General features: G+C 34.7%; 1 protein-coding gene across 1 annotated transcript; it reads left to right on the top strand.

The window, feature by feature from the left end:
- The first annotated feature begins 38,992 nt into the window (after window positions 1-38,992).
- LOC148951557 (patched domain-containing protein 3-like) lies at window positions 38,993-127,868 on the top strand. The gene is made up of 9 exons (XM_089091196.1): window positions 38,993-39,150; window positions 52,651-53,336; window positions 59,181-59,512; window positions 82,664-82,864; window positions 100,520-100,651; window positions 111,504-111,817; window positions 113,178-113,384; window positions 119,985-120,197; window positions 126,709-127,868. The coding sequence occupies exons 2-9, from the start codon at window positions 52,666-52,668 to the stop codon at window positions 127,774-127,776; spliced, it is 3,138 nt and encodes a 1,045-aa protein (XP_088947322.1). The 5' UTR covers window positions 38,993-39,150; window positions 52,651-52,665; the 3' UTR covers window positions 127,777-127,868.
- The last annotated feature ends 680 nt before the right edge of the window (window positions 127,869-128,548 follow it).

The following is a 128,548-nucleotide window of genomic DNA, read 5'->3' as shown; positions in this document are numbered from 1 at the left end:
TACAACATTTGCTCTGACATTTTCTCAGGTCTGATTTTTATCCTCATATTTATATTGTTTTTATTTTCTCTGTAATGTATCAGTTCTAAATTAAATTTTCTTCTGTTAAAACCTTTGAAAGTGGAGTCAATGGTGAATATTAATACACCCTCTACACCTGCAAATAGAACAGAAATGGAGTAATTGAAAAATAAGATGGTTGGTAGCCTATACATTAAATATAATTTTCTAAATAAAAATAAAGAAATCATTGAAAAAAAAAATAGGACTTAGTGCTTTTTACAATAGGATCCGTAATATAAATAGATAGATTAAATCAATTGTAGTTTGATTATTTAAGTCGACTGGGAGTAAGGGGGGTGTATCTACTCTGGGAATGGTCTAATGATTTTAATTTTTACTTCTAATATCTAATCAGAACTCTAATAATTCTCCAAATTTTCTTATTTGTAATTGAAACACCTAATAAACGTAGATAACGTTCTATTCTTTTACGTTTTAGATTTATGTGTTAATAGATTAAATAGTTTGTGGTAACGAACAGTAAGACTAGAGCTATACGGATCACTAGTAACCGAAATTCTAGAAACGGAACTTTGACATCAATCAATACATCATCGACTTATTATGTTGATTCCAAATGTATAAGATTCATTAAGCCTAGTTTTACCCATAAAAAGTTAAGAAACTGTGAAAATTTGCCTGATTTTTGAAAGAGGGAGGAAACACCCAATAAAAGTGAAAGAATTTTAAACAAAGTTAAACCACTAGATTCAGTGTATCAGAGAACCCTGCTGTATAGGTTTCAAGCCCCTATCTGCAAAAGTATGGAATTTTGTATTATTTGCCAGAAGAAAAATCACGGATGCGTGTTAATCTCCTTTTTTTTCCCGGATGACCATATCGAACCAACGGCTCTAGAACATCAAGAGAGTGCCCATTTGAACGGAAATTAAAGTTTCTGGTGTCTCTTTTATTTGACCAAATAAATCGGACGGCTACTAGCCCACCCTCTCACGTCCTTTTTTCCCAAAAAAATGGTTCGATCAATAGTTTGAGATAGCCATGTTGTTTAGCATAGTTGAAAGGTTCCGAAACTATACATTTAGATTTAATATGACCGACGCAGCCTCTAAGGATAGGTCTTGGGATGAAATTATGCTAAAGATAATTTGCTAAGAATAATAAGGATAATGTACGATCTATGAAAATCAGTTTCATAGCCACTACGACAAATAACGGGTGACAGAATTGATTGGACTTGTATAACATGGGCTATATATATGCACATTAGGAGGGAGGGGGGTAAGGTTAGGTTACTTTACCCGATCACACCTCCCTAATGTGCAACTATATAGCCCAAATTACATTATTATTTAAACTAAAGTATTCATCCTATTTTGGCACATTTCATTAAGATTAACATAACTTTATTTCTTGGGTGTGTTCTGTATAATTAACAAGTTACCTTACCTTAGACCTTAGTTCCTGCTGTGCCTCCAGAGGCATCTAGGGCATCCACGAAAAGTCTCCAATCATCTCGAAGGTTGCTGCAGCTAGTGCGTCTTCCCATTCAGGCTATAGGGACGCTTTTACATTTAACAAGTCTTTTCTATGTGAATGTCTCTGGGTGCTTCTAGGACGGCTTCGTCTTCTTGATCCTTCTCGTTTCCAGAAGAGGATGGAGTTTGGCAAGTGATTTCTGCCCATCCTGATGACAAGCCCAAGATAACGCTACCTACGTTGACGGATAAAGTCTGTTATTAAAGGTAGCTGGACTTGTTGCTTGATGGTGTCATTTCTCATCCTCTGGATCCAGTTTATATTTATGATTCTTCTGAGGCAAGTGTTTTCGAATGATTGTATTTTTTTCTTGTTGCTGATTGGGGTGCCAGGCCTCAGATCCGTAAAGTAGTACTGACAGAACAATGCTATGGAACGGTCGTAGCTTTAGCCTCAAAGAGTATTTTTGAGATTTCCAAACTAGTTTGAGATGGTTAAACGCCCCATGTGCTTGTCCCAACCTAAATTGGACTTCTCTGGCGTTTGAGCCAGTGTTTTCAACTGTACTGCCCAGGATTCTGAACTCGACCACCTGCTCTATTCGGTAACTCCACACCTAATATCAAGAGGAGATCCACTGGTAGCCATGCTTCTGTTTTATTTGTGTCAATTTTTGGTCCAAATTGTTCTGATGCATCTTTAACGCTATTTATAAAGGTCTGCAGTCTCAGTTTGCAAGTTTCAAGAAGGCTTATGTCGTCAGCAAAACTAAGATTTCCAAGTCTAGCCGGCTCACCAATATCAATCCCATATACCTCGAAATTATTTAAGATGTAGTCAACAACAAGGATGAACAGTATGGGGGAGAGGACACATCCCTGCTTTACTCCTGTCATTATTTTTAAATATCTGGTTTTCCTTTGTCCAGTTTGTACACAGCATTCTATTTCTTTGTAGAAAGCGATGATAAGTTTAATGATTTTTTTCTGGTATGCCGTAATCTGAGAGTATTTTCCAGAGTGTTGCTTTATGTACTGAGTCAAAAGCTTTATCACAATCAATGAACACAAGGTACAATTTCCTTCTCACCTCATTGGTTTCTTCCAGAAGCATTTTGAGGACAAATATGAGGTCAGTACAGGAGCTTATAATTAAGACTGCCTCTTTATTTTTAAGAAGAAATAAGACCGATGCTTATCGAAATTTGTGAAGAGTGGGATACATTTTTTCCATAGAATTATAAAAAAGCCATTTTCAAAATTGTCGCTGGTTTTCCCAGTAATTATGCTAGTTCAACTAGAGTAAAAGAAAAACAGTTTCTATATTTTTGGGAAAAAAGTTGGGTTTTGGATCGACAAGGAAAAAAAACTTAAAAAAAGCAAATATTTCGATTAGATCACCGATAACCAATTTTCAGTGATCGGAGTATAAGCTAAGGGTACCAATTCGGGAACAGGTAATAAGCAAGGATTTTATTCCACTCCCCGCATAAAGGTACAAAAAGACATTTCTCAAAATTTCAAGGGTATTTTCGCTTGAAAAAAAACCCATCAAATTAAAGGTATTTTTCCGCATCTAGGGTGTAATTTTACCCCCTTCCTGTAGGTGGGCCTGTATAGAACATGGTAAAAAAAACAATTATTAATTACAATGATACAGTATTGTAATTCTAGTGATATCTAGTGATTTCTGGTGAATAATCAAGTGATTTATATGCTAATTTAGGGATTTATTTTTCACGAATCTAGTGATTTTTTTCTCACCGGGTGGCAGCCCTGCTCTCAAGTCGTAAAAATCTCCTTTGAATCTTCTCTTGCGAACTTTAGCCATCTCATTCAGGGCCCACCTGCATTTTTTTCTCCCCAGATGGATGGCCGAAAGCAAGATCTTTGACATTCTGTCACCCTTCGTCAAGGGCAGCGCAATAGCGCTGCCTAAGTAAAGAGCGAAGTGGCCTTTTTTTCACCAAGGCGCTTGTATGGAAGAAGTTGTCGTAGAGACACCGAAAGAGGCTTATTTGAGTGTAAACTGAAAGCTCTAGCACCTTATTTAAGAGTCGAAAGTGAGCAGAGGGCAACCAGCCTTCCCCCCCCCCCACGCCCAACAATTCCTCAAACACATCCAATCAAACTGAGATAAGTTATTTTTGCGCGGCATAGTTGAAATGTGCAGTAACTATGTTTCTGGCACAGGGGGTGTTCACCCCCCCCCCACCCCCAGAACCCTCGGGGTAAGGGCTTTAAGCTATTCAACTCGCCCTTTTTTACATTTAGTATTTGCTATTAAGAAGGGTGGGCATTTTTTACGTTTAGTGTCCAAAAATATGAAGGACATTCAGGTGAACCTTTCAGAGAATGTTGAGGGGAGTGTTGAATTAAACCAAAAAAGGTTGTGTGCATACAGGTTGTCATTGTCAAACGGGCGGAACTCAGGAATGACCTGAGTGTATTGGGTTGGAACTTTCAGGAGGGGATGATCGATTGACCAAAAGGCAGTATTTGCACACTACTACTACTACTACTGCTGTTACTACCGCTACTACTACTACTACTATCGCTGTTACAACTATTGCTTCTGTAGCGACTTTTACAAAAGCTGAGGATATTGAATTGAAAATCTTGGGAAACTTTGTGGGAAAGGTTGAAGTAAATCAAGACAAGCCGTGCGCATACAAATTGTCAAAAGGGTGTATCAGCAATATCGGTGGATCGGCATACCGTGCCAAGCTGAAAGTTTCAGTGCATCATGAAGGGGATGTTCAACTGACCAAATTGCAATATGATCGTAGTTCTACTGCTGGTAGTACTTGTTCTATTACTTTTAATACTACTATCGTAGAAACTTTAAAAGGGCTCATTTGATTGGAAATTGAGAAGGCTAGTGCCTTTTTTAATAGTTGAAAGTGATTGGAGAGCGACTAACACCCCTCTCAAGCCCTCCATTTTTCCAGAACACATCCAATCAAAATTTTGAGATAGCTATTTTGTTTAACGTAGTTGAAAATTCTTGAAATTATGTCTTTGAGGATGACAACCACCCTCACAGCCCTTAGGGTAAGGGTTGTAATTTATGCCCTGGGGGCATATAAGGTGTTTATAGAAAGCGTTGTCGTAGAAACTCAAAAAGGGCTCATTCGATTGGAAATCGAAAGGCCTAGGGCCCTTTTTTATAGTTGAAAGTGATTGGAAGGCTTCAAAGTTTTGTAGTAAAGATTGATGTGGGTATAATGTAATATTTTTGTTGTTGTTGTTGTTGTTTAGACCAGGGCACTTCGTATCGAAGGAGTTGTCGTAGGAACTTCGAAAAGGGCTCATTCGATTGGAAATGAGGTTGAAAGTGAATGGAGGGAAACAAATCCCCCTCCCAAGCCCACCCTCCCATTTGCCTTTATGTTTAAAAACTAAATGTTGCCTTAAGATTAAATCAAAATGCACTGTGTTAATGCTTATTCCCAATAAGGCATCTCAGCAGTATCCCAAGAACGACTGAGGGTATTATGTTCAAACCTTCGGGACTACTTCTGCAATTAAAATTTAACCAACTGAAAATAGTGTAAGTGTATCCAAGCTCTCAAAGTAAGTAAACAGATTTTTTTTTTGCGAATGTTATCAAGTTTTCCATTTAAGGTCAACTAGAGGAGGTATGAAGCGAAATTAAACTCTACTATTTGTGTCCAGATTTTTAAAAGGGTGTATGTTGTTAAAAACTGCTGAAAATTTTTCTCCAGGATACAAATAGCAGACCAAAGTATAAATTCTATAAAAAAACGAAAAGATTTAAAGTATTATTTTCTTTTTCCCTGAAAAGACTGTGTCAATATAAAACGAACAGAAATGAATTAAAAGAAACTTTTTCCACGAAATAAGTTTTTCAAAGAAAAGTAAAGAACTCCATTAAACAGAAAATGAGCAAAAATAAAATAAAATAATCTACCAAGCGTGAAACTACCACAAATCCGCATCGATAAATAAATAAAACCCAAAACGAACAGAAATTACAATAAATAACCGAGCCAAACTCAAAACAAGCAGCAATTATCATCAGTTGGGCTCAAAACCCCTATGCCTTCCCAAGGCCAGAACATAATTTGCACTTTACTGAAAAAAATACAAATGAATTTGCATTGTCAGTTTAATATACATATACTAATATTGTTAATATTATTTGATTTATTAAAGTTATAAAAGTAAAAAACATTTATGTTTTGTTCTGTAAAGTGCAAATTATTTTCTGGCTTTGGGAAGGCATAGGGGTTTTGAGCCGAACTTATTTTAATTTCTGCTCGTTTTGAGTTTGACTCGGGTATTTATTGTAATTTCTGTTCGTTTTGAGTTTCATTTATTTATCGATGCTGATTTGTGGTAGTTTCACGCTTGGTAGATTATTTTGATTTTAATTTTGCTCATTTTTTGTTTAATGGAGTTCTTTAATTTTCTTTGAAAAACTTATTCTGTATTTTAATTAGTTAAATAAAAAAAGAGGATTTTCAACTGAAAGTAAGGAACAACATTAAAAGTTAAACGAACAGAGATTATTACGTATATGAGGGGGTTTGCCTCCTCGTCAATACCTCACTCTTTACGCTAAAGGTTTTTAGTACTTTCAAAAGAGATATTTATTCTAATTAAACCACCTTTGCGATTCAGGGGTCATTCTTAAAGAATTGGAACAAAGTTCGAACTTTAGCGTAAAGAGTGAGGTATTGACGAGGGGATGAACCCCCTCATATACGTAATAATTTCTGTTCATTTAAGTTTTAATGTTGCTCCTTATTTTCAGTTGAAAAAACTTTTTTTTTAGTTTAATATTGAGAAAGACGGGCATTTTTGGCCTTTACTTTCTAAAAACTCGAAGGGCATTCAGGGGAGCCTTTCAGAGAAAGTTGAAGGGATTGTTGAATTAAATCAAAACACATAATGTGCATACGGGCTGTCAAAAGGGTGTAGCTCAGGAATAGATGAGTGCATTAATTTGTAACTTTCAGGACATGATAAGGGAGATGATCAATTGACCAAAAAGGCAACATATGAACGCTACTACTACTACTACAACTTCAAATACTACTGCTGTTATCACTGTTGCTACTGCTACCACAACTACCACTAAAACTAATGCTTCTGTAGCGAGTGCTACCAAGGCTGAGGATATTGAAATGAACATCTGAGGAAACGTTTGACTAAATCAAAACATTCTATTTGCCTACAGATTGCTGATAGAGGCGTATCAGCAATGTTTTTGGAACGGCTTACCGTATCAATACGGAACTTCTGGGGCATCTTGAGTGAGATGGTCAACCGACCAAAAAGCATCTTTTACCTGCTAGTAATACTATTAATACTGCTGCTGCTACTGTTACTGCTGCAACTAATGCAACACTAACACTATTACTGCTACTACTGCTCCTACTACTACCGCTACTACTGTGATACTACTACATGATACTTAAGGCTGCGCGTATGACGGTAAAAATTTGACCGAATATTGAGGGGGAACTTGAACTAAATGAAAACACACTATGAGCATAAAAAGTGGCAAAAGGGCATATCTCAAGAATAGATTTGTGTATTAAGTTGTAACATTCAGATTATGTGCATGCTACTACTAACACTGCAACCACTGCCACTTTTATTGCAACTACTACTAATAATACTAACTACTACTACTGCTACTAAACTACTCCAACTACTATTTTAATTGCAACTACTTGTAAGATTAAGAGTATTAAGGTGAAAAAGGCGCCAAAAGGGGGTCAAAATAGCACGTCAGCAATATCGTTGGAACAGTCTACCGTAGCAAGGTGAAACTTCAGGGGCATCATGAGGGGGATGTTCAGCTGACCAAAAGGCAACATGTACATGCGGTTCTAGGCAAATACCCCCCGGCGAATACCCCTTTCGGAAAATACCCGCCGGAAAATACCCCCCCCCCCGTGGTAAATACCCCCCACGGAAAATACCCCCGGAAAATACCCCCGCGGAAAATACCCCCCGTAAAATACCCCCTGGAAAATATCCCTCCGAAAAATACCCCCCCCCCGTGGAAAATAAGGCTTTCCAAATTTGAGAATCGTCTTTGAGTTTAATTTTTTTATTTTCCGTAGGGGAAGGAATTTTGGTACTTGCATTTTAGGTGCCATTCACTCAAGTTTACGCTGTGTAAAATTCGAGAACACACCGGTTTCTTTGTTATTTTCTTCGTTACTTTATAAATAAATTTTCGCTATAGATTTGCACATTAGGGGGGGGTCAGCATGGGGGGTAAGCAAAGTGGGTTTGCATGCATAATGGGTTTGGTACAATTATTCTGCATATAAGATAGATAGACAAATAAGTGTATTTTAAAGCGATATATATGGCCATGAACGCAGTAAAATAACATAAATGAAAGACATAAATAACACAAACTTTGATCAGCGATCAAACAGTTCGTGGTAAACTGTAAGTAAGGAGAGACCCGGCTCAATAGTAACCGAAACTCTAAAAAACGGAATTTTGATACCAGTAGATACATCAAAAGAATCGGATCTTTATGCTGATTTGAAATATATAAGTTTCATCAAGTTTAGTCTTACCTATCAAAAGATTAAGCCACAAGATTAAGCGCAACAGAATACCCTACTGTAGATGTTTCAAGCTCCTATCTGCAGAAAATCTGGAATTTTGTATTTTTTTTTGTTAGAAGAAAGATCACGGATGCGTGTTTATTTTTTTTATTTTTTTTTTTTTTGTTTTGTTCTGTTTTTTTTTTTTTGCTCCAACCAAATCATATAGAATTTTTTTTTGTGGAAAACTTGTTACGGGTCACTCAGTCACAAATTAGAACTCAAATTTTTCCTTATTATGGGGTCAAAATATATTGGCAGGCAGCCAACAATGGGGCAACAAACAATTTTTCCATGGTTTTCTCCTATTCTGCTTTTTTCCTTTGGTTTCTTTATAATATCTATATATTCCCAAATTTCCAGGTGGGGGCCATGGCTCCCCCCTCCCTTACCAGTGCTCGTGGCCTCGTTAAGCCAAAAATGAGTAGAAATAAATTAAAATAATTTTCCAAGCGTAAAACTACCATAAATCACCATAAATAAATGAATTGAACCCAAAACAAACAGAAATAACAATAAATAACCTATTCAAACTCAAAATAGCAACAATTAGCATGAGTAGGGCTGACAACCCCCACACCTCCTCAAGACCATAAATAATAAAAAAGTATTAAGACTATAAGGAATAGATATCAGAATATGTATATCAAACAGACAATACACGGTTATTATTTTTTTTTTTAACTAAAGTGCAAATTATTCTCTGGTCTGAAGAAGACATGAGTGTTGTCAGCCATACTCATTTTACTTTTTGCTCGTTTTGAGTTTGAATAGGCTATCTTTTGTAATTTCAGTTAGTTTTGGGTTTCATTTATTTTTTAATAGTGATTTGTGGTAGTTTTACACTTGGAAGATAAAAAAAAATACTCGTAGATCTTGACAACGCTTTTGTCTGTAAAAACTTAAACAATTTAGAACTTAGACAATTTGTGTTGGTTCCCAAAACCAACTAGCCTTTCAAAGGAGAGCCAAACCTTCTTAAACTTTTTGGTGCTATTTGTTTTAGCTTAAATTTGATGATTGTTTGTCTAATTTTTTTTGCCAAAAATTGCAGAAGTTCATATGGAAGTCTTTTCAACACAAATGGATTTGTGTTTTTTTAAAAGTTTTTAAGACACTTCTGGTGTGTAAAAGTAGAATGCATCTAATGAATTTGCTTAGACGTATAGGAATTACCATGCTATTTGCCTGGACGTATACACCTTTTCAAAAAGAGTGAGTACCCCCTCACATGGCCTTATACTTTGCTTAGACGTATAGGAATTCCCATGCTATTCTACGGGACCTCTACACCTTTTCAAAGAGAGTGAGTATCCTCTCACACCTATGTTCTCTTGATACATTTCCAAGCAAAGCGATCAAAAACACGTCTCTAGCAACTTCGTTAATCATAACATTTTTTTCTTTTTTTTTGGCAATTGACATTTTTTTTCTGATAACAAGTACCATTCATTGTGATCGTACCTCCATGTTGGCTCGTTTTCTATACTTCAGCTTGTCTATTCATTTTTGTTAAATAAAAATCTTGAATCTGGAAAATGAAAAAATAAGTATTTAAACAAAATGTACGATGCTGCTAATTAAAGAATAGTAGGCTACACTCAGAATTGTTTGATTGACATATGCTGTTAAATCACTTTACGTAAAAACTAACTCTATTTGCAAAAAAAGGGTAAGAGATTTGCAAATCGGAGTGTATCAACGATATTAATTGAATAATAGGAAAAAAATAGGGAGCTAGATAACATTTGCGAATTGGATCATATGAAGATGGAGAAAAAGGGTTAAACTAATTAGCAGTTAAGGTAACCCCGAAGGGCTTGTTAACTCAAGCAGTTTGTTATAAATTTGTTATAAACATCAATCTATGAAAATGGTTAATGATGATAGAATGACATTGTGAGTTGATCTAGCTTTACTTCTTCGATGTGTTCTGTATAATACAGAAGTGGCGTTTGAACAGTGTAGTCAATTTTAAATAGGGTCTAACGTTATAGTATACTAAAAAGTTGATAGTAAGAGAGATGTAGATGGCAAGAAAAGAATTTTAATAATGAAATTCAGAACAAACCTTAGAAATCCTTGCAAATCAAGTAGTAAGGTGTATGTGAGTACGAACCGTCAAGGATCATAATTACTAACGACCCTAACATCCAGAGATCTCAACCCCCAAAGGTCCCCTATCCCCAAACTCGAAGGGGCCCCCCTCCTCTCCAACTTCCCCCCCCGCCTCCCATTTTTTTTACATGTATCGTATTTAAAAATTAAATTATTCACTCCGACACTTAGATTTTGTCAATTTTAATCTATGTATCCGAGAAAAGGATGTTTATATAGAATTTAATCATTTTGATACTTAGATTTTGTCAATTTTATCAGACATATCCGATAAGGGTTGTTGATAAAGCATTTACTAAATCTGATATTTAGATTTTGTCAATTTTATTCGATGTATTTGACAAAGGATGTTGATAAGAAAAAAGTATTCACTCTTACACTTATATTTTATCAATTTTATTCGATGTATCTGGCAAAGGATGCTGATAAAAAAATTATTCACTCTGATACTTAGAATTTGTCAATTTTATCCGACATATCTGACATAGGATGTTGATAAAAAAAATTCATTCACTCTAACATTTAGAATTTGTCAATTTTATCCTATTTATCCGAGAAAAGGATGTTGATATAGAATTTAGTCACTCTGATACTTAGAATTTGTCAATTTTATCCGACATATCCGATAAAGGATGTTGTTAAAGCATTTATTCATTCTGAAATTTAGATTTTGTCAATTTTATTTGATGTATCTGACAAAGGATGTTGATACAAAAAATTTATTCACTCTGACATTTATATTTTATCAATTTTATTCGATGTATCTGGCAAAGGATGTTGATAAATAAATTATTCACACTGATACTTAGGTTTTGTCAATTTTATCCGACATATCCAACAAAGGATGTTGATAATGAATTTATTCACGTTGACACTTAGATTTTGTCAATTTTATCCGATGTATCTGGCAAAGGATGTTGATAAAAAAAATTATTCGCTCTAACACTTAGAATTTGTCAATTTTATCCTATGTATCCGAGAAAAGGATGTTGATATATAATTTAGTCACTCTGATACTTAGATTTTGTCAACTTTATCCGACATATCCGATAAAGGATGTTGTTAAAGCATTTATTCATTCTCAAATTTAGATTTTGTCAATTTTATTTGATGTATCTGACAAAGGATGTTAATAAAAAAAATTATTCACTCTGACACTTAGATTCTGTCAATTATATCCGATGTATCTGACAAAAGATGTTGATAAAAAAAATTTCACTCTAAAACTTAGATTTTGTCAATTCTTTCCTATGTATGCGAGAAATGGATGTTGATATAGAGTTTAATCACTCTTATACTTCGATTTTGTGAAATTACTGTATTGTCTGTCTAGGAAGCGACTTCAATCGATAATGAATGTTAATAAAGAATTCGTTCAATTTTTTTTTCATAATTTCCTGAATTAAATTTCTGTACTCTGTATCCAAGAGGTGAATTCAAGAAAGAGTTTTTTACTTACTTACTTACTTACTTACTTGCTTACAATTTTTTCATAATGACATATCCAACAACGGATGTTGATAAAGAATTTATTCATTCTCATACCTAGATTTTGTCAATGTTATCCCATGTGTCTAACAATAGATGTATGCAAATTCCTTTTCTTATATCTTCGATGTTTTAATAGACATTTAAACGTTTGATATGCTAGCATACTCTAAAAATAATTAACACATAACAATGTAATGCATAATATAAGTAGGGAGGGCATTATAACTCCGACGCGAACACATGTTCTGCCATCTACAACTGCGTCTAACGCCAAGCTAAGATAATTTATTCAAGGATTTAATGAAATAATGACATGTAGAATATTAATACAAAAAAACAATATAAAACTCTATTAATGCCAATGAGCGGCATTGGACATTTTGAATCTGTTCCAAATTACAGTTTACCATGTTCTTTCTTGATATTGTAGTTATTGTCTTCTCTTAGTTCGTAATCAGTAAAATAATCGTTATTCCATTTCGACTCATACACAATTTTTACTGGTGTGTCGCCGACAGGTTCAATATGCGTTTCGTCTTTGGTATTATTTGGTTCATTGTCTGTTTCATCAATGGTAGTAACGTTTCAGTAGGCAGTTGGAATGTTTCACATTATCATTTACTACTACTTTCCAACATTTGTTATGCAACATGTATTTATATCACGTGTCCACTGTAGAACGGTTATTGACCCTCATGTGTAAAAATTTTTACTTAGCTTTAAATTTCGTTCTTTTGAAATTAAAGAGACGTTTAAAAAAATCACTAAGTGGGTGCGATTTTATATGATGTTAAGAAGTTTCAAAATATTGTTTGCCAGGGTTTGCAAACCAGGGGCGTAATTTTCTCAAAATCCAGGGGGAGGGCAAAGTGGGAGTTAAGTGTCCCAAATCAAGTGAAAATAACAGTAAAAACCTAAATATAAATCATTTAGTATCATAAAGGCACTATTTAGTTCTATAAAAGTACTATAAAGGCACTATATAGTACAATATAACGGTTCGCTGCCGAGTGAGTTATTACTCACTCCGTGACAAAGATTTAAACTTTAGTTTTTTTGGGGGGTTGCAGGGGCAAAAAAGGTACCTAGGTTAGAATATATATTTAATGTATGCTCTGCTTTACCCCCCCCCCCCCTAATGTGCAAATATATAGCCCAAATTTGTTCATAACTATTATATTTTCATCCTATTTTGTTTTATTTTATTAGCGTTAATGAAACTTCACCTCTCGCGTGTTTATCCGATTTTAAATAAGTACCAAAAAGTATTCAATAGGTGCTATCAGTAGGCAGTTGGAATGTTTCACATTATCATTTACTACTACTTTCCAACATTTGTTATGCAACATGTATTTATATCACGTGTCCACTGTAGAACAGTTATTGACCCTCATGTGTAAAAATTTTTACTTAGCTTTAAATTTCGTTCTTTTGAAATTAAAGAGACGTTTAAAAAAAATCACTAAGTGGGTGCGATTTTATATGATGTTAAGAAGTTTCAAAATATTGTTTGCCAGGGTTTGCAAACCAGGGGCGTAATTTTCTCAAAATCCAGGGGGAGGGCAAAGTTGGAGCCAATTTTCCCAAATCAAGTGAAAAGGACAGTAAAAACTAAAAAATAAACCGTTTGGTATCATAAAGGTACTATTTAGTACTTTAAAAGTACTATAAAGGCACTATATAGTACAATATAACGGTTCCATTTATGTCGGGTTTCATAAGAATGGGCATGTTGCACAGGGAAAAAATTATTCGAACGAAAGTACGTAGGTAGTTCCGGCCGGTCATATTTTACCTTAAATAAGAAAGAATTAAGGGTGAATATCTGTGAAACAGGTAAAATATTAGTTAGAAGATATAGAGTTTCAATTTTACTCTTATTAGGATACGAAGACGGTGATGGTAAATATTTCTTTAAAATTAGAAGAGCCCGGTTTTGAAAAATTTGTGTCGGTTTCACATGACATCTGAATGTTGCCAAATATATCAGAAGACAATACGTAAGATGGGAATGAACCAACGCAAAATAAATTAGACGTAGCATTTCATAAGGAAAAAAATGCTGAAACCTTCGCAGTATACCAACCCTTTGAGCAACTTCAACCCGTAATCTATTACAATGTTCTTTATATGACAGATTTTCATCAATAATAATACCCAGATACCGGAACGAAGTTACCCTTTGAATTTGAATATTTGTAGCATGATCAAATATTGTTGAAATTCCTAGTGCATTCTACCAAATTCTACTATAAATAATAAATTTGGTTTTTGATGCATTTAGTGACAAACGATTAGCTTTTAGCCATACAAGAAGTTGTGAAAATACGATTTGCAGCTTCTCATTGAGATCCTCTTCCGAATGTCCAGTAAGTGATGATCCGGTATCATCAGCGAAAAGAACATTCAGACCAAGGTTTTCTGTCGCTGATGGAAGGTCATTTATGTATATTATAAAAACGGTCAAAATAGAGAATGTCAAGGGAACCTTACCACTAAAAAAAATAAGAGAAGCCTTAGACTCTCAAATTCCCTTATTTACTAATGAAGACCAAAGATTGACGTATGTAGAAAGTAGATACGGACTATTCTCAACAAAATTTTGATGGAATATCCTCCTGACGGTAGGATTCGTATTCATGATCACTCTGACTATAAGGATGCTATTGACCCTGAATTACGGAAAAATTATGATAACACGTAGAAAAAGAGCAAAGACAGATCACATCGAACCGAGTCAGATGCAAAATCTAAACCCAGAACTCCCTGATAACCCTTAAGAAAAAAATGAGGAAGGAGATGATCGAGCGAACGAGAGTAGAGGTCCTCATTCGTGCAATGTCTAGTCCCAAATTTCTACTTATTGTTTGCATAAACCCATGCAGCCGCAAAGATATATTTCTTAAGCAGCATGGACGCGCGTAAAAAGTAAAGACTTGAAAATTTATAGTAAATCAAGACCTCTCATAAAACCATGTAACCTACCTCGCATACAGTTATATAATAAAAAAAATGTAAATGCTAAAGTACATGAGTGTTGAATAACATTTAAAAATGTATTGAATATTGAACATGTGCCAAATGCACATATATATAAGTATATATATAATCACTAAATCTTGAAAATCTCATATTGTGTTATTTTTTGTAGACACAATCATTTTTCTTATGATTACGTAGCTTATCTCATAGTAGTCTAGTGTTGCTGCAATATGCATGTAAAAGCATGAAAATTGCTCTTAATTGTTTTATTTTTGAGTTTAACCGTACCCATATTAAATTGATATTATTAGTACAACTAATCAAGACTTTTATTTCAAACAATAGTCCCCGTATAATATTGTATAAGTTGGGTATTATTCCTGTATGTGTTTTAACTTATGTAATTATAAAGAGCACATGATTTTACCTAGATATTTATATTCCAGGAAGCAGAGTAATCAGTGCATGTTAATTATTGGTGTACCAGCAAGCAACACGGATGCAACCCAGTAGCATCTACTCTCATCATTCGTCAACGACCGATAAATACTCACCAAGGAAACCCCTGAAGACAATACCCTGACGACAATCCAGGTCACCCAAACCTAATACCAGGTAACACTACCCCAAACAATATTGGCAAACCAAGAATACCCTGAAGTCAATCCCTCAAAGATTATATATCTTAAGCCCCAAATCAGAGACAATATGTTAAAACAAGATCCCAAGTTTAAGTCTTGACCCTATCCAATCATTATTAGATGTCGCAAAACCAAACCATCCCCCAGTGAAGAAGAACCTAACTCAATCAATTTTGCGGGAAATATAAACTGTACGTGCAAACTTTCCCAAAATAAAGTGTCAGAGAAGAGACCATACCAAGTTATCTTAAGCCTTAATCCCCATAACTAAGCCCTCAACGACGGTGCATCCTTAAAACAAGAATTAAAGACAATTTGTCGAACATAATTTCTGAGACCAGGTTTTGACCCAACCATAATTACCCTTACATATCGCTACACAACCTTTTATTCAAACAAAAGAAGGACTAAACGTGAACAATCTACGGGAAACACAGACTGTACGAGCATAAAATTTCGCCGAGAATAGAAGTGCCCAAGAAGAGTTACCCAGTCCAGCGAGCAAGATACCCATGTCATGTAAATAATTCCCCAAGGGTTATGTACCCATGAAACACTTCAACGAATCTATAATATCAACCCCTTGTATATGACGTGACAAACCACGCACGGACAATTTTGTGTAAGTAGACATACTTATGGACAACATAAACACTTATCCCAAGGAGCGAGTGGCAAAAAGTGAAACACCACGAAGACAAACCATAAACAATTAGCCAACCCAGTAATTAATTAAACGGAAGCGCAAAGTAAAGTGACAACGTATGTGAGTATTATAGACACGTAGAATGATGAAGTAAGTGTGAATCTGATGTATCTAACTTGTAACTTAAGTGAATATTGAGAAACTTTTCATAATCAGATGAAAACAAGTGTAAACTACATTATCACAGTGTTGCAATCGGACATTAAGCTCAAACCTATCAATGTGTCAAACCTTTTATTCTCAAATTATTTAATTTATATATATAACTGTGTTCTTTAAGTCAGTTATTTATCGTATAATTATAGCGACAGGTGAAAGCATAGTCAAGTATTACAAAAAGCAAATATGTACCATTTTAAGTGATAAAATAGTCACAAATGCAGAACTTGATTAGTTGGAACCATGTAAAATTATTAGCATATCAGGTGAAGGAATTTTAATGTTAGGTGGAGGAAATAATAATTATATACGTAATCATATAACCTAATGTGTTAGTCAATAGAAACTCATTGACCCTTTCGTCAAATAGAGGGAATAGGTGATGGACTTTAAAGTAAAGTTTTAATATATGTAGTCTCATAAAGCAATGGGGAATATGAAGAAAAAAGTATATATCTTACCAAAGCTGAGTTATAGCCTCATTTAGACGAGGTTACTTGCGCGCACGTAACTTCGTATAAATGAGCCTTAAAAAAAATGAAATAAAGCTGTGTCGAAGTTACATATCTCTCCTTAGTGATCCCTAAAAAACCAGTCTGGTTGAAAACGTGGAGTTTTCGTACTGCTCACTTTTTTGCAATGTGTAGGAACCAGTGGGGACTCCCCGCTCGTTTTGAACCTTAAAAAAATGAAATAAATATATTTCGACTTTGCAAATCTCTCCTGATTGGTCCCTAAAAAACCAGTCTGGTTGAAAACGTGGAGTTTTCGTACTGCTCAATTTTTTGCAATGTGTAGGAACCAGTGGGGAATCCCCGCTCGTTTGGAAAGGTGCCAAGTAAAGGCATACAAATAGCAGTTAGTTTCAAAACGTTTTTAATCAAGTTTCTTGAATGAAGTATCTGTACTGTATATTCAAGAGGTGAAATAAATACAGAGCTTGTTAATTACTTACAAATATTTTTTATAATTTATTGACTGAAATTTCATTATTGTGTGTATCCAAGAGTTGACATCAAGAAAGAAATTGTTACTTACTGAGAATTTTTTTCATAATTTCTTGAATTAAATTTCTACATTGTGTAGCTAAGTGAAAATTGATTGTGATAAAGAGAAAAAAAATATAATTACTTGATATTTTTTTATAATTTCTTTAATTAATTATCTTTACTGTATATCAAATTTTTTAAATTAATAATTAGAGTTTTAATTAAAAAAAAATTTTATAATAATTTATTTATTTAAATTTAATTATTTTTTATAAAAGAGTTAACTTCAAGAAAGAAATGGTTACTTACTGAGAATTTTTTAATAATTTCATGAATTTAATTTCTACATCGTATATCTAACTCGTGAAAACAATAAAGTTTGCTACTTACTCAGAATTTTTTCATAATTTCTTGAACGAAATGTATTTTTTGTTTTTTTTTGTTTATCCAACAGGTGAATTCAAGAAAGAATTTGCTACTTAGACTGAGAATTTTTTCATAATTTCTTGAATTTAATTTCTACGTTGTATATCTAACTCGTGAAAACAATAAAGAGTTTGTTACTTACTTAGAATTTTGTCATAATTTCTTGAACGAAATGTCTTTTTTGTTTGTCCAACAGGTAAATTCATGAAAGAATTTGCTACTTAGTTACAATTTTTTCATAATTTCTTGAATTAAATTTCTACATCGTGTAGCTAAGTGAAAATTGTTTGTGATAAAGAGAAAAAAAAAGCTACTTACTTGAGATTTTTTCATAATTTCTTGAATGAAGTATCTGTTCTGTATATCCAAGAGGTGAAATCAATAAAGAGTTTGTTACTTACTTACAAATATTTTCATAATTTCTTGAATGAAATTTCCGTATTGTGTATCCAAGAGTTGACTTCAAGAAAGAAATGGTTACTTACTGAGAATTTTTTCATAATTTCATGAATTTAATTTCTAAATCGTACATCTAACTCGTGAAAACAATAAAGTTTGTTACTTACTTAGAATTTTGTCATAATTTCTTGAACGAAATGTCTTTTTTGTTTTTTTTTGTTTGTCCAACAGGTAAATTCAAGAAAGAATTTGCTACTTAGTTACAATTTTCTCATAATTTCTTGAATGAAATTTCCGTATTGCGTATCCAAGAGTTGACTTCAAGAAAGAAATTGTTACTTACTGAGAATTTTTCAGTAATTTCTTGAATTAAATTTCTACATCATTTAGCTAAGTGAAAATTGTTTGTGATAAAGAGAAAAAAAGTTACTTACTTGCGATTTTTTCATAATTTCTTGAATGAAGTATCTGTACTGTATATCCAAGAGGTGAAATCAATAAAGAGTTTGTTACTTACTTACAAATATTTTCATAATTTCTTGAATGAAATTTCCGTATTTCTGTATCCAAGAGATGACTTCAAGAAATAAATTGCTACTTACTTAGAATTTTTTTATTATTTATTGAATCAAATGTCTTCATCGTATATATATGTTATGAAATTTTCTAATTAGATTTCTATATTGGTTATCCGGGTGTTGACTTAAAAAACGACAGAGTTGGTTACTGAGTATTTTTTCCTAATATTTCGTATTAAATTTTTAAGTCGTGTAGCTAATTAACAAGTGTTTTTGATAAAGAGAAAAAAAAAGTTAAATTACTTGAGATTTTTTCATAATTTCTTGAATGAAGTATATGTACTGTATATCCAAGAGGTGAAAACAAAAAGAGTTTGTTACTTACTTACAAATATTTTCATAATTTCTTGAATGAAATTTCCGTATTGTGTATCCAAGAGTTGACTTCAAGAAAGAAATTGTTTTTTTTTCATAATTTATTAAATGAAATTTACGTATTGTGTATCCAAGAGTTGACTTCAAGAAATAAATTGTTACTTAATGAGAATTTTTTCATAATTTCTTGAATTAAATTTATAAATCGTGTATCTAAGTCATGAAAACAATAAAGAGTTTGTTACTTACTTGGAATTTTTGTCATAATTTCTCGAACGAAATGTCTTTTTTGTTTATCCAGCAGGTGAATTCAAGAAATAATTTGCTACTTACTTACAATTTTTTCATAATTTCTTTTATGAACTGTCTTTTTCATTTACCCAGGAGGCGAATTCAAGAAAGAATTTGCTTCTTACTTAAAATTTTTGATAATTTCTTAAATGAAATTTCTGCATTGTGTATCCATGAGGTAACATGAGTGTGTTACCTATTTACAATTCCTTCATAATTTCATGAATGAAATTTCAGTATTGCGCATCCAATAGGTGAAAACAATAACTACTTTATTACTTACTTGCGATTTTATTATGATTTCTTGAATTAAATATCTGTATTGTGTCCAGGAAGCGAATTCAAGAAAGCTATTGATACTTACTTACAATTTCTTCATAATTTAATGAAATGATTAAAACTATTCTAAGGAATAAAGACGGGTTAAGCTTAAAGATATTTATTGCTTAAACGTATTAACATATTTTTGAAAGAATTTGCTACTTACTTACAATTTTTAATAATTTCTGAAATGAAATTTCCGCATTTTGTATCCATGATGTAACTTCAAGAAAGAGTTTCTGCGTACTTGTAGTTTATTAATAAAGTCTTCACCAAAATGTTTGTTTTTCTTTATCACGGCGGCAAATTAAATATAAAGTTTTTTTACCTGTGTATGACAATAGACTCATGCAAATTTCTTTTATTACATATCAAATATTTTATTAGACATTCTAAACGTTTGACCTGCTAGCGTACTCTAAAAATAATGAACACATAACAAGGTAATGCATAATATATTTTTAATGAAATAATGCTATGTAGAATATTAATACAAAAAATATATTATGATATTTTATTAATATCAATGATTAACTTTGGACATTTTGAATCTGTTCTATAAAATAGTTCACCATGTTCTCTCTTGATATTATAGCTATTGTCTTCTCTTAGTTCGTAATCAGTAGAATAATCATTATTCCATTTTGATTCATACACAATTTTTACTGGTGTCTCATCAACAGGCTCAATATGCTTTTCGTCTTTGGTATTATTTGGTTCAATGACTGTTTGATCAATGGCAGTAACGTTTGCTGGTGCGTTGTTTTTCATCGATTCATCTTTGTATTCCATAGTGATATTTTCTGACAATGCCCTTTTATTTTTCTGGCAATTTCACTGTCTATTATCACATTATTTTTACACAGGTAACAGTTTCGGCACGTAGACAAAATATGGTTTACGCTATTAGTAGAAGAGCAGGCCTTTTTTTTATTGATCTTCCGTTGAATGCTAATACCCGAAAGGTGACGATTGGATGTATTAGTAGGTAATGTGTTACCTGCAACAGTAGCAAGGAGTTGTCCTCTATCATCAATGATTATTTTTATGTTGGCACTCTCTTTGAGTGCAATCATCTCTAGAGATCTCAATCTCGCATAACCACCAACATAAGAGTTGAATTTTTTCGGTATTCCAAAGAAATTTAATTCCTTAATGTCATGAACATGCATACAGTAAGTTATAAGTGAGCTACCACTGGTAAGAGTATAAAAGATAAAATTTTTCTATTTTTAAAAGTTAAGTGCTGAAATCGACACATGTCGTAAACGCACGCTTTTAAAATGATCCGTCTGAACTTTTTTTTTTTAAAGATATGAACGTGTTTTTTATAATTCAACTGAGTAAAAATACCGATTTAATACATGCAATAGATTAGGTAGTGTCAATAACCGGTCATAGAATACCAGTGGGAAAGTCACATCGTGTCTCTGACCAATCACAGAGCGTAATTGTTAGAACTGTAAGAATATTTTGACATTTTAAGATATGTAAAAAAAAAAATTTTTTTTAAAAATTTCGAAGTTTTAAAAAAGTTTGAATTAAACACTTTTAGAATATCGAGTGTATTTACTGAAAAGAAGACAAACCACACGGAATCCGTCAACTGAGTCTCTCAAACCCATCAAAGCTCTTTTAAAAGATACAATAACTACATATTCAACACTAAATTCTCGTTTTTAATGAACACAATGTAATGAAAAACCACACGTAATCAGTAAACTGAGTCTTTCAAACCCATTAACTCTCTTTTAAATGATACAAAAACTACTAATTTAAAACTAAAAATTATATTTTAATGACAACCAAGTAAATAAAAATTACAACGAATCAGGCACCAGAGTCTCTCAATCCCCGTAAAGCTCTTTTAAAAGATTCAAAAACTACTTATTTAACACAAAAATTTCGTTTTTAATGACCACCAAGTAAAGAAAAACCACACGGAATCAGGCGACTGAGTCTCTCAATCCCTGTAAAGCTCTTATAAAATATACAATAACTACTTATTTAACAAAAAATTGTAGTTTTTAATGACCATCAAGTAAAGAAAAACCACTTGGAATCCGGCAACTGAGTCTCTCAATCCCTGTAAAGCTCTTTTAAAAGATACAAAAACTACTTATTTAACACAAAAATTTCATTTTTAATGACCACCAAGTAAAGAAAAACCACACGGAATCAGGAAACCTATTCTATCAATCCCCGTAAATCTCTTTTAATATATAAAAAAACTAATTATTTAACAAAAAAATTTAGTTTTTAATGACAACCAATTAAAGAAAAACCACACGGAATCAGGCAACTGAGTCTCTCAAACCCCTTAAAGCTCTTTTAAAAGATGCAAAAACTACTTATTTAACATAAAAATTTTGTTTTTAATGATCATCAAGCAAAGAAAAACCACACGGAATCAGGCAACTGAGTCTCTCAAACACCTTTTATATATTTTAAAATATTAAATAAATTATTTTTTTAAAAAAATATTTATTTTTTACTTACCAAAAATTAACGAACAAAAACCAGGAATCAGGCAACTGAGTCTCTCAAACCCCTTAATGCTATTTTAAAAGATACAAAAAATACTTTTATAACAAAAAAATATAGTTTTTAATGACCAGAAAGAAATTAAATACAACTGGGAATCTGGCAACTGAGTCTCTCAAACCCCTTAAAGCCCTTTTAAAAGATACAAAAACTACTTATTTAACACAAAAATTTCGTTTTTAATGACAACCAAGTAAAGAAAAACCACACGGAATTAGGCAACTGAGTCTCTCAAACCCAGTAAAGCTCTTTTAAAAGATACAACAAATGACCACCAAGTAACTAAAAACTACTCTTACTCCGGCAACTGAGTCTCTCAAACCCCTTAAAGATCTTTTAAAATATAAAAAAACTACTTATTTAAAAAAGAATTTTCAATTTTAATTAACACAAAGAAAAGAACAACCACTCGGAGTCCGGCAACTGAGTCTCTCAATCCCCCTAAAGCTATTTTAAAAGATACAAAAACTACTTATTTAACACAAAAATTTCGTTTTTAATGACTACCAAGTAAAGAAAAACCACACAGAATCAGGCAACTGAGTATCTCAAACCCCTTAAAGCTCTTTTAAAAGATACAAAAACTACTTATTTAACACAAAAATTTCGTTTTTAATGACCACCAAGTAAAGAAAAACCACACGGATTCAGGCAACAGAGTCTCTCAAACCCCGTAAAGCTCTTTTAAAAGATAGAAAAACTACTAATTTAACAAAAAAATTTGATCTTTAATGAACACTAAGTAAATGAAAACCACACGGAATTAGGCGACTGAGTCTCTCAATCCCTTTAAAGCTCTTTTAAATGATACAACAAATGAACACCAGGTAAAGAAAAACCACTATTAATTATGCAACAGATTCTCTCAAACCCTGGAAAGCTCTTTTAAAGATACAAACACTAATTTTTTAACACAAAATATTCATTTTTAATGACCACTAAGTAAAGAAAGATCACACGTACTCCGGCACATGAGTCTCTCAGACTCCGTAAAGCCCTTATAAAAAATACAAGAAATAATTATTTAAAACAAAAATTTTGTTTTTAATGACCAACAATTAAATAAAAACCACACGGAATCAGGCAACTAAGTCTCTCCAACCTCTTAAAGCTCTTTTAAAAGATAAAAAAAAACTACTTATTTAACACAAAAATTTCGTTTTTAATGACCACCAAGTAAAGAAAAACCACACGGAATCAGGCAACTGAGTCTCTCAATCCCTGTAAAGCTCTTTTAAAACTGTGACAAGCTAAACCCCGACAAATCACTATTCTTGTGTACATCCAGCCCCAGTTCACTCAAGCGCCAGTGCCCGTGAACCCCCGGGTACCTGAAACCCGGGCTAACCTACCCCCCCGTGGACCTGGCCCCCCGTTAACTGAACTCTCATGCACCTCAACCCTCCTTGCAACCCATCTCCGTCAAAACACTTTTCAGTCATTTCTCGTTAAATTGACAATACGCTCCAAAACATCACTTGTGTATTATACAGTACATAATCATGGCATCTCCTCCAATTCACAAATCCCATTACCCCTTTTTTTTTGCAAAGGTTAATCAAACATCTCCGATTGTAAAAGCATTAAAAAATTTGTAGCGATAGAAAAAATATTGAAGATAATATTTGTTATGGTTTGTGATAGAAAAATTAATCTTTGAATCAAACGTATTCTTATTAATCAAAAACAAAACCCGGCTTTCTCAATAACTCAGATATGAATGGCATAGGTTTATTTCCCTATTTCTTATTTCTTACATTTGAACCGGATGCCGTAATTCCTCTAATATACATATTAATCGAATTGTATTTTAATGCTGATATTGAATATTTTTGAATTATTTCATTTAATTTAATCCATTAAAAGTTACGAGGAATTAAGAATTATTGAACTAGAAACACTGACGTCTCAGAGCTTTGTTTCCGCGGCGCAATTAGATCTTGCTTAAGAGATACGAATTCTTATAGGCTAGCAGGGGTTAGAAACTCTTTCTAAGCTGTGGCGATGACAACTTTTGATGCTTGTAGGAATGAAAAAGCGTGGCCTCTTCTTCTCGGGCTATCTGGAGATCAGATTCCTTTGGGAGCGTTTACCTTGGAGACCTGCGAACTAATTACCCACTATCGGACTAGACTCAGACATATAAGAGAAACAAACACATATAAAAAGACAATAGATTTATTGAACTTACATAATTAGTCGCACAGGAACAAGTCACTTCTATGACAATAACGGTGACCAAAATACAATAAATTCGTCTGAATCTCTCTAGTTCTAAGGCACTAATCGCTTCAAATCTGGATAGAGATTAAAAATTAAAAAGGCACATTTACCCCACTCCCAAACGCAGTTCTTTCGTCCTGCGCTATAGGGACTGTCTGCCATTGGCTTACGTGGCCCAAGGACGCGAACCCTCGTCCAATAATACGTCTTAATTATTTTTGATGATTTAGGCGTTCACACGGTTCTTATCTTTTAAACGTCCTTAAAAATATTGTGCGTAGCACTTTTCTTATTGCTCACTGTCTTAGCGAAATCCAAAGACTGCAGTTTCTTTTCTTTGCTGATTCAGAACATTTTCATTTTTGAAACTAGATTTAGCTTAATTATAGGAGTCCGAATTAAAGAAGGAACTTTATTTTGGTATTTCAAATATATCGTGTTTTACTCCTGGTACATATCACCCTTCCCATGAAATAATGACGTCCCGTCATTAGTAACTGCTCGCCTTTGGGCTTTTTTTTTAAATGTTCGCCATTTATTAACTATTTTTTTTTTTTTTTCTTTTACATAATTATTTTATATATATGTTATGACTTAATCAGGAGTGCTAAAAATTTTCTCTATTACTTTTCTTATTTTATTCTACATCCCTATCTAAAATTCATCTTGTTAAGATTATTCATGTTTCTGGGCTAGCTACTATACTAAAGATTTTTTTTTTTTTTTTTTGATTTTGCTGTCTTTATGGCATGTTTCATTCTATCTACGCTACATTAAATAAACGACATGATAATAATATACCTAATTCTACTTGTGTTACATACATTAATTATTTATAAAATACAATATTTGGTTCATCCTTTTCACTGATGACATTAAAACACCTTCACTATTGAGATTTTTGAATTGTCAAAGTTATTAGGAAGTAAAACATGTAGCTTCACATCTGTTCATCACCTTTCGTGTCCTTAGTGTACTACACCCTATTGTTGTAAATTACTGTCCTTCACTCCTTTTGTCCTGGCAAAAATTTCGAAGTGCTTACGTTATGGTTTCTTCATGGAACAGTTTGAGTCTAGCTGTCTTCACACGGTAAGTTTTCCCTAATAGTCAACTGGGAAATGACCGTTAAATATCGTTCTAATAGTCAACTGGGGAATGATTCTTCCCATTGCAGGTGTTGGTGTTTTTCTTCTCAGCATATCATTTTTTAGGATTTTTGAGGCACATAGAGAATGTTTTTTCGCGCAAAATTGTTCATTTGTACCTATTGAAATGGGTTGTCGTCATACTATAGTGACTATCTTAATATATTGTCTTTAAATTCAACTTCGAACCTCTTCAACTATCATTTAACTTCAAATATTGTTGAATATCGTTTATCTTGTACTGCTCGATGGTGTTCTCAGAGTTAAACTTCAAATTGTCTTTAACTTCTGCTTCAAATATCTTCAATTGTCTTTAAGTGTCATTTAACTTCAAACATCGTTTATGGTGTGCTGATCTATAGAGTTCTCAGAATTAAACTTCAAATTGTCTTTAATTTCTTCTTCAAATATCTTCAAATGTCTTTAAGTATTTTTCAACTTCAAGTATTGTTAGATAGAGTTTATCTTGTTCTGATTGATGGAGTTATAAGAATTAAACTTCAAATTGTTTCAATTTCGGTTTCAAATATCTTCAAATGTCTTTAAGTATATCTTAATTTCGAATATCGTTAAATAGTGTTTATCTTGTTCTGATTGATGGGGTTCTCAGCATTTATGTGATTATATAGTTCGTTAAAGCACCTGATACAGGGGTTTAAATATAGTGTTACCTGATACGTAATATGGTTCATGGTCGAAGAAACGACGATCGAAGGTAACTGTTGTTTTCGTAGACGAAGCTGGGATGAAACTTGCCTGGGGTTATGGTGAGTACTCTTCGTTGGTTGAGATATGATGAAACTAGATGTTACTGGGTCGTATCTGTACTGTCGCATATTATTGTAATACTCAATGACCAAAGTGTCCATTTACTTTCCTGTAATAAAAATAGCGAGGCAGAATCACATGTTCTTTGAAGTAAATACATATACAATAATTCACGCATTAATTGGGTTATAAGTTCTTAGCTATGAGACAGAATTAAATAAATACACTGATATTAGTACTCACAATGAAAATTTTAAAAATTTAAAATAGAGATGTTTTCAAATTTATTTTGAGAACGGAGACATTGATAAAGGGCTTATATACGTCTCCAATACCTAGTAAATAAATGCAATTTACCCTACATTATTAAGTTTGAGGTCTAATTTTTACGACTTATTTCATGCCTTCATTGGTCACCCAAGTCCGTGCTGTACAAGAAACGCATGTTGCGGTGTCATAACCACACGGTTTTACGCAAACAGTACTACAATGAGGGAACAAGACATAGCAAGGACGAGTGGAGACCTCTCTACCCACTCGTTTTCTGATGTCTTCCCTATTTCTTGGCTTAGACGTTCTCATGGGATTCTGGGTTTAACGGCTGATATGCAGAGGTTCTTAGTCTCAGGATTTTTTCGTAATTGCAAGTCAACATTGGTGCATCATATTCGCCTTTCGAATAAGTCATTAGATGCAGGATTTACAAGCTTGCCTCCGTAGATTACAGTTAATGCTTGGCAAAGAATATAAGCATAATGAAGAAATGAAATCAATATCTTTTTAGAAGGCTATTGTTTGAGCAAATCCTTCAGCACTAAATAAATAAATATTATATTAAGGTCTTATTAGAATCCGTTAAGCAAGAAACACATTCACATTAATAGGGAATTCCTTGTGGGTTTTACGTAGTCGCCATTGGACATACACAGGGTTTCAATCCATGTATCTTAACTGATCAAATTGTTTTAAAATTTTACGTATTATTATTGGGATATAATTTCACATCCGCAGTGAAATTATACATATAAACGTACCGCTAGGTTGTTTGGTTATATTTACCAATAGTTGGCTATTAGTATATATAATACTCGAGTAAGAAACACATGAATGAGCAATGTGTAGGCCTAAAATAATTATAATCTGCACTAAGATAAAATATTTCATATAATTAGACGCTTCTGTAGTGGTAGTTTTTTTGTTTTTTTGATTTTATAAAGCTGCCAGATATATGGGTATAGCCTACTGAATTGCATAGTTTAAAAACTAAACTTCTTTTCAAAATACCCGACGCTCCGAACTAGTAGTGTTTACTTCAGATAATAAAAACAAATTCGCTCTGTCAAAATATACTGAAAACTGGCTGAAATTTGTACGGGTATAATGGGGTTGAAGATATTTAGGTTTCAAGAAGAAATCTTTTTCGTAGTCACTATATCAGAATTGGATAATTTAATGTACATGTTGCTCAAATAAATTTCGCATGAACTAAAAAAGGGGGAAACGGGAAAAAAAATTGACAAAAATAAACGTTTTTCGCTAAATTAAGCACAGTCTTTTCAAGTTAAACATAAGCCCTAGTCTAACTTTAATAAATTATCAGGTTCTAATTAGTTTAATTGAGATAATTGAATTTTGATTAATAACTTATTGAGAGATTATATTTTAATAAATAATTAAAGTAAAAATTGAGTACGAATTTATTATTAGAATAATTAAATAAGAAATTGACTGATATTTTAAGCAAGAAAAACGAACAAAACGGCGAGTAAAAAAAGGAAGATTAAACACTAAAAACCTAAAAATAGACCGAAACACGATTCAGATCAAGCTCTAGCTGTGAATAGTGTCAGATTATCGAATTTTTAAGTCAAGTTAGGCATATTTGATTTATTTTTGATTAAAAATTTTTTTTTCAATCTTCACATGGAAGGCAATTTCAGCAGGGATTCTACATCTTAGAAAACTCTTATGCCCATTGTAGAGAGGAGATTTCGCCTTTTCTTAATCCATGAATAAAACCATTAGTAAAGATATCACCGTCATCACCCTGCAGTCTTCTTATTGGTAGAAACTAAACGATAAGTAAAAAATTTGTTGTTCTGGTTTTGATGGCATCAATCTCTGTTCGGACATGGGTCGATTTTTCATAGAAAAGCCGAGGGAACCAGAGTTAGTATAGGTAAGATATAACATGACTGACTTGCGAAAATATGCCACAGAAATTAGAGCACAATATATTTCATGGATAAACCAATGAAATTAAAGAAAATTTTTGTCACAAAACTATAGAACGGTTATCTCTCTGTTATTGTATACGTAATAGGTATAGACTAATGAAATTAAATTTTTCGTCAAAGAGCTAAAGACATAAATGACTTTGTTTATCTTTGAAACTAATGTTTAACACAGCTGGAGGCCAACATACGTCATAGATATTCTATAATGAAATTTAAAGGCTTTTTTTTTTTCTCGGAGCTATAAGAAAGTAAACACACTGTTTCTCTTTCAAAGCATTCAGATCCAAAAAACGAAAACTTAACTAGCTCACTAAAGTTTATATTCAACCTTTAAGTATTGTTTTGACTGGCCCTGATTGGCATAAAAATACTAATTTCTTACACTTGAAGGACTGAGAAATATCCCTTCCTACGGTCGTGTAAAAAAAAAAATTACAAAAAACAATCAAGGGCCTTTGGTTCCACCTCAGGCTTACCCCATGAACTGGTCCAACGCCACATGTCTGTCTCACTAGACCACCAGTTTCCAACATTTGGTTATTTTCTGTTTCAACCCTTCTATTATCCTTTGAAAGGGCATAGAAGTAACACTAACGAAAATAAGCCATCTAAACTTAATCAAATCCTTTGTAACATAGACTAATTTAGTCTAAGGTGCGCAAAGTATAGCAATCAAGGATGCTTGTTGTAACAAAACATTGAACGTAGATTTAATTAAACTGAAGTACTAAGCTATGTCTTATGTCTAGCTACAAAGATGATACCTACATATGCTCATTCTCTCTCGCTCTTAAATAATTAGATCAACATAAAAAGAAAATTGACATTTTCAAATAAGTAGTTTTTAAGAACAATAGACAGACTTTTGACGACCTTTCTTAATTGTGTTCAATGGTATCTGTTTATAAAAAAAGCAATAAGTTAAGTCTGATATTTGCCATCATTACAAATAACCCATAAAATTAATAAGCGCAAATAACGCGGATATTTATCCACTATGGGACCTAACGTGTGCGAGGGGAGTCGACCCCAGCAATACAAATGACACTCGACCCAAAAAAAATATATTCATGCATTTTTAATTATTCCTTGTAAACAAGCATGTACACTGGCTTGTTTTACATCTACATGGCTCTAAAGCAGCCATGGTTCAAAATTCAAATTTTCTTGTTTACTCATTTTGCGGAGCTACTTTAGAATTTGAATTTTTTATAACACCATTATTCACGTGAAGGTCATCTGTGTAGGTAAAGGAGACCCTTTTAAGACCTATCCCTATGCCTCAATTTTCTGTGATTAACGGTTTCTTTCGCCGAATTTCTCGCCTTATGCAGAGTTCCAGTCACAGCTGGGTAACAACTCTTCTTTTTTTGCTTCCTTCGGCGACTTTTGCTAAGCTTTCGAGCATGTGTGCTTATGCCGCTGCCGCCAATGTTCGTAGGGCTAGCTACCGCCGGCACCACTTATTGGGGTGTATGTGCAGGGTCACTAATTTTAAAGGCAAAAATGACGCAAAAGATTGCTATGCCACTTACTCGAATGACACAAAAAGATTGTTATGCCACTTACTCGAATGACGCAAAAAGATTGCTATGCCACTTACTCGAATGGGAGAACCCCTTGTCGGCCCTAATGTTAGTGAGATTCCCGCTCTTACCCCAACGGTTCTGCAAATATCTGGTTTGGTACTACCCTATTTATAGTATACCCTGTCTCAGGGTATGGTAACGCGATCGAGTGGTCAAATAGCCACTTTCTAAAGCCAACTGTACCCGCCTTGGGTTACGGCTAGAAAATTTCCACTCTCTCCTTGGAGGTAATAACCCTCCCTGTCAATATAATAATGACGGCGCCGGGTAGCTCTATTCCTACCCTGCCTGGGTTACGGAAAATACTACACAGTTTGTAGAAAATACCTTACTTGTATTCTTCCAAAGGGGTCATAAATGTAATTAAAGAAACGAAAATAGGTCATTTATCTGCAAGGAAAAGAAACAGGGGTGGAATATAACAGACCCCATTTGCTACTATTATGCCTAAAATTCTTCTGTTTCTACCAACGTTTCATCGGTCCAGCTAGATTTTGTTTTTCTTTCTTTTATTTTATTATTTCAATTCACGGTACAAATAGTTTATTATTTAGTAATATACGGCACTAATTCATTTTATTTATTACTAACACTAAAAAAATTAATAATTATACACTTGCTTATACTTGTTAAAAACTTAATACTATTTTTTTTTTTTTTTTTTTTCTCATTTTACAATTATTCATTGAGCCTTTTATCCATTTTTTATATTGTACCCAACTCTTTGATGGGATACAAATTTATTTCTAATAGCCAAAGTTCAAGCAAAGCTGCTCGAAGTTTTGCTAATTCGAGAGCAGCTAAAAGCGAAGTCCATTTACCTTCCTCCTTTGACAAAGCCATTTCTGTTACAATATACGATATTTCAATATTTTTTTTTGCGTTTATATAAACTTAAAATAAATTTATTATTTTACTTAACCTATTTTTGGAAGGCTATTATCTCCTATGAGATATAAGGGGTTTCTTATCGCAGCCTAGCGGTTATAGGCCTAATCACTTTATTTATATGTCTGTATCTCTCCAATAATTAAATTTGAAGCACAAAGTTTTAATAGCCTAATTAGTTCGCAGTTTTCTTCCAATTTCCGACACGCGCCATTTGTAGCGATAAAAGTTTTTATTGGCACACAATATGGCAAACTAATTAGCTATATAGGCTAAATACAGACATATGAAATGGAATAAACAGAGATAAAAAGGACTATAGATTTATTTAACTTACATGTTTAGTCGCACAGGAACAAGTCACTTCTATGACAACAACGTTGACCAAAATACAATAAATTCGTCTGAACCTCTCTAGTTATAAGGTACTAATCGCTTCAAATCTGGATAGAGATTAAAATTAAAAAGGCACATTTACCCCACTCCCAAACGCAGTTCTTTCGTCCTGCGCTCTAGGGACTGCCTGCCATTGGCTCACGTGCCCCAAGGACGCGAACCCTCGTCCAATAATATGTATTAAATATTTTTGATGATTTAGGCGTTCACACGGTTCTTATCTTTTAAACGTCCTTAAAAATATTGTTCGTAGCACTTTTCTTATTGCTCATTGTCTTAGCGAAATCCAAAGACTGCAGTTTCTTTTCTTTGCTGATTAAGGACTTTTTCATTTTTGAAACTAGATTTAGCTTAATTATAGGAGTCCGAATTAAAGAAGGAACTTTATTTTGGTATTTCAAATACATCGTGTTTTACTCCCGGTACAAATGTTCCACTCACTAATTACCCCTTTTTTGCAAATGCTAAACAAGAAAAAAAAACTGTCTGCTTTTCAAAAACTTGTCCGTTAAAACTCGAAACAAGACGCGCTGGTTTTATAATACAGGTTTAATTAATTGCGTAAATCTCTTGGCAAAGGTGTAATGCCCCTGTAGAATAGAATTACCTACCAGAAAAACCTGTTTGGTACGGGGGCGTCGTAGAATAACATGATATTTCCTATGTCTGTTAGAATAACATGGTATTTGCTATGTGTCCCGTAGAAGTATTTGCTATGTGTCCCGTAGAATCCAGACGAGACATACTACTTAGGTGGAGAAGGAGGATGCAAAACACATGTTTATTGTGGACAAATTATAGAATAATAATTAAACATCCATACTAGCAAATATTCAGAATTGTAATTAAAAATAAAAAAAAGTTCATCCCCTTTGTAATTTTTTCTTATCAAGGCGTATGGTCTAATCTTCATAACGACAGTCCCCCGATCATACGTAAGTATGCTCTGAAAAACGGCTGATTTGCAAATGTTTTCCACCATTATTCTTTCCAAAGATTTGCCAGTGGCAATGCGCATAGCAATCGTTGGGAAATTGGGGATTATTGTTTTTTTAGTTTCTAAAGGACGACTTTATTTGGGAGGGGGAGCTCAAAATACTTAGATCTATTTTCCTCTTTTTCATCCTAAAGACCAAAAAAAAGATGTCTCTTGATCACGGAGAATTTTTTTTTTCGATGCCAAAAATTATTATAGCAATAAAAAATAGAAAAAAAAAAATCAGCAGTGCATGGTTTATTTTGTAGTAACTATAATTAATCATTGATTTTTGGTGTTTAATCAAACGAACAACTTTGCTCTTCAGCCGAAAAACACCCGATGTAAGGCCACATTCAACAAATGTAGAGAAACTCAGGTTGAACCTCCAGTAAAACTGGGTAGGCTACTATTTTTATCAATTATTTGCTGACTATATTCAAAACGGGGATTTGGTATTTAAATGATAAGCTGTCTATTAATGCTAAACCTATTCTTTAGGATCCCCCCCACTAAAATGTTTTATACAAAAAAAAATATGAAAGCACAATTTATGACAATGAATGCTACTGGGACCACTTACGCAAGGGGCTCAGGATAAGACCATGGAGCCTGTAAATCACAAGGTTGTGCAATCCTGCAATCCTCGGCTGACCTTAGTATACCCAGCGTTGGTTTATCTTTCAAGGAGGATGAGGAGACATCAAAAGAAACAGTTTCTGTGCCGTTATATCATAATAAAACTATTTTTAGACATAAAGTATTAGTATGTATGCTAGACAAACAATTTATCAAGAATTCTTTTTAACATTATAAAAAAATTTCTAGCAAAGGAGGGGTATACCGTTGATCGACACTGAAAACCCCGTTTCTACTTTTCTAAAACAATTTAGGGAATCTTGACACGAGTTTTTGCAAAGGGCTAGGGAATCCAAGATCTGGGAATCAGAATCACGCATTAGGTTTTTGAGATATGGTAATCCTAATGATCGAACATCTGCTTTCTGGTTTGTGACCATTACTGATTTGGTAATTTTGGTAGTTTTGATTTGGAATTTCATTAATTTTCGTATTTGTGCTTTGTTTTTTTTGGTAATTGGTCATTTGGTACTTTTTTGGTAACTTGGTATTTGGTATTTTGGTAATTTTAATAATTATTAAAAAGGGTAATTCTAACGATCGGGGCATTTGCTTTTCGGCTTGTATCCATTACTGTTTGATTGATTTTTTGTTTATTTTACAGCAAATTATTTTACTTAAAATTTCAATATTAGAAAGCGAAGGCCAAGGGAACTGGAAATCAAAATGTAGTAAAAAGCTATTCACTCAATATATGGAAATTTACGATTAGAAGAATTGCCGATTTTTTACCGTTTCTCTAACCTCCCATCCACTCCCCGAACTTTCATTTCTCGTGAACTTGCAGAAAGTTTCTACTAATTAAATATAGATTCAGAAATGAACTACAACCCAAGTAAGAGTCTAAGTATGTGTTTTGAATTTCACACCTCCCCTCCTTCTCTGCTTGTGAGGACTGAAAGGTTTTAGGAAAATAGGTCCTACCTTTGAACAAACATTCAATTTTGGCTTCGCTGGGAGCCACTTTTTGCATAGACTGGGTCCAGGAAAAGTGGAATCCAAGCCAATCTTGGAGGATAAATTTCAACGTTAGGTCTTTTTTTTCGTTTAACACAACAACTTACGAGGTTATTAAAAGCCCTCTGAACTGAACCCATCTTCCTTCAAAAATTAGCTTATTTCATCTGATACTGTATAATTCGGAATTTTAGTATAATAAATAGATATTTGTCACCCATTGCTTGCTGTAAAATCAAATATATTCTGTAAATTATCGAACTTTTAAATTCTGATCATAATTTTGATATATTTTTCTCATTAAATCCTTGAACAAAAATTTATTCCCTTGAAAAGCTTAAAAACCTTATTTTTACAGAATCTTTAATCCCTGCAAAAACATGAAAACGTCAGATATGGCCTTTCCTTCAGAGATGAATGACATAAGCACAGTTTATATAATTATATGAACTGTGGACATTAGGAAGAAACTCAGAGGCCGATTATGGATATCTGCAGATACGTATTTAAGTCCTTTTTTTATTTAAAACTATGAAAGGGAATGTGTCCGCATAAGAAAATCTTTGTTTTTAGAATCAGATGAAACCAGCAAAACGTATTTGCTATGAACCGAGAATTTCTGGCATCCAATGTTCATGAAATAATTTATTCTATTTTATAGTTAGAATCGTCAACAGAAAACGACAGTTTTTCCTACTTTTGTAAACTTAAGATTTTCAGGCATGTTCTCTTTCCAAGGAAATGGTAGATCCATGGCCGTGTCAGTCCTGGAGGTAGAAAACAGCAAGATAAAATTTGACTCAAGTCAAAAGAACTCCCGCAGAAAGAAAACTAAAGGGGCTACGCTCTAGGGAGCTCGATGTACCATAGCCACTGAGATTGGAATGGAAGGCCAGATACAGAGAGGCTTGGAAGCATAAGAAGAAGGATTGGAGGCACAAATGGTTAGAGGCACAAAGCTATACCAATCGGTGGTTAAGGTCTCAACCTCCCCAAAGGCTTTTCTTAAAATAAGAGGTAGTTAAAAGAAAGCTGAAGTTTTACGGAAAAAATTAGTATTCAGTCTTTTTCTTTTTTCTTTGTTCTTGTGTTCTGTGACTGGTTTCATCGGCATGATTGGGTCAACATCAAAGTTTGAGCTGGGTAAGCCTTATAGGCTAGTTTATTGATTTTTCCACACCATCTGTCAAAGGCCTGCATAAATGTCCCAAAAGCAAAGACGGATTGGTACTTGTTTAGTATCCGGGCAACACGCGATAAGTGAAGTTTGGTTAATGCTAATGAAATAAAACAAAGTATGATAAAAATTTAATAGTTCAGAAACAAATTTGGGCTATATACCGTATTTGCACATTTGGGGGTGTGGGGGTAAAGCATAGTATATACTAAAAACCCAGCCTAACCTAGGTACCTTTTTTCGCCCCTTCAACCCCAAAAAATTAAAGTTTAAATCTTTGTCACGGAGTGAGCAATACCTCACAATGCAGTAAAAACCTGTTTTTCATATACCATCTTTGAGATTCTACAAGCGGTTCTTCTCGTGTTGCCCGGATACTAAACAAGTACCGACAGATTTTTATCTCGCATATTTTTATTGCTAGGCTTATAATGAACCATAAGCGTCTTGGGAATGCGCGAATTTCTCATTTCACCATCTGTGACTTACAAAAACCATGGTTGCTTCCAATGATGTTCAGCCATATTTCTGAAGTTTAAACGAAACATGTCGCGTGTTGATTTTTAATTTCATTTTGCGATAAAAAAAAATTGGCAGTAAAGCAGTAACGATTAATATAAAGATCCATATAAAGAGAGATCCACGATGAAATAGAGATCCACAGTGAAAGCTGAATACTTTCGCCCGTCGTCGAGGGGCCTTCTCGTCGGACGTAGTGTTAGAGGAAACAGCATCCAAAAATAATAGAGACTGGCAGTAACATATCCAGTTCTGGCATTCAAAATTTTTTAATTTGCCATTTTGAAGTATTGTAATTTGTTAAAACTTGCATCAAAATATCCAGATGTAAAAATTACCTCAGGTAAGATCAATTTTTCAATCAATCAATTTATTCAATCAATAAACATAGCTTCACCTCTCCGTCATGTAGAAAATTTATTTAACGATTGCTCCCACTCCCAATCTATCGATTTGAATATAAAAAAAAAGTACAAATATAAACCAGTGCATTTCGTTCACCCCCTTCCCCATGCATAAGAAAAAATCCAAGAAGAAAGATGTTAATAAATCTTGAACTCACATAGAACAGTGTATACACGGACATAAAGGGACTCAAATAATCAAAACACCTATTATGATTTGTGGTTATAATAACACCCATTCGGTTCATTCACCGACTCAATTCATAACGAGCAAGTCCGAACTTCATGTAAACAAGAGCTAAGTCTTTGCTCGTTGTAAGCACGAGTCGAGTCAAAGGTTTGGCCGCCTTGGTTCGAAAAAGAACTAAATCTTGACTCGATGCAAAAGCGTCTTAAATCCAAGGGCGCCCGCAGAAAATTTTCCAGGAGGGTGGCAGACGCCAGAACGGCAGTGGTGGTTGGAGGCGCGGGGACATATTTTAGGATACGCTTTCTTAGGCGTAAGTTTATTTTTAAATACATTTAGAAAAAAAAAATTTCAAATAAAATGAGTAACAAAATTTGCATACAATATGAAACCAAACTCGGCAAATTTTAAATTGTGAAGATTCCTCGCAAAAGGACCAATCTATTTAATCTAAAACATATTTTAACTATTATACATAGAATCTTTAATCGATTATGACCCAACCATAGAGTAAAAGAAAATCAGACTCAAACCAAAATTATAAGATTTACTGCTGCTCAAGATTACAACAGGTGTAGACTAGTCTTTATGCAATAGCCTAAGCCTTAGAATAGGCTACAGAAAGAGTAGAAATAGGAACTTAAAAACACTTTATCATGGAGATATTTTAGGCTCTGATTTCCTTCCTGGAATTTGCATTTACCTTCCCTCGGGCAACATATTTCTAAGATCCCAAAAGCCCCTAAAGTGGGGTTTTGCCAAGATCTTCACATTCCTAAGGGTCCGTACTTACAACTTACCCTGCCTGCATAGATACTCCATTTTGATTTTATAATGGCCATATGAAATACAACTATTTCATGACAGGACAATTCTCCCCCTTGAACTTAAACCCCTTATATTTTCGGATACTTGAAGAAAAAATACTGAATAGCGAAAGAAAACTAAACTTAAAGTTCAGCTGTCACATTGACCCTATTTCTTTCGATACTCAAATTCAAAAAAATAAAATAAATAGGTTCAAATAAAATAGTTTTACTATTTTTTTATACATTTATCTGAAGGTTCATGGAGAGTTAACAGTTTGGGTATTAAAATTTACTTTTTAAAGGCATCTGACCCCCCCCCTCCACCTACACAATGAGTCATTCTTCCTTCATGATAGCTGATCCACAACCATACATCACTAAAGGAAAGTCTATAAAAAATAAATTGAACCAACTTAGTTAAATCCAGTACCGTCACCTTACGGCACTGCTAACTTTACAACTGGGAAGCATAAAAAAACATAATTTGTTTGGTATTTCTATATCGATTAGCTTCTTGGAATTCTAAATTGATTGCAAATTGATCTTTTGGGGGCAAAGATGCACTTTGGTGTCATAAAATGGCAGAAAACAACAATTTCCCATGGCACAATCTTTATAGTCACTTAAAAAAAAAACTTTTAATTTACGTTCGAATAAGCTCTTTCTCAATTTTCTAGGATACTTGATTTGATGCGCTTATCCCTGGAAAAAAAACAACAACAAACAAACATACATCCACGATCTCTTTTCTGGAAAAAAATTGAAATTCCACATTTTGTATATTGCAGGTTGAAACCTGGGTAGGGTTTACTGATATGATGAATCAAATAAAGCCATTTTCGCTAAGATTCCTTGTTTTTCGATCACCCCTAGGAACGAAACAAAACTAATAAACATGCATCCACAATCTTTGTTCTGAAAAAAATATACAAAACTCCACATTTTGTAGATTGGAGTTCAAACGTTAGGGTTCTCGGATATGATGAATCTAATAAAGCAGTTTTCTCTGAGATCCGCCTTTTTGGGAGTGTTTAGCTCTTTTTCCGAAAATTTGGCAAATTTTCTCAGATTTGTAGCTTTTTGTAGGCAACAATAAGATGAATTTAGTAGGTAACAATAAACTAGAGTTTGACCTAAGTTGGAGAAACCCACTACAGGGCCTGGAATTCAATTTCTACGGTGAAATTATGTAAATGGGGATTGATGGGGACGATGGGACGATGGGGATTGATGGGGACGATGGGGACGTGGGGACGATGGGGATTATCGTCCCCTGTAGATAATCCAAACTACAAGAACAAGAGGAGCACAAGGATTTTAAATTTATTTCAGGTTCAAAATAGGTATCTAACACCTCAAATACCTCCTCAGCCTACCCCACCCCCACCCCCAAGACGGCAGCCTTTTTTTCAAAAAAAGTGAATGCTCTTCCCATTGTTTGAACCATAAATAAATATCTTGTCCTCTGATGTAGGATGAGTGTTAGTTCTTGTCAAGTACCTCACAAGCCACCTGACCTAAACTTGTACCTGACCAACCTCACCTAGCAAAATCGAGTCATGCAAATCCACCTACGCAAATTTCCCCTGACGGACAGAGTACTTAGACAAAACTTGTGAAGTGCTACATTAATGTTCTTTTTTATGCAAAAGTCGTGCAACTTAAATTACTACTTCACATTGAAATAATAAAAATTAGCTGCTATTGGCGAGGTCGGAAGTACATCGACGCTTCTTAATCTGACATTGATAGAAATATACTTTTAGCTGTCACACTAACCCAAAGAAATTTTCCAAAATTCTAGTTATGTTGTAACCACCCGAGGTCTTTGGTCGTTGCCGTGGTCATTCACCCTCGTTTTTGATTCAATCACACTAAAGAATTTTTGATCTAACGACTCAGAAAATGCGGACGTCCCCACGACCATTATTGGGCAGGTGCCCTTGAAAAGACCCAAAAGCTGAAGAAGCAACGTAACTTGCGGCTCTACCCAAATTATTGTAAAACTATTCAGCAGAACGAATAGATAGTGAGAGTTGTGAACTCGATGGTTTCGCTTTTTACCAGTATGATATTATCTAAGTGGGTCGAAGAATTTTTTGGATTTTACTGAACATTGAACTTGAAATTACCTGGACTATATTTGTGCTAATTTTAAACGATTATTAGGTAAGTATAACCTATTTAAATACCTTCTAAGTTAGATTCATAGGGGAAGCTATATGGGACCAATGATAGGATATAAATAAATAGGCTAATATAAGCAAATAGGAAAAAGGGACTTGACAGGGATCATTTGGCGAATGAAATCAGGATTGGGTAAATTTTTCGTTATTCATAATATTGACTTACGAATAAAGTAAACATACCACTCGATGTTTTTTTATGCTCTTTCCAAATAAAATAATCATTTTTGTCGGAAATAAATTTTACCTCCACCCCTATAGGCTATATATACCAATTCAGGGTATATATTTGTACATTAGGGGGGTGGGGATAAATTTTATTTCTGATATAGATGAGAGATAAGTTTAAACTTTACCCCCACCCCCTGATGTGCAAATATATACCCTGAATTGGTATATAGGGGTGGGGGTAAAATTCATTTCCGACAAAAATCATCATTATATTTGGAAAGAGCATAAAAAAAGGCATCGAGTGGTATATTCACTTTATTCGTAAGTCAATAATATGATTTGGTAAAAATTTACCATATACATATATATACCCTAAATTGGTATATATAGGGGTGGAGGGGGTGTATAATTCATTTCTGACAACAATGATTATTATATTTGGAAAGAGCATATAAAAAGCCATCGAGTGGTATGTTTACTTTATTCGTAGGTCAATAATATGAATAGCGAAAACTTACCCAGGATTGGCCGCGGAAATTATTGTACGGAAAAGATTATTAGACATGCAGGAATTTCTTTGAGACATTGCTTATTAATTCGATTACGTATGAATTACTGTCCAAATTAAAACAAAGAAAAAAAAGGTGAAATTTCAGGATACTTATGTCTTATAGCCACCACACTCAAGAAGTGAAGTTAGGTTAACCCTAATGAAATTAAATAAAAAATCAAGTTTTTTTACCTGAAAGCAAGGAGCGACATTAAAACTTAAAACTAACAGAAATTATTCCATATATGAAAGGGGTTGTCCCCTCTTCAACGCCTCTCTCTTTACGCTAAAGTTTTTTATTGTTTTAAAAAATAAAGTTGTGAGACAGATTCAAACTTTAGCGTAAAGAGCGAGGCGTTGAGGAGGGGACAGCCCCTTCCACATACGGACTAATTTCTGTTCGTTTTAAGTTTTAATGTCGCTTCTTACTTTCAGTTAAAAAACTTGCTTTTTTACTTGGTTACTGAACCTTTTTGCCTTATTTTCGAAAATAAGGCAAACTTCCTGACTAAACTTGATGGGTAAGACTAAACTTGATAAAACTTATATTTGAAATCAGCATAACAATCTGATTTTTTGATGTATCTATTGGTATCAAAATTCCGTTTTTTAGAGTTTGGTTACTATTGAGCCGGGTCACTCCTTACTTACAGTTCGCTACCACGAACTGTTTGATATACCTAAATACGAAGTTTTAGAAATAGGGAAGAGTAGAGAAAGGAGCTTGGAAACACCTAATTAAACACCTTGGAAACGCCTTGACATAATTTAGGCTCTAAATTCATTCCTGAATGTTTCATTCTCCTAATGCAACTAGACTTTTTTCCTAGATAGCGAAAACCTCTCATCTAGAATTTTCAGATAAAAAGATAGTTGAAATATTACAAAATAAAAATGAAACATGCACGAATGTAATAAAAGAAATTATTCAAAACATTAGGTGATGAGTTTATCTTAGAAAATATTCAAGTTCAATGAACTTCAACTCCGGAATGGTTCCAGACCTTAAATTATGCCCCAGCGTTAAAAAGTATAGCATAGGGCAGAAATCAAGTAGGAAAAAGAGAAACATATGACTAAGATTTTCTACTCCGTGCTCTTAACCAAATACAGTAATAGCGGTCGTCACAATTACTTCCTAGCCCTCCTCCCTACCTAATGAGGTCAGATATAACCTTAGGCTATTTACTATAGATTGCTCATTTTATGGGTTTGCAATTATCTTCTGAGCTTATTTTTCATCAACAGTTGGTTCACAAGGCCAAACCGAGCCATTTTGAAAAACAAAACAAACGAACTCTAATGGGCACTCTGACGGTGTTTTCATCAAGCTTTTTAAGGGCCAAACACAATTAGCGTTTTTCAAACTGAAAACAGCTCTTGCAAATAACCTAGAAAAAATATTGGCTTATAATATGCCCTATTGAGTAAATAAGGGAGAATAGATCCGTTGGGATGTAAGTGCACCATATTAAATTATATCCAGGTCAACTGGGTGAACTAAAATATTATTATTTGCAGGGTATATCCTGGCTAGTTGACCCGGATACAAATTACTATGGTGCACTTACGTCCCAACGAATCTGTTTGCCCTTATTTACTCAATAGGGCATATTCTACGCCATTTTTTCTTTCTATGTTGACGCTCATTTTCGTGCTTGGTATAAGCCTAGAATTGGAGATATTGAAAAGGAAACATGTTAATAATACAATCATTACCTCATAATAGGTAGAAAAAATTGTATTTAACAAATTTTGGAAGCAATTCAACTATACCTTATAACCACCCACCCCACCGCTAATGGCCAAATATGAAGCCCAAATTATATATTCCCCATGTGTTTTACCATGCGTCACTAGCTTACTTAATGTGCAACTTGGTGGCTTGGCTAAGCAGATTGTCTTCTTTGACGGTCTATGTTTTAGAAATTTAAATCAGCTTACCTAGAATACAATACCTTTTCTATGAAAAAGTCAGCTTATCATTTGCATATATATACTCTTAAAACGCAGGAAGAAAATATTACATTTGTCTTGCCCTTTACTTTTTTGATCAGAAGAGAAGTAAGCTGGATGATGGCAAAACAAGTGCTATGTCTACTAGTGAGCTTAAACGTCTATTTATATTAGTCGTACGTTATCAAGTATGGACATCTCATTTTAATCATAACATAAGAGCATTTTTTTTCCCCAAATGATTATTTTCTCTTCTGTTGTCTCCAGATCACCAGTGATAAATTAAAATTATATAAAACAAAGATGAAGATAAAATTTATCAATAAGACAGTGAAAAAAATTGCACTAGTAATGATAAAGTCCAAATTTTAAATGGAATACTCGTCATTCGCAGAAATCTTTTTGGGGGGCCTGATAATAGAAAAGAAAAATTTGATCATATGAAATTATTTGGTAATTCGGAAAAGTCCAAATTTTAAATTGGGTACTTACCCATTCGCAGAAATCTTTTAGGGGGGCCGATAAATAGAAAAGAATTATTTGATGATTTGAATTAGAAGCACCCTGAAACTTGGAAAAAATTTGATTCTGGAGGGGGTTCGGGCCCCAGTCCCTCCCTTTCTTATGTGCTTGTAGTAGGGTTATTCAAATAGTGTAGTTAATTTTTTTTTATTTGTTATTTAAGGGTGAACATTCGAATTCAAAATTCTAAGATTTGCTTGACCGGAATTCAAACGCACATTCAACAGTAAAAATACAAGATACACGCAATAAAAGAGAATCAGACAGTCCGTGGTAACAATCTGTAAGTAAGGAGCGACTCGGCTCAATAGTAACCAAAACTCTAAAAAACAAAATTTTGATATCAATAAATAAATCAAAAGATAAACTTGTTATGCTGATTTTAAATATATAAGATTCATCAAGGTTAGCGTTGCCCATCAAAAGTTACGAGCCTGAGAAAATATGCCTGATTTTTGGAAAAGGGGATACAGATCCTCTAAACGTTAAGGAATCTTAATGAAAATCACAGCACCAGATTCAGCGTACAAGAAAACCCTACTGTAGAGGTTGCAAGCTCCTATATATAAAAATGTGGAATTTTGCATTTTTTACCAGAAGAAAGATCACGGACGCATTTTTGAAATTTTTTTCCAAGGGTGACGCATCGAAATAATGGTCCTAGGAGATCGGGAGAGGGTGCATTCGAACGGAAATTAAAAGTTCTAGTGACCTTTATCTGTGACAAAAAAAAATTGGAGGGCAACTAGCCCCCCTCTGACACCCCTTTCCCCAAAGTTGTCTCGTCAAAATTTTGAAATGACCATTTTGTACCAGCATGGTTGAGGATTTAATAGTTATTAGCTTTGGGAGTAACATGACCCCCCACAGTCCGTGGGGAGAGGCCTGTAAGTTTAAGAAATTTTCCCGTAGTTTATGTATAGTATTTGTTATTGGGAAGTTTACAAACATTTTTCGGGAAGGGGGATTTGTAATTGGGGTGGGTTTCCGTAGGGACAATTTTCCATCGAGAGGGAAATTTCCGGAGGATGAACCTCCAAGGGTAAATTTTATACTGGGGGGATTTGACAGAATTCCTACACGGAATTCTTTTTATTTGTCTTATTTCCTCTTTGCCAAGTCAATTTTGCATGTGGGGATATTCTGGGGGAATTATCTGGGTTTTTTTCAGCGTGTTTGGATTTTGGGGATTTCAGCGAGGATGGAATTGTCCGGAGGGAGTTTTACGGCAGGGAGGGGGTGTCTTGCGTGGGAGCAAATTTCTACGGAGGAAATTTCCGTGAGGGGAGAGAGGAATTTTTCATGCAGGGTGGGCCAGGTTAACAGCATTATTTGAAAAATGATAAGAAATTAATTTGAAAAAATTTAAGTTTTTTTAACTGAAAGTAAGGAGCAACATTAAAACTCAGAATAAACAGAAGTTATTCAATATATGAAGGCGTTGCCTCCCTCCTCAATACCTTGCTCTTTACGTTAAACTTTGACTGTTTGTCCCGTTTTTTTAAGAACGGCTCAAAAACACCTACATATTCTACGCATAGATGAGTGAGTTCACAAATCTTTAGAAAGAAGGGGTCTTTAAGATAAGTCCTACTACTACTACTACTACTACTACTACTACTACTACTAACAACTCACCGCATATCCAAGCCACCTGAGGCCAACACAGCTACGCACGCTCCTCCTCTATCCTAGTCTATTCAAAGCCTCCCTTTTTACACCCGCCCACGAAGTTCCCATTTCCTTTAAATATTTCTTTATGATGTCCTCCCACCCCAGACGAGGCCATCCTGCATTCCGTTTAGCCCTAGACGGTTGGCCGACATGAACAATCTTCGGCAATCTGTCATCCTTCATCAGAACAACGTGCCCTAGCAACCTCAACCTTTCTTTCATTATAGCTCTAGAGAGCGGGATTGAACCTCATTTTTCGTATAGCCTATTGTTTGAAATATGGTCAGTCAGCCGGGTACCCAGAATAATCCTTAAGCAATTTCTCTGGAAAACATTTAGCAAATCTTCATCCGCTTTTCGGAGCGCCCATGCTTCAGAGCCATATTTGACCACTGTGATCACTGTAGCCTCTAATATCCAAATGTTGGTTTGCAGACTTATCTTCCTATTCTTTCAAACTTTTTTTTAACTGTGAAAAAACACCCTTAGCCTTGGCTATTTTAATCTTAACACCTTCACTGTTCCCACCATCATTAGCAACAATACTACCAAGTTAATCGAAGCTGTCAATATCATCAGTCTTTTCATTACCCAACGTCACCTTTTCATCTTCACTTATTCCTAGCCTTAGTGACTTCGTCTTCTTAACATTAACTTTTAAACCTATTCTAGCACCCTGAACTCGCAAAACCTCTAAAACTTCATTCATTTTGCTCACACTTTCCTCTAGGATGCTTAAATCATCAGCGTAATGTAAGCCCAGGAGACTTTTCCCTCCCCATTTGATTCTGTGGTCTCCCATTGCCTTTCCTGCGCTCCTTAATACGAAGTCCATCAAAATAATCCATAGAAAGGGGGATAGAACACAACCCTGCTTAATTCCAGATTTAATACAAAACCAGCTGCTAGCCTCATTTCCTACCTTAACCGCAGCAGTGTTATTCTCGTACATAGCACTAATCGCTTTAATGTATTTGTCTGGTATACCATACAAGGATAAAACCTTTATTAAAGGTCTTCTATCAACAGAATCGAACGCTTGCTCATAATCTATAAAACTGAGGAACAAGGTGTTTGAAAACTCAGGCACTTCTCAATTATTAGTCTAAGAGTGAAAATTTGGTTGACACATCCTCTACCTTTTCTAAAACTGCACTATTCTTCTCTTAAAACTTTGTCTGCGGCATCTCTCAGTCTAAAATGTATCATATTACTAAGTAATTTACTACCTACAGAGACCAGACTAATGCCTCGATAATTACCACGCTTGCTTTCATCACCTTTCTTATAAAGTGGCTTAATTAAGGTTTTCCTAAAATCGTTTGATACTTCCCCTTTTTCAAAAATCATATTCATAATCTTCAGTAACTTATTTCTAACCTCAGAGCCACCATATTTAAGAAAATCATTTACCTTATTATTATTTAATAATATTTATTTTTTATTCCTTTTAGTAGTTTCGCTAATTCCTCCTCACAAAACAAATCTTCCTTCACATCCAAGGTATCACAAACTTTTTCATTTTTTCTCTATATCTTTTCCTGCAACTCTATCTCGATTAATCAAATTCTCAAAATGTGCGATGTATCTCTCTTTAGTTTTTTCCTTATTTCTAATTGCGGCTCCATTCCTATCTTTAACTGGGCCAGGTCCGGATTGACTACCCCCTCTCAATTTGTTAACATGCCAGTACAATATTTTACTATTATGCCGTCTAGCTGTTTCTTCCAGATCCTCCCTACCCCCCCCCCCCTTCTTACTGTGTGTACACACAAAATCTTGTGCCTTTATAGGTTTTTTTTTATCCTCTCTCTAGTGTCATATTAACCCACAGACAGGTTAAATAAAAACCGGATTTTGTACGACCTTGCAACGAGACAAGTATTCGAGACAGGTAGAAAAATGCTGCGCAAACAATTTGCTTGCTTTTTTCTTCCTGTGTTGATGACCGACCCTTGTGTTAACCCCGGGTTGTAAATCTTCCTTTATTTTTGTTTTTCTTCTGATAAAATATTAAGGTATGGACGGGTATTTTCCCTGAAAACACTGCAGCGAACTATTAGGTTCGCTAAATGATGCTAACAGTAGTGACTAAGCGACCTTAACGAAATAACAATCTCTTGCAATAAACTAATATTTTAATAAGATATTGTGTGAGTGAGGTACTTACTACCCTTTTTCTCTTCAATTTGATTTTATCAGTCTTAGCTGAACTTCCTCGGGGTGGTGATATTGAGGCTTGTTTGTAATAATTTTTTGATCTTATATTTGTAATTGAAACAGACGCGTACGCAGGGGAGCCTCCGGGGCCAACCCCCCCCCCGCCGAAATCTCATGATTTTTTATTTTCCCATAATCTTCTGATACCTCCCACAGATTAAGGGATTTGAAGGATTTGGGCCCCCCACCCCCGAAACAAATTCCTACGTACGTGCCTGAATTGAAAGCTGTTATTTTATTGTTTTATTTTTTTCCTAAGAACGGCTATTGCTTACAATGTCAAATATCCCTACACAAAAAGGCTGGTTGTGAAGTGTTTCCAAAATTTGCTGAAAACACATGCGAACTACCAGTTGGGAAAGGCTTATATTGAGGATTTAGAGAGAATAAAGAACGTCTGTAGGGGGGATCCAATTTTCGGACACTTCTTAATTCAAACTATAAAGATTTTTTATTGACCCCGTCCCCGAAAAATTTCCTGTGTAGGCTACGTACCTGGGGGGGGGGGGCACAACTTAAATTTAATTATTATAACTATGAAAACTGTTAAAAACAGGAAACGTTAAAAACCTCACAGCAACGTTTGAGATTGGCTCTTTAGTTAGCAAAAATGGTTCCTAAAAAAAAAAAAAGTTCATATGACTGAACCTATGGAGACGAACCTATACAAACAAGGCCTAGACAAAGATAAAAATATTAGGTACTTGTCAAGAATCCAGTAGTCAGCGAGAAAGACCGAGATGCTACATGAAAAACAGGTTTTCTCTGGCTTGTGAGGTGTTACTCACTCTGTGACAAAGATTTAAACTTTAGTCTTTTGGGGTTAGGGGGGCTAAAAGGTACCTAGGTTGGGTTAGGTCAGGTTACGTATTTAATATATGCTATGCTTTACCCTCACACCCTCCCCCCTAATGTGCAAATATATAGCCCAAATTTGTTTCTCAACTATGATATTTTCATCCTATTTTGTTTTATTTCATTAGCATTAACGAAACTTAAATTATCGCGTAACTACTGGATTCTTCACAAGTACCGAAATTATACCAGTGTGAAAACAGTAACTGGCCCAATGACAACATACTACTATATAAAATTACAATGTTGTTATCAGTTACGATGGGTTGATAAACAGTATTGATGGGCTGATGAAACCCAAATCAAATTCCGACCAAAAACCATCTAGATGGATTAGTCTACTCAGCAAACATAGAAATAACTCAACAAAATAGCTTAATATTATAATATGTTGCTGGGATTAAATAAAAATAAAATTCAAGATAATCTTATATCAACTAAACTTAAAGATTTGTTTCCAGCTATAGAAGAGGATTAAATTTGCCGGCAAAATCCCCATGAGTATCCTAGCACCGAACAATCACTACAATCCGAGCAAATTTTTCTCTACAACGCCTGTCAACATTGAAACGCTTCTTTTAACTGGTATTATACTTATTAAATCTGTGATTGGATAAATAAAATCATATTAAAATAAAAAAAGTGCTAGCTTTTTAATGTCTTACTTGTATTTATAAATAATTGCTCGAAAAGCTGGGAAATTGGAAGTATAACCAAATGCGTACATAACGGTACTGTTGAAGACTTATTTGAAAGTGAACACAAAATCTCAGGATATTTTGTAAAATTTTTCCGGATATAGCTTTTCGTTCACTCAAAAACAAACTGTTGGGATGTTGGAAATATATTTAAATATATACAAAACCATAGAAGCTTAAGTGATACAGTGATGCTCATCCATCTAAGCGTAGAGTGGGGGGAGGGGTAATGGGGGTGAAAACTGCTCTCTTATTTAAGGAAACCCCGTTTCGTTTCGAAAAAGGAATACACTTTAATTAGCCTTTTTTCCCAAGGGATTGCTATACAAATATTATACTTTATTTTAAGGAGCGGGGGGTTCAGGGACAGAGAGCCTCCCCCGTATTTAAAATAATCCTGAGAATGATATCCAAAAATTGTATAAGTAAACTATTCTTCAAATGTAAGTAGAGGGCGGTATTAAAACCAAATCGTGACTAAAAGCAATCCGTTACTTGAAAGTTCAGTTGTATGCTAAGGATATGTTGAGCATTGGCTGCTTGGAAATTAGAGCACTGATCCTTGTTAATTCTGTATCTGGAGCAGAGAAATGGGCTCGTCTCAGTAGTGGTATAGTGGACAGAGAGTCAATCAATGTAAGTTAATAGTATGGTTTCAGATGATTGTTATCGAACGCCTTTAGTATTAGTATCTCAGTTGTCCGAAGCTCAGTGGAGAAGAAGAAATAAAATTTGGGCATTGCTGCACAAACCATTGGGTAAAATTCTGCTTTAGCTACTTTTTGCTATCTTGGAAAGTAGTTAGGAAAATGAAACTTTCAGGGATGGGTCTACAGGCTAAAGTATGTCCTGTGAAGGTATTTTGAAGCACCTACCTCCACACCTTCTCCCTCTAGAGGGTCCTGGCCTTTGATGACCTATACAAATATGTGTGTTATAAAAGTGAAGACTTGCAAAATAGATCTTTTGCTTAAATGAAGTACAACAAAATTGTTTTCAGCTGCACAGCTTTGCTCAATCCCAACTTATAAAGTTTTAAAGATATGCAAATACATTTCCTAAATTTTGAAAAAAAAAACAATGATATGGCTTAAAATTCTACTCTAATAACAGGAATTGCATTTTCAGAACTAAAGCCAGAGAAAAAGAAACTGATAACCAAAAATTAAGATAAACTGTTGTTTTGTCAAAATTTCAATATGTATATTCTTTAAGAAAGACCCCTTAATCACAAAGGTCGTTATTTAGAATAAATAGCTCTTTTGAAAGTACTAAAAAATCTTTGGCTTAAAGAGCAAGGTATTGACTAGGGGGTGAACCCAATCATATACGCAATATTTTCTGTTCGTTTTATGTTTTGATGTTGCTGCTTACTTTCAGTTGAAAAACTTGTTTTTTTTTATATTTAATTTCTGATCTTTTTTTAAATAATGCTGGGAAATCCTGCACCTCCTTCATAGCAATGTCCCTTTCCCCATGAAAACTTCCTTCATGGAAAGATCCTCCCACATAACCCCCGACCTGTCATGTAGACAAATTTCAGGACCCTCTAGAGGGAGAAGGAGTGGATGTAGGTACTTGAAAATACCTTCTCAGGACATACTTTAGCCTGTAGACCCATCTATGGAAGTTTTATTTTCCTAACCTAACCCCTTTCCAAGATAGCCAAAAGCAGCTAAAGTAGAATTTTACCAACCATTGGGTTGAAGATGGAATAAAGTTTAAGAGCATCTGGTGAAGGCATTTTACTTTTTATCGACGTTCTTGTACTTCACGTTTTCCATGCTTCATCATTCGAGTAATGGAATTATCTAGAGCCAGGTGATGAAGGCGACAATAAAGAGGGGGGTGTCATCTTCCAAGGAGGACAACCCACAAAATGATTCCAAGTATACCAACTGTACTAAGTAATTGTTTATTGCGAAATTTGTTGTGCTGATTGCGTAAATTATTGCGAAGCAATAATTTTTCAAGTTAGGAAGGGCTGGACAAGCTTCAACTCTGATTGCATGCGGAAATTTGAAACACATGCATTATCAATTAATGGTAAAGATTGGAAACTTTTAATAATTCCGTCCTGAAATCAAACAGGCCTTGTGAATTTTGCTCTATGAGAACCAAGCTTTGTCATGACCACGACTTGATCTGATGCGGTACCACAAAGTCGCAAATAAACAGGCAGAATAATCGGAAGCAGTCAAGAGAAGTACAACATAAGAACTAAATTGATAAGTTTTAAGGGTAAAAATAAGAAGAAAAAAATAATCGGTGCTACATTCCTAATGCAAATTTTAATTCACGCCTGCAGAAGAAATCGCACGAAGCAAAAAGACACTCAGAAAGATCAGAAGTAGATTTGATGACTTAACTATATTTTTATTGGTACTTGTCTAGATTCCGGTAAGCACGCGAGAAGTGAAGTTTCGTTAATGCTAATGAAATAAAACAAAATAGGATAAAAATAGAATAGTTTTGAAATAAATTTGGGCTATATATTTGCACATTAGGGGTGGGTGGGGGGTAAAGCATAGCATAAATTAAATACGTAACCTAAGCTAGTCTAACCTAGGTACCTTTTTGTCCCCCTAAGCCCTAAAACAACTAAAGTTTCAATATAGTACCCGGAGTGAGAAACCATACAGCGTCTCATATATTATCTCATATATTATACAGCGTCTCATATGAATTTCCGGGTAATGCATATCTGATCTTTGCAATACAATTATCGCGTGCTTACCGGATTCTAGACACGTTCCGTTTACGTTTTTATTTTTAATAGTTATTGTTGCAAATAATAATAAATGTAAGGTAACAATTGTAAAGCTCAAGACTAAAAAGAAATTAGCCTTTACATACCTCAGCCTATCTTACTCAGTCAAGGCCGTATCCAGGATTTTTTTCTGGGGGGGGGTATTTTTTCGGGGAGTGCAGTTTACTAAAAAACATTAAAAACGCATCAAAAATTTGCTTATTTGAATTTTTAAAACGTTTTAAAGTCGGTCAAATATTTCAGAGGGAGGGATTCCAAATCCCCCCCCCCTAGATACGGTCTTGTACTCAGTTCCCCTTAAACAGATTGCGTGAAAGAATTCATTTAAAGCACTTAAAACGGCTAAAAGCACTAGTCAAGATAAAGCGAAAATTTCTATTTAAATGTGAGTCTATGATCACTGGAGCTTTGCATTAACTAAACAAAGACCAATTCTAAAGACGTGAGATTGTAAAAAAAAAACTTCTTCCTAAAGGCAAATTTTGCTCAGCGCACGCGATACACGACGCACGAAAAGGCAATAAGAACAAATTGGACACTTAACAACCTTTCAAAGAGATCGAATTCCATGTACTTACGAATATTTTTCTCGGAAGGCGATTTCAGAGGGGGGGGGAGAGTTTGGATCCGTCCAAACTCTTTTTGGATTTGTAAACTTGATGAAGGTGGCGCAGTGCAATGCCTAAAAAAAGTATGCTCTTATGAAGACATGTACAAACTTTGCAGATTTCCATTTTTCTTTTTTTCTTTTGTTCTTCCAGTTACAGAGTCTTCTGGAGCCTACATCGGAGTCTATTTTTGTGCTTCTTTTGGTGAATCAGGACAGTTCCTACTCTTAGCGGGGTTCTCTAAATATGTTCAAGGTGACGTGGTGCAATACCTAAGAAAAGTAGGTCTATGCTATTGAGGAATTTAGGGGATTTAGGGATTAATCTTTCTTGCAATTTTCCTAGTGGACAAATGTCGTCAACAAACCTTGACATCGCTATTTATCCACGATTTAGAACTTCCATGCAATGGGGTTGTTTTCATATATGAATTCAGAGGAGGAAGGGACAAGAAAAGATGATATTAGTCGATCGTTTACGGCCATCAAAACTGATGCTAGTCTAATATGCCATTGTGTTCAAGTATACTAAATGACCCTTTTCTCTTATCAATGGTTCATCTGATTCCCAAGTAAAACAAATAAAAATAAAGTAAAAGTCTAAATACTACGGACCCAAAAGTTGGGAAAATAGTTACAATAAGGTAATTGGTATTTTCAAAGTATTATTTACTATTTTTTGAAATTCTGCAAACAAATCCCTCAAAATGAAGTGAAACTAAGATTAATAATCACTTTTGAGAAAATAGGGAGAAGGAAGATAAACAAAAAAAAATTGAAAAAGGGAAACACCCTGGAATAAAATGACTAAGGGCCCTTCTTTTTTTAGATATTGGATGTCCGTTCTGAATAGCAGAGGCATCACCTCGATTTTTTTGTTTAGAGGCAATGAAGTTAAAATACTAAGGATGGTGAAAATAAGGCTTGGTAGGTTGAATTTGTTTGGTAAGCCATATACTAAAAATTAAGAAAAATCGGGAAGCCATTTTTTTATGAGAAAGCTCTTTATGGCCATTTGGTAGTAGTAGGTGCAAATTTTAAAGAAAGGAACGTGGGTGAAAAATCAGTGCAGAATAAGCTAAAACCGTATGGCCCGAAATTGCTTAAGAATTTATAGCTTTCTTTTAAGGTGCAGCTGTCTTTAGAATCAACAAATTGTTAATGTCGGACGGAGAGCATTGTCAATTTAAGCTAATTAATTTAGATTATTTATTTTTACGATTCAATGTGGCTGCACCAACGAAAATGTGAGACTACACAAAAAACTCTATAAACCCAAAGAACAGAAAGAAAAATCTCAAAAAGTCGCAGTTTCCAGGTATGAATAGACCTAAGATTGGTCAAGGGGTATAAAATATTTTAATTTTTAGCGTATAAAGTTCCTAAAACAATTTGAGTTTGTCGAATCCAATATTATTAAATCTAATCCTTGCCAACCTATCCAATTCTTTTTCTTTCAGGTTACCGGTGATAGAATGAAGTGTTCCTTTGATATAGTGGACCGCGTTCTCGCGTCTGGTTTTTACAGACTTGGTGGAATCATAGCAAGACATCCCGGTTATTTTATAATTGTCCCTATTTTGTTATGTGCTGTATTTATAACAGGGTTCCAGCAGCTGCAGTATGAATCGGACCCTGAATATCTATTCGCCCCTACAAATGGACAAGCGGGATATGACCGAGATATTATTGAGTCTTTATTCCCAGTAAATTATACGACTAGATTTCACCCCCTTCGAATAACAAGAGCTGGACGATTTGGAAGAGTTATTATAGTCACTCAAGACGGTGGATCGTTGTTGAGAAAAGTGGTGTGGGATGAGATAGACCTCCTTGATCAGCTGGTTAAAAATATAACAGTGACTTTTGATGAAGATGAATATGGGTGGGAGAAGCTGTGTGCCACTTGGGGGGACCAGTGCTGGACTGACACAATCCTTGGCATAAAAGAAATAATAGCAGAAGTAGAACAATCAGAAACTCACTTAGTGTATCCTGTGATGCTCAACCCGGTGACTTTTGAAACATATATTCTTCCTATGTTTTTCGGTGGGCTTGACGTGAATGAGAATAGCACCGTTGATTCTGCTGCCGCTCTGCAGCTTCATTATTTCATCCGTGCCCAGGATAGAAAGCAAGACATAAGGTGAGCTATGAAATTATGTCACATATATAGGCTATAGTTTTGATAACTCTTTCAGTCAATTCTTTCATGTAATTTTTACCAGATCGTTTATTGACGATCTTTGATGTTATTCAAGTTCAAGTTCAAGTTCATTTAATTTCTCAATAAATCACTACAAGACAAAATAACACTTTTACAATATGAATCAATGGAAAACACAATATTTACAGAGGGTGCCTACACAGTGAGTTATACTCGAAAACAGGCTCTCCAAAAAATAAAAGAAATAATAATAATAATAAAAAACGATGAAAAGAAATGATAATACACTAGATATACTCGGAAGAAAATGAGTCACCACACTGAACCCACAGCCCATACCTCAAATCAATAAATTACCACATAATTAAATATTTATCAACAATAGCACCGACCTACATGACTTCAAATAAATGAATAGTTATCTATAATTGCTTATTAGATATAGTTTGAATTTAGCTATAGAAACTGGAATTGAAAAACGCGAATATATATTACTTTCATAAATTTTCCAGAACTTTATTATTGAATTTTTAGGAGAAAATCTGGATCTTTCAGTTCGGATTCTAGGGCAAAGTAATTTGGCGGAACTTCTTAAACAATAACTATTCTGGACAAAAGAAACTAAAGAGAAGTTACTAGAATTTAAAGCCAATGGTAATAATTATTTTATTTGTTTTATTCTGAAAAGGGCACAATTTGTAGTAAGGACTAGATCAACTGGCAATATTCTTAAAAATGTATAAAGGCTCTTATTAGGGGATTTATCGGGGAGGGAAGAGGGGGAAGGAAGGAGTTCTTTTAACGTACGAAGGGCATTATTTTGAAGACGTTGAAGGGGCTTAATAAGAGATTTGAAAGTATTTAAATAAGTAATTGGACAATAATTAAAATAAGAATGGATTAGAGAATAGTAATCTAACTTAAGAGCAGGGAAATGGAGATGGAACTTTAGATACCGCAGTAGCCCCGCATTCCATTCTAGCTGTATCCTTAGCCTATCAAGCTGAAGTTTCAGAGGTAAATTTTTATGAACTGGTAGCCCTAGATACTTACAATACTCCTTCCTGGCAATGGTAACTAGTTCTCCGTTAAAACGGACAGATATTTGGTAAATCGACGGTACGGCATGAGAAATTCGAGAGAAGATAATAAAATGTGTTTTCGAAGAGTTTAACACCATGAGGTTGTCAGAAAACCACTGCAATAGCTTCTTTAGACCAAAACATAAGTTTTCTCTGATGGATGATTCATCTGTACCTGTGACAGAATTAGCCGTGTCGTCTGTGAATAGGACAGCAAATCCATCATCGGTGATAGCGTTCAGAACGTCATTGGCGTATATTAAAAATAGTAGAGGTCAAAGAATTGAACCTTGTGGTACTCCTACCTTTTCAGAACATGGCGTTTTTACCGATCTTACTGCACCTCCATCCACAAAGTGATTCCGACCACTGAGGTAAGACTGGATGAGTAAGAGAGCATTACCTCTTATTCCGCAGTTGTCAAGCTTATCCAGAAGAATCAGATGAAAAATCGTGTCAAACGCTTTTTTTACATCCACAAATATTGTAGCTGGTATCACATTACGGTCCATCGCATCATTCAAAAATTGTAGCAAAACCATTATAGAAGGTTCGGTTGAGTGCCCAGGCGTAAATCCAAACTGATACTAGTTGAAGAAGTTAGACCTAGTCAGATAATTCATCAGTCTGTTGTAAATGCAAAGCTCCATAATTTTCGAAAAAGCAGAGAGAATAGAGATAGGGCGGTAGTTTGAAGGCAGATTGGGGTCGTTACCTTTGTGGAGGGGTAAAACCTTCGCCGACTTGAAGACAGTAGGAAAGATGCCATCTTTAAATGAAGAATTGACGATGTGTGCGATAACGCCGACATAGCAATCGATGGTCTTTTGTATGAGGTAATTTGACGACCCATCTGGACCTTCGGAGTGACCGTTTTTCATGGCTTGAACAATCATCAGCAATTCGTCTTCAGTGACTGGTGACAGAAACATAGAGGAGCAAGACAGCGAAGGTAGGTATTTTTTGTAATTATCCGTGACGACAGTTGAAAGGCCATAAGCTTCCTCTACGGTTGCTTCTCCAATGCATGCAAAAAATTCATTTAACGTGTTGGCTACTTTTTGTTGGGATGTTGAAGATGTTCCATCAGGCTTGGCTATGGTCTCAGGAAACGTACTAGTTTTTTGTTTATTCAGGCATTCATTTATCAGTGTCCATGTCTTCTTTGGCGATCCTTCTGCTTCTTGAAACTGCTTATGGTAGTAAGCCTGTTTAGCTTTCCTGAGCAGGGTTGTCAGAGTGTTTTTATAATTCTTTATTATAAAAACACTCGTTTTTATTATTCAAATTTTATTATATTATTAAACGTTTTTATTATTCAAATTTTAAATAGTATTTAATAGAAGATAATAATACGAAACTTATTAGGCCATAATAAATCAAATACAATGAAAGAAAAACGAAAAAAACTGACTCGGTTGACTGACCGTATATCAAACAACTAGTTGCACAAAAAATATGGTTTAATTTCACTTTCTAGGCCGATAATGAATGAAAGGTTAAGATGTTTAGGCCTCGCTTTACGGATGGCAGATTGCCAAAGATTGAAGTTTTCAGCCATCAATCTGGGGCCCAGCAAAATCAGGTCGTCCCCAAATGGGAAGCGAAGAAGTCACAAAGATTGGTTAAAAGGGAACTATAACTTCTTGGAAGGAGGCAATGATTTGCATAGATTGGGCTGGAGGAGGAGTGTATGCAGCTTTGTTGGTCTCAGGCGGCTTGGTTTTCTGTAGTAGTAGTAGTTACTGTTTAATATATGGTCAAGCCCCTACGATTCAGAGCCATAATTTACCTCTCATTACCGTGGCCTCCAATATTCTAATCTTAGTTTCAACTGTGACAAAACACTACACCAAAACAAAACACAAAACACTTCACCAAAACACTACACTGTGACAAACACAAACACTACATTATTCTAATCTTTACGCACTTGTGGCATCAACCTTCGTTAAAAATAATACTAGCTAGGTCTTTGTCAGTTCTGATCTCTCTTGTGCCCGGGGCAAAATATTGACTAGTTTCCTCCCCCCCTCCTGTCTTTTTATTTTTTAAATATATTATTTAAATTATTATTAATTATTTTAATTTATTTTCATTTTATTAGAAATTTAATTTTTTTAATGTAATAACTGTGCCCTCTACTTTATTTTTTATAAAATAAAATGTCAAAATAACAAAATGATTATAACCGTTAGATTATTCATTTTAAATTTTGCGCCCCTAAAATTTATGCACTAGGGCCCAGTGCCCCCTCTGTCCCTCCACTAAAACTGCCTCTGACCCAGGTAAGTGAAGCTATCTGCCTCTAAAATCGCTTCTTCATCTAATTATGCGCAAAAAGACAGAGTACAGAATAGAACTTAAATTATTACCTTTCAAACAGTTTGTGGTAACGAACTGTAAGTAAGGAGCGAACCGGCTCAATAGTAACCGGAACCCTAAAAGACGAAATTTTGACATTTTTAGATATATCAAAAGGATTGGCTTATTATGCTGATTCCAAATACATAAGTTTCATTCAGTTTAGTCTTATCCATCAAAGGCTACGAGCCTGAGAAAATTTGCCAGATTTTTTTAAAAAAGGGAGAAAAACCCCCTAAATGTCATAGAATCTTAATCAAAATCACATCGTCAGATTCAGCATATCAGAGAACAATACGTGAAGAGGTTTCAGGATTCTCTACAAAAATGTGGAATTTTGTTTTTTTTTGCAAGAAGAAAGATCACGGATGCGTGTTTATTTATTTGTATATATCTTTTTTTCCAGGGGTAATCGTATTGTCTTGACCCAGTGGTCCTAGAATATCGGGAAAGGTCTCATTCGGACGAAAACCACTCGTTCTAGTGCCCTTTTTAAGTGACCAAAAAGATTAGAGGGCAACTAGGCCCCCTCCCCCGCCCTTTTTTCTAAAAATCGTCCAATCAATATTTTGAGATAGCCATTTTGTTAAGTATAGTTGAAAGACCGAATAACTATGACTTTGGAGATGACAAGACCCCCCCCCCACCCTAGCCCCTGGTAAAATGTCTTTAAGTTATAACATTTGCCCATTGTTCACGTATAGTATTTGTTATTGAGAAGTATGCATACATTTTTCGGATGAGGGAGGGTGAATTTTCTGCTGGGAGGATTTTCCATGGGGAGATTTTCCATGGGGATAGAATTTTCCAGGGAGTGAATTTTCAGGGGAAATTATACACTGGGGTATTTCACCATAATTCCTATACAAAATCTTTCTTAAGTCTTGCTTTCTCTTTGCCCACTCAGTTTTACCTGTGGAGATGTTAAGGGCAATTGTCCGGAGTTAATTTTCACCAGGATTGAAATGTCTAGAGGATATGTTTGTGGGGAGGAGCGATTTTTTCGTGGAAGTCGAGCCATACTTCTTGGCATTATCTGAGAAAACAATCGGAAATTAAATAAAAAAAAGAAGGTTTTTCAACTGAAAGTAAGGAGCAACATTAAAACTTAAAACGAACAGAAATTATTGCATATATGACGGGGCTTATCCCCTCCTCAACTTTCTGTTCTTTATGCAAAAATTTGAATTTTGTCCTAATTCTCTAAGAACGACTCCTGAAACACAAGTTTTGTTTAAATAGAACGATAAGATTGACCTGTTGAGGAGGGGGCAACCCCCCCCCCCTCCATACGTAATAATTTTTTTTCGTTTTAAATTTAATGTTGCTCCTTACTTTCAGTTGAAAAAACTTCTTTTTTTTATTAATATTATTTTAAGACATATGCAAAATGAAAAATATCTCTTAATTAAGACACAGAACTTTGACAGTTTTCCAAGTGGCAAAGTTCTAGTTTTTCCCTTTTTTTATACTTTTCACTTCATTTGAGTATAAATGAAAATCCAGTGTGGTCTAAGACGTTGATTAAAAATGTAAAAGGCCCTTTTTACGTAAAAACGTAAAATGTAAAACGTAAATAATCCTCTTAAATGAGCCTACGCCCTCCAGAAGGTCTGTTCAGACACGTTGGTTGTCCCAATTCAAAAGATGTTAAATCCTGTTTCTATTTCAAGTACCCAGAACTTTATTGACCCAATATAGGGACCTATGTCTTCGAAAAAGGAGGGTTAATAGGTAAACATGCATTTTTGTAGCTTTAAAGATTCTAAATGATTCTTTTGGAAAAACTAGATTTTGGACAAACTTGCACAAAATTCAAACTTTTTCTCTGTGGAGGAGGGTGATTAAAGTCGGAAAAAAGTAAATTTTCAGTCATTTTTCTTTTAATTTTGGAAGTCAAGAGTCCTTTGGACCAATCTCAGAGGGAGGAATTTTTCCCTGTCCCTTTTCCTGTCTGCAGTTATTCTTAAGGGGCCAATTTCGTTTAATTTTGACAACCAAGATACAATTGAACTGAGTTCAAAGAGGAAAAGGAACGTGCTAAAAAAAATGTTTTATATGGAAAAAAATGAAACCACAAGATAAGTTGTAAACATCTGGCGCTTTAGAGGAGGAGAAGGGCCCATAGTCCCCATCCTGTATACACTCATAGGTTTAAATTAAGTAATAATTAAATTATAATTGAATTTAAATCCAAAATTTAAGAACTGCTGGTTTAAATCATAAACGGACGAGACGATAAGTCTGTAATAGAACGTTTTTTGTGCTCTATTTGTAATGTACAAAGAAGGGATTTTCCCCAGATTTGTAATTACCTAATTTGCTATCCTTTGATTGAAACAAAACTATACTCATGCAATCTTGTTTTCCTTTCTAGGGGAATCATGTGGGAAGAGGCGTTTCACGAACTATTGGAAAAAACAGAGTTCAAGTACATTCGAGTTTCAAGATTCTCGTCTAAGACCCTGGAATATGAACTGGAAGAAAACACTAACTTTGTGGTACCGTATTTTGCAGTGACCTACTTCATCATGATTACTTTTGCTGTTATAACATGTGCTGAATTTGACTGGGTCAGGGCAAAGCCATTGATTGGCTTATGCGGCGTTATTTCTGCAACAATGGGAACATCAGCCTCTTTTGGATTGCTGTGCTATTTAGGATTGGATTTTATTGGGATAAATTTAGCAGCTCCTTTCCTTATGCTAGGTAAGCCCTTTTATTGATTTTAAGCGAGGACCTTATATACACCAAATAATATCAATAATATCAAATGATATAAAAAAATAATATCAATAATAATATCATACACCAAATAATATCATAGACACCAAATAAATCTATTTTAAGCGACATTCACTCGTCAATCTTTTTATTTATTTTTTTAGTGGGAAATACCTTACACTGTTGTACGTGGTGAAATTGAAGTCCTAGTGTAAAACAAAGAGAGAGAGAGAGAAAAAAAATATAGATAAATAAGTAGGAAACAAACTCACATATTAAACAAAACATCCAGCACTGGCGTATTTAACGCAATAAACTTCCGTGCTGGAAGTTTTGTTTAATATGTCAGTTTGTTTCCTACTTATTCATTTATATATTTTTTCCCTCTCTTCGTTTGTTTAGTTGTTGTATTTCTATGTGTGTTATTTAAAAAAAAAACATTTTTTCGTTTTTTTTCTTTTTTCCGTTGAGAAAGGATCCCGGACGTGGGGCCAAAGTATTCGGAGTATTTTTTAATTAAGTGTTAATTTGTTGTATTTATTGTTTCACTGCTTTATTAAATTAAAACCCGTTTTTTCTTGCTTAATTTTCCGTCAATGGAAAAGCAGTGTCTAAGAAATTATTTACCACTAGCCTTCTCATACCTAATTATGTTCTTACCGTGCGTGACTTAAACGAGACTGCATATAATTCAAGCGCAAATAAGGATAGGCTCCATACAGCTTGACTTTTCTTCCTTTTTTCATGTGCATACACATACAACTATGTACATAAAGTATGTTATTTTTGCTTTTCTTGATAGAATGAACATGCAGTGAAGCTGGTTATTACTTGTCAAGAAGTTCATTAAGAATGTCCAAGGATGACTATTCTAACAAAAGATATAATTAAAATTTGCTGCTTTAGCCATAAAGATAGAACTGATTTAGCCCTCAGGAACACTTTACTACAATGTAATCGAAAACAAAATAATTCTCACCCTCACTTGTCCTCCTAAAAAGATGGATAACCAAAATAAATACTGAAGAGTTATTTGGGAACAAATATAGGGAGTTTTTGAACGAAAACTGAAGGGCAGTACTAGAATTTAAAGCGAGTAGGATTTGACTCGCTTAAAAACTCAAACAACAAACGAACAGAAACTATTTTGAGTGAAGAAATCAAATTCAAACGAACAGCATTTACACAGAACAATGAAGCCACACTTAAAACGACCACAATCGAGTATGGTGTCAACTCCCCCTCACTCTGCCCTGGACGCTAAGGTGTTATTGGTCCTTGCTGGAAGAGGAATTTACTTGTTTTAAATAATACTAACAAAAATAACTTACTGCTCCAATAGAGCTACGTGTTTTGTCCTATTGGACAGCCTTCCCTTCTCAACGGGTATACGGCTGCTCAAAGGATTAATACGGCACAAACATTATAGGACAGTTACAAAATTTAAAATGAGGTTGATTTTGTGTGTTTTTTTTTTTTTTTTTTTTTTTTTGTTATTAATAATAGTGACCAGTAATTTGCATGTTATTATTATAGTAGGCGGCCTCACACAATTGAGTCGAAGCTGAGGCCACAGAGGCCGATTGCCTCAATATACTCCCCTCCCCCCCAAAAAAAAAATAGCACGGACAGCCACTGTTTTACTGGTGCTCCCCGGGCGTCGTGTTATTAGATAGGGCGTTCTTTTCTTCCTATTGTAGACTAGCCTTCTTTGATAGTGTCATCCACTATTATTTTTCCTCGTCCCGAGAACCTTATATGTCAGCTTCAACCGCATGGACAGGAACACTCGTCCGTCAAAAGAGAAGGGAGAGTCAACAACCACTCACCAGCCACCACCAGCAGCGGCAATTGATCCTAAGCATTGGTACTAGCAAGAGAACTTCTTTTTCCCACCTTTCATTGCTCCTCTAAGTATCTTTTCATGTGCCATGGTCAGCGCTTCTTATATCCAGGGGTATTGCTCCCCCAGGAATGATTTGGCAATATTACCGGCTTCAGTCCATCCAATCTTGGTAGCGTATTCCACAAAATATACTGCCTTAAGTAAGGCCAGACACCGATCAGGAAAGCCAGTGGCCGAACGGTGACTGAAATTAGCAGTAGAAGGCCTCTGTCTGTGCCTACTCCATCTCTGAAGCGCCCTAGGGTTTTCGCCACTACCTCCAATAGATAACAAAACCAAGCTTATTTAGGTTCATTGCAATACAGTAGAAATTTATATATTAACTGCTCAGATTTACAACTATTTGTGCAATAAAATGAGGAAATATAACGTATTTTGAAAGTTTTTGATGCTTTTAAGAATCCTGAGACAAGGAGCTCAGGATTGAGTCGATCATATAGGATTGACAAAGGATATTACAAGATAAGGGATCACAATAGCAGAACGAGGCAAGGGATCAAGCCGATCCACTTTTCTGTTCAAGCAAGTGGGGAATCAAACTTAATATGACAAAAATGTCAGATAATCTTATTTGAAATGCCGCAGGTTAAAAGCGCGTGAAAAAATCTTTTGTTTTGATGACACTGTCTTTCTGTTAAAATTAAAAGATAGGAGACATTTTAATGATGCCCTCTTTCTTTTTAAGCAATTAACTTTCGATTTTTTTTTTGTATAAAATGAAGATTAAAGTGAAAGCAAAACTGCCACTAGTCCAATGTTAGGTTCTTTTTTATATGAAAGTGCCTCTCGGCTGCCTAAGAATGTAAACAAAATTAGTATCCTATAATTGTGGTGTTAATAAATACTAAGTTACCCAAAGTATTTGATGCTGCCTTAAGCTCCATTAATTTGGCAAGTAAACTGGCTTTTGTGGTTAACATTGGGTGTCTCAGAGTTACAGGCAGTATCATATAAGAGTTGTTTATGTGCCAATGTAAACCCTGTTACTTCCGGGTTGCATATTTGACTAAAATAGCTTATGGGCTCAACCATATATAAAAAAAGAAAAAATAATGAAAGGTGCCAAAATTGTATTTTTGTCATTTTTTGTTACCATGACCTTTTTTTTACATTAGCCTGAATAGTGATTTTAAGTCTTAATATTTTAGGCCTGACGATTTGAGAAGGCTTGGTTGAGTAGAAAAATCAGGGTTGCCAAAGGGATAGTTTTAGGTTGTTTTTTTTTTTTACATTTTTACACCTTTTATAACGCAAGACGCTTCGGGTGTGAAAAAGTGACTTTGAAAAAGGGGCACGTAAAAAAAAAAAATTTCCAATCAAACCCTTGCTAATATTGATTGTGGCTCTTTTCTTGCAAAAAGACTGTGCTTGTTTTCTTCTGGTCGTCTATTTTCTTATAACTAAGGTATTTTTTCCCGTTTTGATGACGTGCTCGTTTTTTTGGAATTCCGTCAATTCGCCACCATGCCGAAAATATAAAATTGATGGAACACGTGAATAGACTGCTTAAAGAAAATCAGAATGCAGCTAGAACAAACGGTCTTGAATTTGAGTTCAAATCAAGCCAAACCACCGGTTTTAGGACTCCTAGTATTCTGGAGGGACAAATGTCTCTTTTTCGCTCACTTTTGCACTTTGGCCCCAAAAATGTTGGCAGAATATAATACGACTTAATTTCTTTTCCTTTGGGACATTTAATGAACTTTTAAGACTTTTATAAGTTATATTCTCATATTTGCAAGTACTCGAATGTCTGATGGATTGAAATTTGTTAATCAATAAATAAGATATACTTTTCTAAATAAGTGTTCAATTATTTGACCGATTCTGACTTCTTGTCAATGGGATCACGACCCACAGACTGAGGAAGGATGTCCAAATCCTGTTGGCACCTGCATTGATGGAAGTACATCAGGATAGGTCACCGGGAAACAATGGAAGAGCAGGCTAATGAACAAAGCATCAGGCAAGATTAAGCAAATGACATGACATTTCTTCAAAAGACATGTATTCGGAAGATGAAGTGCTCCTTCATACTCATTGAATGTTAACGCTGTAAGGCTGCACTTTATTATCTTCAGATTGACTGATCTAACTGTATCAGTTGAGAGATCTTTGAAAGCCTTAATGAGGTTACTATCTTTCTGTAATGCTTTATTCGCTGAGTACTTATAATGCTCCATTTATAGTAACTAATCCTATATAGCTATGGCGTTAAAAAGTCATTGCCTTTAATCAATTCTACTGCATTTCCACTATTGCTCAAAATGCATCGCTGCTGTAGTTTTTCGGCGTGGATTTTTATGTATCTCTTTTTATGGCAGATTATCATAATTAAACAACGGAGAAATAGAACATGGGTGAAAGATCAGCAAAGGTTAAACTAAAAACATATAGTACCAAACAGCTTAAGACGGTGTTATTTTCCGTTGAAGGTATAGTTGCCTATGAGGGTTAACAGACTGTTATTGTTTGAAATTTGACGGATGAAGGAGTGTTGTCAAATTGAACCAGTTGGTTCTGCTTATTTATTTCCACGGTTCTACGTGGCAATACTGACGAAAATGTGGTAATGCCCGAAAAATGTTACAAGTGTGAAACAGCTAAAAAAAACTCTTAGAAAATTACAGTTTTCAGGCATGAATAGACCAACAATGAGTCTAGGAGGGGCAAAAAATGTTTTTGTTTGATGTCATCGGTAATTTAAAGTATGTAAGAATGAATACTAGATTTTCATTGGTGGGATAATGTTTAGCTGACCACTCATGGATCATTATACATTCTTACGTTAAATATCTTAAATTACGAAATGTAATGGTAAATAACGTATAACCTAAATCAGGCATAATAAATCAGAAAATAATTTCAGCTAGAAGGAGGTCTATGGATACTAGCGATGTCTTAGCATTAATGATGTTAGGCGATAATTAATTCAAAATATCTTAAAAATATTTTTTTGATCCCCAGTTTTTTACTGGCGTTCCTCTTGACCAGATTTGTTTCTACATGCTAGCAAAAAAGCAAGAAATTTATCTTGGATAGGAAAAACAAAGTAAAAAAAAAATCAATATGGTTGTGTTGTTTTGTTAGCCCGTCGGCGGAGATATTGTTTTGTTTTTGCTTATTTATATTGAGATATTTGTTGAAAGTTGGATTTGGCTCAACGAACCGAAAGGTTCCGTGGCGTTTGTTTTTTGTAAATTATGTGTAAATAGAATTATACTCCTGGAAAAAAAAATAACCATTGCGACACAATAGAAGATTATACGATTTAAATGCTGCTATTTAAAATTTTTAACTATGAAATATAAGAAGCAGAAGATTTAATTGGCAAGACATCTGTTTGAACAGCCTATTTCAACATTAATTTATTCCCAAGTACTATTTACATATGCTATTAATTTCGTCTTTCGTCAAATTCATCATGCACATAAAAACTATTGTTCCAAGCCTCCATGTTTTAAATTTAGGAAAAAATGCCTCTTGGTTTCACTTTGACTGGTCAATCTTAAAATGCAAAAACGGTGCCCCGTTTACGAAACATGTTCTTTTTCGCTATTTAAAGGTTTTAGTTTTGGTTTTTAATGCTAAAAAGCATTACATTCGTAAAATAACGTTTTTGTTTTCTAATAATCCTTTGTAAACCCATGGTCATTCCCAATCACCCCAATCTAATTTTCACTTCTAGAATTTTAATCTTAAACTTTTAGACTGTTAGCCATTGAAGTCAAGTTCTTCTTGATTTTCTGCTTTGATATCTGTCAAAATCTTCTTATATTTAGAAAAAATCTCTGCTTTTTTTGTAACATATTTTATCACATGAATGCTTTTGTGGATTGCTCATGTAAATCAAACTATGCATTTTTATTCAAATTTCCTTAGCTGATTTCCATTCTTCTCTAAGGAAAACACTTTACATTAAATAAATAATAATAGATACAATTGGAAGTGAAGCTAGGACCAGTCTAATATATATTAAATAAAAAAAAATATTTTTTTTAACTGAAAGTAAGGAACGACATTGAAACTTAAAACGAACAGAAATTATTCCGTATATGAAAGGGGCTGTCCCCTCCACAACGTCTCGCTCTTTACGCTAATTTTTTTATTATTTTAAAAAATAAAGTTGTGTGACAGAGTCAAACTTTAGCGTAAAATGCGAGGTGTTGAGGAAGGGACAGCCCCTTTCATATACGGAATAATTTCTGTTCGTTTTTAGTTTTAATGTCGCTCCTTACTTTCGGTTAAATAAAATTGTTTTTTTTTATTTAATTTCTGAACGTTTTTGAATTAATGCAGCTTTAATTTTGGCTCACCGCACGTGAATAATTAGAATGAAATTTGCATGTTTATTTTACTTGTTTTGGCTAAATGGCTTTCTCGAATTGTTTTCTGACGTAACTTACAAATTAACTTTCGTAACGAACTTCTATATTTGTATGTTTTTATTACATATGTTAGGGAGTTTACCCCTAGTCAATACCTCTCTGTTTACACTAAATTTTGAGTTGTGTTCGAATAAAAAACCCCTGAATCACAACGGCGGGTTAATTCGAATAGATAACTCTTTTAAAAGTACTAAAAAAAACTTTAGCGTAATGGGCGAGGTATTGACTAGGGGGTGAAACCCCTCACATACGTAATAATTTCTGTTTGTTTTAAGTTTTAATGTTGCTTCTTACTTTCAGTTGAAAAAGCTTGTTTTTTTATTTAATTTCTGATCGTTTTTTAAATAATGCTGGGAAATCCGGCGCCCCCTTCATAGAAATGTCCCTTCCCCCAAGGAAACATACTCCGTGGAAAAATCCTCCCCCGTAACCCCCTCCTCCGACACCCCCCCCCCGCCAGAAAAAGTCCCTCCTGAAACGTCCGTATACTTCCCATTAACCAATACTATATATAAACAATGGGCAAAGTTCATAACTTGCAGCCTTTTCTCCCGGGAGCTGTGGGGGATTAAGTCATCCTCAAAGACATATTTATTAAATTTTCGACTATGCTGAACAAAATGGCTATCTCAAAATTTTTATTGGGTGACTTCGGGGAAAAAATGAGCGTGGGAAGGGGCCAAGTTGCCCTACATTTTTTTTTTACTTAAAAAGGGCACTAGAACTTTTAATTTCCATTCAGAAAAGATACAAAATTCCACATTTTTGCAGATAGGAGCTTGAAACTTCTATTGTAGGGTTTTCTCATACGCTGAACCTGATGGTGTGATTTTCATTAAAGTTATATGACTTTTAGTAGTTGTTTCCTCCTTATTCCGAAAATAAAGCAAATTTTTTCAGGTGTGTAACTTTTGATGGGTAAAACTAAACTTAATGAAACTTATATATTTGAAGTCAGCCTAAAAATCTGATTCTTTTGATGTATCTATTGGTATAAATCAGCCCTTTTGAAATTAGTACGACAACACTTACAATAAAAACCTTATATGCTTCCAGGGCATAACTTACAACCCTTGCCCTGAGGGCTGGGGGGGGTCGTCATCCTCAAAGACCTAATTTGCAGAACTTTCTACTACGTTGAACAAAATGGTTGTATCAAAATTGTGATTAGATATGTTTGGAGGAATCGCGGGCGTGAGAGGGGGGTTAGTTACCCTCCAATCATTTTCAACTATTTAAAAGGGCACTAGCCCTGTCAATTTCCAATTGAATGAGCCCCTTTTGAAGTTTTTACGACAACGCTATCTATACAAACCTTATATTCCCCCAGGGCATAGCTTACAACCTTTGCCCTGGGGGGTTTGTCATCCTTAAATACATAATTTCCAGGACTTTGAACTATGTTGAACAAAATGGTTATCTCTAAACTCTGATTGAATGTTTATGGGGAAATGTTGGGTATGAGAGGGGGGTTAATTACTATTCACTCATTTTCGACTATAAAAAAAGGCACTAGCCCTTTCAATTTCCAATTGAATGAGCCCTTTTTGAAATTTCTATAACAACTTTCTATATAAGCCTTATATGTCCCCAGGGCATAACTTACAACCCTTGCCCTGAGTGCCGTGGGGGGGGGAGGGGTTGCCATCCTTAAAGACCTAATTTACAAAACTTTCAACTACGTTGAATAAAATGGCTATCTAAAAATTTTTATAGGGAGTGTTAGGGGAAAAGTTGGGCGTGAGAGGAGGGTTAGTTGCCCTCAAATAACTTTCGACTATTAAAAAGGGCCCTAGCCCTTTGAATTTCCTATCGAATGAGCCCTTTTTCAAGTTCCTACGACAAAGATTTCAATAAAAACCTTATATGCCCCCAGGGCATAACTTATAACCCTTGCTCTGAAGACTGTGGATGGAGTGTCCTGCTCAAAGGTATAATTTCGTGAACTTTAAACTGCATGGAACAAATTGGCTATCTCAAAATTTTGATTGGATGTGTTTGGGGAAGTGGTGGGCGTGGAAGGGGTGTTAGTTGCCTTCCAATCACTTTCGACTTTTAAAAAAGGCACTAGTCATTTCAATTCCAATCGAATGTGTCCTTTTTGAAGTTTGTAAGACAACACATTCTATAAAAACCTTATGTGCCCCAAGGTCATAACTTATAACCCTTGCCCTGAGGGCTATGGGGGGGGTTGTCATCCCCAAAGACCTAATTTTCAGAACTTTCAACTACGTTGAACAAAATGGCTATCTCAAAATTTTGATTGGATGTGTTTGGGGAAATGGTGAGTGTGACAGGGGTGCTAGTTGCCCTCCAATAACTTTCGACTGTTAAAAAGGGCACTAGCCTTTTGAATTTGCAATCCAATGAGCCTTTTTTGAAGTTTTTACGACAACGCTTTTAATAAAAAACTTATATGCCCCAGGGCATAACTTACAACCCTTGCCCTGAGGGCTGTCGGGGAGTGTCCTCTTCAAAAACATAATTTTTATCTGGAAATCAACTACGCTGAACAAAATGGCTGTCTGAAAATTTTGATTGCATGTGTTTCGGGAAATAGTGGGCGTTGAAGGGGTGCTAGTTGCCTTCCAATAACTTTCGACTATTAAAAGGGGCACAAGCCACTCCAATTTCCAATTGAATGAGCCCTTTTCGAAGTTATTACGAGAAGTTCTTCGATACGAGGTGCCCTTGTCTAACGGAAAAAAAAAAATAATACATTGTGCCAACATCGTTCTTATATGCCCCCAGGGCATAACTACAAAACCCTTGCCCTGAGGGTTATGGGGGAGTGTCCTCCTCAAAAACATATTTTCTATCTGGAAATCAACTACGCTGAACAAAAAGGATTCCTCGAAATTTTAATTGGATGCGTTTGGGGAAATAGTGGGTGAGGAAGGGGTGTTAGTTGCCTTCCAATCACTTCCGACTATTGAAAAGGGCACAATCCACTCCAATTTACAATCGAATGAGCACTTTTCGAAGTTTCTACGACAACTCCTTCGATACGAAGTGCCCTGGTATGGAAAAAATAATAATTTTTTTTTCAATGCATTTTTCAACGACCATATCAAAGAGTTATTTCTCAAAATATAAGAGAGGGGGCAAAAAATATTGGGGGGAGTGCTCGACCCCCAAATTGACGCCACTGACTAAAATCTAAAGATCTTGATAAAAATTCCAAGGGGTGGCAGAACTGCCTCACATTAAAAGAAATATACTGAAATAATAAACAAAGCATTAATAAATGCAGAAAAAAATGAAGGGTCAATATTGTTTACTATTTTGAGCCTTCGTCTGGTGAATGATATTCAAAGAAAATATAATATAAATTCCATAAATATGTTCTTAGACCTTCTGAATTTTCATAGGCTATATAACTTAAATGAAATATACAAGATATGTTTATATATAAGATATAGTATGTAAATAAAATATAAGATATAATATGTAAATATATAAGAAATAGATAAAAACTTCGAATCAAAACAGTGAAAACCAAACTAAGTAAACCTTTTTTTTTCACTGTCTTGATTAAAAGTTGTACCTGTTACCGATTCTTTAATTTTCTTACTATTTTTCTTTAGTTTTATTCAAATATCACCTGTTATTCATCACACATTATTTAATTTATTTTTCCCTGTCCTGATTGAAATTGCTGCCCGCTCTAGACAAGTTCGTAGCTCTGAAGAAGAATTCTGTTCCATAAAATCCCGGAGAAAGCGTAGACGTATTCTATGGCCTAAATGTTAAACAAAACTTGTGTGTAACACTACAAAGAACGATCCGGTGTGACAGAATCGTATAAGGACCAGGGACGGATCCGGGTTTTCTTTAGGGGGGGGGGGGCCAAATAGGTCGGTCCAATAAACTTGCGTTTGGAGCAAGTTTAATTGATGCAATCAATTGGATATGGACCTCTCTTGCCCCCCCCCCCAATAAAAATGCTGGAGATTCGGCCCTGGCGCGCACCCCCCTCGTCCCTCCCCTGGATCCGCCACTGATAAAGACCTTGTCTTAATTGATGAATAATGGTAATAAGTATCCGTAATTGTCAGGTAATAGAATGAATAAGGCAAATAGCACAAATAACACTAAAGCAGGATACTGTTATATTATTTTGAGAGAGAGAAAAAGGTTTTATTGAAAAAAAATATAACACATTAACAACAAAACCCGAAGTTTATTAAACTTGTATGGGCATACATCACCCTTTACAAAACCCTACATACACAATTACTACCAGCCAGCCTTAGACCCCCCCACCCAAAAAAAGGGAAAAAAATAGTAATAAGAAAACAAATAAATAAAAATAAACGAAATAAATTAATTTCTAATACCTTCACGACCTAATTGGATACCGAAGACACAAAACTAAGAATCATTCATTCTATTCTACCTCCACGTCGCCCTCCCCAAAAAAAAAAAAAAAGTGTCACAAAAACTTGAGAGAAAATTCACCCAGCAAAGATTAAAAATCATATGTAGACAAACACTGTCCTTTTAATTTATTAAATAAAAAAAACAAGTTTTTTTAACTGAAAGTAAGGAACGACGTTAAAACTTAAAACGAACAGAAATTATTCCGTATATGAAGGGGGCTGTCCCCCTCCTCAACGCCTTGCTCTTTACGCTAAAGTTTTTTTATTGTTTAAAAAATAGAGTTGTGAGAAAGTCAAACTTTAGCGTAAAGAGCGAGGCGTTGAGAGGGGGACAGCCCTTCATATACGGAATAATTTCTGTTCGTTTTAAGTTTTAACGTCGTTCCTTACTTTCAGTTAAAAAACTTGTTTTTTTATTTAATTTTTGAACGTTTTTGAATTAATGCAGGTTTTGATTTTGGCTCACCGTACATGAATAATTAAAACAAAATTTGCATATTATATTTGGTTAAATGGCTTTTTCGAAACTTGTTTAATTTTATTTACGAACGTTTTTATTAGTAATAAATATACGTAACTTAGAATTAACTTACGTAACGAACTTCTATCTTCATAAATTTTTAACACGTATATTAGGGGGTTCGCCCCCTAGTCACTACCCTGCTCTTTAAACTATAGTTCGAATTTTTTTTCCAGTTCTTTAAAAATGACCTCTTAATCACAATCAGTTGATCAGTTGAAAAACTTGTTCTTTTTATTTAATTCCTGATCTTTTTCTTTAATAATGCTGGGAAATCCGGCGCCCCCTTCATAGCAATGTCCCTTCCCCCATGAAAACTTCCTTCATGGAAAGATCCTTCCATATAGCCCCCGACCCTCTCCTTCCCCCACCTACCAGAAAAAATCTCCTCTGAAAAAGTCTGTATACTTCCCAATAACCAATACTATATGTTAACATTGAGTAAAGTTCATAACTTTCAGCCCTCCCCCTGGGGACTTTGGGGGATCAAGTCATCCTAAAAGACATTTTTATCATATTTTCGACCATGCTGAACAAAATGGCTATCTCAAAATTTTGATCGGGTGACTTTGGGAAAAAAATGAGCGTGGGAGGGGGCCTAGTTGCCCTCAATTTTTTTTGGTCACCTAAAAAGGGCAATATAAATTTTAATTTCCGTTCCACTGAGCCCGCCAACTTTTTTCAAGGACCACGGGTTCTAAACTAACACTCATGGGGAAAAAAAAAAAAAACAAAAAAAAACAAACAAACAAACAAATAAACACGCATCCGGGATATTTATGCTGGCAAAAAATGGAAAATTCCACATTTTTGTAGATAGGAGCTTGAAACCTCTACAGTAGGGTTTTCTGATTCGTTTAATATGATGGTGTGATTTTCATTAAGGTTCTATAACTTTTAGGGGGTCTTTCCCCCTTTTTTCAAAAATCATCCAAATTTTCTCAGGCGCTTAACTTTTGTTGGTTAATATGAAACTTGATGAAATTTATATATTTGAAATCAGAATTAAAATCTAATTCTTTTGATGTATCTATTGGTATCAAAATCCCGTTTTTTAGAGTTTCGGTTACCATTGAGCCGGGTCGCTCCTTACTTACAGTTCGTTACCACGAACTGTTTGACTACGAAATTCATTTAGCTCATCAATTTTATTCACCTTAGCATAGAAAGTACTGTACGAGAGAAAAGACGGGTCTTTAATAATAGTTTTAATTATGAATTAAGATAAGGCGGAATCTGTTCTCTGCAATTGGTAATAAGCTTTCTAAAGTGTAGAATCCTGTGGCAATCTGTGACAATTATTGCTCCAATATGGGCTTAAACGATTTCTTACTATTGCCTGAAAATCGGGGGATAGCTCAATAGCCTCATTCCAAATGATAGCCTGTGGTCATTAATAAGAGAAGGTACAGGATTAACAAGACAAATATAAAAGTTATAGTCATCTTATAGCAAACAATTAAGTATATAACTTGAACGAATCAACTTTTTCAGCGTAACTAAGTGAGACACGAGAAAAATAAACTGACCTTCAATTTACTGTTGATTAACCAAAAGTATTGTGTTTTGTCTCTAGATGTAGCTTGCAATTTTTTTTTTCTTTTTCGTTTCGTACATAGTTTTACAAACAACTGTATTTTAGAATTCGTTTTTCTTTCGCTACCTTTTCAATACCTGTAGATATTTCGTCACGCAAATTTCTAGGGGATTTTACGCGAGAGTAATTTCCTGTAGAGGAATTTTGTGTGAAGAGAAGGAATTTCCTACGTAGGGGGAGGTAGATTTCCCAGCGTTATTTGAAAACCGACCAGAAATTAAATAAAAAAAAACACGTTTTTTCAACTGAAAGTAAGGAGCTACATTATTACTTAAAATGAACAGAAACAAAATGGGTCGTTTAACTGGAATAAGGAGCTTCTTAAATTACTAAAAAACTCTAGCATAAAGTGCAAGCAATTGAGGAGGAGGCTGATAATAAGAACCAAGATTTAAAGTTTTAATGTTGGTTCTTATTATCAATTGAAAACATGTTTTTTTTCCATTTAATTTTAATCTATGTCCAAATGATACCGTGGTCATTTTGAACAATATCTAAGTAATTTTAATAATAATAGCGGTTAGCCTTACAAATAATACCATGAATAGTACTGTAACCGTGCACAAATAATCATCAATGACCTATCCAAGGCTTCTATGCAAAAGGTACCGGGTAATATGAGTTGTCCAATCACTTTGTTCGCTGTAGGTAAGAAATTCCCTAGTCTTTGGTTTTGCTTACACAACTTACTGAACTGTTTTGTTCCAAGTAAATATCGTTATTGTTGTCTGACCGTTACAAAGACAACGTTACGCTTTATTATTACTTTACGTTACGCCAAAACTAACCTTTTTTGCCCGCTTAAAAACTTTTAAAATTGATTCAGGTTTTTTTTTTGTTTTTTTTTTAGTAATGTTACTGAAGTTCGGTTAGCCATTACACAAGATAGTGTCTATTCTAGACCAGCTATTCAGTTTCTCTACTATCCTCGATTTGGGGGGGGGGGGGGTTCCCTGAATTTCTTCGAAAGAAAACTGGGTTCCCCAAAAACCCCAAAATCGTTGATTTGGAACTGAAATCAACTATTTTGCATTAGGCATCAAGTCATGGCTAATTGTAGAAAAAACCAAGACAGATAGTAAGAGTAATTGAGTGGAAATTCTGGGATAAGCCCTTTTTAGGATTGTATAAAAATGACGTCATTTCATTTGTTGTACAGACGGTTCTCCGACTGTATTCGAATTCCATTTGTATTTCGAATTAACATTCGAAAATACACGAAACTGTAGGAAATAGGCTACAAATCGTTAAATTTCGATAAAGTTAATTTCTGGCAAGATTAAAAAAAAAAATGTTTTTGATACTATGGTTTCCTATTAAATTTTACTTCTATACACTATTTCTCCCCCAAAATTACCTGGGATAGCCCGAGTTTTTTTTCTAAGAAAATTAGGTTCTCTTAAATATCCCCAAAAAGTAATGTTAGTAAAATACGCGAAATACAAATCGTTAATTTCGTTATTATTACTTTCCGGTGAGATTTTGGGGAACCCAATTCTCTTCCGGGATAAATTCGAGAAACATAAAAAATTCGGCACAGTGGAGGTACTGCATCTGTGTGCCTCTCCTTTTTCAGTATGATTTCTGCAAAGATTTAGCAATGCTTGAAAAAAAAGAGAAAAATGATGCTTTTTATGCTTATTCGGGCAATTTAGATATGAGGTAACGTGGGAATTCCATCTGTCACTGTCACTGATTTCTATAATTACAATGAAACAAGGTGCATCATATGAATCACTCATTTCATTCTTATTATACCTGGTAATTAGGATGACCATGACAGTGAGAATCAGGAATTTAAAATGCGTGCTACCGGGGCAACAACATACCTGAAGGTCATGGCCTACTAATCTTTTAGGACCTGAAATACGAGATTGAGAATGAATGGGCAAAAAATACGTTGACATATGAATTTATTCCGAAGACATTCTTTTGACATACCATTGGATACTTTATGGGCGTGACGACAACATATACCCTTGAGTGTGGTATGTCAACGAACTTTTTGGGGTGTACTGCGGATAAAACCTTTCCGACATTCATTCTTGTTTATTTTTGGCGCTGGGAGTAATATGGCGTCCTAAATCAAAACACATTCCCTTCAAAAGCGGGTTCGCAGTTAAATGTAATACAAGAGGTGATCGCTTCTAACGTATCGATTGGTGACGTCTTAGAAACCAATATGAATGCCATTTTTTGTTCATTTTTGTTTTAAGCACACTATTTTCCGTTATTCTCTATGCAACTTTGTAACTTATACTACAATTGCTTAAAATGTGTTATTCTACTTTATGCTGTATGTTTTGAATTTGTTTGGCCCAACAGTACACAGTCTGATACTTAGTTCCACTCAAGTTCTTGATCTGAACAGAACCGGTTTTTGTCTCGCATTCGGTTATAATTTGCTTATTCTTTCGTGAAATAAACTGCGATGCAGGTATATTTTAATTAAATAATTAATATATAGAGGTGGTTATGTTAGGTATTTAATATAATGCGTTCTGGGCGGCCTGCTTTCCATAGTTTTCTTCTGCAGTTTCCATGATTTTGTTAATAAAGTATTATATTTTCATCATATTTTGGTATATTTCATTAGGATTAACCTAACTTCACTTCTTGGGCATGGTCGCTATAATATATAATTAGCCTACCCACCTTGTCTCTGATTAAGCCTTCCAAAAGTGAAAAATGCAAATGTCCCATCTACAATTTTGTATACTTATTTGATAGTTCCTAGCTTATTAAATATTAAAATTCTCAATGTCCCTACACATTTTCTGAACGCCTCCACAGTTGTAGGGTTTACGGTTTATTATCTCCTCTCCTGTGTTTAATTAATTCAAAATTGATGCCTCCTAGTACTTCAGCATTGAGCATCGATTTACACCAAAAACATTTTGAAAGTATTATTTGAAGGAATAAAAAAAAAAAAAAAAAAAAAATCCAAATCACATTAGTGAAATGAATAAAGAAGTTTTTAATTGTCAAGTGCTAACTTTTTTTTTGAAACATCTTGAAATTGAAAAAAAAATTGTCAAAATCCATCAGGCTTATTTGATTACTTAATTTTACTGTACGGACGATTATTTATCTTCAGTGTTTCTGAGTTAACAGGAACGGTACGGATTCGTCTTTAAAATGGATTTACATCACTTGACTCATACTTCTGTTCTACTGATTGGATAAAGATGCAAAAACTTTGGCAATTCTGCTCCAGCAGGTAGACTGATTACATGCTACTACAGATACCAAGGGTACATAGGATCATTGAAGGTTGGTGTACCCGATTCAAGATGCACTAGATACACATCTCCAAGAAAAGCAGCATGGTTTTAGAAGCGGCAGATCGTGCTCCGACTTTATTTTTGTACTGAGAACGCTTGTCGAGGAATCAAAAGAGTGGAGCAACAAGCTATATCAACTATTATTGACTTCGAAAAGGCGTTTGACTAGGCTGACCGAGAATGTTTGTGTAGAGTCCTCAAGTATTATGAGGCGCCCGAAAAACTAGTGAGCATGATTATTTCCGTATACGAAGAGACTGAGTGCTGCGTCAAGACCAAGAATAGCACAAATTTTTCAAGATCGTGTCTGGTGTGCGTCAGTGATGAGTAGTTTCCCAATTTCTTTTCGTTATTATCATGGACTACATATTAAGACGAATCTCTGGATATGGCGTGAAAATAAGCAGTGAGCAACTATCTGATTTGGATTTCATGGATAACGTGGTCTTGCTAGAAGATTCTAAACAGAGGTTACAACAGCTACTTGACGCTATCATAGAAAATTCAGAAAAAGTCGGGCTAACCATTAACGTTGACAAATCAAACAGCATGTCCATCACAAACTCACCACTTGTACTGCATCACAAGAACACAAATATAGAACAGGTGAAAGATTTCAAATACCTGGGTAGCTAGATCAATTGTGATGGCGAAATAATGTCCGAGATTAAACGCAGAAATGGTCAGTCAACTGGAGCTTTTAATAGACTAAAGCCCATTTGGAGGAGCACCAAATATTCTTTACGACTGAAGTTACGTCTCTTCAATAGCAATCTGCTCTCCATACTCCTCTACTCTAGTGAGTTCTGGAAAATGAATCAACAGCTTGAAAAGATAATTCTTGCATTCGAAAATATGTGCCTAAGGAGAGTTTTAAACACTAGCTGGCAACAGAGAGTTAGTGACTCTGAAGTTCGTAATATAACTGGCCAGCCTCTCATTACTGCTGTTCTAAGGAAGAAGAGGCGGACATATTTCGGACATGTACTCCGCATTAAAGAAGGCCGCCTTCCTCGGACAGCCTACGACTGGAAACCAGGTGACAGAAGAAGACGGGGTCGTTCAAAAAACACTTTGTGGCGAACTTTTGACCGAGATCTGAGGATGGCGGAGACTTCTTTAGTATTTGAATGGGAAGATGTCACCGCTGCAGTATCGCTCCGGGACGAGTGGAGAGGCTTCGTTGACACTCTATGTGATACTAATGGTACCGGAGGAACTAAGGTCTAAGGTAAGGAGAGCTCCTGGGTTTGACACTATCCAACTAACAATATTTAGGCGTTCATTAAACGGAGCATTTGGTTAGCGATGAACCTCATATGTAGATCATATGGCATGCACAAATAATCTGCCTGATTTCAGCTTAATTCGAATGGCTAGCCTGAATGTCCCTTGGCCTCTGAAAAGTGAAGTTTTATAATTAGCTAACTTTTATAGTTATTAATCAGTAACTGCCATCACAACTTTATGAGTCGTTTGAGTACTATCGGCGACATTGTTGAGAAACAGTGCAAGGTCATTGACCATTGATAATCTTATTAAGCAAGGTTTACTCTGGAGAAATATTGCATGTTGAATGGGATAGGCCCATATACAGCGAATGGGTGTCAGATTAGTCGTACCAAGAACTGACAGAGCCGCAAATCTTACAATAGACTCTTCGATTTTAAAGTTCTCATAGTCAGGCAAGTTTATATTCTTCTGCAATCAACAAGGTGGTTATCATCATCGTCACTGTCACGCCTGTTAATTGTATATAACATTTTCTAACGTCTAGAATAATTTCTACAAACTGTTTGTTGAGTTATTCTCAAGAGGATAATCAGCCGGGGAGGTGAGCAGGAGAAGAGGAGAACCAACTTCGATCCTGCTGATCTATATTATTCTACTAAGTCTGAGTCTCCGTTTCAGGACAGCTTACCCAACAATTTTGGTAATTATTCACGAAATTTCAAAATGTCAGATACAACCATTAGGTATAGCAGTGATTTTGAACTTCTGGAATAATCACCACAAGCTATTTGTTGGGCTGTTCGCAAGAGGAAAATCAGATGGGTAGTGTGTGTTCAATTACACTTTGATCTTCCTGATCTACATTGGTCTACTGAGTCTCTTTTTAGGAACAGCTTAGTAAACGATTTTGACAACTATTCAAGAAGTTTCAAAATGTCAGATACGAGTAGTAGCCGTGACAGCGACTTAGCTGCTGATGGCATTTGATCAGCTTTGTTTTTTTAAAGTGATTCTTATATTTCTTTCAGCTATGAATACTAAAAGGACAATTATTTTTTTAAGCTCTGACAAAAAGGTGGTAAATTTTGCTATACCAAAAAGACCAGGCGACGTTGGTTATATATGTCAAAATAAAAATTCTTTTGTCTTACTAGAGAATTTCTCGAAAAATAAAAATGGTAATTGCCAGTTTTACTGTTGCACAAATGTGAATCTTTGGTTACTTTGACCATAATTTTGCCAGCTCGAGGAACAATTTTCCAGCTTCGATGTAGAAGAAAGAAATCGAATATTTGTCATCACAAAATGCTATAAAAAATGGTAATCTTTAGAAAATTGACTTGAAGTTGACAAAAAGACACGGCAAAACTCCCCCACTCATCCATTATCCGAAGAAACAGAAGAAAGTCAAATTTTGTTTGTCTTAATAATCTATCAACGATTGTGGCAAGGTCTTATCCAAGGGGGGGGGGGTAGGCGGTTTGAACCCCCCCCCTCCTCCCGAAATTTTTGTCTGACTCGTAAAAACATAACAAAAATGGGCATAAACAAATTTTGTATGCGTCTTTTTAGTTGTTTTTGTGTACCCCCCCCCCAAAAAAAAAAACCCTCCGAAAAAGATCCTGGGTATGGCCTTGGGTTGTGGAATAAATAAAATTACTTTTTTTCGTGGTGATTTTTGAGAGATCACCCTCTTTCAGGTATCGTGTACACCAGTTTTGTTGGCTATACAATCTATTAACTTTTTTGTAAATATTACATTTTTTTCATTGTGCTATTCTAAAGATCTAGTGCTCCTACAACTACTACTAACAACTCACTGCAGCACCAAGCAGCCCGAGGTCAACAATGCTAGTCACGCTCCTCCTCTAACCCAATCTATCCCATAGCCTCCCGCTTTACACCCTCCCGAAATGTTGCAATTTCCTTTAAATCTTACCATAGGATTTTGTACCACCCTATTCGGGGACGACCTGCTTTTCGCTTAGCCCTAGATGATTGACCCACAAGGACGATTTTTGGCAGTCTGTCAGCCTTCATCCTCAGAAAGAGCGGGATCTAACCAAATTTTTCGTACAGCTTTCTGCTTAAAATACGGTCTGTCAGACAGGGGCGTATTTTGCTATGGGGCAGGGGGCAACTGCCCCCCCCCCCGACCCCAGTCCCTCCCCAAGCTGAAGTTTAGCATCTTCAAAGTTCTTGTCTAGACTAATGTAGGCCTACATAACTCAAGCATCCACAGTAACAGATCAGTTTTCTTTAGTGTACCTTTCCTTTTAGTGTACAAGCTTGCCTTTATGGCGCTACATGGATTTTTTTTTTTTTTTTTTTTTTTTTTTTTTTTTTAACTTGGTAATTTTCACTTGACTTGAGAAAATCAATTCCAACTTTCCTTCCCCCGCCCAGGACTTTGACAAAATTACACTCTTGCAATGCGGATTATGAAGAGGCATGGCACGGTGGAAGTGGAGTAGGGGAACGATGTATACCATGTGTCACAGAGTGGTTGACTCCTCGATGTGTTCGTAAAAAAAGAAAATAAAAACCTAAATTGTAAATAAAGATGTATTGGAATGACCTCTATTATAATCCCTGCAATTGAACCGTTTACTCACGTTCATCTGAACGAATGAAATTGCTGACAAAATCGAGGGTTTTTTTTGAATAAAAAGGACCAACTTTCTCATTCACTTTAAGCAGTGATAAGCAGATAGCAGATATGGACTAACAATTTTTCATGGCTATAAACAAATTGTACCAAAATGAAAATTCAAAGCTTTGATGGTCGTTTACAAGAAACATGGCAGTAAGGCAGAAAAAAGGAAAAATTTAGAAACAAATTAGAAAAATACTATAGTTACAAAACAGTTTTATTTAAACAGATGCCGTTCCCCTGAATATTGCATTGTTTCGTAGAAAACTCTAAGATTTGTGCATAACGCGGAATCGTCTCATCGATGTAACATTTAGAGCTACTGAATCAAACAGTTCGTGGTAACGAACTGTAAGTAAGGAGTGACCCGGCTCAATAGTAACCGAAACTCTAAAAAAAGCGTAAATAGCGAGGCGTTGAGGAGGGGGCAGCCCCTTTTATATACGGAATAATTTCTGTTCGTTTTAAGTTTTAATGTCGCTCCTTACTTTCAGTTCAAAAAACTTGTTTGTTTTTCATTTAATTTCTAAATGAGGCAATGTAGCGTGCTGTCTATTAAAAAAAAACTTTTTGGCAATATGCAGAAATGTAAGACGACATCTCAAATACCCTCAGCTGGTCTAGATAATAAAATATTAAAAGTCGTTTCTTAAAGTTTTCTTAAAAATTATCCTGTACCGTGCTTGTGAAATTTCTGACTCTAGATCCAATCTCCCGTAAGAATGGGGGAAGGAGAAGTATATTCCCGTGATTGACACATTCACCAGAACGACTGTTAGGTTTCAACACAACCTGGTGGAAAGTCCGAGCTAATTTATGTGGTGTGGCTTTTTGGGTTTGGGATTAATTTCGGTCTCTGCACGGGAAAGGGGAAGGTATCTAAATTCATGTCATCAGGACATGGAGTTGATTTATTTCAACAAAATTTGATCAGATGTTGAAGTTAGTGTTCTTTTTGGGTATTTCAAGGATCTAGGATTAATCCAACCTCTGCGGGGAGATGCATTTCTAAACTAATATTATCCCGATATCTACCAAAAGAGGTGGTTGGTTTTTGACCAAATTTAATCAGAATTAACTCTTGACGTCCTAGCTGCACCTCTGCAGCATGCAGTACTGTTTCAACCTCTATAGGGGAGGTTGAAAGGAGTCCTTGAATTCTTGTCATCAACAGGTCTACTAAATAGAGACCTTGTATCCCAGTCAAACATGGTTAGAAGCACAAGTAAGGGTCGTAGTTGAGCCTTTTCTACACCTTTACTTTCTGAGCCTTTACTTCCTGAGCCTTTACTTTCTGAGCCTTTACTTGATTCTACACCTAATTTTACCTCTATTGGAAGGGGAAACAGGGTTTTCAGACCTCTTCTTATCAGGTAAAATATTAGGCGTGCTGGCGGAAATCGACCAATTCAGGTCTACAGTTACGGCTTCGAATGTTTGGTTGTTTTTTTTTTACTATTTTTTTAAACCCACCTCCTCTCTTCTCAGTGACGACAAATTTTAAATTCAAAATACATCTAGTTTTAACTTTAGACGTCACCTACTCTTTTATTAAATAGCAGCCGAACTACAACACTTCAAGTCACCATATACTACCAAAAACCTTCTAATAAAAAAAAAACCCTACGTGTCACCTATAACAACAAATAATAATAATCAAGAAATTCAAAATAAACTAAGTAAATTAATAATAATAAAACAAATCAACCAAATTATTTATCAGTATAACTTTCTTTTACAAAAAAATACACCAACATATTTACAAATTGCAAAGACCTCAAAGAAAGTTATAATGATACTACTTTTCAACTTTATCTTTTCATTTTTCCCTTTTAACTATGCTTCGGTTACTATTTAACTCCAAAAACAAAACAAAAACAAAACAAAAACTGTCAAAACTGTTTTACCCATTTCTACTAACACTGAAGCACACACTCACAACATATCTCCTCAAACATAACCTACATCTTTCCAATGAACTCTTCAACCAACAACTCCATCCACTCAATATCCACTCTTTCTTTCCATCTTTCAGTTTCACTAAAACGCGCTATCATTCTCCTACAATCATAACCAAACCTTCCTAACTCGATCCCTTTTCTCGAATGTTTGGGTTTGATACAGCCACTTTGAAGGAAGGGTTCCACTGTCGTTATGACTATCCATCCCATCTCAGTCAAAGATGATAAAAATCAGCATACATAGTTTTAGTCATGTCTTAATGGGATTTGATTCCAATTGGAAAGCTTGGTGAGGCTTTACTCATATCTTTAGAGGATTTGAGCCCAATTGGAAATCTTGTTGAGGTTTTAGTCATGTCTTTTGGGGATTTGAGTCCAATTGAAAAGCTTGTTGAGGCTTTAGTCATATCTTTATAGGATTTGAGTCCAATTCGAAATCTTGTTGAGGCTTTAGTCATGTCTTTTGGGGATTTGAGTCCAATTAAAAAGCTCATTGCTCCTAGAAGAAAGTTTCATATAAGCTTTTAGGTATTCATTTATTTTTTCATTAAGGTGTGTCGTTACATCCGTAGATGGACCCTCCAAGGACGGGCCGTGACCGCTGAAAATTCTTTGGGGCCGTCAAATAGGTAATCAAAACTTTGCGGATACAGAGACGGGTAAAAAGCAGTCTTGGGTGTATCTCTTTTATTGTTGCTTTGTGAATATAAGTTTATTTCTGGATTTGTTTTATTCCGTGGCAAGATAATGCAGGAAATTTACGTAATAGAACTAACCTCAAAGGCCTACCGCATTTGAGGGGGATTAGAGTTACATTCCAATGAAAAACTACGCTTTTAGAATACATATTCTATGTATTTTACACTTTTTTTTTAATATATCACTTATCTTTGAAAAGGATAAAAGATCCTTTGCATAGTATTTTGTTTCGAGGGTGGGGATCGGGGAAACATTTCTATAATGCTGCAAAGAATAAGTGAATTATATGGAAAAAATCATAAAAAAGATATTGCCATATTGGGAGGGAGCACAGGCCCGAAGCTGACTCTTCTCCAGACACAAATGAGTCGTCAGCATTCACTAACTGTATAAACAGCACGATGGTAATACATGTCTTTGCTAGAAATTTAATTTTAATTAAAGCTTTATTTTTAAGCTGCATTTAAGGTTTAAGCTGTATCTTATTTTATTAAATTAAATTTCATGTTTCAGGTATTGGAATGGACGACACTTTCGTCGTTCTTGCTGCTTGGCGTCGTACTGTAAAGCTAAAATCAGTCCCTGAACGTCTCTCAAAAACATACGAAGAATCTGCTGTTTCAATTACAATCACTTCTTTTACAAATGTGATCAGCTTTTTCATTGGTGCAATTACTCCATTTCCGAGTGTCCGGATTTTTAGTATTTACTCAGGTGAGTTTTCCCAGTTCATCTAAAGGAGTATGGGGAAGAAGAATTGGTTCATCTTCGAGAAAAGAAAATCTCCGCCATCTAGAGCAACCGAGTAAAAACGTATAGTTAGTCTTAAGGTTTATGTTCCCTGTGCTAGTTTCGTTATGTTATTTTTCTTCTCACCTACAGTTTTATTATATCAACGGAAGAACGAAAGTTTTACTATTTCTCCATAGCTGAGATACATTTCTATCCATCTACCGACGTAAATTCTTGGAATTTGGTGTGCAGAGTTTTTTAGATTACAAATACGCTGAAAATTGGTTGGAAGTCGCAGAAAAAAGAACAATTTTCCTGTTTTTTAAGTTAGTTTACCTCCTTTAAGAAAAAGCTTAAATAATGTAATAATTCTGGCTAACAAAATGGACATATCTGAGACTAATGAATGTAATAATATAAGTATCTTGTCATTTTGCTGCAATTTACAGCTGCGGGCTTGTCGTAAAATTGCTTCTTTCAGAAAGAACATCTACCTCAAGACCCTAAATAAAAGTTGCTTAACATTGGCCCAGGTAGAGAAGAACCACTATTGCCAAAGGGTATAGATATTTTTTTTAAAACTAGCCTATGTTCTTTATACCAAACGAGGCATATCTATTTTAAAATCACTCAAAAACAAGTTCAAAACGAAAAAGTGTCATTACTATCAGTATACTTAAGACTAGATCCAATTTGAACTTTAGTTAAAATGTAAATCTAATTTATTGAAATTGAAACTTTTAAATCATTCTAGTTCCAATGGATAGCATTCAATGTCAGCAACGGCATCTCAAGGGGATTTTTCCGGGGGGAGAGGGGGCTTCAATAAACATGTGTGATGGTAATAAACTAAAGCACTTTAGATGTATAGTAATAGGTAGTATTACGAAATTATATTTGTTATTTGTTTGAATCAAAATGAATTGGTTTTAAGTAGATCCGAATACAAAACGGAACACACTTACGGAATCTTGGTCTTAAAGGGAAGCTTTTTTTTATTATTATTTTTCCTTCTCACCAGGGAGATCCGTTGGCCCCTCCCTCAGGCCCTTCCTTGGGGTTACCCTTTTGTATTGTTGGTGCTATTAGCTGTTAGTTCTTATTCACTCATCGTTAGGTTGAATTTCTCGCCTATTAGTTCCCCCTACTCTTTGGCTCATCCATCCGTTCGTTAGTGCTGTACATTAGTCCTGCTAATATTTTTATATTACACAAGAGAAGGAGCACTCGTATGATCTGAGTCTTGGAACCCGGGGAAAAATTAACCCTGCCCTCTCCTCCCTGGATCATTCTATGTGAAATAGTAGATGAATAGCACAATGACCTTAAAAAATCTGTATTTTCTCCCACTAATCCTCAGCCACTACTACTACTACTAACAACTCACCGCAGCACCAAGCCGCCTGAGTCTAACACAGCTACACGCTCCTCCTCCACCCCAGTCTATTCAAAGCCTCCCTTTTTACACCCGCCCACGAAGATTCCATTTCCTTTAAATCTTTCTTTATGATGTCCTCCCACCCCAGACGAGGACGACCTGCTTTCCGTTTAGCCCTAGACGGTTGGCCGAAAAGAACAATCTTCGGCAATCTGTCATCCTACATCCGCACAACGTGCCATAGCCACCTCATCCTTGCTTTCATTATAGCCCTAGAGAGAATCCCCAGCCACGGCACCTGTGATTTTTGAATCTACTTTACTTGAACAGTTTTAGTCAATTGAAGCCTAGAAGGGGTAAGAGCCAACAGTAACCATGATGGCTGGTGAAGATGTATATTGTTGGAGGTTTTAAGTAGCCAAGATTACAGTGGAGGCTAAAAAATGAAATGTGTGCCTCAGCGTCGAGTCTGCTGAGAAATAGCAAACGTCAAAAAAATAATGTGTTTCCGAGTAATAGCTAATTAAAAAAATAACCTAAAACTGGAAATACATGAAAAAAACTGAACGACAAGAAAAAACTAGTAATTCTTAATGGTGCTTCTCAATTTTGTCCTTTTGTAAAACCTAATAAAATTATCGTTAAAAATTCAACTGTTTGATTAAAATAAAGAGTTGAAAACTTCTCAAACTTCAAATGAAACCTATTGAAATTTGAGTTTTACTAAAAATTAATGAACACAAAAATAGTTTCTATCGACAAGTCGATATGGCCAGGGGCGTCGTTTGGGCGTCCTTTGACTATCCGGATATGGACCCCTCTTGCCCTCCCCCTAATAAAAATGATAGAGATTTGCCCCTGGATCTGGCACAAATTCCTTAAAAATATCTATATTTTGTATAAGGTATTATCGCTATTTTACACCTCTATTTTTATTAACATGCAATCAATTTCAAGTAATAACAAATTTCATGACTAAAACTCATGAATTGGACTTCAAAAACCAGTTTCAAAACTAAAACTTAATATATTAGTATTGACCAAAAACCGACAAAGCAAACTACTTTGAAGTTTGCCTAGAAGTATTTACCACTTCTTGAAATCATGTACACCAATTGGCTCGTGCCAATCGTGGCGGAACTGTGCGGCAAAGTTGGCGTTCTGAGACGTACAACAGGTGACAAAAAGTGAGCACCCCCTCGACTACTTCCGATTGGCTTTGATTATTATTTTAGAGACTTTTTCTTCCTCGGAAGCCCCTATTACAGAATTGGAAGGATTTACCCTACCCCCTCTCCCTTCTGTGAAGGCGTGCTTTCAAACAATTGAAAATCAACAAATGGAGTGTTTTTTTTTACAGATGAATACATATATAGTTTCATTTTTTTCAATGGAAATATAATTTATTCACAAAAAATCAACGAAAAATCATGAAGCCAAGTAACCTGGGCTTGTACTGCCACTCAAAAAAAAAACTTACATCCACTTACATCAGTGCATTCGGGTTCCCATTCACAACAAAACAAAAAAAAATATACAAAACATATTAAACATATAGAACTACATCATGAGAAAAAAGAAATCAGAATTCATAAACTTGGAGGCAAAGGTGCCTCAACTACTCACTGAAGCCAGACCTTTCAGCAATATCCCTAATAGGAGATGGCATCTGAGACCACAGCACAGGAAGAATATGACGAGCAGAGAAAGCACACCTCGCAAACACTCTAATCGGCCTTCTATATTGTTTAATGATTTTTTTTTTTTTTTTTCTTTTTTTTTTTTTACTGTGGTGCCCTATTATGTGCCAAGTTTTTCGCCGTATGTTTTGTTCTATTTTTTTTTTATTATTATTAAACTCAAGTTGCTCAGTCCCATGAACTCATCAGGACTCATCGGCTCTCGTGCCTCATTTTAAATCAATTTATCAACAATAATCAACAAACAAATGATTCATATGAAGTGTTTTTTACAGATGAATGCATATATGCTGCCATTAATGTTTTTAATAATAACTGTAGTATTCAGGTGCCCTGTTATGTGTTAAACTTTTCACCCTGTTTTTGTTCTTTTTGTACTTAATAATCTTAAATCTCTGAGGTCCCATCAATTCATCGGGCCTCATCGCTCATCAGCTCTCAGGCCTCAACGTAAATTGATTATCTAAACCTTTGTTTCAACAAAAAGTAATATGTGATTTCATAGGAGTTAAATCAATAACTGCTTCATCATTTATACATAATGAAATCATTCGTGCGAATATAATTAATTCAATTTACCATTACAAGCAAGAACTGTTTCTTGAAAAGAATGGCAATTAAGATTTGTCACACTTCATATGAAGAGAAATACCTCTTAGGCATATTCTGTTTCAAAAATAAAATATTAACGAAAACAATAATAATTTATTTTTTACCTTCTGCTTTGGGAGTATAAGGAGTATTGTGGAAAAAAGAAAGAAAACGAAAATGCAGCAAAAAAAGAAACGGTAATGATGCATTAGATGGTCACTTCTAAAAAGTCAAGTTTGGTTAATGGTCATGAAATAAAATAAAATAGGATTAATATATAATAGTTTAGAAACAAATTTGGGTTATATATTTGCACATTAGGGGTAGGGGGGGTTAAAGCATAGCATATATTAAACAAATAACCTAACCTAACCTAGGTACGTTCCCCCCCAAACCCCAAAAAACAAGAGTTTAAATATCTTAAACGCAATGAAAATTACTCTGCAATCCATTTCTTAATAGCGGTCTCTTTGAAAATAACCAGTCTCTGGCGGGTTTCGTCTGTCACTGCTTGACTGGTTTCCTTGCAGAGTATATAAAAGTGACCATCTAATTCACTAGTACCAAAGAAACTCACAAGTATAAAAATCATAAACATTTAACCATTGATTCAATCAATTTACCAAAAATTAATCTCATTAAGGAAGACAACACAAGAGACAATTAACAATTTTATGACTTTGATCAACAAATCTGCGAGACTGATCATCCATTTTCTGAGAGTTGTCGAAAACACCATCGTCGGTAAACGTATTCAAATACTACAATGTAAATACTACAAATTCAAATAGGAAGAATTTGCCAGTCTCCCCCCTCTGCCATTTTACTGTAGTTATATATTTCATGTAATCCATCAATTTTCTTTTCTTAACACCCCCCCCCTCCCCCCCACACACACGAAGAAATTATATTAGATGAAGCAAGTATATTGGAGCGGAAGTTGAAAGGGAGGGCAATAATAAAAATATTTCGAAGGAGGGGAGGTCAATAATATTAAAAAAATAATAATAATTTGAACAAGAAGGACCCGGAAATTTAATAGAATTACGTCCCTGCATCACAACAGGATAAGGAATAGGGATAAGAAAATCCTTGCAAAACCTAAAAAATGACGATCGGATTTATGTTTGGACTGTAGCAGACTACAATTTCCAAAGAAAATTGGGCCCTCTGAATGCTCCCAAAAATCAAAGTTCGCCAATATAGATTAAGGAGAGCTCAATTTTCTTTCGAAGAAACTCGGAACTCCCGAAACCTCGAAGACTTCGAGGATACTGGAAGTATAATATCCGTTAATTTCCCATTTTTGGCTTCTATCTTCCTCTTTCAAAGCTTGTTGAATAGTCGACTTTCACCTATTATCTAGGGTCGTCTGAAATTTCAGTAAGTGCGGAACATTCAGAGTGTTGACCTTAATTCGTGCATGTTGTGCAATACATCAAATTAAGGAAATAGATATTTAGCTACTTGAAGGCTTACCAGAACCTAATTGTGTCAATATAAAAAAGAACAAAAACTTTGTAATAGAAATTAAAAGTAGGAAATATTTTAGAGTTTGACAATTTTGCTCATAAAAGAAGAATGGGAAATGGAAAATAACTCCTTCTTTGATTGAAACTGTAACAAACATATACTTGAAGATATATGAAAACCTTACTTTACATTATTCATAATTGCTTCCCTAACAGTGTTGCTCTATATAAAAAGAAAAAGCCAAAAGTCCGTACGATGTCCTTAGACAAACCAAGGGCAGGCCAGGTCGTCTTTAATAAGCATAACTATCGAACGAAAAAAAAAGCAAAAAATGACGAAACATCCCATACCAGACAATATCCCAAAAAAAAAATAGTTATAAACCAAGCAATAATTTTTTTTTTTTTTAAACTCGTTTTCAAAATGGGCAAATTCGTAACCAGGACTTTTGTCTAGAGGGGGGGGGGAAGGTTACAAACAAACATTTAAAAATCCATCAAATATATGTTTATATACATTTTTGTTGCTTTATTACGAGTCAGACAAGAATTTCGGGTGGTGGATGGGTTAAAACCCTAATCTCCCTTGGAAACGGCCTTGAAAATAGGGGCGGATCCAGGATTTTTTTGGGGGGGGGGCACAAAATAGGTTGATGCGAAAAAATGTTTTTAGGGGGCCCAAAATAGGTTTATCCGATAAACTTACGTTATGAGCAAGTTTAATTAACGCAAACTTGAGTTGATTAAGTAAATTACACTACTTTAGACTATGCTAGGGGGGAGCCCCCTCGCTCCCTCCCCCTGGATCCGCCACTGCTTGAAAATGGGCTAAAAAGTAGAGTTTTTCTCAAGAATCTATAAATACAAGTTAAAACGAGGGACGCAAGACGGATTGGGGCTTGCATAACGCGGATATCTAATAAATCTAAGTTATATATGGACAGAACGAAAAAGTCCATGTGTTAGGGGAAATGAGTAGAAATTACTTAGTTAGGTAAAGCCCAATCCGTTATGCGCAACTCGTTTTCACTTATATTCATAAATTCTCCAGAAAAAAACTCTACTTTTTATTCCATTTTGAACACGAGTTCAATTTGTTTATATATTTATTACTTTTGACTTTTTAGTCTTTTCTAAGACAAACCTAAAACTGGTATAAGTTGAAATGAATAATCAAGTCAAACTTAAAATGAACATTTAAATACATCAGATAAGACTGTCGCCCCTTTCTCAAACTCCTCGTAACCTAGGGTGTTAATTATGCCTTAATGAATAGTCAACCTCTGATCACTTCTGACTTTAAAGAAAGCGCACAAGAAGATTCAATTTCCTATTGAATGAGCCCTCTCCCAAGTTTCTCTGAGAAATCCTCCTCGTAGGGTTTCTCAGCAGTGAAGTCCAATCCATTTTGTGCCCTTTGTTTTCACTTAAATTTATGATTCTCGAGAAAAAAAAACTTTCTACTCTCCTTTACTAAAAGTAAAATACTGGGCTTTATTCAGCAGAAATTGAATGCCGGAAAAGTAATAAAAGTCAACAAAAACTAGTCCTTCTTTCAAAAATTAGGCAATATATAGATTTCAAAATAAAACCTTTTCAGACTAATGAAACTCTTTTGAACTAAAAAAGAACTTAACTAAATTCCCAAAAAAAAAAGAAAAAGCAAACAACTTTTATTTGCCTTTTGTCAATTAATTTAAGAAGATTTTTTCCAAATAAATTTGATGAAATGAAGCGATCGTTAAAAAAGTAAAGGTTGATGTTGCAACTTAAAATGAGAAGAAATAAAGTATGAATGATTGACACCTAAAACACACAGAAATTAAAATAAAAATCCAAGTCAAACCTAAAATTATTAAATAAGTGAAGAAATGAAATCTAAAACGAGTAGAAATTGATACGGATAATCAAGTCAAGCTTAAAACAGCACAAAAATATATAAAATAAGACTGGGAATGCCACCTCCTCAAACTTCTTGAAATCTAGAGTTTCAACTCTGCTTTAATTAATGGCTACCCTCCAATCATATCTGGCCTTAAAAAAAAGGTGTAAGAATGTTCAATTCCTTATCGAATAAACCTTCTCCCAAATTTCTATAACCAGTTCTTCCATGTAGAGTGATCGAAGAAATGTAAGAACATTAATGAATGGGGGAAACATTACTCTTTACTTACTCATCACTGTTGAGGTGCCTCCGATTGCCCCTGGGTTGCTATAAAAAAAAATGGGGGCATAGTAGTACATGGGAGACATCACTCTTTGCTTTGTCACCGCTTTTTCCGAGCCTCTGATTGCCCCTGAGTCACTAGGATTTATCAGAAGTAATTACATAAAAATGTGACTAAAGTCAAATTTAGTAGTGTTGAAACCCTATTGACCTTTCATGCCGCGTATAACGCCGCTGCAGAACGAAGGGGGTGTATTCACATTTAAGATTCTAGCAATTAGAAGAGGTAAACCGATGTATCTATTTTGTCAATTAGAGATTACCTCTCTTCTTCAATATATCCCAGCGTATTTCTAGTCTACATTCTTATATGGGTGCAGAGAGCCAGGGTCGTCGCTTGGGGGTGGCAAGGGGAGCAGTTGCCCCCCTCAGTAATGTGAAGAATAAAAATTATTATACATCCCATGCCCTTTGACTATCCGGATATTGACCCCTCTTGCCCCCCCCCCTCCTTCCCAATAAAAATGCTGGAGATTCGCCTCTCCAGAGAGCTCATACCTGGGGAGGGTTATATTCATCAACATTTCAAAACAGTCCACTTATCATGTGGAAATTACCGCAAAAAACAATCACCGCAAAATATAATTATTAGGGGAACAGAGGCATGTCTAAACTGCTCTAACAAACTTCTATTGGTGATACCCATGTTTTATTGACTCTTGAAATTAGTTAAAATATTAAATATTTGATTTGAAGGAGAGTGAACTAATCGTTTGTGATAATGATAATTATAATGATTATTATAGAATAATAATAATTCCTGAACATCTGAATGATTAGCTGTTTAACCACGATAGCCAATAATTAAATGTAATCATAGCTCGTTGGAACGACAGAAAATCAACATGGACTTCGGCAAAAGTCAAACAAAAACCCAAAAAAGTCTGATCGAGGGAGAACAAGAGAGACAAAGAAAAAAAGTTTAATGTATTATGTGATAGGCATCTATCTGATTTGTAGGGAATTTACCAAGTTATTTTTGGAACGTTTCTAAACCTAAAAAAACGATGGTTGGTATGCAGTTTTTACGCAATTATTTGAATCATTTTTACGGTACAAATTCTATAGCAATGAAAACGTTGTAGCTCTCCCTTGGAAGAATTTATCTATATCCATTTATTATGATGACTAATCAATGAATCTTACATTACATTATGAATTAATTTAAAAGAAAACATTTTTACAAAAGAAGCTTTTCAAAGGCCCTGTGATGGCGCAGTGGGTTTGGTCTAGGCTTAGTAATACTGGACCCAGAGTTCAAACTCAGCTATAGCAACTTATTTTAGGCCCGACACGAGGACTTTTGTAGTCAAGAAGTGTCATTAATCCAACGCATACAATTTTCCAAAATAGTAAACATTAAACCTGTAAAACGAACATAAATCAAGTAAATAAGTGAAACCCAAAACGAACAGAAATTACAATAGATAAACAAGTCAAACTGAAAACGAGCTGCAACTATCACAGATAGGTATATCATAGGCAGCGCTGTTGCGCTGCCTAATTAAAGAACGATGTTGGCACAATGTATTTTTTTTTTTTTTTTTTTTTTTGGTTTCCATACCGGGCACTTCGTATTGAAGGAGTTGTCGTAGAAACTTCGAAAAGGGCTCATTCGATTGGAATTTGGAGTGGCTAGTGTCCTTTTTAATAGTCGATAGTGATTGGAGGGCAACTAACTAGCCCCCCTCCCCACTCCCATCATTCCCCCAAACACATCCAATCAAAATTTTGAGATAGCCATTCTGTTCAGCGTAGTTGATTTCCAGATAGAAAATAGGTTTCTGAAGAAGACACTCCCCCACAACCCTCGGGGCTAGGGTTTTGTGTTATGCCCTATGTTGGCACAATGTATTATTCATTATTTTTTTTCCTTTAGAGCAGGGTCCTTCGTATCAAAAAAATTGTCGTAGACACTTCGAAAAGGGCTCATTTAATTGGAAATTGGAGTGGCTTGTGCCACTCCAATTTAAGTTATGTAAATTAGGTTTTTGAGGATGACAACCCCCCCACAGCACACAGGTTAAGGGTTGTAAGTTATGCCCTGGGGGCATATAAGGTTTTATAGAACATGTTGTTGTAGAAACTTCAGATAGGGCTCATTCAATTGAAAATTTAAATCACTAGGGCCTTTTTAATAGTCCAAAATAATTGGAAGGCAACTAACACCCCTTCCATGCCCACCATTTCCCCAAGCACATCCAATCAAAATTTTGAGATAGCCATTTTGTTCCACGCAGTTTAAAGTTCAGGAAATTATACCTTTGAGCAGGACACTCCCCGCACAGTCTTCAGGGCAAGGGTTATAAGTTATGCCCTGGGGGCATATAAGTTTTTATTGAAATCTTTGTCGTAGAAACTTGAAAAAGGGCTCATTCGACTGGAAATTCAAAGGGCTAGTGCCCTTTTAATAGTCGAAAGTGATTTGAGGGCAACTAACCCCCTCTCTCTCCCACCTTTTCCCCAAACACATCCAATTAAAATTTTTAGATAGCCATTTTGTTCAGCATTGTTGATTTCCAGATAGAAATTATGTTTTTAAGGAGGGCACTCCCCCACAGCCCTCGCGGCAAGGGCTGTGAGTTATGCCCTGGGGGCATAAAAGGTTTTTATAGAATGTGTTGTCGTAGAAACTTCAAAAAGGGCTCATTCGATTGGAAATTGAAATGGGTAGTGCCCTTTTTATAGTCGAAAGTCATTGGAAGGCAACTCACACCCCTTCCACGCCCACCATTTCGCCAAGCACATCCAATCAAAATTTTCAGATAGCCATTCTGTTCCATGCAGTTTAAGGTTCAGGAAATTATACCTTTGAGCAGGACACTCCCCCACAGTCTTCAGGGCAAGGGTTATAAGTTATACCCTTGGGGCATTTAAGGTTTTTATTGAAATCTCTGTCGTAGAAACTTGAAAAAGGGATCATTCGATTGGAAATTCAAAGGGATAGTGCCCTTTTTAATAGTCGAAAGTGATGTAAGGGTAACTAACCCCCCTCTCACTCCCACCTTTTCTCCAAACACATCCAATCAAAATTTTTAGATAGCCATTTTATTCAACGTAGTTGAAAGTTTTGGAAATCAGCTCTTTAGGGATGACAACACATCTCCCCCACAAAACTCAGGGAAAGGGTTGTAAGTTATGCCCTGGGAGCATGTAAGGTTTTTATAGAAAGTGATGTTGTAAAAACATCAAAAAGGGCTCATTCAACTGAAAATTGAAAAGGATAGTGCCCTTTAATGGTCGAAAGTGATTGAAGGACAACTAAACCCCCTCTCACGCCCACCATTTCCCCAAACGCATCCAATCAAAATTCTTAGATATCCATTTTGTTTAACGTAGTCGAAAGTTCTGGAAATTAGGTCTTTTAGGATGATAACCCCCTCAGAGCCCTCAGTGCAAGGGTTGTAAAATTTCAAAAAGGGCTCATTTGTTTGGAAATTGAAATTGCCCTTTTTAATAGTCGAAAGTGAGTGGAGAGTAATTAACCCCCCTCTCACGCCCACCTTTTCCCCAAACACATCCAATCAAAATCTAATAACCTACATGGCCTTCCCAAGGCCAAAACAAAATTTGCACTTTACTGAAAAAAATACAAATGAATGTGGATTGTCAGTTTAATATACATATACTGATATTTAGTAATCAAAATGTTAATATTATTTGATTTATTAAAGCTATAAAAGTAAAAACATTTACATTTTTTCAGTAAAGTGCAAATTTTTTCTGACCTTGGGAAGGCATAGGGGTTTTGAGCCCAACTTATGTTAATTTCTGCTCGTTTTGAGTTTGACTGGGTTATTTATTGTAATTTCTGTTCGTTTTGGGTTTCATTTATCTATTGATGCTGATTTGTGGTAGTTTCACGCTTGGTAGATAATTTGATTTAATTTTTGCTCATTTTTTGTTTAATGGAGTTCTTTACTTTTCTTTGAAAAACTTAGTTTGCGGAAAAAGTTTTTTTAATTAATCTTCTAAAGAAAAGAACGTCATCTACGCTTTCCAAAATAGGTTAACTTTCAATTGCTGGGTGTTAACACGCAATTGATTATCAGCTATGAGTCTCGTTTTTTCATGTTTAAGTTCTTATAAACATGATTACGTTTCTTACGTCATCGGATTACCAACCGGCGTTATTCGGCTATTATCAGGGTTGTCAACTGCCGACATTTCAGCAAGTAAACATAGAGGCCTAACTAAGAGAGAAAATTCGTTCGAAAAGAGTAAAGTCAATACACGCGCCCGGTTGACACCTCACGCGCAGCCCCTACCGCTGTTCTGACCACTCTGACGTCATTTCGCAATTATTTTAAGTTACCTATGGCTCTTAAACATATTGTTGTCTTTTTTTAAAATGTTCCTAAAAAAAATACGGTGGTTCCTTGCTTAAAAGAACCTCTAAATAATGAGTAGGATAATAAATCGAAATCTTTTTACAGTTAAAAGGAGTTTGTAAAAACCTGCTAGGAGTTTGTATGTATAAATGTTATCGTTTGTCCCTTTAACTGAACTACGGTCAGAACTGTTTTTGAGTCAAGTCAACTATTGTAGTTCAGGGTTTTAACTCATACCCAAGTTTCTAGGATAGCTATTTTTGGACGACACGAAAAAAAAATTCCGGAAAGTAAGTGTTTTATTTTTGCCGACCTGGAACGAAACCTTTGTCGCACAAAAATTTCTTGCTCTTGCTCTGCAGGATTTTTCCCTTTTCTTGGAAATGTTTCCAATTTTTATGCGTCACTAGTAGCTTTTTTCCTTCAGCTTCTATCACGAGTTTCCTTTCTGAAACCGTGAACCACTGATTTTCTAGTGGGCAACACAGTGTCACGTCCCACCTCCATGTCGCCTTGCAACTTCGAAAACCGTTGAAGCAGAGGAACAGCGGTGTCTACGTTTCAGATAAGGCAATAATTATGTTCAAGCATCTAAGATTTCTCAATATTGGGTGGTCGTGCTGCATCTGCTTGCCCATTTTTGAGTACAACTTTATGGAATGATTAGGAGAGCTCGCCTGGATTGGTGAACCTGTTGAGTGCTCTATAGTCTAGTGTTCTTCAGTCTTCTCATGTGGCAAAGTGCATTCGGTCCCAAAGTTATTCGATGAAGCGCGAAAAAATTAGCTAGGACCAACCGAACTGGAACGGATATCGTTCGTGAGCTATTTTCCCTTTTTCAATGAAACATTTGAGAACCGACAGGTAGCTTTCCCCACGAACTCTCCAAAAACCTGTGGACCTAGTTTTGTACTGTCTGAAACTCTGTTTTCAGAGGACAAGCAAAATACCGTACACAGTAACTCCCAATGAATGGCCACGAATGATGGCAAAATTTTTTGAAGTCTTTTCATTTGCTCCTCCATCTCCGACTGATTAACCTTCTCCGTGGTTCCAGAAGAATACGAGGAGTGGGCTCCACTTCTTTAGGATTCGCTCAACAAATACTTCATCGCGTACCTGCGGTCTGGAGCAACTCATGGTTTTCCACATGACAAAAACCCTGACATCCCTTTAGTTCATCCAGCCTCTTTTAAGTGTTTGCCACATCTCCTACTAGACCACACTTAAAAATGTTAACTCCTTCTGGCAAATTTTTAGCTGCACATGAAGAGCAGAGAACAAGAGAATGGCTAGTACAGACTAGCACAAACCAATCTGGCACATTTTTTTTCACAGCACATTAAGACTTTTTTTACGGTCCGGTATTGGCCCTTTTTTCTTCTTCTTCGTCTTTTCCTTCAGGCCTTCTCGTAGATAGCTACTGTTGATAAACCCATCTATTGTCCATATTATTTATTCTTTCGTTAGCAGTTTGAATAGTGCTTAAAAAGGCAGCCGTTGGAAAAGTTAAGTTTTGGTTTTGGTTTTTACATTACCCTCCTGTAAAAAAACATCCAGAGTATAACAACAAAGAAAAGTTCCAGAAAAAGTCTGGTGCCTTTTTTTGCTTTTGTGGGCTGAACAACTTCGTCCTAGATAAGTTACCTATTATGAGTTGCCTCTTCTTGGGAGCAAAATATTTGTTGGCAGGAATATATAATGAGTTGGAGGTAATAGACTTGGGCTTGCCTGTGAAAGGTTTCAACTCGTTGCTGATAGAAGAGCATCACCAAGTGTGGAAAACCATGCTGTGATCAAGATGGACACAGGATTGCACAAAGCCTTCATTCAACTGGAGGTTCCAGGGACTTCTTGCTGTCCAGTTCTAAGTCGACTTAAGCTGTTCGTATAGACTTGAGAATATGTGCTAGTCCCCGTCTAGCACGGGTTCTGGGACCATTGCTTTTCCTGAGGAAATAACAATTTTAATGATTTAAAAAGTATAAAAATTGCGAATTTGAATGTTATGACATTAAAAAATAACTATCGTATTGAAATTTTGACTGATGAATTCAGGCACTTGAAACTGGACTTATCAGGAGTTTCAGAAACTCATCCCAAGGGTAGAAAGCATGAAATTAGGTGATAAAGGTTTTATTTACTCAGGCAAGTTTGGGGAGTAAGCCTCATGATTAATAAGGAAGCTGCCAAGTTTTGTTTAGGCTGGGAAGGTATTAATAAAAGAATGGTAGTTGCTCATACTTGGACTAAAAAGTGCAAGTTATCAGTCCTAGCTGTAAAGGCTGTAGAACTGACTGAAGGCTATATTAGTGACTCAGATGAATTTTATTTACAGCTACAGGAACAAATAGACAGGGTCCCAGGTAGAAATATGGTTTATTTGGGGATTTTAATGTCCAGGTCAGTAGAAATAGGAGCCTGTATAATAATTATTTAACCGATAAACCACATGAAAATAAGAGGAATATAAAGAAAATGGAGAGAGCATTAAAATGTGAATTAAGGAGATGTGAAGTGGAGGCTATGAATAAAAACATCCGTGGGGAAAGACACACGCCATCTGAAAAACATCCATTGGGATCCAATCAATTTCAGTTAAATATTATTTTTATGTAAGAAAGAAAAAAGAAGAGAGAGTGTATCATTGAATCAATACTCATTTATAAAAAAAAAAAGTACCAGAACCAGAGTAACTGCATCTAATTTATTTTCATTAATTAATTCAAGCTTCCAACTGAGCCGGAATTGCTGCCAAACGTGCAACATTTTAGAGATGCGCCAAAAGTCTCATCTTGCTGTTTTTCTGTTTTTTTTAGAATCTTTTTTTTTATTTCTATAGTAGGGGCTGGTTAGTGGTATCGCACTGTAAATCTTGAGACCTTGTGCCCAGATATACCACTTCAAATTGTGATTTAAACCAACAAAGAGATAATAGTTTAAAAACTCTTTCAGTAAAATATTCATATAGAATATATTCTGATATTACACTGGCTATGCATAACGTGTGACAAAAAAAAATAATAATAATTAAGAAAAGTTTCTTAAGCATTTTTATTATTTCTTCTTTTGTGCTGTATGTTCATCAAGAATTAAGATTTTTTTTTCCTTGGAGTTAAATATCAGTCTATAGAACTGCTTGATCACTGCATGCAATGGAATGATACCATTCGAGTACTGAATTTGGTGCACAAAAAGTTTTGTTTAACGCACGAAAAGTTGCATAAGGTATTGAACAATGAAAGCTGGTAATACTCTATGAGACTGTAGCTTATATCTTGCTTTTATTCATTTGGTTTTATATTTATTAATTCTTTAATTCAAATAACGAAAAGAATCATTGAAGCAAGGAGATACCAAGTAGGTCTTTTTGGAAACGTTACAGGCGTGTAGGAAGGATCACAAGTAAAATACAGAACGTGAATACTACTTCATTTATTTGATCTAAACAAAAAGAAAAAAACAACTAATAAATTATGTTAGATGCATTCCTCATAAAGGGATCCTTCCCCGATGCAAATATTTCCCATTAATATCCTAGGGTGAAATTTATATGGGTTTAATTCTTGAATTGCTTAAATAAAAACATCATTCTCATGGGGGGGGGGTGTTAAGTTTTATATCAAGATCAGTCATCGCAATATGATATCCGCACCAGTAAGTAGATATGTAACTTTTGGTGAATATCGATTTGATCCACTAAACAGACGAAACAGGTCCACTAGATCTTTGGTTTCCCATACTTGTTGGTTAGGTCTGGCAGGCGGATTGGCTAGAAGTTATATCCCCACCACTTTGGAGGATGACCGGTTTTAAGGCAATGTTTCTCAAATTGTGGTATACTTACCCAGGGTTTCGAAAAGAGTTTATTGGGGGTACGCTTTTTGCTAGAGGTTGGTGGGGATATTCACCTGCATCGTGCAAGCAACATGCTATTGGACATGGAACCCCATTTCAGATTAAAATTAACAACAAGAGAACCAAATTATGACGACCTGTCAGTCAACACTTAACAATTTCATCCTTCCCATCGATCCAGATCTATCTTATTCAACGAACAATAAGAGTATATATATATATATATATATATATATATATATATATATATATATATATATATATATATATATATATATATATATATATATATATATATATATATATATATATATATATATATATATATATATATATATATATATATATAAACAAAAAATCGCGAAGAAAGGAAACGAGGACAATTGTCCTCGTTTCCTTTCTTCGCGATTTTTTGTTTATCATGATTAGCCAGTGTGGTCTCAGAAATTATTTATATATATATATATATATATATATATATATATATATATATATATATATATATATATATATATATATATATATACATATATATATATATATATGTATATATATATATGTATATATGTATATATATATATATATATATATATATATATATATATATATATATATATATATATATATATATATATATATATATATAATATATATATATGTATATATATATTGATTTAGATAGGTCACGATTGTGGAAAAATTTGTTTCCCCCTCCCAGGCCCCTAATATTTTCATAAATCCTCTGCTGATTGAAATTAGAGACCCCCTGAAGGTGGAAAGCCTTGAGAATAAGTAGAAGGATTTTTGAAATGTAATTTGTTTGTTGATAAATCAGTTGATTCCGAGCTTTTAGAGAAAAATATTCGCGTTTGACGGCTATGAAGTGAGTCTCAGGTTCTGAATTGGTTTGCATTCAATGCTAGACATTGCGGCAGAAAAATTATAATAACGATTTTTATACAAGGGGACTAAGCTTTGCTTGATGATTATTGTCGTATAATAAGATTATTTTTTATAAGATAATTGTTCGTTTGCCGGTGTGGAAAAACAATCTGGATAGATCATGTCTGGAAAAATTTGTTTAGGGCCTTAGGCTAAATAATTTCGGAAAAAATATTTTTCATATGAAGAACGTCACAAATACCCAGACGTCCATACACTAATGGTTTTACTGTCTACAGCCAGAAAAGCAAAATGAAATTAAGATTGTTTTGCGAAAGACGTTTTTTTTTTTAATGTCTTTCTTTTCACCGAGTGAAGCTCGGTCCCCTGGTACTAAATGTTATTCATTCATAATATACTATAATGTAATATAATATATTATAACATGATAATATATATATATATATATATATATATATATATATATATATATATATATATATATATATATATATATATATACATATATATATATATATATATATATATATATATATATAATATAATTATTATATCATATTATTAAATAATAATATGTTATAATATAATATAATTTATATTCATAATATAAAGTCTATTTATATTCTATTGTGAATTTTTTTTTTTTTATATTACCATTTTGTGCATTACGAAGAAAAATTATATATATATATATATATATATATATATATATATATATATATATATATATATATATATATATATATATATATATATATATATATATATATATATATATATATATATATATGTATATATATATATATATATATATATATATATATATATATATATATATATATATATATATATATATATATATATATATATATATATATATATATATATATATATATATATATATATATATATATATATATATATATATATATATATATATATATATGCCTACACCCATTTTCTTTCACTACGAGTATTCATCGTTACGAAAATTATCGAAAGGGGTAGATATGTGTCAGAAGTGTGAGAAACACTTCTCTGACTAAAATATTATGAATATGACCTTATCTGTGGATTCTTTAAGAATGCACCAAGCGGCCAAAGTATAAAAACAATTTACATAATTTGTAAAAAAAAACAAAAGAAATATAATATAATTTCTTATGTTTTTTTCCAGGGCTGGCGGTTTGTTTTACATATTTATGGCACATCACTTTCTTTGGAGGATGTTTAGCCCTCGCCGGTTATGCTGAGGAGAAAAACCATCACAGTGTCTGGGGGGTTAAAGTTCAACCCAAGTCAAAATCAGGTAATTTCTATTTTTAAAATTCTTGTTGTTTTTTTGTTTCTTGCACAAGCCAGTTATTACCAACTGCAATACTTACGAGCATGAAAAGTTTTTGGTTTTTTGAACTTGGTTTAAAATTGCAAAAAACTCTAAAATTAAGAAATTGGTCATATCTATATACTAAAAACTAGTCATTTATTTCAAATCTTAAATTGGGTTAATTTCATATTAATTTGGAGGGAAAAATTAAAAGGATTCCTTGCTTTGTCTCTAACAAATTTGCAGGATATATGAAAATTGAACTTGACAATATTGTACATAAATAATTTGGAGGGAATATTAAAAGGATTCCTTTCTTTGTCTCTAAAAAATTTGCAGGATATCTGAAAATTGAACTTGACAATATTGTACATAAATAATTTGGAGGGAATATTAAAAGGATTCCTTTCTTTGTCTCTAAACAATTTGCAGGATATATGAAAATTGAACTTGACAATATTGTACATAAATAATTTGGAGGGAATATTAAAAGGATTCCTTTCTTTGTCTCTAAAAAATTTGCAGGATATCTGAAAATTGAACTTGACGATATTGTACATAAATAATTTGGAGGGAATATTAAAAGGATTCCTTTCTTTGTCTCTAAAAAATTTGCAGGATATATGAAAATTGATCTTGACAATATTGTACATAAATAATTTGGAGGGAATATTAAAAGGATTCCTTTCTTTGTCTCTAAACAAATTGCAGGATATATGAAAATTGATCTTGACAATATTGTACATAAATAATTTGTAGGGAATATTAAAAGGATTCCTTTCTTTGTCTCTAAAAAATTTGCAGGATATCTGAAAATTGATCTTGACTATATTGTACATAAATAATTTGGAGGGAATATTAAAAGGATTCCTTTCTTTGTCTCTAAAAAATTTGCAGGATATATGAAAATTGAACTTGACAATATTGTACATAAATAGTTTGGAGGGAATATTAAAAGGATTCCTTTCTTTGTCTCTAAAAATTTGCAGGATATTGAAAATTGAACTTGACAATATTGTACATAAATAATTTGGAGGGAATATTAAAAGGACTTTCTTTGTCTCTAAAATTTGCAGGATATTGAAAATTGACTTGACAATATTGTACATAAATAATTTGGAGGGAATATTAAAAGGATTTCCTTTCTTTGTCTCTAAAAAATTTGCAGGATATATGAAAATTGAACTTGACAATATTGTACATAAATAATTTGGAGGGAATATTAAAAGGATTCCTTTCTTTGTCTCTAAAAAATTTGCAGGATATCTGAAAATTGAACTTGACAATATTGTACATAAATAATTTGGAGGGAATATTAAAAGGATTCCTTTCTTTGTCTATAAAAAATTTGCAGGATATATGAAAATTGAACTTGACAATATTGTACATAAATAATTTGGAGGGAATATTAAAAGGATTCCTTTCTCTGTCTCTAAAAAATTTGCGGGATATATGAAAATTGATCTTGACAATATTGTACATAAATAATTTGGAGGGAATATTAAAAGGATTCCTTTCTTTGTCTCTAAAAAATTTGCAGGATATCTGAAAATTGAACTTGACAATATTGTACATAAATAATTTGGAGGGAAAATTAAAAGGATTCCTTTCTTTGTCTCTAAAAAATTTGCAGGATATCTGAAAATTGAACTTGACAATATTGTACATAAATATTGCAGGCCATACAAGAAACATGTATAAATATAACAAAAAATGTAAATGATTGAATTTACTTTTTTTTAATTTCAATTCTCACACCTTCTGATTGGTAAGACCTATTCTGCTAATAAACGAAAATAACGAACAACGTTTCAAATCTGTTGTTGCCCCTTTGAAGTTGTCAATACATCAAATGCTTCTGTATGCGTACAGCGATCTACGATATTCCGTGGCAATGTCAAAAACGTTAATTGTAAAAACCAACAGAAATTGATTTAAAAACCTTTTCGAACAAAGGTTTTCAAAGAAAACTAATGTAAAAATATCCGTATATTTCTATAACTATAAAATCAAGTGTGTCTTTTTGCCTCGCTCTGAAAAATAAACAAAATTATGTAAGTTAGAAACGTAAAAATCTAGGTACATAAGTTTTTGTCACATGGAAATGGACATTGCCATCACAAATCTTTCTACTGGGTTTTTGAACAAACATATAAAATAAAATTAATGAAATTTTTACAATTATCAAAAAATTAGTTAAACTATTTAAGTTAGAAACGCGAAAATTTCTACAAAATAGTTTTTTATCCATGAGATGAAAATGAACACAGGTTATGCAAGTAGACCAAAAGCAAAATGTTAATTTTGCCTAAAATATCCACTGCTGCCACTGACCTTTCTACGGAGTTCTTGCATACGAATATGAAATAAAACGAAAATGAAGTGTTTACAACTGTCAATTAATTAAAAAAATATTTTCCAAATTATAAGAAAATATATATATATATATATATATATATATATATATATATATATATATATATATATATATATATATATATATATATATATATTGTTTTAGTCTAAAAGAGCAGCTAAACTATTCAAGCTAGAAATGTGGAAACTTATGAAAATAGTTTTGAGCAATGAGAATAGACATAGGCTATGTAAATTTGAACAATTTCTTCCTTTCGGGCTCTTTGATATAAATGCAAAAAAGGAAAAATAGAGTTCTTTTGATTGTCAGTTAATTTAGAAAAATATACAGAAAAAATTCAGAGAAAAGTAACACAGATATATCCCTATTTTTCAATATCATAGACAGCGCAATAGCGCTGCCTCAGTAAAAAACGATGTTGGCACAATGTTATTATTTCTTTGAGGATGAGAACCCTCTCACAGCCTTCAGGGCAAGGGTGGTGAGTTATGCCCTGGGGCATATAAGGTTTGTACAGATAGCGTTGTCGTAGAAACTTCAAAAAGAGCTCATTCAATTGGAAATTGAAAGGGCTAGTGCCGTTTTCAATAGTCGGGAGTTATTCGAGGGCAACTAACCCCCCTCTCACGCCCACCATTTCCCCAAACACATCCAATCAAAATTTTGAGATATTCATTTTGTTCAACCTAGTTGAAAGTTCTGGAAATTAGGTCTTTGAGGATGACAACCCCCCGCCACAACCCTCAGGGCAAAGGTTGTAAGTTATGCCCTGGGGGCATATAAGGCTTTTATAGAAGGCGTTGTCGTAAAAACTTCAAAAAGGCTCATTCGATTGGAAATTGAAAGGGCTGGTGCCTTTTTTAATAGTTGAAAGTAATTGGAGAGCAGCTAACGCCCCTCTCGTGCCCACCATTTCCCCAGACATATCCAATAAAAATTTTGAGAAAGCCATTTTGTTTAACGTAGTTGAAAGTTCCGGAAATTAGCTCGTTGAGGATGACAACCCCCTCGCAGCCCTCAGGGCAAGGGTTGTAATTTATGCCCTGGGAGTATATAAGATGTTTATAGAAAGCGTTGGGCTCATTCGATTGGAAATTGAAAGGGCTAGTGCCCTTTTTGATATTCGAAAGTGATTGGAAGGCTTGACAATTTTATAGTAAAGATTGATGTGGGTACAATGTATTATTATTTTTTTCTCTTTTTTTCTTTAGACCAGGGCACTTCGTATCGAAGGAGTTGTTTCAAGAACTTCAAAAAGGGCTCGTTCGATTAAAACTAGAAAGGGGTAATGCCCTTTCTAACAGTCGAAAGCGATTAGAGGGTAACTAGTCCCCCTCCCACGCCCACCCTCCCATTTGCCTATTATACTTAAAAACTAAATGTTGCCTTCAGATTAAATCAAAATGCACTGTGTTAATGCTAATTCCCAATAAGGCATCTCAGCAGTATCCCAAGAACAATTAAGGGTATTATGTTCAAACTTTCGGGTCTACTTCTGCTCTTAAAATTTAGCCAAATCAAAATAGCGTAGATGTATCTAAGCTATCAACGAAAGTAAACAGATTTTTTTTGCGAATGGTATCAATTTTTCTATTTCAGGTCAACTAGAGGAGATATGAAACTAAATTAAACACTGCTATTTGTGTCCAAATTTTTAAAAGGGTGTATGTTGTTAAAAATTGTTTTTTTTTTCCGGCATACAAATAGCAGGCCAAACTATAAAGTCTTAAAAAAACGAAAAGATTTAAAGAATTATTTTTTCCCTGAAAAGACTATGTCAATATAAAACGAACAGAAAATTAATCAAAAAAAATTTTTCCACAAAATAAGTTTTTTCAAAGAAAAGCAAAGAACTCCATTAAACCAAAAATGAGCAAAAATAAAATCAAATAATCTACCAAGCGTGAAACTACCACAAATCAGCATCGATAAATAAATGAAACTCAAAACGATAAGAAACTACAATATATAACCGAGTCAAATGCAAAACGATCAGAAATGAACATGAGTAGGGCTCAAAACTCCTTTGCCTTCCCAAGACCAGAACATAATTTGCACTTTACTGAAAAAAATACAAATGAATGTGCATTGTCAGTTTAATATACATATACTGATATTTAGTAATCAAAATGTTAATATTATTTGATTTATCAAAGTTATAAAAGTAAAAATATTTATATTTTTATAAAATATGTTTAGAAAAATGTTTAAAAAGAATTATTTTTGTTCAACTATTAAGTCTAGTATTTTGCACGGGTTAACCCCTTTCTTATCCGCCAAAATCGGTGCTTCCGTAAATAGGATTTCTCTGTTTAATAAAAAAGTTGAAATAAAAGAAAAGTTTATAATTCCACTAAATGAAGGTTTAGTTTGCCCACTGGGCAGCCGAAGTTCACCATCTGTGTAGCAAATATGTCTTTTAATCAAATGCATAGCAGTTGAAGGACAAGCACAATTTAATATTGTTTAATTACGTCACTCAGTATGAAGGGCATAAATAACATTCAGATTTGAATTATTTAGTTGTTTTTCCCTTTCCTTTTTAAGAAATGAGTATCCAGACTAATCAGAGGTTTCAATGCACGGAAGTGTTCATGGGGGGGGGGGAGAATGGATTTTTCAAAATCTAAGGGTTGTAGTTATTGTTTTTCATTTTTTCCATCAAACACTTTATGGAAAAATAAAAAAAATATTTTTCAATTGAAAATATGTTTTCCAAAATCAAAGGAGGTGGGACAAAAATCTAATGGTGGCAATTTCCTTCTCTCCACTGTCCTCCCAGTTGACAGCCTGGGATCAAAATACTCTTCTTGTTTTCTTTTCTTTTTTCCTATTGGCTTCTAGTCGTTTTAATTTTTTTTTCAATGGCTTATTAGCAATGGCAATGGCTTATTAATGGCAATGGCTATGGCTATGGCAATGGCAATAATGGCAATGGCTTATTATATGCCAAGTTATTTTAATCAAGATTCAAACTTGAGGAATAAAATACTGAATTATAATTTTTGTTTGAACAATTAATTAATTAATTAACAAATTAATTTTTGTTTGAACGGCTGTATTTACAACTTACAAATTACATTACAACAAATATGTAATGTTCATTACTACATATCCATGTTCAATAATATGTATGTTAAGCAAATCAATAATATGTATGCTCGTCAAATATTTCCAACAATCTTCGGCTTCATTGGCACTCAGGCGTAGGCCTAATATACAACACACATACAAAAGGACCAAAATAAGGATTCAGCTGTGTCTTAGTATCGGTTTAATGTTGAATCTCTAATGATTCTATGAGAGTCTAAACAGGCAATTAAGCAGGAATTTTTTTAAGGGAGGGGGTTCAAAATTATGAAAAAAAATCACTTCATTGCTGAAAATGCAGCCATGAACCTAGTAAGAATCAATAATTATTGCTGCACAACAAAGCAAAGAGTCATTGTTTGCTTAAGGCTAGAGTCATCATTATAAGATGTCTCTATTAGATCTGAACCCTGCTTATTGGGTGTAGTAATCAACTATAAAACGGAGACTGGTTACCAACACTGCTGTATTAGTGGCATCAAGCTCAATTTTTTGAATTTTTGTATATTTTGATATTTTACAATACGAAGAATAATATTGAATTGAACTTTATGGAAAAAATAGAATAGAAACAAATAATAAACAAAACCTATCTAAAAAAAATATTAATGAATCACAGACAAACTAGTAAGAGTAAAAATAAATTGAAAAAGAAGAAGGGCTAGAGGATAGAGGAAAATAGAGAGAAAATTTCAAATAGTATTCGATAATTGCACGATTAAAAACGATATATGACAAAAAACTGATTAGCAAATAGTTCCTTCATGTAGCCCTTGCACCTACTATATTAGTGGCATCCAATCCCAAGGCTGTATCCAGGATTTTGCTCGGGGGGGGGGGGAGGGGGGCTACGAAAAAACTTGTCTAAAAAACGGATTAAAAATTTGTTTATATGCTCTTTTTACATTTTTACGACTCCGACAGAAATTATTTTTTGGGGGGCTGTTCAAACCCCCTAACCTCCCTTGGATATGGCCACGTCCACTGCTAACTGTTCCACTTCTCTAAAACTGTAGCATATGGATTATATTCCAGACATGCTCTCAATATCTATGTTTTTGTAGCATTAACAATGCAATCCAAATTTTATGTCAAAGGGGGCAATTTTCATGTGCAGTTTCATGATACTATTGAATGTACTTGATGTACTGCTTTGGTAAAAAAAAAAATTGCTTGTTAATCTTTGCCTTTTATTCCTACTAATGCTACCCCATAAATGCCAATTGTCAGTTTTTGAGGTCCAGTTGTGCTTCCAACTATGGTTATTATATGGTCTTTAGTTTTTGTTTTTGACAAATTTTATTTAATACATTTAGTTATTATACTTTACATTATATCAAATTATATGCTTTAGTTATAATTTTGATCTTTTAATTTTTGACACTAATTTTAATTTTTTCGATAAAAATTTTGACTGCACTAAATATTTTTGACTAAAAAGTTTGACCCAAATAGTAAACTAAAGAGTATGATAAACTGATAAGAGACAAAGGTCTAGCAACAATGATAAATAAAAGAAAGATAGGCTTCTGTATCACTCGTTAAATATTTGACCTCACATTTTGATTTGCGGCTCTAATTAGGATCCACCTCTAAATCATCTTACCTTTCTTTTTTATGTCTAGTGGGTTTCATCACACATCATCACAAACATCATCAGCCATCATCACACCCCATCTGGTTTTACCCCTTCCACTTAGTCCCCATTCCAAAAAACTAATCACAGGGTTTGAAGAATGTCTTGTAAGATTTAAACTGAGACCCAACTGCCTGTCTGTGTTTAATAAACAAATATTTCCATATTTGAATTTCAATATTTGAATATTTGAGAAATATTCAAGCCACTTAACACGGGTTTAATTGGAATTAAAAACTAACTAACAGTAGAGTGGCACTGGCAGCTGACTAGATGACATTGATGGTCCAGTGTTACCCTGCAAGGGCGCCGGCAGAAAATTTTCCAGGGGGGGGGGCCAAATGCCAAAATCGTAATGTGAGCTGGGGGATAGGGAATATATTTCAGTAATTTTCTTTTACATTGGAATAAGTTTATTTTCAAATACTTTTAGGAAAAAACTCTCAAATAAAAAGAGCAATTAAATTGCATGCGAAATGAAACGAAATACAGTAAATTTTAAACCGCAAGGATTCCTGGCAAAGGGATCAATTTGTTTAATCAATAATATTTAATTATTTAATTATTATACATTTAATCTTAAGGAAGAATCAAACTAAAACCAAAATTACAGAAAGATTGCTTCCGTAGATTATAACAGATGTAGACTTGTCTTCATGCAATTTCCTACACCTTAGAATAGTTTACAGAAGGAGCAGAGATACTAAAAAAATCATCCTGCCTGCACAGATACCACGTTTTGATTTTATAACAGTCATGTAAAATATACCTATGTCACAACAGGACAATTCTCCCCCTCGAACATAAATCTCTTATATATTCAGACATTAAAAAAAAATACAATAGCGAAAGAAAAACAAAGAATTTCATATTTCGATGATCTCTGTTTGGATTTTGAGGGGTAATCAAACAGTTCGTGGTAATGTGGTAAAAAACTGAATTTTAATACCAATTGATATATCAAAAGAATTGATTTATTATGCTGATTCCAAATACATAAGTTTCATTAAGTTTAGTTTCACCCATCAAAAGCTACGAGCCTGAGAAAATTTGCCTGATTTTCTAAAAAAAAGGGGGAAAGCCCCCTCGAAGCCATAGAATTTGAATTAAAATCACATGATCAGATTCAGCGTTTCAAAGAACCCTATCGTAGATGTTTCAAGCTCATATCTGCAAAAATGTGAAATTTTGTAATTTTTGCCAGAAGAAAGATCACGGATGCTTATTTATTTGTTTTTTTGTTTGTTTTTTTTTCCTAGGGGTGATCGTATCGACCCAGTGGGCCTTCACTATCGAGAGAGGGTCCATTCTAACGGCAATGAAAGGCTATATGGTCCTTTTTAAGTGACCATATTAATTGGAGGGCAACTAGGCCCCCTCCTACGCCACCGTTTTCCCAAAATCGTCCGATCACAATTTTAAGATAGACTTTTTTCTTCATCATACTTTAAAGGCCCAATAAATATGTCTTTAGACATAAAATGACCCACTACTGCCCCTGGGGAAAGGTTTTTAAGTCACAAAATTAACATTGTTTTATTTGTTATTGGGGATATACATACATTTTTCGGGTGGGGAGGAAGAAATTTCTGCTGGGAGAATTTTACACTGGGAAAATTTTACATGGAGAGGGAAGTTTCCAGCGGGTGAACTTTTCAGGGGAAATTTTACGCTAGGTGAATTTGCCAGAATTCCTATACGAAAGTTCTTTATGTCTTACTTTCTCTTTACCGATTCAATTTTGGGAGTAGAGATGTTAAGGGCAATTGTCCAGGGTAAATTTTCGCCAGAACTGAATTGCCCAGAGAATGTTTCTGTGGGGAGGGGGATTTTTACGTGGAGGTGGAACCACGTATCCTGGCGTTATTAAAAAAACGATCAGATATTAAATAAAAAAAAAATTTCAGCCGAAAGTAAAAAGCGACATTAAAACTTAAAACGAACAGAAATTGTTACGTGTATAAGGGGGGTTTCTCCCTCCTCAACACTTCGTTCTTTACTCTAAATTTCAAATTTTGTCCCAATTAAAAAAAAAAAACTACTGAAACACAAGGGTCGTTTAATTAGAAAAATAAGTAACTTTTTTGAAGTGCCGAAAAACTGTAGCGTGAAGAGCGAGGTACTGAGAAGGGGGGCAACCCCTCTCATATACGTAATAATTTCTGTTCATTTTAATTTTTGGTGTTGCTCCTTGCTTTCAGTTGAAATTTTTTATTTTTTTTATGAAGCTTAGAGATAAACATTTTTCTAAAGGCAATGAAAGAAGTATGTCAATTAAAGTAAAAGTATATAAAAATGGAAAAAGTAATTAATTAAATTAATTAAAAAAAATTACACAAAACAATAGCCAACTTATAAAAACTAAGATATAAACTCCCAGCATTCAGTTCTGTTGAGCAATGCCGAAGTGTTAGACGAATATTTTTTAACACAGTTTTGAACTTGGTTATCAAACACCAAAATATTTAATGCCTTTAGACTCAATCGTTTATAAAAATTAACGCGTTATTCAAATAGTTTGTTCAAAGTAAAACATTAAAACTAAGATTTAAAAAATCAAATAAAAATTTTTAATTCAATATTTTTTATTTAATTTTGAATACCAAGAACCAATATATTTGACACCTTTATACTTCGTAACTGTAAAAAATTAAATATTTTTCAAAGCGACAACTAGATAAATACAATCACTCCTCGAAAAATAAATAAATGACAACAAAACACAAAAAACATATCCGTTCAGGGGGAAAATACAAAAATTCCCAGCGTTCCGTTCAGGAGAAACATTTCTGATTATAGTGGCTTCATATATCAGCTCATGGGTACTATGGCAATGCAAGCAAAAGTTGGCGGCATATTTTTACCGAGATTCTATGGGCTTTAAGTTGTCTATATAAAAAAAGCCCTGCATAAAGATCCTAAAGCATCTTTTCACTGGTCCCCATTTTTCATGTTAGCAGACATTTAATTAATTAGATGTATTTGAAAGACAAAAAGTGATAAAACGGGGCCTGTAAAGCAATACCAAGACCATTTCAGGACGTAAGTCTTAACTTTTACGAAGTACGAAAATGGGTTTTCTAAATTGGAATTTCTGGAATTTTGGAATTTCTAAATTTAGAGTTTATGTTCCTTAGGTATAGGCCCTTCTTTATAGTACCATTATTTTGCGCCTAATTTTCGATTTTAATGTAATGTAAAAATTTGTATTCCTCTTAGCTTTTGGTGAAACGCTACCTTTTTTGCTCTAAGACTGTAAAAATAGAAAACCGGTCTCGATTTTCAAAAACCATAAATTTCTCCTAGTGCCCCAGGGAATCTTTATTAAAAGTAAAAAATAATGTAAAGTTAGGTGGGTAGCTTTGTGAAATATCGCTTACTTTTGTTCAGAAGTCCCAGCACAAATTTTTACGGGTCAAGGGGAGGGGGGCAGATTCAGGAATAAAGTCTTTTTTCTTCACAAAAGCCTCATATCCATTTAGAATTGTAAATGGTTGTGCGTTCTTATGTATTGTTCTTCCTGGATGAGGGACGAGAAGGTGGGGAGGTGGGGAAGGGGGTATAGAACAGGTAGCCCTTTCCTTTGGCTTCTATCTTCCTGTGATAAATAATAATTCCCAGTAGGCCTATGTCCTTCCTGTTGAATCGTCAAACTGTTTCTGTTACATTTTGGGTCTTATTTAATAGAATCCTCCTCCCATTTAATCTTTAATATATTTTCTACATTTCAGAGAAGAAGAACGTTTTGTACAGGATCTTCATGTCCGGTGGAATATCTCCAGACGATCCAGACAACCCGAAGGATAACAAAGAAAATGCAGCCATGGTATTTTTCCGCGATGTCTTGGCTCCACTGCTTAATCGTCCAGCGATGAAAGTTTCTGTGATAGTTATTTTCTTAGTCTACTTAGGCGGAGCTATTTTTGGCGTGACTCAACTAAATGAAGGCTTGGAGAAACACAGACTAGCCAAATATGACTCATACTCGATTGAGTTTTATGACTTGGAAAACCGTTTTTTCAGAGAGTATCCTTACAAACTGCAGGTATATTTCATTTCTAAATGTTTTATTTAACTTTGCCTGTCCAAATCAAATCTTGTAATCATCATTTCACTACTTTTCCGAAGTCAGCTTTTGCCGAAATTTAGCATACACATTGTTTTCTAAGGACAATGCATAATAATGGGTTCGTATCCTCCAACCCTACTCTTCCTCAAACCAGAAATTGTTAGCATAAAGGTAGGTATGTTTTACCTTGTTTAAATTAAAATCATACAATGACTTTCAGTTTCTATGATTGTATAATCAATGTGGCCCTGTCACCTCACCATCAATGCCAACCCCCAGTCGTTAAATTTTTAGCGGAGTAGTAAACTCATCTGCACCTCGTTTAAATCAGAATCGCAGAAGGATTTTCTATTTGCATCATTACCTTTATGGGGCAGCTAAATTTGGCAAAGTGGCCCTTTCAACAACTCATTCCCTCTCCCCCACAAATTATTTTTGGAGATAAGGTGGCCTTTGTTTGACCTGAAATCATGTAAGGACTTTCAGTATGTATTTTTGGAGGACTAAAGTGGTCCATCATCCCTCTAGCCCCTCCGACCTTTCCACCTCTGCTGCAGAATTTTAAGAGAATGGTAGGATGTGTCAAATTGCTTGAGCCATAATTGTAAAAAGGAATATTTGACATGTATGAATGGATGCAGAAAGTTGTTCCCTCTCCACCAACCCCCCCCCCCAACGAAAAGTATCTCGTAATTTAGACAGCATTGGGCATATGGCAACATATGAAAAACGCTGTTTCAAAAGTTTGATCTTGCTTCAACTTAACTGTAGCTTTTTAACTTAACTCTTTTTTAAAGCATGAAGGGTTGCGCTGTTTCTGATGTTCTGTGGGAAGAAAGCTTTCATTTGAAAGCCTTACTTGTTTATTTTCACCTTGAAATCTAATTCGTTATTCCTTATGTGAATGTTTCTATTTTCGTGTTCCTCTACATTTTGGCATATATTAAACATATTTTTTATAAAAAAGAAAGGAGGGTCATACTTTGGACTTGCTTGAAAAATATTCAGACTCCCATTCAGCTTCTCTTTAGAAGCTCTAGTCTTCCTTTGAAGTTTTCTTCAGAAATTTGTCTCCGACTCTAGATTTTTTCATTTCCAATTCCAGACATACTTTAGACAATATTCATGGATCATTACATAAGAACTTGTTCTTTCAAAGACGTACAGAGTGATCCTAAACACAATAATTTTATCGCAATCTCCAACTCCAGCAAGTTCAAAACCTAAGGCAACTCTAAATCCTAACCTTACCACTCTTCCAGTACCCTAGCTGTATGACCTGAGATGCTTTAAGTATTTTTGAAACCTATTAAACAATTTATTTTTCCATTTTTAGCTGGTGATCGCTGGTGAAATGGAATACTCCTCACCAAAAGTCCAAGAAGATATCGAAAACCTAATACTAAGAATCGAGAACAGCACATTCGTTGGTGGATTTTCAGACTCATGGCTGCGTTCATTCCTTGGTTATATTGACAGAAATAAGGACTATTTAGATTTGGATGTTTCTACGGAAGAAAAATTCGTCAAAATTCTGAAAGAGGTATAAATATAAGTTCATCATTCTGAATTTCCAAAAGTCTAAAAGTGACCAAAAAATGAACCGAAATAACTATTGAAAACGACATTTAGATGAATTACAAGCTTGTCTGGCCACGTGCTTTGGTTTCCAATCTATGATATGTCCGCCAAAAAATGGAGATGTAGATTAGTTTAATGACAAAACAGTGCTAACCTGTCCCTTTTTTAATGGTAAGTAGCTGTAAACTTATGTGGATCCATTGTCGTCGGTGAGTTGATACACGGGCAGCAATCTTTATGAAATACAAACGACCATCTTCCATGTTGTCGCGTAGCTTTGATTATTTTAGCGTATCAGAAAGTCTGGTACTTATTAAGAATCCGGTAAGCACGTGAAAAGAACCGCATATAGAATTTCAAAGATCCTAATGAAAAACAGGTTTCCTCTGCATAGTGAGGTATTCGTCACTCTGTGAAAGATATTTAAACTTTAGTTTTTTGGGGTTAAAGGGGCGAAAAAAGGTATCTAGGTTAGGTTACGTATCTAATACATTCTATGCCCCCCCCCCTAATGTGCAAATACATAGCCCAAATTTGTTCATAAACTATTATATTTTCATCCTATTTTGTTTTATTTCACTAGCGTTAACAACACTTCACTTCTCGCGTGTTTACCGGATTCTTAATAAGTACCGAAAGTCTTTTTGGCTGAGCATTTTTGTTCTGCATGTTCTTAGTCCGTTCTTTCGGATTCTTCAGACCGTGTTTCTTCCATTGACAGATATCATGTGTTTTGACTCAGAATTCCTTAAGACACATTCACAATTGAATTTGACTAAGACCAAGATTTAGCTAATGCTAATTTGAGTCAATCAGAATTTTTCGTATAATTTTTCTGCCAATCAGAAAATTTTACGAAAACTGATTGGCTCAAATTAGTGCTAGCTAAATCTTGGTCCTGGAAAAACCCCTATGTGAATGGACCTTTAGCATTTACCATTCCACTGATAAGAAAGAGTATTACCGCTCAAGAGGTAAAACAATGCCATATGTGAAAACGATTACAATAAGTTACAATGAGGTACAGCAAAATTTGTCAAGCAAAAGGGCTAATTTGAGCCAATCAGTTTTTTTTACGTAACTTTTAAACCAATCAGAAGATTCTGCGAAAATTCTAGTAAAGCCTCATAGCGAATTGGTCCTTAGCATTTACCCTCCCAATGGGAAGAAACATTAATACCGCTTAAGAGATAAAATAATACTTTATTAGGATACAAGAGATTACAATGAAGAGCAGCACAATTTCTCAAATTTACCTGAAATTGGTAATTTTATCACCATCAAAATGCTGTCCATGGAATTTATTAGATTATTTCAATTAATCTCCCACAACCCACTCGAAACTTGCAGTAAAACTTAGGACATTCCGGTAAAATGTAGAAAAGTTCTAGTGAGATGTTAGAGCCCCCCTCCCTTATCAGAAATGTGTGATGCCCCTGTCAAATGGAAATACAGCCAATGTCTACGTCATAATTTTTAGTTTTTTTTTGTTTTTTGGGGAAATGCTTCACATGGTCTTTTGTTTACAAAAAGTTTGTTTTTACAATTACAAGTGATATTTCTGTAGTACCTTTCCACTAATTCGTGCGTATATGGACATGCTCCCATCTGTATTTTTATCTTACGCTCGGTCACTATGCAAGAGCTATGTCTTGAAGAAGAAAAGGCCGGAACCCTCTTGAATACGTCCTAATTTAAATTCTGTTACTATTTAAGGGCTACAGGCCTAAAAAGGAAACATTTTCATTAAAAGTCAGGTATCTTGAAGAAGCGAAAAAGAATTGGAAGCACGTTTTTTCTTTTTTTTTCAAAGCTGCCGAAAATTTGACCCTGAAACGTTTGTCTTCCGTTTACGTCATTATGAAGTCCAGTTTAAGAAGTCGTAAATCAGGTTTGTTTTCAAAAGTTATGAATAGATTAAATGCCATATGGTATGAAATTAAAAAATAACGTGACACATTAATTTTAAACCGTGGATACTAAAAGCACGAGTACCAAATTTCCATTTTCCGGATAAGGAACAGGGTCGACAAATGTGCAGGGCGTGGACCCTCGGACACATGTCCTTCCACCAAATGTATAATGTCACCCATATAATCCGCCTATTTTTGAATTCTTGTCTTCTAACACAAGTCCCCCTTGAAATACAGTCCTGAGTTCGTTCTGGAGCTGAGGCTAATTATTTTAAGTTAGTAATACTATAATTTGACAAAATACGATATGTATGGATTATATAGAATGCTTGCCTGGATTCGGGGGTGACCCCAATTTTTTTGGTTTTCATTTCATTTTAGCAAAGTAAACCTGTACTCGAGATATCCCTCCCTCTCTAGAAAACAAAAACCCTTTTTTAAACATTTGACTGCCTTGAGATAAATCTTTCAGACCTCGCTCCTCCCCCCTGGAATTTTATAGATGTGCTTATAGGCACTTCTACGTAATCTAATGTGCTGATACTACTTGCTAAGTGGCAATATAACAACAGCTAATCTCTAAAACTTGTTATCATGCGGACCCCTTATCTTCTAGCAGCTTGAAAGTTCCAAAAATTGGTCTTTTAAAGTTATACTTGATTTTTTTCGAGGGGGGGGATTAGACTCGAAGATGGGCTCACCCTTTTTAATCTTTCTAAACCCCTCTTGTTAGGCATGAATATAGCTTTAAACATAAAACTGTTAAGATAACCAGTGCCTGTTTTTCCCTTCTCAAACTTCCAAAAAAGTTATCTTGGCTCTGGGTTTCGAACCTGGGACATGCCGTTGTAGAAGCTTCAAAGTTAGTGGCACAGGCAGGATTTAGTTTCAGTTGGTGTTCAGGTCATTTTTTGAGGAGGGGATTAAGTTTCGAAAAGAAAGGCCAAATTTTTTGTATAATTTTCGAAATTCCGAGTGGATTAAACTTAGGCACATGCGCAGGGTATTTTGGAAGGTAGGAGGCGTGTTTTGGAGGGGACCCAGATAAGAAGCGGGAAAGAAGTGAATCAAGTTTTGGATGAATTCAAAAATCGTGGAGTTCTAAGGACAGTGAACCCAGGGAATTCCTGCATGAGTACCTGTCTCATGCCCTTTCCTTGGTTTATACCACTAACCACAGTAAAAAAGATTTGACGCAAACAAACAATCTAATTGTTCACTGTTTGAATATCAATGAAATAACATACTTGTTTCCCTGCTTCATCATCATCATGAAACAAAGTTTTTCAGTTATTTATGAATTTGCTTATAAAATTATAAATTCAGCCGGGTCAAAACTATCAAACCACCAACTTCGTTCAGATGACACGTCTTGATACATTCGAGCCTAAAATTGATTAATAGAAATAGTTGAAATCGCAAAGTTTTTTTTCAGCGTAGAAAGTTCCTTTTGCTAGTAACAAATAGCGCATTAAAATAGCGCAGGCTTTGAGCAAGAGTTATTCTTATCCCTGAAAACCACAATTTTCTAAGATCTTATGTTGTATGTTTCAAAACTATGAAATTTTTAGGGCAATACCACTTTCTGTCAGTGTTGCCTCGTTAAACCATTAAAGCAAATAAGTAAAACTAACAAACTAAATTTGAAAAATCTTTTCGTCTGTAAAAGTTCGAACTGAAAGAATACGTTAATTCCCGAAGACAACTATACCTTCAAAGGAAAGCTGCACTTTCTGAAGCTGATAGGTGCCGAAGGTTTTTAGCTTATTTTCGTTGATTTTTCACACAAGCTTCTTTTATTTTCTAATTTGGCGCCCGCTACTCCAAAAACTGCATAAACGTATATGGAGGTCTTTTCTAACAAAAATTGAATTTCCGATTTTTTTTTTTATAGATAATATGATTGTGTAAGTTTCCGCTTAACTAACTGAAACAATCAGGTTGTATTTTCACTGCCCTTGGTACTTCAAAGTGACTCATTAAAAATGAGGCTTATCAAACTATCTTTGACGTCGGTAACTGTCGGTAACGTCGGTGACTATGGTAACTAACTTTTGACGTCGGTACGACGTCGGTGACGTCGGTGACTATGGTAACTAACTTTTGACGTCAAACGCCTCGAACAGACTTAGAAAAGACAAGGCAAACATAATTCATTTCTAATTACTGAGCCTCAAATTCAAAGCTTTTGCGATTGTTCATTGTGATCGTTTTCTACGGTGATGGCGTGTTACATTATAACAAATTAACGTTGCGATAATTTATTAATTGCTCATTAATAAATTCTATTTTGCTGCTACTTTATTGGCATAACGTACCATAAAATTACATAACATAAAATTAAAAATAGATTTTTCGAGTGTACATACCTATCGAGTGTAGCACTATCAACCTATGAAAAATGTTATAGAAAGTTATCACAAAAATTATCACAATCATCACAAGCAAAATATTCAAAAATTTTAATGTGGAATGGTGATAGAGATTCAAGCTCTAATCAAGCGTGAAAGGCTTCATAGGAAAAGTTTTTTAATTGTGTTTTGAAAATTTATTAATTGGTTCTAAGAGAACTTAGAACCAAGACGATTCGAATCACTTAGAAATAAAATAAAAGTTTACATTATCAAAAATAAAGGGAATTTAATAAAACTTCTTAAATATAAATGAAAACTTCTTAAAAATCAAAAATGAAAGTAATCTACTAATATAGTTAATAAGACTTCAAAATCAGTTTGATTTTATTTGAGTTGTTTTATTAACTCCATTTCTTGTAAACTTTATGAATCTTTAAGTGCAAATGAAAATTTGCAACCCCTTGAAACCCCAAACATAATTGGCTCTTTTTGCAAAAAGAAAGCACATCTGGAATGTTTCCCCTTTATAACTCGAATAAACAAAAGAATATTAAGTCTTTAAGGAACAAATATTAATTTATGGATATTAAACTTAAAATCGTACATTTATTTGTATTTTTGCTACTTTTTTTCAGTAAACAGCAAATTATATTCTGGTCCTGAGAAGGCAATAGAGGAAGTGCAAATCATGTCTACTGTTGAGAAGGAATGAGGGTTGCCGGACCTAATGAGGGTTTAGCCTCTGCTGTTGAGTGTAAAGCTTTGCCTAGTAGTTCATGTTTGAAGAAAAAAATTACCTGTTATGTCAGATGCGGTCGCAAAAGCGTCACTTGCGCTATTAACGAACCAACAGATGCAAGGATAATTGGTGAAACTAGAAATCCAGCAAATCTAATGTGGTTTTCATCTGAAAATCACACATCTTGATTTTGTATTTTCTTTATTTTAAATTAACTATTACGTCTGAACTTAATAATTAACTTTTTTTGGTTCCGATTTAATATCAGACGACTGTCCCCCCATAGGCGTACGCAGTATTTAGAATGGTGGGGGGGGGTGTTAAAAAAATCCCTTAAAGTACCAAGATGAAAACTTGGACTCTAAAGATGAAATCTTATTATTTAAATTGATTAAATGGTATATTACACAGCCACATACGTCTTAAAAAATTTAAGAAAAACCGAGAAATCAATTTTTAATGAAAAAGACCTCTATATGCAGCTATGTAGTTTTACGCTTAGTTGGCATTAAGTTCTAAATAAGGAGCGAGTTTGAGAAATCAGCATAAAATGAGTGAAAAAATTATATCATCACAGAGCTTTAGAATCTACAACTTTTCTGAGTGCTATAGCAAAAGACAGACGCTGCCATAAATTTAAGCTATGCGTTAACAGGAATATTATCAAAATTATTCTAGAGTAATCGTAATAAATTATTAGTTAAGTTACTTACCTACAAAAGCCTCTTTTTAGGTTGACAAATTAGGCTATCTTAATCTGTTATATTTATCCATTTAGTTGACCATTGACGATATCATTAGAATCCTTGTTTTCTTCAGATTCAAACGATATCACTTTTATTGTTTAATTTCGATATATTCTCAATGGCTTATATTTGCTCAATAGACCTATTTAGCGTAAAAATTACACCCCCTCTATTCATTGCTGTATTGGCCAACGATCAGATGAAGATAAATTGGGTGTTACAACCAGGGTTGCAACCACGGTCAGTTCCTAAAGTGCTACAATTGTCCAAATTTGAGTGCTACACAGCGATTTTGGGGGCTATAGCCAAGAAATTGACTGTAATAGTGCTAAAATAATGTCAAATAGCACTTTAGTGCTATTTTGGCAACCCTAAGTACATAATGAAGTAGTGCTAAAATAGCACTTTCGCTGGTGGCAACCCTGGTTACAAATGTTTCGCTGGGCTTGTCTGTAAACAAGAAAAGTTTCCTCTTGTTTCATTTTAAGACTCAGAGTGGCAACGAAAGAGAGGTTTGATACAGCGAAAAGATGGAGCTAGGGGCAAAAAATGTATTTATTTTGATGTCCTTGGTACGTAATCATTTATCTTTAGAAATGTGTAACTAATCGAAATCCTTGGAATTCCCTTTTGTCAGTTTCCTTCGTATTTTTTTCTCCCCTCCGCCTCTATAATAAGTGCAGGTTTCAGCCTTCTGCGGGGGAGGAGGTGAGCCCATAATACCACCTCATAGATTCGCCCTAATATCGTGGTACTCGCTGCTGTTTGTTTGTTATTTTAATCAAAATAAATGTTTTCATCTCTTTCTAGCACTATCTTACGGGTTCAAATAATGAATTCGCCCTAGATGTTGCTTTTGCAGAGAATGGTGGTGGTATTAAAGGTTCAAGGTTTCTTATTCAAACTGTGGATTTGGCTGGGTCAAATGATGAGAAGGACATGGTTGCCGAGCTGAGACGATTTTGTGCCGAATCAAACTTGAATGCCACAATTTACCATCCATATTTTGTCTTCTTTGATCAGGTACGTTTCAAACAAACTAGAAAACCATAACGCTGTTGTCTTGTGCACACCTTTTTTTAAAAAAAAGCATGGGCATTGAGATGTGCATACTACTGTTGTCAAAAATTTGTAATTTTAATGAGAGTCAGAAAACTGAAAATTCTGAAAAATCAGAAAATTCTGTTGGTAATTTCCTGTTTTCTGTTGGCACAAATGTAACTAAAAGACACTCAGATAATTGTAACAAACATGTCATTAAAACGATAATGCAAACAGTACACGTTTAGTGTTACCTATGCCTAAGCCAAATGTACCACGCTATGTACAAGCCACATTATGTGTATGTATATACTAAAACACGCAAAAGTTTTACTTAGATTACACAAAAACAAGACTTTTGCCGTCTTATAAAACCTTTATGGTATTCTTTTGTTGTAGGCGGACTCTTAAGGTCAAGGTTCAGGCCAAAAATGGCCGTTGCCTCTACACCGAAAAAAATAGCATCAATGGTCGTTGCTGTATTGATGCCCCACATAGAAGCCTTTTCACTTCATAGAAGAGGCTTTCTGTGCATTGTCAAGGTGTCCATCATTGTTTTCCCTCATACCAAGACCCCTACAGCTTCAGACTATCTTAGATAAGCAATGCTCCTCCCTCAAAGGAGAGGGGAGAGTCCCTCACCACTCGTCAGCTATCGCCAGCCCTTGGTCCCCAGAACCAGTACTAGTAAGAAAATTTCTTGCTTCTCAGGGCAGTGGCGGATCCAGCGAAGGGGCGAGGGGGGCATGCGCCCCCCTAACGTAGTCTAAAGTAGTGTAATTTACTTAATTAACGCAAGTTTGCGTTAATTAAACTTGCTCCTAACGCAAGTTTATAGGATCAACCTATTTTGCACCCCACCCACCCCGCCCCCCAAAAAAATCCTGGATCCACCCCTGCCTCAGGGATCCATTCTTGTGCCAGAGTCAGCACTTCATATGTAAAGGGGATTCGCCTCCGTGCAAATCTTCCCCGGATATTATTAGCTACTGTCTATCACATCTTGTCTGTGTATTCTGCAATATACCCTGCCTCATGGTCAGACACTGGGCAGGACAACCAGTAGCTTGATGGTGACTGAGATTAGCAGCGATAGCCTTCTATTTGAGCCTACTAATTTCAGGAGAATTACAAAAAGGTTATCATCAGTACTCCATCTCATTAGTAATATTTGCTGTTCTGTTTTTTATTTCACCATTTCTTATCTAATATTTTAGGGCGTGTTACCTTATCTGATATTTAAAATACAATGAGGATTTGTAGATCTATTCTTTCTGATATATGTAAAAGTTTTTAATTTTATTGAATCTAAATTTAATCAACCATGTTTATTGTCCATGTTTGTCCATGTTTATTATGGCGTTGTTCAAATACCACTTTTGTGTCGATTTATTTATGCGAGGTACTTAAAATTAGAAACTATTGTTTCCTCTTTTAACTGAAAATATATATTTGGACCAATTTTTTTCAAACACTTTGAGAAAAGCCCTGTTTTGTAAATTATGGTACGACAAGTCAAGCCAAAGTCACTCAATCCGCTCATATCTGAATTTCAACAGTCCAAAGTAATTCCAAGTTTTGTAGATCCACCTTTACTCTGATTGGTTGAAATTAAAATATAAGTTGTAGCTCTTACAAATGTGATCATAACTAATCAAGCGTGAAAGCAGAACTTTATCTCTATAAAAGAGGATACAGGACATAAAATTTGAACGTACTACATTACTTAAGCCCAAAGAACGAACTTCGAATCATATAGTGGAGTAAAAATTTGACTCTTTCAGAAGCCAAATTGAGCAGGTCTGGCCAATGAAAAAAAAGACTAAAAAAAGATACATTGCTACTTTAAAAAAAATATTAACCAATAATCTGATAAAAACCACAATCCGAGTCTTAGTTTGCGTATAAGAATTGTGAAAGTGTACTTAAGGACATTTTTAGAAGAACTTAATTAACTTGATCTTAGAAAAGCTCTTTAGCATTTGGTGACCAAAATCATTCTCATTCTCCAAATTTTATTATTATTTTTTTGAGAGTGCCCTTTTTCGATGAATTCACAAAGCGGTACTTGTTAATTATATGGGACACACCCAAGAAGTGAAGTTAGGTTAATCCTAATGAAAAATATCAAAATATAATGATAATATAATACTTTATTAACAATATTATGGGAACTACGGGGGGAAATTATGGAAAGCAGGCCGCGCAGAACACATTATATGAATACCCCTAACCACCTCTATATATTAAGTATTTAATCAAAATATAACTGTATCACAGTTTCTCTCACTCTAAATAAGCAAATCATAACCTATTGCGAAATTCTTGAGTGTTTTCCGCATAATTAGCAAGCATCCACAAAGTTAGAAATAAATCAAGCGCCTGAGGCTAGAAATAATAAAAAGGTTCTTGATCAGCTTAGCAACTGAGTGATGTATCTACTATATGAACGCAGTTCTTTCAGAAAAGTCATTTTGTAAATAACTTAGAAGACTGGGGACTCTGTGGGAGTTTGAAAAAGTGGGCATGTAAAATGAACTGGAGGATTTTTATCAGTTGAAAAGCTGATTTTCTAGTAAATGCTTTCTACGAAGAATGATGATTACCCAGACTAAGGGTATGTCTTAGACAGTGGCGGATACAGGGGGGGCGAGGGGGTGCGCCCCCCTAACGTAGTCTAAAGTAGTGTAATTTACTTAATTAACGCAAGTTTGTTTTAATTAAACTTGCTCTTAACGCAAGTTTATTGGATCAACCGATTTTGCCCCCCCCCCTGTAAAAATCCTGGGTCCGCCCCTGGTCGTAGGATTATTGACTAGACTTTGAACTTGCAGTAATAGCAAAAAAAAGTGTAATATTATTGTTATTTGCTGGGAAACACGCACAGAAAAAACATACAAGTGTTTGTATAGACAGTGGTGGAATCACTATTTTAGAAATGGGGAGACAGCCAAAATTCTTTTTTGTTTTCCATTAACTTTTGTCTGCTTGACTGTTTTGTATACGAAGGGGGGGGGGTTAATATTGTCTTAGAAGAATCCTGACTTAACATTTCGTTAAGTCATTAGAGTCATTTTTTTTATTAACAAATTTAAGTGGAAACTACAAGTGGTAATTTACCATATGTTATCAAACAGTTCGTGGTAAGGAACTGTAAGTAAGGAGCGACCCGGCTCAATGGTAACCGAAACTCTAGAAAACGGGTTTTTGATACCAATAGATACATCAAAAGAATCAGAATTCAATGCTAAATTCAAAAATATGACTTTCATCAAGTTTAGTCCTACCCATCAAAAGTTACGCGCCTGAGAAAATTTGGCTGATTTTCGAAAAAAGGGGGAAAGACCCTCGAAAAGTTATAGAACCTTAATGAAAATCACACCATTATATTCAGCGTATGTATCAGAGAACCCTACTGTAGAGGTTTCAAGTTCCTATCTACAAAAATGTGGAATTTTGTATTTTTTGCCAGAAGAAAGATCACGGATGCGTGTTTATTTGTTTTTTTGTTTGTTTTTTTCCCCAGGGGTGATCGTATCGACCCAGTAGTCCTAGAATATCGTGGGAGGGCTCATTGGAGCGTAAATTAAAACTTCTAGTGCCCTTTTTAAGTGACCAAAAAAATGGAGGGTAACTAGGCCCCCTCCCACACTAATTTTTTTCCCAAAGTCACCTGATCAAAATTTTGAGATAACCATTTTGTTCAGCAGGGTTGAAAATATGATAACTATGTCCTTTAGGATGACTTAATCTCCCGAAGTCCCCGGGGGGAGGGCTGAAAGTTATGAACTTTACCCAATTTTAACATATAGTATTGGTTATTAGGAAGTATACAGACGTTTTCTGGGGGGATTTTTTCTAGTAGTAGGGGGATGGGTGGGCCGGGGGTTATGTGGGAAGATCTTTCTACGAAGGAAGTTTTCATGGGGGAAGGGACATTGCTATGAAGGGGGCGCCGGATTTCCCAGCATTATTTAAAAAAAAGATCAGAAATTAAATATAAAAAAACAAGTTTTCCAACTGCAAATTAGGAGTAACATCAAAACTTAAAACAAACAGAAAATATTACGTGTATGATTGGGTTCACCTCCTAGTCAAAACCTCGCTCTTTAAGCCAAAATTTTTTTAGTACTTTCATAAGAGCTAATTATTCTAATTAACGGCCTTTGTGATTAAGGGGTCATTTTTACAGAATTGGAACAAAATTCAAACTTTAGCGTAAATAGCGAGGTATTGACTTGGGGGCGAACCCCCTGATAAACGTATTAAAAATATATAAATATAGAAATTCGTTACGTATGTTAATTCATAAGTTACATATATGTATTACTAATAAAAACGTTCGTAAATAAAATTAAACAAGTTTCGAGAAAGTCATTTAACCAAATAAAAGTAAAATTAATATACAAATTTTGGTGAGCCAAAATTAAAACCTTCATTAATTCAAAAATGTTCAAAAATTAAATAAAAAAAACAAGTTTTTTTTTTAACTGAAAGTAAGGAACGACGTTAAAACTTAAAACGAACAGAAATTATTCCGTATATGAAAGGGGCTGTCCCCTCCTCAACGTTTCGCTCTTTACGCTAAAGTTTGACTTTCTCACAACTACTATTTTTTTAAACAATAACATCCTTTCAGACCGCTAATGCTTTATTATAACTATAATTTTGCTGCATTATAAATTCTGAACTTTCTGTTCTATTACTTTCTGTAAGCTGTCCTTATCTGTAGATCTCCATAACTCATTTGATTTTGTTGCCTTTTGATTATTTTATTAAATTAAAAAAAAAAACATGTTTTTTTTAACTGAAAGTAAGGAGCAATTTTAAAAATCAAAAACGAATAGAGATTTTTCTGGTATATGAAGGGTTCTCCCCTTATCAATACCTTGCTCTTTACGCTAAAGTTTGACTGCTTGTCCCAATTTTCTAAGGACTGCTTAATTAGAATAATTAGTTTAATTAGAATAGGAAGCCTTTTTAAAATTGCTAAAAGCTTTAGCGTTAATAGCAAGGTATTGAGGAGGGGGAAACTCTTCATATGCGGAATAATTTATGTTCGTTCTGAGTTTTAATGTTGCTCCTTATATTCAGTTAAGAAAATTTTTTTTTTTTTTTTATTTAATTTCTGATCGTTTTTCAAATGATGCGGGTAAATCTGGCTCAGCCTCCATGAAATATACCCCCCCCCCCTCACGGGAAAGTTCTCCATGAAAATTTCATCCAACGTAAAGTAAGGCAATCGCCCCCCCCCCATCAAGTTCCCTCCAGACAGTTCCATCCTCGCTGAAAATCCCTCTCCACGTAAAATTTCTTGCGACGATTCAGCATGAAAAAATATCTTTAGCATACATTCGTTTGAACAAGAGTTCAATCTCTAATCGGTTTCTCGATCACTCTAGAAATGCCCCCTTCCGTAGTAATTTTTTTTTCCCGGAAATAAAAAAAACGCGGAAAATAGCCCCCGGACAATTCCCCTGGAACGTCTTCACATGTAAATTGAGTTGGCAAAGATAATGTAAGACAATTACAAGTATTTGCTATAGGAATTCTGTAAAATTATCCCGTGAAAATCCCCCCCCCAAGGAAGTTTCCCTCCCCAAGGAAGATTCTCCCAATGGAAATCTACCTCAAGCACAAAATCCCCCCCAAAAAATGTCTGTATATTTCCCAATAATAAATACTTAACGTCAACTATGGGCAAATTTCATAACTAACAGGCCTCTCTCCACGGCCTGGGGGGAGCTATTTTACCTCTAAAGACATAGTTATTAAATCTTTCAACTATACTGAACAAAGTGGCTATCTCAAAAGTTTAATCAAATAACTTTGGGAAATAAATGGGCGTGGGAGGGGGGCCTGTTTCCCTCCAATCATTTTTGTCACATAAAAAAGGCACTAGAACGTTTGATATCCGTTTGAATTCGCCCTCTGCTGATCTTCTAGGACCATTATTTCAATACGATCACCCCTGGAAAAAAAAAATAAATAATAATAACCACGCATCCGTGAAACACGCGTCCGTGATCTGTCTTGCAAAAATAGCAAAATTCCACATTTTTGTATACAGGAGCTTGAAACTTCTACAGTAGGGTTCTCGGGTACGCTGAATTTCATAGTTAGATTTTCTTTGAGTTTTTTTTTAGATTCTTTGAGTTTTAAGGGATGTTTTCCCCCTATTTCAAAAATCAGGCAAATTTTCTCAGGCTCGTAACATTTTATGGGTATAATTAAACTTGATGAATTTATATATTTGAAATCAGCATAACAGTCTGATTCTTTGATGTATCTATTGATATCGTCTGCTACTGAGCCGAGTCGCTCCTTACTTACAGTTCGTTATCACGAACTGCTTGATAACACATCTGAAGTATTGTACAAATTACACAAAAAAAGGTCACACATTAAAAAAAAGTTAAGATTATGATTATAAGTTTCTCTTTTGCTTTGCACAGGTTTAGTTGCTTATAAACTAATTTTTTTTTCATTTCAGTTCTTAGTGGTAAGAAGTACCTCAATTCAGACCATCCTAGTGGCTGGAGCCATAATGACGGTTATATCCCTCGTCTTTATACCAAATCCTTTCTGCGCACTATGGGTAGCCCTAGCAATAGTATCGATTGAAACCGGGGTTGTGGGTTACATGACATGGTGGGATGTCAGCTTAGATTCAATCTCAATGATCAACTTGATTATGTGTATTGGATTTTCAGTTGATTTTTCAGCACACATATCATATGCCTTTATGTCTGCAAATGTGGAAACATCTGCCGAACGTGTTCAAGAGTGCCTGTACAGTCTCGGCCTTCCGATTGTTCAAGGAGCTTTTTCAACTATTCTTGGAGTAATTGCTTTAACTTTTGCGCCAAGTTATATTTTTGTTACATTTTTCAAGACAATTCTATTAGTAATATCATTCGGGTTTTTGCACGGTCTGTTCCTTTTACCGGTCTTGTTGTCACTTTTTGGTCCCGATTCATGCTCCAAAAAGAAAACTGAGCCTGCTGAGTCAGGGGTTCAAGTGAACTCTGTAGAATCAAATCCGAAATCAGAGAAAAATAATGAAAAACGACCCCCTGCCATTCTTCTTGAAAAAGATGAAAGATCAGAAAAGGATCTCGGTATTGGTACATCCAGTGAAAAATCAAGTGAATCCAGTTTAAGCAAAAAATCCGGTGAAAAAGTGAACAATTATGATAGTATTCCCCCAGATTATATCAACGAGGGCTATGTGAGTGATGAAGATTGTTGGTCTGAGAGTCGCTGGAAAAATTGGAATAATATCGAAGCTAACCCTAGAATGCCATCTCAGATGGGAATACGCCAAAAGCGGCGCTACAGGAGTAGCTACCATCCTAAAATTGAACGAACTGAAGTACTAAGAGGTAGTAATACTCCAGATTTGAGAGAACCTCAGAGGTTTATCGGACCTGTTGACTCTTGGGCAAGTACTAGCTTCAATAGAAGTGAGCCTCTATTGTTATCTCTTAATTTTTATCCCCTCAGATCAGGACAAAAAAATGTGACAGATCCTATCAGTTCAATGCAGGAAACCTCATAGCATTAAGTGTTTAATCTATTTTTATATTTTTGTAAATACGTAAGTGCCAATTTTAGTTTTTTATTCGTAATGAATCAAAATAGAATTTATTTTGCTAACCTGTTTATTGATATCTTTTAACCATAAAATTACCGTTCCCGATGATTAGGTTTTATGTCTAGGAAGTGATCACCTAATGATTGCCTACTGTCCAAAGAACGGGAAGTTTTTTTTTGCAATAGCCTTAAAGTGAGAATTCTCTCAAGGAAGTGGTGATATGCTTTGCTGGCATTTATAGATATGTTTTCTTTCATCTAAAATTAACTTCTATAGAACGTTCTAGATTTCAGTTGTAGTTATAGTTAACTTTATAATTAACCCACTTTATATTGGATAGTAACTATGTTTTATTTTGCAGTAATATAATTAATGTGCCAATATTAGAAATTGAGACATTGGGAATGTACCTAAGAATTTTTCCGGGGGGGGGGGGGGGCTAATAATAAACTATACAAATTTTATTTGATAATGTGAGCAAGTGTCTAGAAATTCAATAAGATTTTGGATTACAGGAGAGCTCGGGCCCGAGCCTCTCCCACCACCGCATGCGTCCTAGGGAGACAACCATGCAGTTTCGAATCCTCTAAATTTATTATTCCAAATTGACCAGTTAGAGCCCTTTAGATTAGATTCAAGTTGTAATATCAGTTCATTTTACAAGTGAACAGATGACTCGTTGGATCAATATTTTTGGAATAGTTGGAATAATCTGGATAAATGGAATAAGTCGTTG

The sequence above is a fragment of the Artemia sp. Qi Xiang Cuo genome, chromosome 6, assembly GCF_049724085.1.
Source record: "Artemia sp. Qi Xiang Cuo chromosome 6, ASM4972408v1, whole genome shotgun sequence".
NCBI lineage: Eukaryota > Metazoa > Arthropoda > Branchiopoda > Anostraca > Artemiidae > Artemia > Artemia sp. Qi Xiang Cuo.
This window is presented reverse-complemented; position numbering and strand designations above follow the sequence as displayed.

What these genes read in the sequence shown, in the direction of transcription:
- LOC148951557 (XM_089091196.1), top strand. Translation starts at nt 52,666, where the DNA reads ATGAAGTGTTCCTTTGATATAGTGGACCGCGTTCTCGCGTCTGGTTTT. An exon ending in AGCTCCTTTCCTTATGCTAG is followed by an intron (nt 59,513 to 82,663) that starts GTAAGCCCTTTT and finishes TTCATGTTTCAG; the next exon opens with GTATTGGAATGGACGACACT. An exon ending in GATTTTTAGTATTTACTCAG is followed by an intron (nt 82,865 to 100,519) that starts GTGAGTTTTCCC and finishes GTTTTTTTCCAG; the next exon opens with GGCTGGCGGTTTGTTTTACA.